The 144,179-nt window shown below is 42.1% G+C and overlaps 2 protein-coding genes, 1 long non-coding RNA gene and 1 pseudogene across 3 annotated transcripts; 3 read left to right on the forward strand and 1 right to left on the reverse strand.

Annotated features, from left to right (window-relative positions):
* Positions 1-12,601: 12,601 nt before the first annotated feature.
* On the forward strand, positions 12,602-14,985 carry LOC146634357 (E3 SUMO-protein ligase ZBED1-like). Its single transcript, XM_085350431.1, has 3 exons — positions 12,602-13,941; positions 14,118-14,370; positions 14,538-14,985. Exons 1-3 carry the CDS (start codon positions 12,824-12,826, stop codon positions 14,952-14,954), a joined length of 1,788 nt encoding a protein of 595 aa, XP_085206557.1. The 5' UTR covers positions 12,602-12,823; the 3' UTR covers positions 14,955-14,985.
* Positions 14,986-20,451: 5,466 nt separating this feature from the next.
* On the forward strand, positions 20,452-43,600 carry LOC146634358 (uncharacterized). The gene is made up of 3 exons (XR_014907043.1): positions 20,452-20,882; positions 41,153-41,258; positions 43,510-43,600. It is a non-coding gene; the product is annotated as an uncharacterized LOC146634358 (long non-coding RNA).
* Positions 43,601-49,870: 6,270 nt separating this feature from the next.
* Positions 49,871-60,279, forward strand: LOC146634359 (uncharacterized; annotated as a pseudogene).
* Positions 60,280-70,837: 10,558 nt separating this feature from the next.
* LOC146634360 (protein NLRC3-like) lies at positions 70,838-95,765 on the reverse strand. Its single transcript, XM_085376996.1, has 8 exons — positions 95,522-95,765; positions 94,830-94,871; positions 91,374-91,523; positions 89,406-91,203; positions 88,313-88,486; positions 87,863-88,036; positions 71,516-71,562; positions 70,838-71,367 (listed from the first exon to the last, which is right to left on the reverse strand). Exons 1-8 carry the CDS (start codon positions 95,763-95,765, stop codon positions 70,838-70,840), a joined length of 3,159 nt encoding a protein of 1,052 aa, XP_085233122.1.
* Between the last annotated feature and the right edge of the window lie 48,414 nt (positions 95,766-144,179).

The raw sequence follows: 144,179 nt of genomic DNA on the forward strand, positions 1-144,179 counted from the left end.
ACACACACACACACACACACACACATATGCAAAATTAGAGGAAACTGCTATGCTTGTTTCACCCTGCTATAAATAATAAACGACTACTGCAGCTCGGTGTGAGTCCTCTCTGAGCCCTCACCCGTGCAGCACGTTAACCGTCTCCAAGTGTCTCAGTGTTGTTTATTCACCTGACTGTTTGATAACTGTAAATCTCTGACAAGAGTTTATTTGTACCATCTTCACGTGAACACATTCAAGAACATAACAGATGAAGAAACATTAAAAACTTCCACACTACATGAAGCAAGAAAAATAGTTTATTCCTTTATGTAGAAAAAACAGAAACATCAAACATCTCCAAGACTCTCTTTGAAAGAACTAAAAACCTTTGTTCTCATGGTCCAATCATGAGTGAACTCCCCGATGAAGCCTTGTGTGCTAAAACATGTCAGAGTTTTAAAGGTTAAACATGAGTTTCCAAAACGTTTTGCTGGAGAACAATGAACTATTTGACTGAGTTTCAATCATTTACAGACGAGCAAAACCAGGACAGAGAAAAAAGGACAAAACTGACTCAGTAAAACAACAGAAAAGAAGATCCCATGTAGATCTGTATTATGTAGAAGTTCAGCCCAGCAACCAGTTCAGTTCAACACAAGTTTAAATGATTCTATCTGAACTCTGTGGAGCCTGATCTCAAGCTTTTAGAGTCTGACACAGAAACCAGAGGATCTTTCTGTGTCTTCAGATTCACTGTGATCCAGTGATGGGAGTGATTTCAGCCCTGAGTGATCGCGCTGATGTTTGCACAGAGCAGACAATGAGGTGAATGTTTGGGCACATTGGTAACAGTGAAACAGTTTATTAGTAACGTGGGATCGTTTGTGTGCAGAGTATGAACTGAGATTCCTGAAGCTCTTGTCACACTGGTCACAGCTGTAGTTTCCTTCCATGTGTGTACGTTCATGAATGTTACGATGACCTGACTGTGAGAAGCTTCTGTCACAGTGTCTGCACTTGTGTGGTTTCTCTCCTGTGTGGACTCGTTTGTGTGATTTAAGGTCCCTTGCAGTGGTGAAGGATGACCCACACTGATCACAGAGGTGCTTTTTAACCCCACTGTGAATCAGTTCATGTTGTTTTAAATCACTTGGTGTGGTGAAGCTTCTCCCACATTCTTTGCAGTATTTCAGTTTGTCTCCAGTGTGTCTACGTTGATGTACTTTTAGGGTCTTTTGCCGACTGAAAGTTTTTCCACAGAGGTCACAATGAAAGTCTTTCCCACCACCACAGTGATGACAGGGTTGAGAACTGGATCCATCTGTGTCGCTCTGCTTCTAAACAAAGACACAAAGACAGTGTAAGTCAGTCCTTCAACATTTGTATCCTGAACGTCGTCTGAAATAAAGAGCATCTCTGCAGACGTCCAACTACATTTCACTGTTTCAGTTAACACACTCAGTTTACTGGGCTGCAATAACTACAATACTACCACCATAATACTACAGTAATACTAAAATCATAACTGAAAGGAAAATCTGAATAATCACTCAGAGCTGCTTTTCCATGCAGTAGAATTGCTAACATGCTAACACAGTTTAATGAGCAGAGTTGTTCCAAACAGTCAGGCTAAAATGACAAGATAACAATATAAATACATACCTCACAGTAGCTGCACTTGTAGAGTCTCTTTCTGGTGTGGATCTGTTGGTGTTGTCTCAGGTAATGTGGAGATTTAAAAGTCTTCTCACACAGGTCACATTGATAAGGTCTCTCCTCAGTGTGGGTAAACATGTGTCGTTGTAAGTCTGTGTGAGTTATAAACTCTTTGCCACACTGTTCACAGCAGTACACATCATGTCTGTTGTGAATGCGTAGGTGTGTATTTTGGTGCCCTCTCTGGCTGAAAGTTTTTCCACAGATGTCACAGCTGTATGGCTTAATTCCAGAGTGGGTAACTAGATGCTTCTGTAAGCTGCTACTGTGAGTAAAAGCTCTGCCACACTGATCACAGCTGTATGGCTTAATTCCAGAGTGGGTAACTAGATGACTCTGTAAGCTGCTACTGTGAGTAAAAGCTCTGCCACACTGATCACAGCTGTATGGCTTAATTCCAGAGTGGGTAACTAGATGACTCTGTAAGTGGCTACTTTGAGTAAAAGCTCTGCCACACTGATCACAGCTGTACGCTTTAACTCCACTGTGGATGAGTTGGTGTTTTTTTAGGTAACCCTTCCTGGAAAAAGAATTTCCACACAAGTCACAGCTGAACGGTCTCTCTCCAGTGTGGATGACCTGATGCCGTTTTAGTTTAGCCCTCACAGTAAAACCCTTCCCACACTCGTCACAGCTGTATGGCTTAATTCCAGAGTGGGTAACTAGATGACTCTGTAAGCTGTTACTGTGAGTAAAAGCTCTGCCACACTGATCACAGCTGTACGCTTTAACTCCACTGTGGATGAGTTGGTGTGTTTTTAGGTGACCCTTCCTTGAAAAAGACTTTCCACACAAGTCACAGCTGAACGGTCTCTCTCCAGTGTGGATGACCTGATGCTGTTTTAGTTTAGCCCTCACAGTAAAACCCTTCCCACACTCGTCACAGGTGTGTTTTTTCTCTCCCTTTCCTCTGTGAGGTTTGTCGGCCTCCTGAGAGCGCTGACTTCTGGCTCCATGTTGGTCCTGCAGTGACAGAGATACAAACAGAGGCAGTGAGTGAAATGCAGTCGTGGAACAAACTCAACCTTCAAACTCCATTAACACTAGTTTTAAACCTGAAGGTGGAGCGTGGCACCAAACACCTTAAAGGTCTCTTATCCCCACCTGCTGGTAGTTCTAACACATTACATCCAACCTGCTGTTAAAGATAATTCATGACTGTTCAAACACTAAAATCATGCACACACACACACACACACACACACACACACACACACACACACACACACACACATTATTTTATAATTTAGATTATTTTGTTGTTTCCTATTACATATTTCTATAATTTGTATAGATTTATACAGAATTATTCAGTGATAATAAATCCTATGTTTGTTTATTCTAAAGGAACCCCGTTAGCTTCCACAACAGATGTTGCTCGTCTTCCGTCAAATACTCACATAAAATATTACACAATAAAGTGGATTCAAGATATCCACATAATTTCACTCTTACATCCACAGTGAGGTTTCACAATTGTTCAAATATAAGCAATCAATAATAATAATAATAATATCAATAACATTGAGGCACATTACACAAATTTCAAAAACAAATCGTGTCTTACAATATTTACAACAACTAAAAGCTCTGTAAATCGGCTTTTAAGTGTTCATTGAAGTTTTGAATAATTCTCTAATTTTTTAAGGCAACTTATTCCACTTAAAAGTTGCTCTAAATGTAACAGTTTTACAAAACGTTACTTTTAACTCGAGCATTTACTAAATTGCAGCTTGTTGAAAACTGTGTAATATGATGATGTATTTCATCTGGATACTGCAGCTGAGCAGAATAAATGTGGTGTGTTTAACAGAATTGCTTTCTTTAGAACTACAAGTAAGCCATAGAATATTTTAGCCTGTACAGGAAGCCAAGAAAGGTTATTATGCATTTTATCAATATTAGTATAGTATGAACATCTTCACACTAATCTGGACGCCTTATTCTGGACTAACTGAAGTCTGTTAAGATCTGTCTTATTAGCTGCTGACCAAATGATTGAACAATACTCCAGATGAGACATTACTAGTGCATTAATGACATCTTTCATAATGAAGAAGTGATACACAAAGAGCATTTCATAGCCATAGCTATGCCTTGTCGGCAGAGTTATGTGACATTAGTGATGTTTGTACTTTCAGCGTTAACTTGGTTTTAAAGCCTTTAAAATATACGCCGTTCAATAGTCGACCTTAATCTGACAGAGAATGTGATGATTTTGTGGATAATTAAAGTCAGTCATATATCCACAAACACAACAAGCTGAAAGTCAGTGATGCTGCTCGGTTTGCAGTCCTGAACATCACGGCACAAGCAGGATCCACTGCACTGTTAATGTTAGCTGTGTTATATTGCTGCCTCTGTTCGGTGGTGTCGAGCCAAACGCACTTTAACGTGTGTTTGAACGAGCTGACGGTTCACTCGTTAAGCTGAAAGAAAGATGCCTTAATCACAGCAGTCACACATGTGTCCACTGCACCATCTGGAACTCTTCTTGTTTACACTCGTAATAACACAAACACTAAATCCTGCTTCTCTGGTGCTGTTGTGTAGCAGTGTGTACACCTGAGACTGTCACCTGTCTGTCTGTCCTGCACTCTCTCTGTTTCTTTCTCTCTGATTGTGGAATAAAAGTATGAACATGTGTTTATAAGTTACACTTGTGTTTGAATCCTGCAGCTTATCACACATTTGATTTCCATGTGTGACGACTGCAAGTGTCCAGAGTGAGGACAGACTGAGGGACCCACTGCTGCACATCATCTGTGAGGCTTTGCAGCCCTGATGATCCACCAGGACAAACTCAGCAGTGTGTGAGGAAGAGGAGGAGGAAGAGCCAGCAGCAGCTGACAGATGGAGAGAATAGACAGACTGTTCCCTGTTTGTGAAGGACTGCTAGGAAAGTTTAACATAACTGTCTGTGCTGAATCAGTCTTATTAGGTAATGTTCAAATAATGTGATCATCCCAGTGTTTTCAGTGTGGGAGAAAGTACTCAGGGCCTCCAAGTTACACACTATGAACGGCAGCAACAAGTTTAATGTTCAGAAACCTAAAGTCTGTATCAGCAGCAGGATGGAGCTAAAAATAAATGTTGGTTTCAGTTCTATGAAGCTTTGAGTATTTTGGATCAGTAGCTGCTGTGTTTGTTGCATCATATTGCTGTAACTGTTTATATGCTTTATATATTCTGAGCTAAGTTGATCTATAGTGTTACATGATACACTCTCAGAAATAATATAAATATATATATATAAATAACTGTTAGTATCATGGTTGCTAGGCAACCTGGGCAGCGCGACGGAGGCTAGACGTCCCATTTCACGAGCCTACGAGCCTCGCACTTCGGCCTTAGCGGTCTTTGAGTACGCGGCCCTTGAGGACTTTAAAGCTGCAGAACCTGAATCGGGATACAGCCATGATGATCTCCAGCCTCGTGCTCGCCAACATTCTCACCTGAGTTAAGAAGACGATCACTGAAATGGTCTCAGCAGGTCCTTTGATGACAGCAATGAAATGCAGTGGTAAGGCTTTTTGGGGATTAAGTTCGTTTTCATGGCAAAGAAGGACGATGCAGTTCATCTGATCACTCCTCATAACATTCTGGAGTGCAGGCAAAATGCTATTATAAAAACTTAAGCAGCAACTTCTCCAGGTTCCAATATTTATGCAATTCTCAAACCTTTTGGCCACGACTGTATAACCTCTTCTGAAGTTTAGTGGATATTATACATGGTTATGCTCAGGATGTGTCGGCCAGTTTCCACTGGAAACGCCTTTTGGTTAAACTGTCAGCGAGGAATTTGCATTTGCACTGTTACATTTTTATATAACTTTAATGCACATAAACAACAGCTGCTTGTTTCAGTGAAAATACATTGATGGGTTTTTAATAAAGTTGTGCAGCTGTAAAGTATTTTGTCTGGTGTCAATTATATCGTCAGCTACATCGTTATGGCAAATGTTCAAATGTATATGGTGATAAATATCTTTGGTCATATGGTCCTGCTCTGTCTGTCACCTTCTGTGTTGAGCTCATTGTTTCCTCTGTAGTGGCTGAGCTGAGTCCAAGTAGCTGAAAATGTTCCTCTGCTGCTCCGTCAGACTCTCCTCCTCCTGCTGATCAGCTGGGACACAAAACAGATCTTTGTTAGGCTCCACACTGCACTGAAGAGTCAAAGTGTCTCATATGTTCATCTGACAAGTAAAAGAACACATTTTTGTTTCCCGAGGTGGGCAACTTGTTGGAAACAAACACAAAAGGTTTGAGCACTGATACCTGCCATTGCTGCCATTGAAAGATGCAACGCCAGCAATGTGGATTGTCAAGACTCAAACCAATCATCAAGCAAAGACAACAGGGATCATTTGTTTCTGTTTATTTAGCATTCACAGCATTTGTAGTTGCCTTCTGTGCAGGGGAAGTCCACGCACACTGTGTGGTACCGCCATCCGCAGAAGGTGCATTCAACCTTTGTAAGAGAAACGAGATCGTCTGAGACTGAAATGATATTCACTAAAGAAGTGGTGATTTGTAAAACTTCAAGTGTATGATAAGGTGAAAACAAATACACAACTGCATGTCATGTAGTTGAAGGTTTTTTTTCCTTTGGAAGACCGGAAAACACTGAAAGTTACAAATTAGTCCTTTATTTATCCAGGTAAAAAAAAAATCTCATTGAGATTAAAAATCTCATTTCCAAGAGAGACCTGGCGTCATGGCAACACAAGTCACATACCACACAGGTATATAACATTTAAAACAAACACAATATCCCAACATGTGTAACAAATGTATTGTGCTTGAAACAAATTCAGAATAGGTGATAAAGCAGCTGCACATGTGTGTCACGAGTAAATCTGGCTGTATAACAAACAGAAACAAGTGATGCTGACGTCTTTGCTCAATGGTTGGTTTGAGTCTTTACAATCCACATTGCTGCCATCTTTCAATATGTTGAATGCACCAGTGTAAGTGCAGCCACTCAGACTCAATGTGTTCATAGAAACAGGTGCAGATGTGTCACGAGTTCATCCAGCAGTAGCTATGGCACTTGGCCACAGGGGGCAGCAGTGGACTGACCTGCATTTGAGACTGCTCCAGCTGCTCTGTGACAGTCAGTAGATCTGCTACAAATTGCAGATCATATGCAAGTTTTGGAAATGACATTATAAATATTCCTAACTCAGCCACGGCAGCATTGTTGATGTATTACCTATATACTACAAATTATTCCACCTGCTGAAAAGTGGATCTAATGTGGGCGGACTCACACTTAGCAAATAAACCTGTGATGTGAGAATGTAATCAAACTGTTGATCAGAGGCAAAGTAATTTAAAGTTTATGATGCTATCGTCTAATGTTAGCTGACATGATGTTAGCTTGTAAACTTATGTTGTTGTCTGGGTCTCATGTCTGATCTGATGATAATAACTGTGACAACACAGAGATTAAATAAAGGACGTTGGTGGGACTTCTTATGTTAGAACTATAACTTCAGTTAAGGAGTGAGACGTAAGGTGACAAGGAGAATGAAGAGAATGAGAAAGAAGTAACTGGGAAGAGAAAATGAAAACACAAATTTGAAATGATCAAATTTGTGTTAACAGATGATGGTGATTTTAAAAATTCAAGTAATTTAAAGGTTTTATCCTATTTGTTGTTGTTTTTTTTCATATTCTTCTATTTGCAAGAGGTTATTAATAAAACAGGTTCTCTTTCTGGTTTCTCATTTTGGACGCACTCTCTACAGCTTATCACATCCAAAATGGCGGATGTCAAGTACAAAACCTCGACAGAAACAATCAGCAAGAATTTTAGCATCAGTCCAAAATAAAACTGTCCAACTACAGAGTTTTAAAATCCAACTAAACTATGAACAGAGATCTTTTACAAATAGGCTATTTATGAGATGACAGTGGTAACAAAAACGTACACATCCGCGCACACAGACAAAATGGCGGGAGAGCGTTTAACGGTCGACCTCATGAGTCCGTTACCGTGAACTATGGAGCGGCAGATTTGTGCTGGAACTGAGCTGCACACAGCTGATGTTAGCCAGGAAACATTACACACTGCTAACGTTACCTTCACACGGAGCTCCACACGGAGACGATCAGCGTCAGGCACAAACACCAAGTTCAGAAAAGAGGAACTTTGAGCAGGAAGGAAAGAGTCAGAGCGGCGTTTGAGGACACGTTTACAACCACGAACATCAGAATCTGTCTGTGCTGCATTCAAGTGCAAGTTGGAAACTCACTAATCTCTGTCATGTTGTCCAAAGATGATTTATTTCTGCTGGTTTTCTTGTTTGAAACACAAACATGTGTCAGCACTTTGTTGTTCTTCACCCTGCAGCATTTGAATATTTCAGGAGTAAACTGATCATAAATTCATGAAGTCATGAATGAAAGTGCAGACTGAGAGTGGATCACATGATGTTTAAGGTGTGTCATGTGACATGTTCAGTATTGTCACACATGTCTAGATTGTCCCTGATATCATAGCTGCTCAAACACGGATGATTATATTTGAAGAATTATTCCTGATGGCAGCAAAGTTTGAATGGAGCTCTCTGTCTGTGCTGATTTGTCGCCCTCTGGAGGTCAAAGCACAAACTGCATGATGTCAATGTAACCACCACGGTGACAGGAAGTGTTTTTAAATGATGAAATATGTCAGTGATGCTGATAGTGTGTTCATCACAGACGTTCAGGCTTCGTGTTGACATGAATCAAAGTTAATGTCATTATGGACCAAGGACAGTACTCTGGGTCTCCTGCAGAACAACTCGAGCTGTGATACCTGAATGAAGAGCCTCTGCTGCTTTAAAGAAGGAGGCTCGAGGCAGCGGTGAGGTGCAGACCAACCAGCTTTTATTCAGCAACTTTAACAGAAGGATCAGAAAAATAAAACTATACAGCACAGTGATGCTGACTGAAGCCACAGCATTAAACTAAACAAGCATCGGATCATCTTTAACAACATCTAATAAATAATGACAACTATTTAATCCTGTATTTCCTACAATAAAGCCTGTTCAGATATTTGTTGCTGATGGAAATGTAAAAGGCTCCCAGGAACCAAAGGACAAAAACAGAGGCAACAGTCACAGCTGCAAAGGATCCCCTAACACATAAACTGGTTCGAAGATATTTTCTAGCTCTGCAGAGGAGCTTGATTGCACGGACAGTAAAAAGTGGATTCAATAACAGCAGCGAGCGCTGAGTGATATAACGGTGCTGCGAGCAGCAGTGCAAAGGCTCACACAGAGACAGCAGCTACACTGTGTGTGGATGTGATCCACAGTCACAGCTGTGGGTTTCAGTCAGTGTGTCTCTAACTTCATGGTCACATTTCAAAGCTTATTGGAGCCAGAAGATGTTCAAGTAAAAGATTTATTGCTGTACTCGTCTACCAGGATAACAGGAGGTTCATAAAGCTGTGTAATACTTCAGCTTTCCATCATGGAGTAGTAGTTGTGTCCCTTTGTGTTCATTAGTGTGTTCACACGTCTACTTTAACTTCACTCTGTAATGAAAGGATTCAAATCCCTGATAAATACATACATGCTGACTCTGAGTCTCAGTGAAGGAGGAAAGGATGGATGAAGGCAGCCTAGTGTGGGTCATGTGTGTCCAGCAGTCATCCAGGGCCTGGATCCATCTGTAACAGGAAGACAAAGTCCAGCCTGTAATCATCCTATCAGGCACAGCGTTTCCATCCAGCATCCTGACTACGCTAACAACCCGTCAAACGTCTGCTCTGGTCCACAAAAGTCACACTTCCTGTGTCATGTTTACCTTTTTAAGTGTGCTATTCAAGCCTGTGTGACCAACTCTGACTCTCCAGATTCCATCCTGGTCTCTGCTGCAGCTTCTTCTACACGACTGTTTTCTGTATAATAATATCTGCCTTTCCCGTCTCTGTCCCAGTGTGCCTGCCACTCGTCCTTCATCTTTACCTTCATTATACTCTTCACCTCACTTTTACTGTATTTTATAGTCAAACCTGCACGACTTCTTCTTGCTGCACCTTTTTAAACTTATCGTCCTGTTCATTGCATCAACACCGATATTCACAGGGAGCCATAAGAAATCCACTTCTATCCCTCTGTGTTTGATTCTATACAGTAAATGAAGTATATCAAAAACAATATGTTGCCTAGAGTCTGAAGACATATCACCTGTGCTCACTAGCATGCTGCTAGAGTCCCAGCAAACCACATACCTCCATATTAGTGCGTCCTCCACACAGTTCAAGCCAGTAACATCACTACCAGCTCCCAGTATAAACTGCCACATCATCTGTAATTCTTTTACTCATCACCAAACTTATTTGTGGGAGAACAAATGCAGCAGCCGTTCTTTTATCTGACAGTGTTGACGCATCAGTAAATATCCTCACATGACCTGAGGACTTTCCCACTATATGAACCTGCTTTTAGTCGCCCCTCCTCCCTCGCCACAAGCTTCCTTTACAACATAACTTATAAAAAACAACTTTATTGACAATCAGCAATAACAATTACAGACAGTCTAGAAGAAGAATCACATGATCAAGGAGCAGAAGTTTATGGTTTTAATAGCTTTTACATTTTGGGAAAGTTTTAAAAACATTGTTTGGTTTTCTTTCTAAAGCGTTGAAAGGACGGCTTTGCATCAGAACAGTAAGATCAGCAAATGAATCCATTAAAGTTCTTTTGCCTTGTTTGCAAAAGAAGCCAAACAACATTTGTGTTACAAAGAGAGACTTCAGAACAGATCAAAGATCACAAACATCAGGCACTGATGGAAACAGCCAAACACAGAAACAGAGGCACCAGCAGGTGAAGGAGGCCTGTTGTAGAAATGACTCTGAGTGCTCAGGTAGAAACGCATGAAGAACCAGTGCGTCTAATATTTGGAGACCAATCTGTGTTTGAGTGTCCTGGATGAAACACAAATCATGTTGCAGAGCGAGGACGTCGTCTTTCCTCCCGAGTGTGTAACTACAGGACGTGTGCAGAAGGTTTAATCGTCCTCCTGACAGTTACTGATGAACGAGTCCTTCAGGGAGGCTACTATTTATTCAAGTTTTTAAGGTATCTAATATTTTGATTCCTAATTTCAATGATCTAAATACTTTAAGAATTAGATGTTGGTTTGTCAATTGAAAGTGTGTAGATCTTGCATTATTATGGTGTTATATTATGATTATACATTCAAAGACATAAAATGGTCTTAAAATGACAATGACATAACTTGTCGCAATTGTTTATGGGGCAATATACCGACCAACAAAAAGTCGTTATCGTAACAGGCCTTCAAAACACACAGTTTTATGATTGATAAATTAAAAAAATAAATACATTTAATTTCTCTGAGATTCTCTAATATTCAGTTACAGTTCACAACACAGCTACCCGTACATGCAGTATTATACTGTAAATATAAATCTCTGCATTTAGCATCCCACTAGAAGCGTCACAGTTACTGCCTCTTTTTTTTTTTTTTACAAATACCTGTACTATTACTAACACATTTACTGTTTTACTTTTAGCCTGTGGATACAAATGCAGATTTCCTTAATGTAAGTTGTGCATTTTAATTACATCATGTTATTTTTATTATTATTTATTTATTTATTTTATTTTACATTCAAATATTTCAAGCTTCTTGGTTAAAGAAGCTTGATTGCTAGTAGGTAAAGAATAGTTCACCTATAATTCATATTCCCAATTAATTTCTCACCTCTGATTGAATGCCTTTGTTTGTTTTCCTATAACAAAACATTTTTGCTGGATATATATGGTGAATTTATATGCATAGATACAGTCGTAGTGCTTGACACATGCAAACAGCAGTAGATGTACTAAAAAGGAAATAATTACAATCATGATGTTGATTGCTGATGTCAGTATATATATTTTAGAGGAATGTTTTGTTTTTCACCCAAAATAACTATATTGCTTCAGAAGAGATTTATTACCCTACCGGACTCTTATATATTGTTCTGTTTTTTGTTTGTTTTTGTTATTTTCAGGTTCAATGGTGCGTGTTCTTCTAATGGCCGCCTTCCCACTGGAGGTTTTGATCCACAGCAATTTAAAAGGTAATCAGCTTTGAAAGTCAGTTCAAATGGTTAGCTAATAGTACTTTAAAAAGCCTACAACTCTGTCACCAGTTTCTTTACCGAAAATTACCCATAAAAGTATCGCTCAATAGCATATATTGTAGTTCAAATGTTTAGTTGTACAAATATCAAATTTTTGGAAATCTAAAACTAGTCAAACACTCAAATGTTCATGCTTTTTATAGGAGGACAGAGCAAAACGGACATCGGCGCAGAGTGAAGAACTGCCCTTGATAAGGACACTATGACAGCCATATATAGTATGTGAAGACTTTCTGTGTATCTAAAATTGCATACACCACAAGTAACTTACTTTGCAACCATTAAAATAGGTTGTAAAGTAAGTTACCAATACAAATAGGTGATGATGCATTGTAGTGGTTGGTCTCAGACAAAGAAGGTCAACAGATTTATGAATGCTGGAAGGTAAGGAGAGACGACCAAAAGGGGTGTTAGCATTACTGTAATGTGAACTGGATAGACTTCCCATCTAGGAAAAAAAAAGAGGTAAAATTATGCGTAAAATATATCTGTATTAATATCTGTATCTGTATAAACAGAAATATCTGTTTGCTAAATGAAGCCAGCTAACATAAATCACATTTTTATTTTAACTCTGATAAAAGTAATAGAACTGTGACTTTTGTTTGTTACAGTGGGGGTAAGGAAGGGGTTTCCCAGCGTGTCCAGAAGGGCTTTGAGGATTGCAGTGAAAGCTGGGGGAACTGAGACTGTGTGTATATATATATATATATATATATATATATATATATTAGGGGTGTCAAATTATCGCGTTAATTGCGATTAATTAATTACAATGCTATTTAGCGCGTTATGTTTTTTAATCTCGTTAATCTAATTTTTAATCTCTTGACGTCATTGATTTTGTATGAGAGTTGCTATGTTATAAAATCCGTTTTTATGTGCTGGGCTCCTTGTGCTTGACTTGTTGGGGGTGGAGTCACGTCGTGAGGTCAAGGTGAGAAGTGGTGATTAGCTTACAGTGTGGATATGGAGGCGCATCTGAGAGTTGTTGGCCCAATGAACGGGAAATTTGTATTTCATAAACGCCCCGACGGCACCATTGACAAAGGTAAAGTGGTCTGCCTAGAGTGTAAGAAGGAGTTTGCTTACCACCGAAGCAGCTCAAGTTTGGCCTATCACCTCAACGCAAAGCACCCAGCCGCGAGTGCAGCAACAGCTAGCAGTGAAGACGTTAGCAATATAGCAAGCCAGAGCAAAGCTTTTCGCCAAACAAAACTAGAGAATACCCCTCGTATGAGCAAGTCTGCGACCGACAGGCTGACTAATGTTATTGCCAAGTGGATAGCGATGAACTGTAGGCCGATAAATATAGTAGAGGACGAAGGATTGACAGAGGTGTTGCAAATTGCGTCCAATGACCCGTCATACAAGCCGCCGTGCAGGACTACAGTAACGACCAAAATCAGCAAAATGTACGACGGCGAAAAGAAAAACAAACTTGAGATTTTGGCGGAGGATTCTCCCAACTGTGTTGCTATAACCGGAGATCACTGGACCTCAGCTGGCAACCACAGCTATTTTGGGGTGACTGGACACTTTATTGATAGTGAGTGGAACCTCAACTCATTTGCACTGACCGTCATGAGAACAGAAACCAGGCACTTTGCTGATAAATGCGCCGAACAGTTCCTCAAGGTAGCAAATGACTGGGGTATTGAAAACAAGATATCCACCATTGGCACAGACAGCGCAGCAAATATGCTGGCTGCTATGAGAGCACTTCCATATGAGCACATCGCCTGCAATGCTCACATTCTCCAGAGGACCATCACGGTATGTCTCGATAGCAGTGGTTTTGTCGGTGTACTGGCAAAGTGCCGCAAGATTGTTGGTCATTTTAAACAAAGCCCTGCGAGTACCACAGAACTTAACCAACAACAAGTAGCACTCGGAAAGAAGAGCGATCAACTTATACAGGATGTACCCACCAGGTGGAACTCGACTCTCGCAATGGTCTCACGCCTCCTATGTAACCGAGAGGCTGTCCAGGCTACGTTGGACCAACAGAACCACAGGTTGGTCTTGCCAACCGAAGCTGAGTGGGCGAAACTGCAGAGGCTGGAGCTCCTGCTTGAACCATGCAAGTAAGTTCAAATAAACACCTTCCCATTTTAATTATATAAACTACTGTTACATGTGTAAAATCAAAATTAATGAACATAACAAGGAACTTTTAAGGACAATTAAATTGGAAATCAGTTACACTTTGATTTAAATGAATCCAGCTAGGTTTATTTAGCAAACCTCTCCACCTCTGCAGGTATGTGACAGAGCTGCTGGGTGGTGAGGCCTACGTCTCTTGCTCTGTAGTGCTGCCTGCTTTTCGCCATCTGTACCGTGTCATGGACATTACTGATGATGATCCTGCCTACGTGGTGAAGTTCAAGAATGCCTTCCAGAAGGATCTGGCAGCACGACGAGCTAATGGCAACGAGATATGGTTCGAGGTGGCCACAGCATTGGATCCACGGTTTAAGGATTTGAAATGTCTTCCAAGAGAAAAGAGGGAACAGGTAGGACAATAAGGTTAAGCTGGACTAATGAGTCCAATTCATTATCAAATCAAACTTTTATTTATTATATGGAACACAAAGTTCTTTACAAGATTAAATAAAATAAAATAAAAAAGCACTTAGTTTTAATCACAATCATTCATTCATTCATTCATTCATTCATTCAGGTGTGGACCATTCTGGAGAATATGCTCCAGGCAGCAGAGCCCAGAAGAGCAGATAGTCTCCAGCCCTCCACAGAGGATGATGGACCAGCTCAGAAGAAGAGGAGGAGCGAACTCCTTCTGGGGTCTGACTCTGACTCAGAAGATGGAATTGAGTCTGGAGAGCTGCAGCGCTACAGAGCAGAACCCAGCATCAGTATTGATGACTGTCCCCTGCAGTGGTGGTATGCTCACTCAGGAGTCTATGAAAAGCTGTCAGTCCTAGCACAAAAGTACCTGGCCTCCCCAGCTACCTCTGTACCCTGTGAGAGACTCTTTAGCCTTGCAGGCCACATAGTGCAAAAGAAAAGGGCAGCCTTGCTTCCAGAAAATGTTACCAGGCTGGTGTGTCTTAGCGACTGGCTGAGGAAGAAGAAATGAGACACATGTGGTCAGCATAGCTGCTGTGTCATTTGTAGCCTACTAGAATAGATTGCTTGATGTTCAGCACTTTTTTTTTGTGATGGAAGAATACTTTGATGTGCTAACTTGCAGCACTGCAATGTCAGTTTTATTTTTCATTATCTGAAGCAGAGGAATTTCAGTGCTGTATTGCTCAGAAAAGAGCAACTCTGATGTGCTAACTTGCAGCACTTAATTTATTTGATTTTATTTGTATTTATTTTTCCACTTATTTTACAAAAGAATACAACAGTATGTAAATGGTTGCATCTGTTTAACGTTTGTTAAACAATAAATGACTTTATAAAGTCACTTTCTTTGTTATATCAGTCTTTTGGTCTGCCACAATAAGTTGAGGGCTTTCCTCAGCTATTTTTAGGTGAGATTAAAAAAGAGATTAATTAGATCAATTAATTAAAAATCATAATTAATTAATCTCTATTTTTTTTAATCTCTTGACAGCACTAATATATATATATATATATATATATATATATATATATATATATACACACACACATATATGTATATGTGTGTGTGTTTCTTTTAGAATGTTTAAGTATGTAATGAGAATAAACTTATAAAATGAATATTCCTTGCTTGATTGATATGCTATATGTATGTTTTAAACATCAAATAAAGATTTCTTTCGGATGTTACATGTGAATGTGTTTTCTTAGAAATATATGAAGGGTTAAATTTATATTTTTTTGAATGATTTTAAATACATTTAAATTGTATTTTGAAATATATTTTATTAATATATTTCAAAATATACAAAAAATGGCCAAAAAATATATGTGCTAAAATACATTTCAAAATATATAAATATATTTCAAAATGTATTTTAAAATATATTTTTTTACCGTATGGGCAAAGCTACACCAGAGGGTTGTGCTGTGTAACAGGTTGGTGCAGGTGGTGTTATCTACATTTGAACATTAGGCAACAGTCTCATGAAGACACTTTCTATTGTTCACTAAAGACCAACAATAACAGAGACAAAGGGAGAGCAGCAGAACTAGTGCTAACAATTAGCACTGCTAGCCTGCCCACCAACACCAGCTAATGTTCTAAAAACGATGATCAATGATTTTGCTGTAACGGCTCCAGCTGTCTGTGTCAGGGACACGTTGGAGATGAAGTGAGTGATCCAGTGACAAAGGTTTGGAAAGCTGCAGTCAGCTGAGACTAAAGGAGTCACCTGACCGAGAGACGAAATGTTTCACTGAGAACGTCCAGATGAACAGAATCAACCTTTGGGATAATCTGTTCCACACATCCATGTTTCACTTACTGCATTATATTTCCTCATTGCTGTGCACACAGGCCTGTGGCTTATAACCAACTCCAAGTTCAGACTCAGAGGCTGCTGAAGCTGTTTTCTGGAACAGAGACGTGTTGGATATAAAACCAACTCTTCTTTATGTGTCAGCACTGAGGAAAGGAGCAGCTTCGTTTCTAAGTGTATGAAGGACTGTAGCAGTGTGTGTGTGAGCTTTATTTCACAGACAGAACCATGTCAAAAACACAACTTCAGGTAAAAACAATACAAAATCAAAGAGTCTGATCAGAAGGATTAAACAGAGGAGTGTGGGACTGTTTTTAACAGACAGCAGGTTAAGCCAGGCTGGAGGAGTAAACTGAGCCTCGGTGTGAGCAGCAGTGTGTTTGACAGGAAGCTGAGATAAACAGTCTGGAGCCCATTTAGTGCTTCATATGAAAGTGTGAGGATTTGAAAGCAAATCTAAAATCAAGCAGGAGTCAGTGTGAGAATGATTTGTGCTTTTCCTCAGTCAGATGCTGGGAGTTTCAGTTCATCCATGTTCAGCGTGCTGTGCTTTGTGTAACAGGAGAATATGACAGTATAAATCAAGTCTTCATGTCACTGAAAGCCTCCACAGTCTGCTATGGAGGTGCATCAGTTTGGATTTACAAGAAGAACATTTCTTAAACCTGCCACAAGATGGCGCTCCAACAGAAGGGATGTCCACAGTGTAACACAGACACACACATACTGTGTGAATGTGTGAGTGAATGGGCTTTCAACACAAGGCTTCTGCTGCTACCTTTAATTACATAATTAGCTAACAAGAACAAACTGTTAATTACCACCAAAGAACGGCTCCAGATTTTAGCTGCTGACCATTTTGTGAAACGTTGATTACATCAGCTTATTGTTGATTTTTCAACCTTAATATCAGCTGCTTTAAAGGAGCCTCGTTCTCTGGCAGTAACACTTTTCTTCACTAGATGCAGTGCAGGCACAGTCTGTGTTTCTAAACTACACACTAATGTTCATTGTTGTGCAGCTAAATCCTCCCTCTGGATGGGAAGAATCCCTGTCAGGCTTCAAACACCTGGCTTGGTGTTCTGGAGCTAATGTGTCACCTGTGAGGACTCTGAGATGAACACACAGCAGACACTTCAGTTCTCCGTCTGTGTGTCCTCAGTTTCCCAGCATGCCTTGGCTGTGGTGGTGGAGGTGAATGAGGGGGAACATGCTGCTCTGTCAGCACTCAGGTTTCATACCTGGTGATCTCAGAGGACAAAGCGGCGTTACAGCAGCGCACGTTGATGAGACCTGATGCTCTGAACAGTTCAGACTTCAGCCTCACTCTGAGAAAACAAACGACTGACTGTCAGCAGCAACTACACCTGCTCCATCAGTGACGGAGAGAAGAACTGAGACTGAGAGACATACAGCTGCAGGTCAAAGGTCAGAAACGCCCGCTCTTTGTACGGGTCAGGAGTTAGTACTGCAGAGGTCAGAGGTCAGCTTGCTGACAAACCATTTGAAACAGTTTGGAGCTAAAAGCACAACAGCAGAGGAAAGAAGAGACACTGCAGAGATGATGCAAAATATTGTGTTTTGTTCTCAGCTGTCAAAAAGTGTAACACACGTGTTCCAGCACAGCCTTTGTGTACTTTCACTTCTCCATACTGTCCATTGGAAATCCTGTTTGTTACTTTTTGATTTCAGTCCATGTGTCCAAAGCAAACTTCTGTCCCACACTTTCTCTGCTGACTCTTCACCGATGCTCAGATGATCTCAGATGATTTCACCAGAACTCATCAAAATTCGGGCTCCACAGAAACCCAGACGTCACTAAACAAGCGTAACAAGCAAAGTGAAAACTGGTCGTTCAGCTTTATTGACCAAAGATAAGCTCACATGTCACCTCATGACACAGACACTTATTTCCACAGCATGCACGAGGACTGACAATAAGTGTCTATAAAGCCACTTCTATCTGCCACACCTGTGCTTCTGTCATGGTTGCTCTCCTCTCACTCTGTCATTTATCCACAGTCTGCCTCCCTCTGCTCCGTCAGCTGACGTCCTCTCTACACCACCTGCTGTGTTTTATCCTGCAAAAACACATTTAAGAAGCGTTGCACCGAGTAACGGGAGGAACTGCTATAAAATCCATTTAAAGGAGGTGGTGCTGAGTGCTGTGACTGGGGTCCCACCACTGACATCACGGGTGGAGGACATGTTGGAAAACTGCTACAAAGTGCTGTGCAGCCAGCAGAGCTTACAGTCTGTCCTGTGTGTCATACAGGCTCTCACACTTAGTGTTTCTGTGACACATTGAAGAGAAGTTTGTGTTGTTCACAGTTGTGCTTGTACTGAGTGACAGCTGACATGACCTAACAGGAATAATGTGTCTGTGCTGAATGAGAAGTAACACACAATGAAGTCTTGATGCATCTCAATCATCCAGGAAAGTGAGTCTGTTGGTTCTGTTCATCTGGACGCAGCGTTTTGTGGGAGAAACGTGTCGTCATCATCAGGTGACGTCTTCAGTCTCAGCTGCAGGTTTCAGTCTTACAAACAGGACATTTGCATAAAGACTGAAAGCAGCTGCAGGAACGATGGGCTGGGAGCTCCGTTCCTTCATCTTAATTATGCAGATTCTCAGGACCATTGATCAACAACCACTGATCCATGTCCATGAGTCCCATTCACAGAGATGTGGGAATGGCTGCAGTCACAGCATGTAAGATGGAAATAAATGAGAAGTATTTAGCTGAAGTGGATTTGATTTATGTTAGTTCTTTTTTAACTTGTAGTTCTACATTGGAAGATTATTGTGATATTGAAATATAAAAATACATTTATATTCTATTATTTTCTCAAAATAAGCGTCACACTCGTGGAAGCCGGTGTAGCCGCCGAAACGCCTGCATTTATGGAGACTTTCAGCCCCAGGTAGGCCAGTTATGGATCTTGGGATCCACATTATGTCAGCAGCTGTTCTCCACCGTGAACTGTGTTCAAACAAACACGCTCACGCCTCACAGACGACAGCTTACAGTCCTGTAGAGATAAAGTGACTTCGTACAGCCCTGACCTGCAGACGCTGTGCGCAGAGGTTCAGGAGCAGAAGTCCCGTTGTAAACATATCACGGCAGACCCGACGATGTTTGCATGAACGCGCTTTTCAGCATCTCTTTATTGACCACTTTACACACACGGTTGCTGTGCGCACACAGCCGGCTGTAGCTTTGCAGCTCACAGCCCGACACACACCAACAACAGCAGAGAGAGCACAGACGTTAAGGCGTGATTGCGGGTGCCGCTCAGGTGCGTCCGCCTCCCCTGCAGCGGCGCTGCAGACCACGCCCACCACAGTCAGGTCAAGGCTCCAAAAGCCCAAAGGTGATATAACAGTTTGTGTTTGCTACATGGATCATTGTAGTTCAGCTGTTTGAGTGAGTTAGTGTTTTTGTGTCTCTCTGTGTGTGTGACTTCCAACTGTTTCTAACAGCATCCTTAGTCATAAAATGGTAATCTACCCCACACCCAATATATGGTTCACTTCCTGTATTGGTTCAGCGTGCACAACACAGTGAAGCCACTAAAGGGCAGGAAGCTGACCACACAAGAAACAGAATCTTCACAGAGATGTGTCGACAATAATCCTCCCCCAGCACAGAGTGGCTGGAGAGGTGGTCAGGATCAAAGGAATGTCTTGATCCTACAGATTGAACTAAGACCTGTAAAATTTAAGAAACACATTGATCACATTCAACAATTAGACTCAACAGGGGCCATTAGGAAAGCCACAATGTTCATAGAGGGGCCATGCAGCTCACACTTGACTGTGACTCCTGACCAGGGCTGGACTGGGACAAAAAATCGGCCCGGGCATTTTGACTGGAGACCGGCCCACCAGGTATTATATGTAATACTCTGATGAATATCAGTGGTATTTATTTTGTGTTTTTCATGAGAATAAGTCGAAGAGAAAATAACATTTTGAGGTTAAGAGTAGTATAAATATGTGATATAAATGTTTGTATTAAATTGCATAAATAGTGTGTGGAAAAATCAGTTACGTTAAAAAAAACATAATTTCATGGAATGTGAATGTCTGTTAAAAGAGAAGAGGTGTAATTTGTTTGTATGCTACGTCACGAGAGGTCATGACTTGCAGATGACTTCCGGGGGAAAAGAAGTCGAGAGGAAGGACGGAGAAAGAGAGGGAAAAAAGGAGGATTACTAAAATGGCATAGACGAAGCACGGGCTTCGGGACTGCTTATGTCACCAAAGTTGTTCGGCAACAACGCATTACCCGCCTGCGGACTTCCCGGTAATCATTCGGAGTGTTTGAGCCGGGTTTCCCGTACCTTTTGTGCTGGAGAAAGCACGGGGCACGTTTGGCTACGTTGGCTAGCTGGAGCTAGGCTAACGCCACGGTCCTGGCTAACGGAGATTCCGCCGGAGCGGAGTGACGGAGTTTTGAGAGTTGTCTCGGGAGAGAGTCGCTAACCGTGGATGATTCGCTGCTATCTAAGGAACCGGAGATTCGTTGCTCGCTGCCGCGAGTGGAGACGGTTGCTACCACAAAGAGCGAGTTATTCATCGGAGGAGGTCGAGACGTCACGGATACTCGGAGGTATTGTTGTTATTATTAAGAGCTCCAACTAAAGCGCGCCAACAACAAAAATAGACTAAGAGTGCACTCTGGGGAAAGAATAACATTGGACAGGTTAAGGGCAAAAATACTAAAATCTATCCCCGGGGTTTATTGTATGTTTTGTATATGTGTTTTTTTCATGAAGGAAAAAGGGTTGGATGTGAATTTCCTGCAATTTATTAACCCTTTAAGACCTACCATAGAACCAAGTCCGCCAGAGCTTATATTATATGTTTACATGCTGTGGAGCCATTTTTGGGAGCATTTCAAGTTGCTATACATCAATACAACCATAATATACCAAACTTTAATAATATGTCTGCATTAGGTGCATAGTAATTACATAAATTGCAAAAAAAGTGCAATAAACTACAAAAAAATTGAAAATCGTTTTTGTTTTTTTAACATATATTTCTAGTTAGAGAAATTTAAGAGGCTTATCCCTCAAAACTGTAAATACAAAAAAGTTGCACAAACTAGTTTCCCACCACAGGAAATTTATTTTAAGTGTCTTCATAGTTTTATTTTTGAAATACACCAATTTTTATATACTGCAGGAAAAACGAAAATAAATATTATAGTGCAAATTTGCAAAATAACAGCATATGCATCAAAATAAACTATTTCCAGCAGTGCAATATAAGTCCTAAGCATCCCAGAAACGACACAGAAAGTCATGAAGTCAAACATAACTTTTAAAAACACAAGTATAAGCTCATGAGGTCACGATGGTAAAAAAAACTAATTTCCGCAAAATGACGCCACTTCCGGTTTCGGGCAGGTCATGCGGTCATGTGATAGTTCGCGCTGATGGACGTAGGAAGTGTTACAAACATCGGATCGGCGAAGCGTGTTTCTGGAATATCATGTTTTTGTTGCTGCAAGTGATTTTTATGCAGTTTTTGCAAAGCTATATGTGGAAGGAAACTGTGACCTAGGACAAGCATAAGATGTAAGTACAACTCCTCCAGTTTCATATGCAAAAAAAATGATTGCACTAGCTTATGTGGTTGCAGAGCTACCGGGATTTAAAAATAGTTACGCAAAACAGAGCGTGCCCGCTCCGATCGGCTGTAAAGGGTTAATACATTTTCTAACCCTGAGATCCTGTGTTGGGTTTATTGCATGGTGTCTTATCATTTGAGTATTCAGATGTATTAGCCTTAATCGGTTAAGTGTATTTCCTTAGCCTCCACTTGTCTGTGTAGACACGAGAATCATATGAACCCTAGACTGATATTTATTTTTCGAGATGTATCTTTTATCACAGAATGTTTAAGTAGAGTCAAGACTGCACCCGAAGGCATAAGGGGGGAGTCTTGTCACACGAGCCGGTGGTAAAAGTTTTACATATAGGAAAAACCATGAAGCCTTTGAATGAAAACAAACGCTGTTGTCACAGTGATGGACGCTGTCTTGTTGGTATACATGCATCAGTCTAATAAACTTAAACCTGCACCATCCTCCCTGTCCTGGTATTCTAAACAGGAAGTAGACTGTTGGTCGAGTTAACCTCCTGAACATCTACAACACACGGTGGAAACCTGAAATTAAGACAGAGACTAGAGGTGAGACATGATCATTGCTGATTACTGATGACAGATTTAGATATATTTTCATAAACCTTTCATTTGCCACATCAATAAACAGCACGGCAGGGCAAAATATGTTTTCTAACATGGCAACCTTTAAAAAGTGAAAGGAGACAGAAAGACAGGTGAGAAAGAATCAAACTGACTTTTTGATGCATTTTACACACAGTACTGGTGCAGAATCTAGAAAATGTGGGAAACACTGGCATCATATGCAGTACTTACTTCTGAAGAAATTATGATGGGACCCTAAAAAATGACTATGTACAATAATGGATTTCTATACATTTTACATCAGATGAAAACGTTTGTTGTAAGATTCAGATAATTATTTATTAAAAGTGAGACATTTTAAATGAGAACAAGAAAGAAAAGTATGTCTTTGTGCCCCCCTCTCCCTGTTAATGCCCTACCTGCCCCCCTGGCAACACTTTGCTAGACCCGCCCCTGCACAGTTACCAGCTGTCAGCTACACAAAAAGGATCCTGGTGTTATTTGTCTCTCAGAAACAGTTCATAACTTCAACTCATTTTTGTTTTGTCATGTTTTGTTCTTTACATTGTCTTTCTTCTATATAATTGTTAAACATTTAATAAATATGTCTACAAAAAGATTTTAAAAATCAGACATTTCACACAGACACCCAAATGATTTCTGACTGATGAAGGGGGCTGAAGGTGCCCTGCTCTTGCCCAGCTTCTGCTGCTCTCTCCCTGCTCACTGTCAGCAGCTGGCAGCCTCGGTCCTGCCTGAGACTCTTCATCTATCAGTGCCAAAGAATATGGGAAATAGCAACGCACAACATGCACATTACAAAACAAGCACATGAATCAGCATTACATTCATTAGTGAAGTGCTGACGTTCGTTCCTAAACTTTGGGCCTTAATTAACATCACTGTGAACTAATGTTTGCTTTGCTTCTTAACCAGTGAAGCAGCGAGGGGCTTTCTGAGGTTCCTGCTCGTAAATGCCCAAAATGAGTCGAGTATTTCTCTGCAACTACAAACTCTGCTTTCATCAGAGGTGTAAATATTACAGCACTGTGTCAGAGTCACTGAGGCTGGAACACAGAAAAAGGAAGTAGATGTATTTATTTTTAGACTTTATTGCCTGGAACCACTTTAAAAATACGCTTTGGGTCACAATTAACTGCAGAAACCAGGAATCCACATATGAACATTATCTGTGCAAAGATTTATGCTCACGTCACACGAGCTGATAAGGAGAAGCCAAACCTGGAAGCCACGACTTTGTTGAGGGTGTTTTTTGCAAACTTCTCTCCACAAATTCACATTTTCAAACTGCTTCAACATCTCACTCTGTGTCTTCGTGTGTCTCTGAGCTTCGGTGCAGGATCATCATTAAAATGGTGGAAAAATGAGCATGATTGCAACGACCACGGCACAATGGATCAAGTTACAAAAATTAAGCGATACTGATCAACGCACCACAACGATTATGTCACACGACACAGGATGTGATGTCACAACTGGTGCGAGACTTGCTGGCATGCTCCTATGAGGGTTGTTTTCCGGGGATGGCTTGTTCCTCTTAGTTGCGCGGTCGGGGTTCCCCCAGGTGTCGGGTGGTTCTTGGGGTCCAGGGTCCCGTCTTTGGCTTTCTCTGAAGTGGCCGGCCTCTGCAGTGGTTGGCTGGCCGCTGCTTCTGGACCGCTAGTACTCCTTCCCCTGGCTGTGGGAGCTCCATCTGTGGCAGCAAGACCAAGGGCGGATCTAGAGAAATTTTCTTGGTCGACATGGTGCATTTTTTCCACCGATAGGAAACGTGGATTTTTTTCCTTTCTTTACTGTTTTCGCGCTGTCCTTAGAAAACGCTTAAAACACACACAAACGTGATGACAGTGTTTAGAACAAAGCGTGGCTGATATATATGATCATAACTCTGGATTTACTGGCCTGTAATTAAAATTTAAAAACTTTGAAGTCCGAACTTTCAATGTGGCTGAAACAGAGACTCAGCGTTGCTGCAGCTTGTTGCTATGGCAGCTTACATCAGTCATGTGATTTGGAGGTGCAGCGTGTCCGTGGACCACAGAGGGTTAATAACACTCACTTTCCTCCATTTCCACAGTGTAACATCCACCCACCTGTGTAAAATCCGAAATTCCCATGGTGTTGTTCAGAATGTGCTCTGGCACGATCATAAGCATCGCTTGCTGCTGAAAACAAGAAAAAAGCCGGTCCTGCTATGGGCTGAACCATTTGTTACTGATGCAGGGGGGGACACTATGGAATATACTCAGTTTTAGCATTTATATTCACTGTTGACTGTAACTACGCTCAAACTGTTAATGCGATCTTATTTTAATAAACAACACTGTCATATGCAAAACTGGGGTGGCACTTGGGGTGGCAAGAGATCATTTTAGGGTGGCACTTGCCACCCCACACTCAGAAAAATAAAGGTGCCAACTGGAACCAAAAGTGGTTCTTTAGACTGATGCCATAGAAGAACCTTTTTTGGTGCCACAAAGAACCTTTCAAACAATGGTTCTTTGAAGAACCATTTCTTTCAGTGGTTCATTGAAGAACCTTTAAAGGCAGGCACGTGCAGAGGGGGGGGGGGGCTAGAGGGGCTTGAGCACCTGCCCCTTTCCTGATGGGTGCCCAAGGTGCCCTTTTGTTGAGGCAACTTTAAAAAAAAAAAAAAAAAAAAATTATTATTATTATTTTTTAATGTGTGTGTGCGTGCGGAGTCCTGTCTGTGCCCCTCAACAATAATATTTAACTATTAATCACAGTTTTGCTAAATAAAAGGATCTGGCTTGCATCAGTCACATGATCGCATTTAACCAATGATTGCCCTTGACGGCAGAACGCTGTTGTGCCAAAGTAGTTACCCCCGTCAAAAATTGTTTCCCCATTCACGGGAGCGCGCAAAGTAGGAGGAGCCGCTTGCCCAGCTCCGTTCTGTACGCTACTTGTCACTGATCTGCAGTCGACGCGATAAAGAGTAAAAGCTGGAAAACAGCAGACTCGATGAATTTAATATTAGTTTCGTGACATTGTAATGTGCCGTGTGGAAGACAGTTTACCTTATACTGTACACTTAAATAACCTGCTGGGAATACTTTGTCTAGAAAAAGACTTTGATACTATAATACTGTAAAACCAGATGGAAACACGTCGCTCTCCAGTGAATTTACACTCGGTTTACACTTTGTAGCGAAGCTATCACGAATGAGTTCATTTGCAAAATCAATCTCAATCTAACCAATAAGTACTGTAACTTCAGAGAAGATGTCTTATTCACAGCAAAAGTTATGGAGGGATACAAAATTTATCAGGCAAATTTATACAGCAAAAAACTATTTGCTTTATAAACAGTTTTATAAAGCAATGATGTCACCACTCCATGGTGACATCATCTCTACAGACTGTGGCTGTTACATATCCTCACCTGGTAATAATAAGACTGTCCTCAGCTGCACACAGCTCCAAGATGAACAAACTGAAGTAAATACAAATTAGAGTTACGATAGATTGAAATCTTGTAATCAGAGCTAATTCTTAGTGAAACTCTCACAACATCATATCATGATCCTGGGTTAGTGTCTCGGTCTCAGATCACAACATCAGCACAGGCTTGGCTTGGGTGAGGTATTGAGTGGTTCTTGTCCATGACAGCTGCAGGTACAGTGCCATCAGCCATGCTGCACCACATGTCTGCCCAGGAACATTAGTGTGGCTGAGTCTCATGTAAACATTGTGCTAAAGTGGTGGGAAAGTGGCTGCAAGCTGGCTGCACTGTGTCCAATACTCTCAGTATGATATCCACAAACCTCTGAGTGTCACAGAGTGGGCCTGTGCTCAGCTCACTGTGCCCCATTCAATTCTACTTGCATAGTTTTACAAGTAAAATTAAAAGTTGCTCAATGATAAGTTATTGTAGTAACAACTAAGTCCATGGTTATTATTTGTTAATAGTAGCTTAAAGCTTCTGCACCAATCATGGAGCACCAGGTTTAGAGCATGTGGATCTACAAAAGTAAGTCCCAGTAAGATGGGCTGAGCCTTACATACTAGAAGAAACATGTCATTCCCAGCAGATGAAGCGCCCTTTAAAGCAGGATGTTAAGGTTCAAAATTATTGGGGATGGAGACAAGAGAAAAATCACAATAACAACACTGGTCCGGTCGGGTTGAGTCAAACGATGATTTTAATGATCACACACGTGGGAGATGGACACTGATGCAGACAGCCTCAAATCTCAAAATGGTGGAGCATTGCTCAAACTCTTATAGCCTCTGGTGCCTCCACCTTATTACAAAAAGCCTAAACATTCACATGCTTTCTCTCACACAGCGCCTAAGCTACGACCTTGGCTCCCCGTTTATCTGCTCCTGCTGAGATGGGGCAGAAAACTCCAGTATGTTCTGTTCTCTTCTAATCAGACAAATAAGGCGATGACTTTCTGCAAACAGTATTTCTTATAACTCAGCAGTATAATGCATCATAAAACAATATCATTCATTCACAATAAATCAGCAGTCTACTTTAATGCAAATCAGTTTAACTAATGCAACCGTTATCAGCTTCTTCTAACTCAGGAGAATGATGCAAACTAAAACTACATAATAATTCACAATCTTTAATTAGGGGTATAACATGGCATAAAATAATATTATAATCTAACAATTCCCCCTGATGAGGTCATTAGAATAATGACCTCACCAACACCCTTCAATTCAGTGTGGCCGGGTTCATCTCTTCTCACTCCTGAGGTCCTTTGTCCCCCTGAGGGGCGAACCATATGTGGGATGACCTCTGTGTTTGCGCAGTTCAGATGCAAGAAAAACTATTATTCCAACAATAGCAGGTACAGATGACACTTCCCAGGTCTCCCACAGCTTTATTTTGGTGCTACCTTATACCCTTCAGACGTACTCAGACTAGAACCTCTGTCCAAAGAGCTTTTAGCCTTTATTTTATTGCTGCAGCTACCAGTGTCGTCCAGTTGGGTGATCCTCTGCTCTTCATTCTTCAACCTTAGGGGTTAGACAACCCTTCAGTCGTGGCACAGATCAGGGGATTATTCTGCCCCGATTTCAAACAACGATCTGTGTATCCTCCAGAAAAAGGAACAGGAAGGTGTCCCCCTTTTTGCCCAAAAGCCTCTCGAACTTCGTTGGTCTGGTGTTCCCGGATTTCCGCCAACCCCTTCATGGTTATTGCTGTGTTTATGGGATCCATCCTTTTGTGGTGACTAGCTGGAGCCCAAACGCCATGACCCTTGGACCCAGTTGATGTCTCGGCAGTCACTGTGTCTGTCTCTGCTACGGAGGATCCTCGCATCTCTGTGACCTCGTCTGGTGTCTGTTCCTTTCTCTGTAAGAGACAGAAAACCAAAACACCTCTCTTCCTACCCCTAATAATCTAATGTTGTTATCTACTGACCTTCTAGTGTTTCAGAATTGGTCTAAAACATTCAGAATGTCCCAGGGACTTATTCTAATCATATGTGTGTGTAAGCGTGTTTGCATTTAGCCCTCTGCACTCAAAGTCAATACCTGCAATATATCAGTCTGGACCATCACGCCGAATGAAGCTTATGACCTTCAAAAGACCAAGTGCCAACTTTTGCAAGGTGTGTCTGAGAATTATTGAAACCACTCTTTTTAACACAAGACAAAGAAATTAACAAATCTTCTAAACGCTATTCAGTTCATTTCAATGATTAATGCTTAAACATGGACGTGATGATTTATGCTTCTCACTGATTCTCTACAAAGGACCAGAAACTTCTCGGGCCGCTATTAGCTTAAGCTTTACCATACCTAAGGTATTAAAGACACAAATGAAGTTATAAAATGTTCAAATAATCCTTGTTTGATGTTAAAGCTCAACTTTCCCCCCCTTTTTTTTGACACATTCCAATGTGTCAAATCAACGGAGCTAGAACATTCAAAAAAAAGTTAGGCAGCTACAAAGTTTCCCAGACTCTTAAGGTGATCTGCGTGTAATGTCCTGACTCAGGTATTTATTATTTTAATAAATGTCGTTTAATTAACTGCCACTATTTAAACTAAACAAAGGACATAATTCAAGAAAAGATCACAAAGAATAACATGATATCAGTGTTTTGTAAGCGCGTGCGGCCTTCTATGCTCGAAGCCTTTTCCCTCAATAGATCAGTCAGACATTCACGCTGACTGTAGCTTTTAACCCTTATTAACTTGAGCACAACTCTACAATGAGCAACAAGTTGCAATATGTATAAAAACGATCATGGTTACACCTGCAATGAAAAATTATATCATTATCCTAACACCTGTAAATAGAAGATTCATCAGAGGTTATAACAATCACAGGAACACAGATGTTAGTATAAGGTCAAAAGCTTCAATAAATGATCATCAATGCAATGCTTATTGCATGATTCTCATACAATAATAATGCTGATTTTAAAATAACAGTAAAACACCCTTTTATCCCGTTTCACTCGACACATAAACGTTTATAAATGCCTCTTTTATTTTTTATTTTATTTCCCCCTGTTCTCCCCTTACTGACCACAGCAGGGGGATCTTAGTTTTGAATCAGCCATGAATCCAGCTCACCTGATTCATCAGTGAGCTCCACCATCACTGGCGTCTGACAGGGTGGCGCTGCATACTCTTCCTTTAATGTCACTATTTTCAACCTGTTAATTAGAGTGTTTAAACCTGAAGTCGACTACGTCCACAACAAGTCAATACAGCTGTAAATGTGGCCAATTATCAATCTATTACCAATCAATAACAACAGATAACTTCTATTTTATGCATGCTTTTAATCAACCACTCACTCAGAGGATCTCCAATCCCAGGAAATTCCTTCTCCTCCTTTAATGAGTCTGTCCTCCTTCCATGCCCTGGTAACTGGTCCATCCAGAGCCATATGATCTCAAATATACATACAACAAGCCAAACCACCCCTTGGTCACACCAACCCTTTTCCGCCCCGAAGATGTCCAATGCCATCCTAGTATGGACTGAAAGTGGCTTTAACGCTGACTGTTCTGACAATCCATTTTATAACGTTCCTGGTCAGATTTGCCAATCTCTGCACCAGAGTTTTAAACGCTTCGCCATTTTCATTAGTTTTTATTTTTATTTAGTTTCGAGTCCAGATTTTCAATTTTTTCCAGTTGTAATTAGTTTTTACCAATTCTTTGCTAGTTTAGTCTAGTTTTTATTTTCTGAAAATCCTTAGTTTCAGTTTAGTTTTAGTTGTGTTTTGCAAAAATTAAGTGTAACCAAATCTCAGTTCCATCATATCAATCATGCTCTTCTGGTTATCCTTGGGTGTTGAGACTAATCACTATTAACTCTTGCCGCACCGAGTGTTCCTAATTTTGGTTGAAGTGAATTGATAACCTTTTTGAAGGCGATTGTTTCACACATTTATTTAGATGTCCCAGTCCTGTTATCTCGGGATACATCACGCTGCCTTATCTGGGGTTAGCTGTTTTCGGGGGATGCGGGTTGAGTGGGGGAGCTCTTCAAGGAAGGGGAGTGTGCTCCCCCTGATGAGCTCTTCAAGGTAAGCTAGGTTAACCTTCTTGTGTGAGCTTTTCAAGTGCACTTCGAGGTTTGTGGGATTTTTAGTTTTATAGATGTCCCTCATAACCCCCTGATGACCCAGTATTTCATTTTTGCACACTGTAGTACACATTTAGTTTTTGCTTGTAGCTCTCATACTCTACTTGCCACTCCTCTAAGTCCTGATGTTTCTTAGAGAGGACAACAGTACCTTTAAATTTATATCACATGTGTGGGGGTGTGGCCTTGCCAATTGTTTTTCTTTTTTTTTTTTTTTTTTTAACTCAGGTTTTGATTAATTTTCAAAAATAAACATCTAGTAAATAATTCGAGGGGTCTTTAAGGATTAAGCTTATTTAGTTTCACGGAGAACATGACTAATTTATTAATGTGTGCTCTACACATTGGGACTTTGTACATTCAGTCAATGCAAATCAGTTTAACTAATGCAACCATTATCAGCTTCTTCTAACTCAGGAGAATAATGCAAACTAAAACTACATAATAATTCACAATCTTTAATTAGGGGTATAACATGGCATAAAATAATATTATAATCTAACAGTAGCTTAAAGCTTCTGCACCAATCATGGAGCACCAGGTTTAGAGCATGTGGATCTACAAAAGTAAGTCCCAGTAAGATGGGCTGAGCCTTACATACTAGAAGAAACATGTCATTCCCAGCAGATGAAGCGCCCTTTAAAGCAGGATCTCACTTTAAACCTAAAGAACTTGCTATGAGCATGCAGTGCATTCATGGTTATTATTCATACGATTGTGGGTAGCCAATAAAGTGCAACTATCACATTACATTTTATTATTAAATTGTTGTTAACAATCCCTTCACTTCTGCTTATCTAATTCATGGTTGCAGGATGGCTGACAGCTTCCATTAGGCAGGAGGTAATGTCCATTCTGGCCACAGTGCAACCCACAATGTGTAACTGACACTATTATATTGCATTATGTCACATTGTTACATCTTTTTAATAAATGATGACAGTCAGCTGAATTTTCTGCCCCCTTGGTGGAGGACATCAGGATCAGCAGCTGCTGCTCCATCACAAACACCACAGAAGAAGAACAACACTGGATCAGATTATCTGGACGTGTTTGACAGGGACAGTGTTCATGTTCATGGACATCAGGACAAAAACAGACGATGGAAACCTGCCAGATTTGAGCTAAACTGCTCGTTTCCATGTGTAGTCCCTGGGAGGTCACATGACCAACAAAGACACACAAGCTGTGTCCCAAAACGTCGGCTGCATCCTCCGGAGGCCGCATCTGAAGGCCGATGACGTCACAGCCAGGCGACGAAGGCTGTCCCGATTCCTCGACTCCTTCAAATGCGTCCTTCATTCCCCCGAGTTTGAAGGATGGGTCGGGTGTGTCCTTCGTGGCCCACCATATCCCAGAATTCATAGTGCGGCCCAGCCAAATTTCAGCTGCCAACAATGGCGGCCGCTACTAAGTTTTAAAATTAGTCTTATTAATCTTTCTGGGCCACAAAATAAATTTTTAACATATATTAAGGGGAGAAAGTAGCTGTGTAAACTTCAAATATCTGCTGGGTTCATCAAGACATCGCATATTTGCAAAAGCGCGCCGACGTTTTCGGAGACGTCTGTTACCCACCCGCTCGATAGCAAGCCGGGGGGTTCAATGGTCACTCCAGCCGGCGAGAGCAGCGGACTCCCGGCTTCATCGTTTTCAGACCCCGCTCTTTGGCTACTCAGGTTAAACATGATATACAAGTCAGAGGGCCCGGTGGCGCCAGTGTCCGGCAGCCTCTGTCAGTGCGCCCCAGGGCGGCTGTGGCTACACTGTAGCTGCCATCACCAGTGTGTGGATGTGTGTGTGTGGATGACTGGATGTGTGAAGCGCTTTGGGGTCCTTAGGACCAAGTAAAGCGCTGTACAGGCCATTTACCATAAGTCACTCGGATAACTTAAAAATGTAATTGTTTGCCTTTTTTCTGTGTTTCATTTGTTCCGGAGTAAATCGGTTTGGCTGAGATCAAAGTTATTAGATTATTAGATTAAATACAACTTAATACTACAAATTAATCCATCGGTGGGTTCCTGCGGGATTTTCACACAGCTGAATAAACGTCAAACAGAAAACTGATGAAACAGAAGTGTGAGACGGTCGAGAGTTTACTCCAGTGTCCTGTAATATTTTAGATAGCAAGGAGCAGACGGCGAGTTTATTAAACTCCACCCACATAGCGGTGACACAGATCTGAAGGCTGGACCGTCCCATTTCACAGCCTCGCACTTCTGGCCTTCTCGGTCTTTGCAGGACCCGGCTGTTGGGTCTAAACTCAGACCCCGCTGTATCCAGGACTTATTCCCATGAAAGAAAAACAAGGCAAAAGTGTTCGATCGATTTCTTGCGCAAGGGAGGCCCTTCCATCTGTGACCAGCACGTCGAAATGACCACAATGGTGGCCTCCTCTCGCTGCCTTTTATTGACAAACTTCAAACAATAGTTTACAAAACACCTCCCCTTGCAACCCCCCTTTGGTTACAAAGACAAGGCACTGTATGTAAATGACATACACTGAGTGTGTGTGTGTGTGTGTGTGTGTCTGCTGATCAAAGGGTCATAAACCCAGGAAGCTTACATCAGAAGAAACAGATCTTTCAGATAGGATGTATCTACAATAAAACCTCCCCCAGCACAGAGTGGTTGGAGAGGTGGTCAGGATCAAAGGAATGGCTTTGATCCTACTGCTTAAACTAAGACTGTACAAATTTAAGAAACACAATGGCAACATTCAACAATTAGACTTAACATTTCCCTCCTTTTTGTCATTGTATACTTAAATTTCAACTTATGCACCCTTTGTTTGGACAGTGTCAGTGTAGATTTCATTCATACACAGTAAACTACATCCTATACATAAGCAAATCAGTATCAACAGTTCAAAAACAGGAATTAATATCTTCAAAAGAAGATGCCACCAAGGACCAGACAGTAACCAAGCTATCCAGCCTTGTGGCGGATCTACTCCTGTCGTGCAAAAGTACACAACTGAATGTCAAAGGTCAAACAAGAAGAATCATCATTCTCAAAAATCATATGTCACTACAATCCAACTGTATACAGACATAGGTATTTAAACGCATCAGTCGACTTTATTGTTTGTCCATGTGGCTCTCAGCTAACTTCAAAGCTGCAGCCTGGTCAACACCCGTCTTTATGACTCCTATCAACCCCCCAAATCTTCTCACTGTAGGCATCCTGTGGGGGTTAGAGTCAACTGGTGAATTATCTGCATTTACAACTCTTCTCCTGTCCTGTTGTCACCACAGAAAAAGCTTTGTAAAGGAAATTGGATCAAGCTGTTTTGATCTTCTTGGCTCAAAACCTCAAGTGTTCATGATGTAAATGTAGACAAAAGGCTTCTCTGTTTACATCCTTCTTGCAGAAGACAAAAGAATAGGTGATGTTGCCATGTTCCATGGTTAATCTCCAACTTGGGCTAATCCATTGTCCTTCATACACATAGGCAATTGGCCTGTTTCCAGTTCGTTTAACTGTATAATGTCCTGCAACAAGTCATATTCTTTGATTCAGACGAGCAGGTCTGTCCTACCAGAGCAGTTCACCTTCCCAGCTACTGGTGAATCAACCTTCCATTCAGGTTCAGAGCAGTTGAAAAGTTGGCAGTGTTCCTGGATGTGTTGCCAAAGCAACCAAACAAACTGTCTCGCTCTCAGTGATGCTATAGGGCCACAGTCCAGAAGAATGTGTAGCCAGTGGCATCACAAGCATAACCATTGGTCTCGTTGTTTATGTGAGCGGTTGTGTTCTTAAACTGCCACCAGTAGTTGTTGAAAACCCATGCGGGTACTGGGTGTGGTTTGCTCTGTTCCAGTGCGCTCCCTGTCATCCCACTCAGGGTCCACAGGCACAAGAAGATGCACAGCACATTCCCAGCCATTCTGATGAGTACCTGTGGCTCAGTTAGTTTCTTCACCGGATTGAGACGAGGGGCCCTGGAGGCTTTCCCCCCCCCCTTTGTTCCCGGTCTTCCTGCCACTTACTCCGAGCTGGCCTGGATGTGTGTCACCTTCTTGCAGTGCGCTTGATATATCCAAGTGTTCCTTCCAGCAATCTTGACTGCTGTGGTCGTCGTCAGCAGCATCCGATATGGACCTTCCCATCGTGGACTGGACCAGCACTTCCTCTCCATGGCCTTATCATCATCCAATCTCCAGACTTCAGGCTCTGCTCCTGCGAAGAAACAGAATCATCTGGCAGATCATTTGTTCTCATAACTACTTTACTTTTAAACATTTTCAAGCATCTAATCTGCTGATATGCTCTCTCTTCTGCTTTTCTATCATCACTACAGAAGACTGGAACTCTAAATGCTCTAACATATATAATCTCAAAGAGTCAGACCATTCTCTGTTGGAGTAATCCTCATGTACTTATTCTATACAGTCTAACCATGTCCTGCCTGTCTTCCTAAATCTTAACTTTACTGCCTGCAAAAAGTTTTTTCTTTTTAAAAAGTATTTAATAATCCTAGAGTATAAACTAATTCTAGAGTGAGTATAACGACTGCTCATCTCCCTCCTGTTGAGACATGGTATAGCCAATGGCTCAAAATAGCAGCAGTCTTATACAAATTATTAGGCAGTACTGGTTTATCACACAGATAAAAAATCATCCTGCAAGCTTGCTCCCTCTGTAAGTCACAACTGTTTTCCTGCTGTAGGTGAGTGGGCCTGCATGTCTGCTGATGTTGTACTGATAAAAGGTTAACACCATGTTTAACTACAGCTGCTTCTCTTGTGATCTTATCTGCAAGAACTTTCCCTAATGCAACTGAATCTTTCCCTCACATGTGTGCTGCACATTTACAAACTGCAATTCCACTGGTTAATAACACTGCATCCAGCAGATTTTGCAAGAGTTTGGTGTATTCTGCAGGTTTCCCTGTAGAAGTTATCTCACCTCGTCTCACTCACTGCACTACAAAGAAATGTACAGTAGCAAATGTATACTGCCTATCAGTGTATATTGTCTCTCTACAGCTTTACACGCTTCCGTTAAAGCTAGCATCTCTGCTGCTCAAGCAAATATGAAACATGCTAGTTGTCCTACATAGATAACTCTCTCTCACTGTCTGCTACAGTAAAACCTGTTCTAGTCTGTCCCTCTGCTGTTGTAAAACTCAAATCATCAACAAACCAAACCTTTCCCTCAACAAGTGGCACATCTATTAAGTCATCCCTCAGCTTACACTTCTTCTCCTCGCGCTCTCTACTCTCAAGAGAAGTGCCCTCCTCCATTGGCAAAAAGGGTTTGACAGATTCAGAATTGTGCACCACTTTATGGTAATATGTGTGGTTGTGAGAGTAACAGTAACATTAAAGACAAGTGTCTTGTAGGTGACAGAAATGTAAGTTTAGTCTGCGATAGTAAACATCTACCTCTTCTGGAACTAACAATTGCAAAAGGTGAAATAAACTATTTCCTGAAACATTGTACAGCTTAAGCTGCTGCACATACTGATCTCACGCATGGAGGTAAAGCACGAGCAACTAGAGCTAATCTTTTAGGATAGTAAGTTACTGGCTTCACTTGTGGAAAAAGTGCTGTTAGTTATTTTACAGTCACCTGGCATTTGTGCTGTTCACAGAACCACAAGTCCATCGCTGGACCTCCTCTGCGCTATCACTTTTTGGAGCTTGGCACGCTCCCTCAGCTTCCATCTTATGGGCGATCCTCTCAGTCACTCCTTCTCGTCATGGCACCTCACGACATCTACAAATTGAAAAAATGACACTCCTCTCGCCACACGGCTTTCGCCATGTGTCAACTCCCCAATGAGACATGTACAAGAATGTTGCACAGTCTCCCTAAAACAATCTCCAGGGTTTGTCCCTTGGAGCAGCTTCACTCGCTGTAACCCTGTGTAAAAACATTAGTCAGCACTTAAATGTTCAGCTTGTTTAGCTCCCAGCTCCTGTATCCTAGAAGACAAAGTCTTAAATTTAAAACAACTTCACATTTGCAACCAACTGTAGATCATAAGAGTAATAAAGTATTTAGCATCACAGAGACAAGTATCATTGCAGGTTTATTCTAAACTCATTAAACTCCTACTTTTTCCCATAATTTGTTCCAAATTATTTAACATCTCAATGTTATTCCACATTGTAATCAGTGACTTCCCTTAAGTTTGTCACTCACCATGAGCCCAACAGTGTGGTCAGATAATGAGCTCCATGTAACTATTCTGTAACCACTGCACATCTGTTCAATCGTCACTTGTCTGTCTGTGCTGAATCCTTTACAAATCACATGATCAACCATCTGCTGTAAAAAGAAATGTAAATGTTAGCGCTGCGCAGGTGTATACACTTTCTCACAGTAATGTCTGTGAGCAACACAAGTTAGTGAATAACACACACACATGGTAAATTCACAGACAGAGAATTTAAACTAAAAAGGTTAAATTTTCAGAGTTCACATAGTCATGTGACCCACAGGAGGAATCCTGTGGTCTCCTTCTCCTGCAACAGAGACACACACAGAGACACATCCACACCTTTGTCAGGTGGGGGTTAACTTCACACAATGGTGTTAAGTCAGTCAGTCTTGTCAGCTTTTGTCAGTCAGTCAGTTCCCCATTTATTTTAAAATTCTTACTCATTCACTCAGTGATTCCTTCTTTTGCTAATTGTGGAAATTATCGTCGCATTCGTTTCCACGCTCAGCAAAACAACGTCATTTCAAAAAGAAAAATAATTTAGACTGGATTTCCTCGTTGAATCCTTTTGGACAGGAACTTGTTTCCTGATTGTCCCAAATAAGTGGCTTTCTCCTGAGCCCATTTTAATTTTGGGGAAGCTCACTTTGCAACAGTTTTCTCGCCGACGCTTCGGTTCTAATCGTGCAGATCTGCTCAAACAGAGATCATCAAACAAAACTTTCAGTGCACCATGAAAGTAACAAAATAAAAGAAAGATAGGCCTTGTTTAAGTCATGACACGTGTTCTTCATGCCAGGGGGATAAATCGTAACAACCCAATTGGCAGGTTCAACTTAGTAACAAAAGACAAATCAACAGCCAGTTTAATCTCAAACATTCATCCAATCAGCCATACACACAACATACAGCATAACCCTGTTGTCTTAGCACATAATAAGTTTTAGTTCTCATGTAACTAAATGTGTGCCATGGTAAAACTTCTTCACACACCAGAAACTCACAATCAGCTCACTCAACTCACTCATTTAAGACCTCTCATCAGCATTCTGTTTTCTCCTCTATGATGCAACCATCTGTCCTCCTATAATATTCAGCCCACTAGTCTATGTATCACTTTCATCTTACTAGTGACTTGGACAAGATGACAAACAGAATCTCATGCTTAAGATGCTGTCTGGTCTCATTAGTATCATTGTATGTGTATATGCATGTGGGGTTGGTATAGTTAATGCATTTTCTGTATGTTTTTGTGTTCATCTCTCATCACACTTTCATTATTCTCATCACTGCTTAAAACAACACACATCTCTCTCTGTTTTTTTCTTTAACTGTACTTTTCTCCAAAACAGAAAATAGCATTACAGCTGTTTCAGACTGAGAAACACCAAACACTCTTCATGCCATCATTCATCCACACAACTATTTTATTTCTTTTTGTCCACTGGGCAGGTGACCTGCAGAATCACGCCTGCCCCAGCTGGATACCTTTCACACACACCATGACGTCAGACACTCTCACACTCGCCGAATTGATCAGGAGAAAAACTTTCTTCATCTTCACACTCTGTTACAGAAACACCATATGTTTTTGTTTTTTTTTTTGTGTTGTGTTGTGTCAGGGATGGATATGTAGTTGTAACGTTTGTGTTCACTTTCTTTCCTTTCTGTCTCCTCTCTTGCCTAGTCTGTAATGGACTCAATGCTGCTCCTAATATGCCTTTAATCTCTCCTCCACCTCTGCCTCTGCTCTCTCACACTCTTCTCTGGCTCTACTTTCTGCTAACATTCTTGCTCTTCCTAATGCTTTTCTACGGTGTTGTTCTAGAGTAGTTGCAGTGGATTGAGCTGTAGTTTCATCCTCAGGTTTCACAAGAACTTCTTGCAATATTGCTCTTTTAACATTCTGTGCTTCTCTCCTCTTCTGAGTCTGCTCCAGCCACAACTTAGCAACTGCTAACTGCAATTCCTTCCTCTGCTTCGCTTTACCTGCTACACTTACAGCTATTCTTTCTACCAGCATTTTACACTGAACTTCCACTAATGTCCCTTCAAATCCATATTTCTCACACCAACAACCTACATACTGCGTGCTGCCTGGTAAAACTTTCTGCATAAATTTTACATCTCCTTCTAAGGCAGACTTACACATTTTATTCTCCATTACAAGACAACAATCAGCCACACTCACGCAGACCACGTCTGGCCCGCACACACACACAACATAGGCCTATCGCTTGCGTCTGCACGCACAGCTAGCGCTCTCTGTTGAAAACTCTCAAACGCCCCATATGGCGGAGAATTCAACCTTCGGACACTCTCCAACGCCCCAAATGGCGGAGATTCCGGACTCCGAACCTAGGTTCTCTCCACGCCCCAAATGGCGGAGAACTCTCTACGCCCCAAACGGCGGAGAAGCCTGCGTCTCTGTCACGCGGCTAGCGCGCTCCCAGACTCACGTTTAACGCACAGCCCGTAGCCGAATCAAGCCTCGACACGGTGCTTCTGAAGCAGCGCGTTGATCTTTCTGACACACGCACCGGAGCGTCAGCTTCAAGCGGACCATCGCTACGTCTCACATCTAAAGGTGTCAAGGTAACTTTGAACTGAGTTCAGTCAATCTGGAGTTTTTCCAAGTTTTCTGTTGCTCTCTGTGAGAGAAGAGCGTTAAAGGCGGGGCTCTCCAGAGTCCAGCAAAACAGGAAACCACAGCTGGGTGTGTGTAAGTGTGCAAACCAATAGAATGCATCGTGGTGGGGGGGGCATCACTGGCATTGGCAAGAAAAAAATAAAATAATCGGTCGTACCCATGCTTCCCCGACGTCATGCCAGCGCATATTGGGAAATTCGTAGGCACTGATCGGTTTTCTATCAGCCATTTGCTGGGAGTAAGGGCGCCCTCCGTTTGCGAGGTGCGCCTGCTGCTGGCGGCACAGGGAGGAGAGGGCGGGGCGGCGGGGAGTCTCTGGCTGGCTGGAGCGGCATCTAATAACCAACTCGCAAAACAAAATAAAAACAACACAACAAACAGATATTATGATACAGACATATAATCTGCACCGATGTTTTTTCTAAATTCTATAAAGTGAGCGCGAGAGCCCTCGGTGCGCCTGCGCGCTGCTGAAGTCAAAGTAAACTTTATTGTCATCTCCGCTACAGACAGTCCAGCATATAGAGAGACGAGACGACGAGGCTGCAGTTACAGCGGTGCAAGTAAACAAACAATAAATATAAGAAGAGTAAGAAAATAAATCTACACTTTAGGACTCGGGGTAAAGGATCAATAACAATTTAAATTTATAATTTACAGTTTGATGATTTAAAGTCTCACACAACCCGTCAAAAGGGGCGGGGCCGGCTGCTTCCAAGTAGAGCACATTTCATTTATAATGATGTAAATCCAAGCCCATCATGGATTCACGATCTGAATCCTGGGTTGTGTGAAATCCCAGAAATCAACCTTAGACAAAGTGAATCTGTGAACTAAGGTGTAGGTCTGTTAGGTTAATTGTGCTGATCCTCGGGTTGGGGGATTTGTGTTTGTACTGGAGCGCAAAATTCAAACCAATGGAAGATGGACAACAAAAGTTCAAAGCCATCAGGTGCTCAGGTTAGAAAAAAGAGAAAAGATGCAGGTAAGCAGATGCGTGATTGGATAATGGCAGCTCATCCTGAACCAATCAGACTAAACTCCAAACAATACATTATGTTACAGATTTTAATATTAATTAGTCATTGTTACTTGTTGATTTGTCCTTTTCTCATTGTGTGACGAATTATGACGACTGTTTGGTAGCTGTTATTGTCTCTCTCTCTCTCTTCATGTGTGTTTCTCTGGTGAAACAATAGTTTTGTGTTAATGTTAGGGCTGCACGATTTTGTATAAAATGAGAATCACGATTTTTTGGCTTAGAATTGAGATCATGATTCTCTCATAACAATAAATAAACATAAAACAACAAATGTCTCACGTTTTCTTGTTGCAGCAAAATGTTGTCCTGCTTGAAATTCCGTCTCCACCGTTGCTCGACGCTGCGTGTACAGAGCAGGTAGTGCAACAATAGAAAAATAGTTGCGGGACGGCACTGTGTAGCGTTTGTCTAGGGTGTTGATCGTTTTCCTAAATCCCTCGTTTTGCACAGTGTTGATGGAGCCATATCTTTGGTCAGGTGATAAGTGATAGCCTCCGTAATGTCTTTGTGCCTGCGGGAGTTCGACGTGTATAGGGAAGCGCTGTATAAGGTTCCCGTTATTGATGTTTGGGTGGTTGACCGGGACGGATTTTCTCCTGTCACTTTCTCGTCATCCCTGACGTGCTCTCCGTTGTTGTTTCCCTGCTAATTTTAGCATCACACGGCACAGCTTCTGTATCACGTGGTATAAGGCTCCGCCCGTGTCATTTGTTGAGCAGGAAGAGTGAGCGCTTGTTTTCATGCAGAGTACGTCCCGGATCAAAATGTGAAGGTTTACAAATCACCACTTCTTTAGTTAATATCATTTCAGTCTCAGACAATCTCGTTTCTCTTACAGAGGTTGAATGCACCTTCTGCGGATGGCGGTACCACACAGTGTGCGTGGACTTCCCCTGCACAGAAGGCAACTACAAATGCTGTGAATGCTAAATAAACAGAAACAAATGATCCCTGTTGTCTTTGCTTGATGATTGGTTTGAGTCTTGACAATCCACATTGCTGGCGTTGCATCTTTCAATGGCAGCAATGGCAGGTATCAGTGCTCAAACCTTTTGTGTTTGTTTCCAACAAGTTGCCCACCTCGGGAAACAAAAATGTGTTCTTTTACTTGTCAGATGAACATATGAGACACTTTGACTCTTCAGTGCAGTGTGGAGCCTAACAAAGATCTGTTTTGTGTCCCAGCTGATCAGCAGGAGGAGGAGAGTCTGACGGAGCAGCAGAGGAACATTTTCAGCTACTTGGACTCAGCTCAGCCACTACAGAGGAAACAATGAGCTCAACACAGAAGGTGACAGACAGAGCAGGACCATATGACCAAAGATATTTATCACCATATACATTTGAACATTTGCCATAACGATGTAGCTGACGATATAATTGACACCAGACAAAATACTTTACAGCTGCACAACTTTATTAAAAACCCATCAATGTATTTTCACTGAAACAAGCAGCTGTTGTTTATGTGCATTAAAGTTATATAAAAATGTAACAGTGCAAATGCAAATTCCTCGCTGACAGTTTAACCAAAAGGCGTTTCCAGTGGAAACTGGCCGACACATCCTGAGCATAACCATGTATAATATCCACTAAACTTCAGAAGAGGTTATACAGTCGTGGCCAAAAGGTTTGAGAATTGCATAAATATTGGAACCTGGAGAAGTTGCTGCTTAAGTTTTTATAATAGCATTTTGCCTGCACTCCAGAATGTTATGAGGAGTGATCAGATGAACTGCATCGTCCTTCTTTGCCATGAAAACGAACTTAATCCCCAAAAAGCCTTACCACTGCATTTCATTGCTGTCATCAAAGGACCGGCTGAGACCATTTCAGTGATCGTCTTCTTAACTCAGGTGAGAATGTTGGCGAGCACGAGGCTGGAGATCATCATGGCTGTATCCCGATTCAGGTTCTGCAGCTTTAAAGTCCTCAAGGGCCGCGTACTCAAAGACCGCTAAGGCCGAAGTGCGAGGCTCGTAGGCTCGTGAAATGGGACGTCTAGCCTCCGTCGCGCTGCCCAGGTTGCCTAGCAACCATGATACTAACATCTGGAAACGTTTCATACAGCTTTGTTTGACAGAAATGAAGGAGAACATATTTAGTTCATTTGTTTCTACATGAGCTCTGTGTGATTTGATGAGTATCTGAGGCTGAGACCACAGGACTGTGGAACATGATTGTTGGGCTTCATTTCTGTGCTGAACAGTCGTTTAAGATTAGCTGTAAATAACAATTAGCTGATGTTGTTCATGAGACTAAAGTCATCACACTGTGGTAATGTAAATATAATATGGCCAATATTATAGTTATTATATTAATCACTTCACTCACAGACAAGTATCTGTGACAGTGTGTATACAGATGTATCATATATAAGAGACAAATATTGTTCGTTTAATATGTTGGTACTAAATTTGGCTCAATGCTTACATACATGTGTAAAAAGCAAATGTAGGAGCTGTGATAACTGTGTCTGATAGAATGAAGAGTAGACTGATATATGAAATATTCCTTTATTGGGTGAGAAAATCAGACCATGTCATAACTGGTTTAAGTCACACAGAATAGATATCAGAGCCTTAAACAGGCTGACTTCTGCTAAATGGGTCAAACTGGGCAGAAAGTATACAAACACATAACATCCTTATAGAATATGATGTAACACTATAGATCAACTTAGCTCAGAATATATTAAATTCAATTTTATTTATAAGGTGATAGGTTTTATTGAGAAGTTTAGAACCAACCAAGCTTTAATGTCATCTAGACAAGTCAAGAGAGGTTTTATGGAGATGCCATCCTTGTGTTTTAGTGGCAAATAAAGTTGGCAGTCATCGGCATAACAATGAAATGAGATCCCATGCCTTCCAAGGATAGAACCCAGAGGCAATAGATACAGTGAAAAGAGCAGTGGCCCTAAAATTGAGCCCTGTGGGACGCTGCATGACAGAGAAGCAGAAGACGATTCGTAACCGAGAAGGCTGACAGAGAAATATTATTATTATTATTGATTGCTTATATTTGAACAATTGTGAAACCTCACTGTGGATGTAAGAGTGAAATTATGTGGATATCTTGAATCCACTTTATTGTGTAATATTTTATGTGAGTATTTGACGGAAGACGAGCAACATCTGTTGTGGAAGCTAACGGGGTTCCTTTAGAATAAACAAACATAGGATTTATTATCACTGAATAATTCTGTATAAATCTATACAAATTATAGAAATATGTAATAGGAAACAACAAAATAATCTAAATTATAAAATAATGTGTGTGTGTGTGTGTGTGTGTGTGTGTGTGTACAATCAGGAGGGATGGGCATGATTTTAGTGTTTGAACAGTCATGAATTATCTTTAACAGCAGGTTGGATGTAATGTGTTAGAACTACCAGCAGGTGGGGATAAGAGACCTTTAAGGTGTTTGGTGCCACGCTCCACCTTCAGGTTTAAAACTAGTGTTAATGGAGTTTGAAGGTTGAGTTTGTTCCACGACTGCATTTCACTCACTGCCTCTGTTTGTATCTCTGTCACTGCAGGACCAACATGGAGCCAGAAGTCAACGCTCTCAGGAGGCCGACAAACCTCACAGAAGAAAGGGAGAGAAAAAACACACCTGTGACGAGTGTGGGAAGGGTTTTACTGTGAGGGCTAAACTAAAACGGCATCAGGTCATCCACACTGGAGAGAGACCGTTCAGCTGTGACTTGTGTGGAAAGTCTTTTTCCTTGAAGGATTCCCTAAAAAAACACCAACTCATCCACAGTGGAGTTAAAGCGTACAGCTGTGATCAGTGTGGCAGAGCTTTTACTCACAGTAGCAACTTACAGAGTCATCTAGTTACCCACTCTGGAATTAAGCCATACAGCTGTGACGAGTGTGGGAAGGGTTTTACTCTGAAGGCTAAACTAAAACGGCATCAGGTCATCCACACTGGAGAGAGACCGTTCAGCTGTGACTTGTGTGGAAAGTCTTTTTCCTTGAAGCGTTCCCTAAAAACACACCAACTCATCCACAGTGGAGTTAAAGCGTACAGCTGTGATCAGTGTGGCAGAGCTTTTACTCACAGTAGCAACTTACAGAGGCATCTAGTTACCCACTCTGGAATTAAGGCATACAGCTGTGATCAGTGTGGCAGAGCTTTTACTCAAAGTAGCCACTTACAGAGTCATCTAGTTACCCACTCTGGAATTAAGGCATATAGCTGTGATCAGTGTGGCAGAGCTTTTACTCACAGTAGCAGCTTACAGAGTCATCTAGTTACCCACTCTGGAATTAAGGCATACAGCTGTGATCAGTGTGGCAGAGCTTTTACTCAAAGTAGCAGCTTACAGAGTCATCTAGTTACCCACTCTGGAATTAAGGCATACAGCTGTGATCAGTGTGGCAGAGCTTTTACTCACAGTAGCAGCTTACAGAGGCATCTAGTTACCCACTCTGGAATTAAGGCATACAGCTGTGACGAGTGTGGGATGGAGTTTACTGTGAGGGCTTCACTAAAACGGCATCAGGTCATCCACACTGGAGAGAGACCGTTCAGCTGTGACTTGTGTGGAAAGTCTTTTTCCTTCAAGGTTTCCCTAAAAAGACACCAACTCATCCACAGTGGAGTTAAAGCGTACAGCTGTGATCAGTGTGGCAGAGCTTTTACTCACAGTAGCAACTTACAGAGGCATCTAGTTACCCACTCTGGAATTAAGGCATACAGCTGTGATCAGTGTGGCAGAGCTTTTACTCAAAGTAGCCACTTACAGAGTCATCTAGTTACCCACTCTGGAATTAAGGCATATAGCTGTGATCAGTGTGGCAGAGCTTTTACTCACAGTAGCAGCTTACAGAGTCATCTAGTTACCCACTCTGGAATTAAGGCATACAGCTGTGATCAGTGTGGCAGAGCTTTTACTCAAAGTAGCAGCTTACAGAGTCATCTAGTTACCCACTCTGGAATTAAGGCATACAGCTGTGATCAGTGTGGCAGAGCTTTTACTCACAGTAGCAGCTTACAGAGGCATCTAGTTACCCACTCTGGAATTAAGGCATACAGCTGTGACGAGTGTGGGATGGAGTTTACTGTGAGGGCTTCACTAAAACGGCATCAGGTCATCCACACTGGAGAGAGACCGTTCAGCTGTGACTTGTGTGGAAAGTCTTTTTCCTTCAAGGTTTCCCTAAAAAGACACCAACTCATCCACAGTGGAGTTAAAGCGTACAGCTGTGATCAGTGTGGCAGAGCTTTTACTCACAGTAGCCACTTACAGAAGCATCTAGTTACCCACTCTGGAATTAAGGCATACAGCTGTGACGAGTGTGGGAAGGGTTTTACTCTGAAGGCTTCACTAAAACAGCATCAGGTCATCCATACTGGAGAGAGACCGTTCAGCTGTGACTTGTGTGGAAAGTCTTTTTCCTTCAAGGTTTCCCTAAAAAGACACCAACTCATCCACAGTGGAGTTAAAGCGTACAGCTGTGATCAGTGTGGCAGAGCTTTTACTCACAGTAGCCACTTACAGAAGCATCTAGTTACCCACTCTGGAATTAAGGCATACAGCTGTGACATCTGTGGAAAAACTTTCAGCCAGAGAGGGAACCAAAATATACACCTACGCATTCACACCAGACATGATGTGTACTGCTGTGAACAGTGTGGCAAACAGTTTACAACAGACGCACACTTACAACAACACATGTTTACCCACACTGAGGAGAGACCTTATGAATGTGACCTGTGTGAGAAGACTTTTAAAGCTCCACATCACCTGAGACGACACCAACAGATCCACACCAGAAAGAGACTCTACAAGTGCAGCTACTGTGAGGTATGTATTTATATTGTTATCTTGTCATTTTAGCCTGACTGTTTGGAACAACTCTGCTCATTAAACTGTGTTAGCATGTTAGCAATTCTACTGCATGGAAAAGCAGCTCTGAGTGATTATTCAGATTTTCCTTTCAGTTATGATTTTAGTATTACTGTAGTATTATGGTGGTAGTATTGTAGTTATTGCAGCCCAGTAAACTGAGTGTGTTAACTGAAACAGTCAAATGTAGTTGGACGTCTGCAGAGATGCTCTTTATTTCAGGCGACGTTCAGGATACAAATGTTGAAGGACTGACTTACACTGTCTTTGTGTCTTTGTTTAGAAGCAGAGCGACACAGATGGATCCAGTTCTCAACCCTGTCATCACTGTGGTGGTGGGAAAGACTTTCATTGTGACCTCTGTGGAAAAACTTTCAGTTGGCAAAAGACCCTAAAAAGACATCAACGTAGACACACTGGAGACAAACTGAAATACTGCAAAGAATGTGGGAGAAGCTTCCCCACACCAAGTGAGTTAAAACAACATGAACTGATTCACAGTGGGGTTAAAAAGCACCTCTGTGATCAGTGTGGGTCATCCTTCACCACAGCAGGTCAGCTTAAATCACACAAACGAGTCCACACAGGAGAGAAACCACACAAGTGCAGACACTGTGAGAGAAGCTTCTCACATTCAAGTCATCGTAACATTCATGAACGTGCACACATGGAAGGAAACTACAGCTGTGACCAGTGTGACAAGAGCTTCAGGAATCTCAGTTCATACTCTGCGCACAAACGATCCCACGTTACTAATAAACTGTTTCACTGTTACCAATGTGCCCAAACATTCACCTCATTGTCTGCTCTGTGCAAACATCAGCGCGATCACTCAGGGCTGAAATCACTCCCATCACTGGATCACAGTGAATCTGAAGACACAGAAAGATCCTCTGGTTTCTGTGTCAGACTCAAAAAGCTTGAGATCAGGCTCCACAGAGTTCAGATAGAATCATTTAAACTTGTGTTGAACTGAACTGGTTGCTGGGCTGAACTTCTACATAATACAGATCTACATGGGATCTTCTTTTCTGTTGTTTTACTGAGTCAGTTTTGTCCTTTTTTCTCTGTCCTGGTTTTGCTCGTCTGTAAATGATTGAAACTCAGTCAAATAGTTCATTGTTCTCCAGCAAAACGTTTTGGAAACTCATGTTTAACCTTTAAAACTCTGACATGTTTTAGCACACAAGGCGTCATCAGGGAGTTCACTCATGATTGGACCATGAGAACAAAGGTTTTTAGTTCTTTCAAAGAGAGTCTTGGAGATGTTTGATGTTTCTGTTTTTCTGAAACCACCTGAAAGAAAAACTATTTTTCTTGCTTTATGTAGTGTGGAAGTTTTTAATGTTTCTTCATCTGTGATGTTCTTGAATGTGTTCACGTGAAGATGGTACAAATAAACTGTCCTTTCAGCTTTAGCTCCTAATTTATTCATTATTTATGGATGTAGCACAGCAGCCGTCTCTTGATTAACACATGGAGGGCTCGGGATCTGATGGTGTCGTCTCCCTAATTTGCCCACTCAGTAAATCTCACTCATGGCCAAGAAATTGAAATAAACCTTGTTTCCCTGCTGGATAGTGATCCACTGTAACTCTGCTCCTCCTTCCTGTTTAGGATTTCTGTGGCTGAAGTAAAATTCCCTCCATCCATCACTTATCCCAGCTAACCCAAAGTGAGATAAAGTTTTGCTGGTCTTAAAAAAGCATTACAATAATAGGCATTACCAATGCAAACTGAATGATACAGAAGATGAAAGAAGAGACTTTGATCAGTTAATAAAGCTCATGATCTGGATTCATTGTGGCTGCTACACAGATACTTCTGGGTCACTTCTCTCAGTTAGGAACCTTCCTCACCAAACTGACTGTTGGACCACACCCCTGGTTTCATGAGAAATTGTTTCAGCCATGATTTCTCTTCCTGTATTTCAGAGTAAAGACTGAAGTGACAAATGGAAGCATGTTTAAAAAACACAATGTGAGAGAGACGTTGAGGTCCTTAGAAGTTACCCTGGGTTTTTCTGTCACCCTGCTAGATGTTACACACCTTGTTATTGGACTGATTTCTACTGCTGGACTACTCCTGCGGAGAGTAACAATACTCTTACTAATTAGCTCCCTTTCACACCTTTGGGGATATTTATTTTTGTGTTTGCAGCGCTGTGAGCCAGAACAGCGAGAGAAAAATCTGCAACAGCGACGAGCCGAATGCTTACGTGAATCGCAGCAGCTGCACATGTGCTACGCTGAATTAGAGGATATCTTTGCTCTGGATTTCTATTTCTACTTTTTCATTTCTATATGATTCTTCTTGCATCTAAAGAAAGATGATTCAATTTGCTAAATGTTGATGGCTCTTCGTGCTCAGGTGTAAATGAGACGTAATATTTGCTCTTGGTTTGGTTCTCCTGTACAGAACCTTGCAGTACAACAGAAACCTAAAAACATTATTTGTAGTTGTTATTCTTAGTTGTTCTGCTGCCTAAATACCACAGGGTCTAAATTGGTGAGCGTATTTGCCACTATATTTGCCCTGGATGTAGATGCAGAAACTCTTGCTCTGTATTTGAGAGAGAAACTTAAAAGAGATGTGACCTGTCAAATAATTGCTAGTAAACGTAGCAGGTTCAGCTCTTTCAAGGTTACTGCTGAATTAGAGCTGGGCGATAGAACGATAACGATATGTATCGCGATATAACTTTTACTCGATAGAGAAATTAAGCTATCGCGATAGACCTCGCCGCTCTTGTCCTCTTAAAAAAAAAAAAAAAAAAAAAGGTCAGCCAATCCAAATTAAGTAGCGCAGAGCCGAACCAATCACAGCCGCAGCGTCACGTTGCGTGACTTGTTACGTACAGCACAAGTGCCAAGCCGCACGTGTGTTTGTTTGGGAAGCAGCCAGCGCGTAATGGAGGAAATGAGTGTGCCGACTATAAAAATCAACCGAGCGTGACCGAAGAAAAACCAGATGATGGTTCCAATGCCGGAGAGATTGTCGAACGGAAGAGCCATAGAAGCTCCGTAGTGTGAAGGTATTTCGGCTATTTCAAGTCTGACAAAAACAGAGTAGCGTGCACTGTAAATGTGCCGAAAGCAAGTCTGGAAATATAATAAACTGGTGCATGTGTCACACTGTGCGCCACGTTATTGTTTCGGTGAAATGAATTTCTACAATACTGTTACTGTTAATTCTACTCTCTGCAGTGTTTAAATGCTTACATATACACACAGTTACTGTCCGTCCACACATACGAGACTGTTCTGCTTCTATGCCCCAGCTTTGTTAACTTTTTCCCACCGAGGCTTCTAGACTTCTGATTGGCCAACATTTCTGCACGGTTAGGAATCTAGCTCCACCTGCTGCTTTGGCATGTTCATAGCAGCGTTTTCCTTCATTTCTGCCTTTATGTGTGGACGGGATTATTTTTTAAAACGAAAACGGAAAATCTCCGTTTTCAAAAACACCCGTGTACGTGTCGACGTAGCCTCAGTCTCTGACTGGAAGCGCTAATTCGTCATTCGGCTTTTGTCAGACTAAAGTAACTGTTAAAACTGTTTGAAAAGCTAAGCTATACAACAAGGAGAGATTGAGAATTTCCTTTTAGTTCTCAGTTTATTTGATATTGACAAAAGTTTTGTCTGTTCTTCTGTAAAACAAACTAAGATTTATTTTTAGAATTAATATTTTGTTTCTAAGTGGAATTGACAATTTAGTCTGTTTCGTTTGTTCTATTTTGAAACTTAAACGCTTTAGCGGCTGCCTTTTGTGTAGTTTGCAATATTTGGCTTTATTTATCTGAAAAAGTCTCATGTTCCTTAAGTACATCTACCCTGTTGAACTTATTATGGGAAATAAATATTTAAATAAAAACAAGCTGCTGATTATTTCACATTTTACTTGTGAGCAACGGCACATTTAAATCTTACAAATATAGTTATTTGGCTTATATCGTGATAGATATCGTTATCGCCTGAAATGAAAAAAACATATCGTGATATGAAAAAATCTCATATCGCCCAGCTCTATGCTGAATGTAATGATGTGGGTGAAATGTACAATCCTGAACTCTGGCCTGAAGGGGCTCTGGTCCGGCGTTTTTATGAACCTCGTAAGCCCGGTACAGTGGTGCCAAGCTCAGTGGATCCAGCAGGGGAGATAACTGTGCCTTCTGGTACCAACGTATCAACATGAAGATGTATATTAGGATATTATCTTACAACTACGTTTGGGACAGAGTGCAGGGGACAAAGCTCGACGAATTGTTGTGGACGGTCTGCTTGCAGAATGTGACATTTATGCTTGCAGGAGACATGGTTGTCCAAACAGGACCTGGGAAAACTTAACTGTCTAAATGCAAGTTTTTTGGGAGTGGGGGAATCAACAACTGATCTCAGCACAGCTATAGTCAGAGGCAGAATACCTGGAGGGGTTGCTGTGCTTTGGGACAAAAAAATAGACCCTGTGATAAAGCCCATTAGACTGGATGTAGACTGGTGTATTGGTATACAATATACACAGAACAATAGTAGTTTTATCATTCTTAATATTTATACTCCCTATGAATCTTGTCAAAATGAGCAAGAATACCTCAGTAGGCTGGCTTTTATTAATGCATTTATTCAAGACAACGATACTTACAGCATATATGTTTTGGGTGATTTTAATGCTGGGGCCGGTTCTTCGTACCTCGCTAAGTAAGTTAGCTGGATTAGATTGTTGACGATTTCGCGTGATCTTGGATCGTTCGGTTCCCCGAAGCTCATCCGGGACTTGCTGTCATAGCAACAGAGCCGTAAGCGTAAACCTGCTCGGGAGCAGGTTTACTTTATGTAAACAGGATTAGATCGCGGCCACGCAGGTATGTCCGCTTCATTTATACGAAAGCAACAGCGATATTCCACCACTGTTTCACCATAAATAAATAACATCAATGTAACTAAAGATAATGCAGCACTTGATCCTTTTATTGATTTCACACAGATACATACAGATCATTCCCTAAAAAAGGGAAATGTACTATTAACATTCTATTACATGTATGTGATTATTACAGATGTAATTCATATTTCAGAGTAGTAATCGTAAATTACTTCGTGTAATCAAGATGGGAGACCACGGCTATAAAAGCGAAGGTGGATTTGGGAAGTCTGTCGCAGCCATGTCCTGTCCGTTTACGTGAGCCACCCATTGTGGAAGGTGCGAGATTGATAAGGAGAGTCCTCAGGATTCAGCGTATATTGCGGGATAGACAGGATCCTTTAGCTCAGCGCGACAGTGTGCTCATTGAGAGATATCGATATTCCCGTGAGGGTATTATTCACTTAACCAACTTGTTGACGTGGGGGTGCAGGACCACCACCTGTCTTTTTTTTGCTCTGCCCTTTTCTTGGTTGCTGTTATGAACAAACAAACAGATTATTTCAGGGTCTCTTTCCAAGAGACTAAAAGCAATATAAGTGATAAATATTACCATTCTGTAGAATATTCTTATATTCCACTTTTACTTGTTCCCATGTTCTAGTGGGTCCTGTTGTGGCTCTAATGTGAAAGGGGATATAATATAACAATATAATATAATGTAATATAATATTGGATAATATAGTGTAATATAATAAATCTATAAATAAATAAGTGACTGAATAGTGGTATTCTCATGCGCTTTGGGTGCCTTGAAAAGCGCTATATCAATCCACTCCATTATTATTGTTATTATGAAATTACTTACGAGTTTAATTTGTCAGCAACTTTCTGCCAGCCCTCTCTCCTTGCTTTTGCAGCCTTTGCAGTGTTCCCTTGCGTTCTGATTAAACTCTGAAACTCCTGAAATCCCTCACTCAAGAGTCTTCTCCCACCCCCATTCTCTGCGGCCTGCTGGAGCGGGAGGGCTAGTAGGAGGAGTTGGCCGTCCGACTGCGGTCTGGGGTGTGGGGCCTCCCTGCTGCTGCGGAGTCGGGGTGGTCTGCCTCTCCCCACCGCAGGGAAAAGGGTAACACCACCTGGGTCTGGGTGCAATTCCCCCCTCCAGGGGCAAGGGTACCTAGACCCGGATTGTAGAGTACGCTTGGGGAGTGTGATTGTGTGTACAGCGTCTCTTTATGTCTGTCTCCACGTTGGTTGAGTGTGGAGTGAGTGCATATGAGAGCATGAGGGTGGGAATGGATGTTTGTGTCTGTGTGTGCCTGTATGTCTGTGTCTATATGTCAGGTTGGGTATCAGACGCCACCTCTCTGGGGACACCTCAGGCCCTCCAAGGTTTGGAGGCCTATCTCCACCCACCACCACTTCCCCTGCCGGTGGCGGACTCCCTCAGGTGTCGGTGTGTTGGTGGTTCTTTGTGTCTGGGGGTGGGCGTCCGGGTACACACCGGCTCACTCCTTGGCGGCCGCTTGTCGGGGCCTGGGGCCTGGGGCTCGCTCGGGCCCCCTTTGGAGGTGGGGTGCCCCCGGCCTCTCGGCCTAGGGCTCGGTCACTCAGGCGCAGCTGGGGGCCGGCGGAGCTCACGGGCGCGTCACTGCAACCCCCCCTGGCTTCTGCTCCGCGGCTGCTGAGTGAGCCCTCATCTGGGACTCTCCTCAGCTCTTACTGGAACAGTGGCGCGGCTGCCCCTCTGTTGGTCTTCCATGGTCTTTTGTGTTCTGGGGGCCTCTGGATGTCTGGAGTTTTGATCTCCTCCATACCCGCTTCACACCCTGGAGGACGGGGCTGAGGCCCCCCCACACTCCCTAGCAGATCATTACATGGAGAAACCTTTGGAATGCAAGCATGCTGATCCACACAGGTATGCACACATGGGTATTCACAGACGCGGACTAAAGCTTTCTTGGCTGCTGCCTCAAAGCACACTGTGCGCTGTCTATCTTGCGTGCTGCACAATATTGTTTATTACTTAGTAAATACTGATATCTATGACTAGCTAGTTTATTGTGATGGTGCTTTGTTTTCTCTATTATTATGTTGCTCTTTGTTGTTTGCTGTCTCCTCTGTTTGTTTGTTTGTTTGTTTGTTTGTTTTTTTTTTCTCCATACAGGTGACCCAGGAGTTTTTTTTTTTTTGTCTCTCTTCCCCCCCCTTCTCACCGTCTCTTCTCCCCTTTGGTTTTCTTTCTTTCTCTCCCCCTCTCTCTCTCATTCATTCCCCCTGTCCTATTTATTAAAAAAAAAAAAAAAAAAAAAAAAAAAATGACAAAGGATGAACTGAAGCTCTGCCATCACGTAATGTCGCATACTGCTGTTTCTGATGTCATTTAGAAAAAAAAAAAAAAAAAAAAAAGAGTTCTTGCTCTGCTGCCGAAAAATACCGAACGCGCTCCTTCGACATTTTCGCCGACCAATCAGAGGGTTGCCGATCAATGTTTCTACTATCGATGCGTAGCCCCTTTTACGACACCCAGTGATGTCACATTACTGCGTCCAGCTGTACTAATCGTCAACAGCAGGTGTGTTCGGGGAACCGGATTAGCGAGCTCACGGTTAGCGCGATGGTTTGGTCTTGGATGTGTCATTTGATCTTGGATGTAGTAAGCGACGTACGAAGAACGGACCCCTGATCTCACAGACAGCAGTTCTCAGTTTGCTGACCACTTAACTCACTTCTGTCAAGTTAATAATCTTATCTTGTCTACCAAAGTGTTGCTGCCTGCAGACAGCTATACATACATAAGTGAAGCCTGGCATAGTACATCATGGCTGGACCACTGTATCTGTACAGCTGATGGACATGCAGCTTTAGCAAACATGACTATCAGGTATGAGGTAACTGTGTCAGATCATATACCTTTTGGTTTTACTGTGAATGTGGAACAAATGCCAGCAACAACTGGAAACAATATTGCTACCAGTGTAAAATTAGACTGGTCAGCTTGTAGTGAAGATGATTTCTTAGCTTATCATAGTAATACCGATATACATCTGAACAACATTTCTTTGCCCAAAGAAGCTATTTTGTGCAAGGATGTCAACTGTAAGAATGCTGTGCATAAACATTTACTCTGCTCCATGTATGATGATATAGTGACTGCTCTGCATGAAAGTGGTACACTGCTTGATAAACAATATAAGCATAAGAAACCTAACATCAGACCTGGCTGGAAAGAACATGTATCCATGTAACACGATGAAGCTCGCATAGCTTATAAATGTTGGGCCATGGCTGGAAGACCTAAACAAGGCCCAGAATTTGAACAGAAAAAATGTGCGAATGCCAGATATAAGTACGCTGTTCGCTTTATAACTAAAAATGAGCAAATGCTGAGAGCAGATTCTTTGGAAAATGCTGTGTAATAATATGGCAGATTTTTGGAAAGAGGTGAAAGCTCTTAATAACTGTAAACCATCTCTACCATCAACTGTTGAAGGTGTTTCTGGGGCAGATAACATTGCAGCGTCATGGAGACAGCATTACAGTGCGTTGTTTAACTGTATAAAAAGTGATCCATATGAGGACAATCTTGACATGAGTAATGACACAATAAGTGTAAGGACACGTGAAGTTTATGAAGCCATTCATAGGTTGTCTGATAATAAATCCTCTGGTTTGGATCACATCACTGCAGAACATTTAAAACATGCTAGTTTAAGGCTAGCTCCTCTTTTAGCGCTCTGTTTCACTGGGTTTATGATTCATGGCATATTACCAGACTCAATGCTGTGTATTTTACTGGTACCAGTTATGAAAGACAAAGCTGCAAAAGTGAGCTGTTTGGATAATTACAGGCCGATTGCACTAGCCAGTATTTTATCTAAGGTGTTAGAAAGAATCTTGTTTGATAGAGTTAGTGTGTTCATCTCTTCTCTGGATAATCAGTTTGGCTTCAAACCAAAGCACGGCACTGACATGTGCATATATGCACTTAAGGAAATAGTCAGGTCGTATAGGGCTAAAAATTCATCTGTCCTCATGTGTTTCATTGATGCCTCTAAGGCTTTTGATCGAGTGAACCACAGAAAACTTTTTGATAAAATGAAGAGACGCGGAGTTCCTCAATACATGGTGAGGATTCTCTCTTACTGGTACGCTCATCAGAACATGCAGGTTAAATGGGGAAGCAGTATTTCTGCCCCCTATGGTGTCAAACAGGGTGGGATTTTGTCTCCAATTTTATTTAATTTATATGTTGATGATCTGTCCATACAGCTGAGAGCCTGTAACACTGGGTGTATATTAGGTAAAGCACTGATAAATCATCTCATGTATGCAGATGACCTGGTTGTTTTTAGTCCAAGTGGTGCTGGGTTACAGGATCTTCTTAATGTCTGTACTGAATATGGTGTTGTAACGTTGGGTTGTGTTGTGTGGTTGAGAAGAGGCGGCAAAACGCCTAGCTGGCTAGGCGGAAGAATACACACCCACGCTGGTATCAGTAATCCACGGTGGTTCTTTAATACGCATTCTTCAGCAACCGTATAAAAGCCCGGCTGAACGGCTGCGGCTCAACAACAAAATGCCCAGCGTTCATACAACCCAAGCGCTGCAAACAAAACAAAAAAAGGGGTCTGGAAAAGAAAACATAAGTCTGTCTCTCGTTAAGCACGAGCGTGAAGGCACGTGTCCTCATAGTCCCAGAGCGAGAGAGAGAGCAAGAGCAGTGGCACACACTGATGACACCATCAACCCTCGACTTGGGTGTCTTAAAGGGACACCACACCATAACGGCTGTTACATATTCCCCCCCGGTTAAACAAAGGCTGTCCTCAGCCGGACCCAGGTGACCCTCCTCCCGCTACCCCCTTTCACCACACATAGCTACTTTAGGTTGTAAGCAGGTTGCGGAGGAATTGTTACACACCCGTACAGCATTGGTACAGTCCAGACTTAACCAGCCTCCATACATGGTCAGCAGGATAAGATGTTGAAACCAAAACAGGGAAATGTACAGTCCAAAATCGACAAGCTGACATACATGACAGTGTCCCACATGGTGAATGTCCATTTAAATAAATGTTATAGAAATAAAATAAACTTAGGATAGCCAGGACAATTACAGAATGAAATTCCCCTTTCATTGCGTTTCTTCTATTTCACAAACTTGCAACAGACAGCATAATATGTGAAAACAGTACCAGAAAGTACTGTAGAAAACCTAAACAACAGTCAAGTTACAACAGTAACCAACACGAAATACATAAGAAAAAAATAAAATTCAGGAACTATGGCAAAGCTGCATCGAACCCACGCCCAGGAAAAGCAGGTCCACGCACATCCAATGGAGCCACGACGAAGAGGCCAAACAGAGAATGGCGCCACAGTCCACAAACCACGCTGGAGCAGCACCAGTCGCTGCCATGGAAATGCACCGCCGCGACCCTTTGATCCTCCCGACGTCCTCGTCCAGGCCAGCCTGGTCCGTTCCCGCGAAACATGGCGGACAGCCACTTTGCCGCGTCGTACCTTTTCTTGTACCAATCATCAACTGCTCGAAGATACTGCATACTGAGGTCCAAGAGAAGATGTTCGGGCGCCATTTTGTAACGTTGGGTTGTGTTGTGTGGTTGAGAAGAGGCGGCAAAACGCCTAGCTGGCTAGGCGGAAGAATACACACCCACGCTGGTATCAGTAATCCACGGTGGTTCTTTAATACGCATTCTTCAGCAACCGTATAAAAGCCCGGCTGAACGGCTGCGGCTCAACAACAAAATGCCCAGCGTTCATACAACCCAAGCGCTGCAAACAAAACAAAAAAAAAGCGTCTGGAAAAGAAAACATAAGTCCGTCTCTCGTTAAGCACGAGCGTGAAGGCACGTGTCCTCATAGTCCCAGAGCGAGAGAGAGAGCAAGAGCAGTGGCACACACTGATGACACCATCAACCCTCGACTTGGGTGTCTTAAAGGGACACCACACCATAACGGCTGTTACAGTGTGCAATATGACATTGAGTACAATGCTGCTAAAAGTGCTGTTTTGATATGTAGAACCAAGCAGGATAAGCAGCTAAATTTCCCTTTGTTTAAACTGGCACAAAAAACTCTTGAAGTTCATAATAAGGTGAAATACCTCGGTCACTTTATTACTGAGCAAATGAATGATGATGATGACATATACAGACACCGATGTAAGCTCTATGTGCAGGCAAATACTATTGCACGCAAATTCAGCTTTTGTTCACTTCCAGTTAAAGTGGCTTTGTTTAAAGCGTATTGCACACCGCTATATACTGCCCCCTTGTGGTCATCCTACAAACAATGTAGCATGCAGAAGCTGCATGTTGCATATAATGATGCGATGAGAATCCTTTGCAGGATACCTAGAAGTGGTAGTGCCAGCCAGATGTTTGTAGCTGTGGGTGTCTGGACTTTTAAAGCACTTTTAAGAAAGTTAATGTTCAATTTTAGAGAATGACTGGATGGTTCGAGTAACAGTATAATTTTAGCACTTACAGATCCGACAGTGAGTGGTTCCCGTTACTCATCCAGTCTCAGAAAGCACTGGTTAAAGTGTTTGTGTACTTATTGATTTATTTTAAGTAATTGTGTTTTATGTATATTATGGTTTTATATTTTTACAAATGCTTTATATACTTATTTATATACATATATTTAATGGTTTATACCTTGTGTTGTGTGTGTGTGTGTGTGTGTGTGTGTGTGTGTGTGTGTGTGGGGGGGGGGGGGGGAGTTGTGTGTTTTTTTTCTTGTCTTGTTTTTATGGACATGAAGTCTGCCAATAAAGATTGAATTGAATTGATTATGAAGTTATTGAGCTGCACATACGTTACGACCTGCTTAAGTTCGAGGTCACAGCGTCTGTAGAGCAGCTGGAACATAATGAAGTCTACAAGGTTAAAGTTTTCTCTTCAGTTATTGTTCTTTCTGCTGCTTGGTTTGATGGATCTGAGAGCTTTTGTTTTTATTATTGTTATTATAATTATCATTAATATTTTACTCTCTAGAAGCTTTAAAATAGTGTTTGTGTTTGAAAAAATTGATTTAAGAATTGAACAGAAACATCTGTCCTTCTGAAAATCGCCCAAAGGCACGGAGACAAAGTCAAAGGATGCAACCTGTAACTTTCTCTTCCTTCATGTCAGGACCATCATCCATGATTTATATAAAATGCATATAGCAACAGTAGCACTTTAGTTTGGACTTTATGATTTCTGTAACTGGAAAATATTATTTTGTTTAAAGACAGAAGTGACCGCATAGTTGCAACATCAAAGGGAAATATTAATTAATTAGCATCAAGTATATTTGTTGCTTAAGCGTTTGCACTATAACTTAAGTAGGATTATAACTTTTAAGGAAGGAAAGATTTCAGATATTTAGTTCACTGTTTCAGTTATTTTATATGAAATTAAAACATTTACGTTGGTCAAATATGATGCTCTAAATCAAATAAAAGTTTGAAAATAAATGATGTATTTTTAAATGCTGCAACAAATGTTCACAAAAAGTAACTATAATTAAAACCAGTTAAACAAAATCAAATGTTTGAATCATGCTTAACCAAATGCTAGGCTGGAGAGCTGAACCTAAAGTATACGTAGAAAGATTTCAACATGTGAGCAGTTTTTAATGTTTTTATCACATATAAATGTCACAGCAGTGGGTCCTGGCCCAATGCTTTGTGTTTTTGGTTTTCTTTGACTCTTGTTTTTCTTGGTTTTTGTTCTTCTTATTTATCAGGCTCTCAGTAATCTTAGTTCTCCCTCCCTCAGTGTTCATTTCAGCCTGTGTTTAGTTTCTGTTCCCGTGTCCCACGTTTCATCGTTTCATGTCGAGTCAGCCCTGTCTCTCTGTTTCCTGTGTCTCCCCAGTCAGCCCCGCCTCCCTCGGGCACTCATGTGTGATACAGAGTAATAAACCTGACTACATTTGCTGCACTCTCTTTATTACCTGTTACTTTAAAATTCATACACTAATTATGTCTGCCCATCTCTCTAATGTGAAGGTCAAAGGTCAACATCCCAGTGACATAAGAATAATCCCAAAGGGGCAAAGGCAGCGGTTAATTTAGCACATTTAGCATTAAGGGTACAGCAAGGATATACTTTTACTTATTGTGGCAGGGGTGTGGTCTCTGGCCTGCTGCAGTGGAGGCTGGTGGCGGGACGTTGGACGGCACAGGTGAGGGTGATGGAGCTCATGACTCTCCCCTTTATAGTGACGGAGGAGACTGGCGTGGGGGAAGCGTGTAGTGGAGGAAGCCGAGGAGAGAGCTGGTTTCTGGCTACAAAGACGGCGTCAAACCAGAAAAGATTGCTCGTGGTCAAATAATGTGTCAATCACCTGTGAATCAAACTGTGTGTGGCTCAGTTCATGTCACAGTGTTGTTTAGTATATCTTCACTTGTCTCACTCTCCCTCTGTTCTGTCCATCAGGACGATCCTCAGCGCTTACACAGATCCTCCATCGATGTTTTGGATCCAATCAGTGATCAGTTCTACGAGGAGGCCTGGATGTTCACCAGCGCTCGCTACACCTCCATCTACCAGAAGGTGAGTGTACTCCTTTGTACTCAGATTAACATTTTACTTCTTAAAATACATTTTCATATATGAGCTTTCTATTATTTCATGGCCATTTAATCAATATTAAAATTACAAGCATATCAACAAAGGTGAAGCTGGTTTTTTCCACTTGCTGTCACACAGTCATGGAGGAATACAATAAATACATAATCAGTCATAGATCCTGAACAATGACATTAAAAGAAAGTCTGTGGCTCTAAAAACTAAACAGTATAAAGACATGCTCCAAGCTGCTGTTTCTCTCCTACTCCTCTAGGTTTTCCACTGTCGGCCATCCAGCGATGCTGGAGGGCTACCTGGCCAATGCTGGCCTACACAAAGAGGTCCCGGCTCGGAGGAGCTGAAGAAGATCCTTGCCTTCCTCGTCAGTTTCCTCTTCAGTTCCTATCCCAACAAAACCTTCTTGCACCTATTAGCTCCAAAGAGGCTATGGTGCCCGTGGAGGTCTGGACCTGAGGCCTGTGCTCATCACGTGGATAGAAAACACTCTGACACCATTCTGGAGGTCTGATGGGACTCTGACCAAAACACAGATGAAATAAAACTTGTGGCTGGAGCTTTTAAAATGACTTTTTCACCTCATAGATTAATGCTCATGATTGCATGTTAGCAAGACAGCATCTCCCCAAGGTGAAACTCTCAGGAGACATTTACTCTTAAACTGTAATCTGGTTGAGACTACTTGAGGAGATCTTAGTAGCGAGTATGTGGATTTAGTCTCTTCACCAACAGCAGACAGACCCATGCCAAGAAAGCAGACATGTTCTCAAAGAAAGCCGAGAGCAGAGATTGGAAAAAGCTAAAAAGAAAAAGCTGCAGCTTCAGACGACTATCTGCCTGTAAGGCTGAAAAAGTCCAGTTACGCTCTATTTTGGAAAAGCTCCCAGTTTTGGTAACCTGGACTTTTATTTCCCCTCTTCTGCTACAGATGTTGACTGTGACCTCAGAGGCCAACTGGACCACACAGCTGCAGCAGGAGTGAGGGAGAGGAGTCTTCATCCAGCTTCAAAGAAAACATCCAGGTAAAGTGACGTGGATCAGCGGATAAAGCCGTCTCCACTTTCAAAGGAGATCCTCTGAGAGAGAGACTCTCTGAGCCATTTTAGCCTCAAATTATAGGACTTTATAGTACAGCAACACTTTTAAAGGACAAAAATAAGATAAACTGTGACTGTAATACAAACAAAGTATTGCATGTGTTTTTAAAAGTGTTCCTCCGATGGGCAGGATATCACTATTAGACTGTCCCACCAGCCAACTTCAACAAGAGACCACAGCAGCATTCAGTGATCAGCACAGATGTTCCTCTAACACTCAGCATCTGATCCCTGTTGGTCTGTGTGCTTCTGCTTTTGCTCAGTTAGAAACCCTGCAGCAACCCGACCCAAAACTGTGTCTTCTTGTTGGCCTCAACGTTGAAGTGTCAAACGTCCAACATCTGGAAAGGAAACCACGCCAGTGTACTGTGATGTTTCACCAACATGTGGCAGACGCTGGTCCTGCCTTTCATGCTGACATCAGCAGAGAGCCCCGCCTACCTCAAAGCCTCCCCTGTCATGTATTGATCAGGATGATTATGAAGATGAGCGAGTGCAAATAAGACTGTAAAAGTCCACGAGCAGAATGTTTGGATGCTTTCTAATGATTCATGAATATCATGAGAGTGTTTGTGTGTTTTGTCTTTTCTTTGCTGACGTTTGTTACTAACAAAGACAATTTACGCTCTGTGTGTGTTTTCATCCTTACCAGCCGCACTCTAACTGCAATGAAGGAAACAAACTGTAGAAATGGTCGACTCAGTGACTTCATAAAATATTGAAGTGGTTCAGGTAGAGCCAGTTTTTAAATGACCATGAACACTGAGCGTATTGTATCTGTACAGCATGTTTTTCTATTAGACAGATTTGTAACAGAGGCCTTGCTCTCAGTAAGTTTGAAATCCTTTTCTGATTTATTTTGTAATCTCTGATCTTTGTGTATCCTGCTCAGTTTGCATGCTGCCTGTAGGAGTTTCTGTCTTTGTATTTGAAGATAATTCATTGAATATACTCAGCTGCTTCCCTTTGGTGCCTCACACATCACTGAAGTTTTTCAGTGTCCAGTTATTTGTTTTTAATAGCTGTTTGAATTCTCTGTATGTTTGACCCTGTAGACTGTTTAATGGACTGCTCGTCTTCCTGTTTGTAACCACTGCCTGTTTAGGACTAAAGATTTGGATTTTTGACTTTAACACAGCCTCTGCGTGTCGTCCCTTTGTGTCCTCGTCCTCTGTGAATGTGTCACAGATGTTTCCATGATAATAACACAGCTTTCCCACAGTGGTTTGCAGCAGCATTTATTCACAGCACATTTGAGAAAGGTTCAGATTAACTCGATGAGTTTATATTTAGAATGATTCTGACAGTGGGCCACTGTGAATTGTGATCTTTCATCAGGTCAATGTTTAAGTTCAGTATTTCAAAGCAGGAGCTATGAACAGTCATCATGTTGGCATTATTGATTGCAGTTATGTTGATTGCAGTTATTTACATCAGACTTCTTCTCTGAGATAAGAGCACCATTTGTGAGAAAGATGACAGTATTTCCAGGCTGGATGCTGTTTGCAGGGAGAACTGAATGAAAGTCTCCTGCACCTCAGCGCTGAGGTCCACACCTGTGAACACAGATGAGGTCAATCTGCTGCAGCACGTAGAGCTTTACTGATCAGCAGGTTCAAAGGATTCAGCAGAGCGTAGAGTCAGAGCTAAATGCCACATCACCATAGAGTTTGTTAACAACAGCTTTCTTTGCCCTTTGTCTCGATGGACTGAATCAGGGATACTCGTCATACTTCACCTCAACCACGTCACTGAGAGACCCCAGCCTGACACAGCAGCAGAGATGATGAAAGCAGAAACAGCAAACAGATGCTTCAGTTGTGTTTCTCTCTGTGTGTGAGACATGTTTCTGTCATTCACCAGTTCTTATATAGTTACGTGTAACTAGACTTCTGTGGGACGTAAATGATTGTTTTGTATGAAGATCTGTACAAAGGATGGAAACACTTGATTACAAAGGAGATCTCAGCTGTGTTGTTATGGATGGACTTCAACGTATTTGTTAAAAAAGAGAATAAAGCAAAGTGTTTTAGCTGTTTGGGAGTTTTTGTTTGATTCGATTCAGTTTTATTTCTATGGAGTCAAATAATAACAAAGGCTCTAGAACAGCCCTGAGTTTGTCCAGGTGACACTCCTCTGAAGAACAAAGACAAAGAGGAAGAAGGGGATTCGTTTTCAAGTCTTGTTTCTTTCAAAATAAAAGCTGAAATGTTTTGGAAGCATGATAATATTTTCAGCCAGGATGCCGTCTCCAAGGAGACCTGCACCTCAGCGCTGAGCTCCACATCACGCCCTGTGAAAGCACAGATATAAATCTGCTGCAGTGAGAAGAACTTTACCCAACACAAGTGTAGAAGTAGACATTTGACTTTACCTACAACCTGTTAACAACAAAGCTTTCATTGCCTCTGTTGTTGATGTCATGTAGGACTAATCATACTTCACATCAGCCATGCACACGTCAGAGGATCTCCAGGCTTTCAGTAATAAAGCCAAGCAGATGATGTGAACATAGCAATAGTAAAACATGCATCATAATCAGCTGTATGTGTCGACTATGTGGCACCTCAGTCTTGTTGGCATGAAGAAAAGTTGTGTAACATGTAGCATAAGGGCTGCAAAGACATCATGTAGACAGCAGTCGTCTGTTAGTCGTAACGTATCTCCTGTTAAAGAGTTAAATGTGCGTTCTCCATCTCTGTCCTCTCACAGCTCGCCGTATACCAACTCCAGCTGTGGTAACCATGGCTGTGCCCATCAACATGCTGAAGCTGAGACGCCACCCGTCACTATGGCGACTCCAATAGGGTTACCTGTCAGCTGTGGACGCATGAAAGGAAAACAGCAGAAACACAGACATGTTTACTGGAACATTTCCTATTGACAGCTTCATGGAAAAGTGGGTTTAAACACTTTTCTATGTTTTATTTTGTTTATTTATGGATTTATTGTGAAAGGAATTTCAAAGGTTTAATTTGACCTTTCCCCTGTTTTTCATACAGACTGGAGACGAATGGATGGTGCTTTCTTTGTTTGTCTAAAGATAATGAATAAAACTCTACACACATCTTAAACCACCCTCCTTTCTATATATTTTGTTATATAAATGGAAAGTATATAAGACACAAACTGAGCTTATATGATACTAAGGACCCTGGAGGTCAGTCCACCTTTATAATTCAGCACAGCCTGGAGTCTCTTAGTCAAGCTTGTTTGTGTTTTCTGTGAGGAAGTTTTCAGCAGCAGCTCTTTTCTTGGATGTTGGTTCCCTTTGTTTCCATCCTCTGTTAAGATGTTTCAGTAATGTTGAGGTCTGGGGAGGCCAATCCATGGCTGACGTCCTGTGATGCTGCATTAGCAGTTTGTTCATAGTGAAAAATGAAGCCACTGCCAATCAGACATTTGCACAGTGGATCAACTTCTGATGGTACTGTCCTGAATTCCACACCTATAATATGTTTGCACATACTGATGAATATGTGCAGCTGATTTTCAGTCCAGTTCCTGTGTGACAGACGCCAGTCTTTCTGCCTGTGTCCTTCCTTAACAATAGAGCCATCCTTCCACTGAGACTGTTTCTGATGAGGCTTCACTGAGCAGTAGATGGATCCCTCAGCTCATCTAATCGTCCTATTTCTAACACATGACTGTCAGAAACTGTTAATCTGCTGCAGCTCTTTAACTCCTCCACTTCTTTTTTTGTAATCTCTTAGTTTCCTCATCTTTTAAGGTGGCACTGCACACCAGATCCAAAGTCAACATGCTGTTATATAATCAAATCACTTTTTTATTGTCACATCACATGTGCAGGCACACTGGCACAGCACATGCGAGTGAAATTCTTGTGTGCGAGCCCCACAAGCAACAGAGATGTGCAAACACAACAACACAAACGAGCAAAATACAAGAATGGCTAATCTGAAACTAATAAATATATGTACAATATATAATAGTGTATGCATTCCTGGATGTGTATACTAAATATTATCCTATGTGTGTGTGTGTGTGTGTGTGTGTGTGTGTGTGTGTGTGTGTGTGTGTGTGTGTGTGTGTGTGTATACACATTTTTACAAATTAAATAGTAAAAAAATAATATATAAATATATAAAATATACAGAGTTGAGACATGTGCAAAACAGTGGCATTACTGTACAGTATGGAGTGCATAATGTTAAAGTTCCAGTAGTGAAGCTGAGGTGTCTATGAAGTGTTCAGCAGTCTGATGGCCTGGTGGAAGAAGCTGTCTCTCAGTCTGCTGGTACGGAACCGGATGCTGCAGAACCTCCTTCCTGATGGAAGCAGTCTGAACAGTTTATGGCTGGGGTGACTGGAGTCCTTGATGATCCTCCCCGCTTTCCTCAGGCACCGCTTCCTGTAGATGTCTTGGAGGGAGGGAAGCTCACCTCCAATTATCCGTTCAGAGCACCGCACTACTCGCTGGAGAGCTTTGCAGTTGTAGGCGGTGCTGTTGCCGTACCAGGTGGTGATGCATCCAGTGAGGATGCTCTCAATGGCACAGTGATAGAAGGTCCTGAGGATGCGGGGGCTCATGCCGAATCTTTTCAGTCTCCTGAGAAAGAAGAGGCGCTGCTGGGCCTTCTTCACTGTTTTGTTTGTGTGTACTGACCACGTAGGATCCTCAGCCAGATGTACTCCAAGGAACCGGAAGCTGCTCACTCTCTCCACAGCAGCGCCGTTGATGGTGATGGGGGTGTGTACTTCTCTGCACCTCCGGAAGTCCACTATCAACTCCTTTGTCTTTGCGACGTTGAGGGTGAGATGGTTGTCTTGACACCAGCGGGTCAGGGCGCTGACCTCCTCCCTGTAAGCCGTCTCATCACCGTTGGTGATAAGACCCACCACTGTAGTGTCGTCCGCAAACTTCACAATGATGTTGGAGTTGTTAGTGGCTGTGCAGTCGTAGGTGTAGAGTGAGTATAGGAGAGGGCTCAGTACACACCCCTGTGGAGCACCAGTGTTCAGTGTGATGGGGGATGAGGTGATGCTGCCCAATCTGACCACTTGGCATCTGTCAGACAGGAAGCTAAGGATCCAGCTGCAGAGAGAGCTGCTCAGTCCTGGATCCTGCAGTTTCCTGTCCAGCTTCGAGGGAACGATGGTATTGAATGCTGAGCTGTAATCTACAAACAGCATTCTCACATACGTGTCTCTCTTCTCCAGGTGTGACAGGGCAGTATGTAGTGTCAGGGCTATGGCATCATCAGTGGACCTGTTGTGGCGGTATGCAAACTGTAGAGGGTCCAGTGAGTCGGGTAGTGCAGAGCGGATGAAGTCCCTGACCAGCTTCTCGAAGCATTTGCTCACGATGGGGGTCAGGGCTACAGGTCGCCAGTCGTTCAATGAGGAGATGGTGGAGGATTTGGGTACAGGGACGATGGTGGCCATTTTGAAGCAGGCTGGGACTACAGACAGAGAGAGGGAAAGGTTGAAGATGTGCGTGAACACTCCAGCCAGCTGAGCCGCGCATGACTTGAGGACGCGGCCGGGAATCCCAGAGTTGAACCTGTAATGGAGTTTGATTTAAACCAATAAGCAATTAAGTGAATGATGATGAGCAAAGATGGTGGAGGTGGTGGATGAAGACCCGGACAGCTGTGGTTGGCTCCTCGTATAGAGCAGAGTGAGGTTGTGTTTGCACATTATTATAAAACCATGTTCACCATATATTTTAGCTGCAGACAATAACATTATTTCTTTGCTGTGGTGATTTTATTCCACTTTGGTAAAATGGAAAACCATCATTTCTTGCTGTAATTCACACATTATTCCAAGAGCCTCAACACAAGCCTTGTAGTCCGACCATATATAGACAAATCAATAGTTGTGTTTGTAACAGCTCATGAACATGAATCGTTCCACTTTAAAATCATTGTAAACTAAACTGGAATAAATGAGTGTTTATATATAGTTTTGTCTCAGCTGTTCATACACAGTGTTTCAGTTCTTATCAGAGTCCCACCGTCTCACTGTGGTGAACCTTTAGCTCTGTTGTAAGCGTGTTGTTAGACCAGGTTTCCCTCATTTAAAAATAATCTCTCATTAGAAATGGACATGATGTCTAAGACATAGAAATGCTTATTATGGGTTCACTTGATGTCACTGAAAAGATGCACATGGGTAACGCACAGGCCATCCAGCTCCGAGGTTTATCTCCTCACCTCGAGTCTGCGACACTCTCTCCGTGTCCTCTCAGATAAGGGCGCGCACATTTCTGCACGATCTTCTAAATTACAAAGAGCGATTCACAAAACAGAAGCTCACAAAACACTCATCACAAACCAAAAATGGCTCCACTGAGCGTCAAACTGTCACCAGAATTTACTGATAATCTAAAGACTCACAGAACTCATTTTGTCTCATTGTGTCTTAGTTTGAGACATAAGTGCATGATCATAATACTGTGTAGTTAGATGAGACAGAGCTGATGCTTGCTCTTAATTATCCTCTTCATGTTTCCCGAGCCTCAGCAGTGGAAGCTACCATGGATAGAAAGACTATGACTCATCTTAAATCTCAAATCTTTGTCTCCAAAGAGCTGCTGATGTGTCCGATATGATCCACAAGCTTAAACTAGGATTATAAGTGTGTGCAGTGATGTGTGTGAAACCTCTGAGGACTCACACGTGTGTGCTTCAGCCCACACACACATATGAAGCACTGCGACCTCACACAGAAGTGTTTTACACATCCAACCTGAATCCTGATCATTTCTACAGTTTATTAAGTTCAGCTTCACCTGAACATCAGTGATGAAGCTGCTCTGACTCCATCACAGCTCACAGCTGTTGGAATGAGTCAAACAATGAAGAAGGTTCAGAAACAGCTGATGATTTTACAGAAACATGATGCAAACATGAGGATGGACACATGATTTTTTATTAACAGACACTGTTTATGTTTCACTGTGCATGACGTCATCAACACTGTGACACCAGGGGGCGCTCATCACCAGCCTGAGGAAGTGTGATAATGGGGGGAGACGCAGTGTTGTGTGTACTGCAGTCGGACAGAAGGAAAAACTTCCTCCTGAAAACATTTTCATCCTTCCCAAAAGTGTTTAAGTCAAATGTTACAAATATATAAATACAATAAAACACAGGGTCTTACATAAAATTAGTGATGCAGTTGTGCACTGAGCACCTTTCCAATGTTCCTTCCTCAGATGAGTCCAGCTGCTGAACACATTAACATCTGTATGTAAATGTAGCCGAGAACCAACCTGAGCACTGCTGGGAAAATACAAAGGCAACCATCAAAGTGCTGTATTATCTTATTTATTCTGAATGTTGACTTAGATCCACACCACGATTTATGAAACTATAGAACTAAAATAACAACAATCGTCTGCTTCTTTAAAATTTCTTTCATTACATCAAACCAGTGAAAACTGAAAAAAACAAAGAGCTGTTAGCATGTTTAGACCAACTTTGAGACAGAGACTGTAAAGTTCTGCACTTTAAATCCTGCCTGTGTTCCTGCAAATGATTCACACTGAAAGTATCTTAGTTTAGTATTGAGGCGGTTGTGGCTCAAGAGTTGGGAGTTCGCCTTGTAATCGGAAGGTTGCCGGTTCGAGCCCCGGCTTGGACAGTCTCGGTTGTTGTGTCCTTGGGCAAGACACTTCACCCGTTGCCTACTGGTGGTGGTCAGAGGGCCCGGTGGCGCCAGTGTCCGGCAGCCTCGCCTCTGTCAGTGCGCCCCAGGGTGTCTGTGGCTACAATGTAGCTTGCCATCACCAGTGTGTGAATGGGTGGATGACTGGATATGTAAAGCGCTTTGGGGTCCTTAGGGACTAGTAAAGCGCTATACAAATACAGGTCATTTACCATTTAGTATTGAGTGAGCCACAAAGCAGCCTGATAGCTTTAAAACAGTAAAAGTAAATGAAATTGACAGTTTCAGTGTAGCTGGATCTATTATTGGGGGGGTCATGACCCCCGTAACCCTGCCTGGTCCTGAGGTCAAATCCACCATCTTTGTTTCAGAGCTTCATGTTCTCCCGTGTTTGTGTGCGTCCTCTCCGGTACTCCGGCTTCCTCCCACAGTCCAAACACATGCAGTTAGTGGGGTCAGGTTAGCTGTGAGTGGTTGTGTCTCTGTGTTATTCCACCTTAATAAATGACTTCCTGTTAGCATGAAGTGCTTCTGTAGGACTGATGTCATTTTCATGGTTGGATCATTTAAATGAAGCTGGACTCAGATGCAGTAAATAAGCTGATTGATCATTAATGAATAAAGCTGGTCAAACACATCACGTTCATGTGATTGTGTGTTGTAGTATTGATCCCAATGCTGGTATCAGTCCTGGATCAATAACACTGGATGGATGCGTTCAGCATGGAGCCCTGAGCTGTGTTACAGACAAACATGGAAACTGACAGGTCTGTGTCATTCACAGTCTGTAACACTTCTAAACAACAGAGGCTGACCCAAGTGCCTCAGAGCCAGGCACGCTCACATCACAGCTCTCTAAATAAGCCAGTTTCAAAATAAGAGCTGAAAGCTGTGTTTGCTTGTGTTAGCTTATTATTGTGGAGACTAACATTCAGTGATCATGTGTTCAGACTCATAATGATTACTCTCAGAAATCCTGATCTTTGTATTTACTATGTGTTGGATCAATAACTGAGATTCATGGTATCACACAGCTGTGCTGCTGCTGATGTCAGCACATCTGGAACAATACGAGGTATCTGCTACCAGACTGAGCAGGACGTGAGACCTGTGGACTGTTTAAAGCTGTCCCTCCACAGCTCACTCAGACCTGATCCACACCTCAGTGATATTCTCTGACTTCCTCAGTAGAGACAGAAACCATTCAGATCTGGGACCATCAGCTGACTGATGATGTCACACAGACTGTGTTTTTCAGGAACAGTGATTCTGATGTGAGCCTGCTAGCTGACAGCAGACCTGATGAAAGCACATGTTCACATCTGTGAGGACAGACTGGACTCTTTGACTGCACCTTGGTTCTCCTCAGAGGTCTGTACAGGAGCATGTCCACCCCCACTGAAGATCTCAGTCACTGTGAAACATAGAAAGCTGCTTGTGTGGCCTCTGCCTCACATGTAGATACAGCTACAGGTTTCTCTGTCAGTCAGACTGAAACAGTGTCCTGATGCTGCATCATTCAGCTCTGTGCCCCAGTCAGCATCACTGGGAGCTACCAGTGTTTCTGCCCTTTTCCTGTAACACTACACTCAGCACAGGCTCAGCTGGTATCCAGTGTTGGACTTTGGCTTCAGCTGCTGTGATAGATCCTCTAACATAGATCAGCTCTGCTACATGTTGTTAGATAAGTGCAGCTGCTGTCATGTCCTGATGTTTCTCTGGCTCAGCAGCTTCTCCATCAGAGGTTCACATGGAGCTGATCCAGTATCTCCAGTAACTGTGTTCTGTGCCTCACTGGTTCATCCTTCTGTCTGTGTGACGTCAGTCAGATGTTGAAGTTAAACTCTGTAATCTTCACTGTGTCACAGAGTTCAGTGAGTCCCGTTATTCACAGTATCAATCAGATCATCAGAGAACAGCTGATCAGCAATCAGTGGCGCCAACAGCGCCTCCTGTGGTGAGAGGATGCAATAATGCAATGTAGCATTTTTCCACTCAACACTTGCAGTCATGGAAACTGTCTGTTGGATCTGTGTGACGTTGCTTTCTTGGTTAGAGTTCCTCACAAATGTCCAGATGATTCTTCTAATGAGGCGTCGACCATGTTTTCAGTTCTTTGGAAGAAAACGTCGCCCTTTGCCATCCTTACTTTTCTTTGACTTCTTCAAATGCAGCTGAACTCCAGCTGGTATTTTCTTGGACTTTGCAGCTGTTTCTGGTCATCAGTTCATTCCTGCAAACCTCTGAAGCTGAACAACAATGATGCTGCATTGCTGGCTGATCCCAAAAGGTTGATTCTGTTCATCTGGACGTTTTCAGAAACGTTTGCTCACTGATCAGGTGACTTCTTCAGTCTCAGCTGACTGCAGCTTTACAAGCTTACAAACAGCACATTTGCACAATGACTGAAAGCAGCAGCACCTGATATATATGATACTAATATAATACATATACATATATAATCCATACTAATGATGAAGGAACTGAGCTCACAGTCCATTGTTCATTCAGTGAACTACTCAGTTTATTTTGGGCCTCAGAAATGCTCACTCTGTTTGTACATCACTGTCAGCAATAGACTCATTCTGCTGTGTGGACAGGAACACATGTGACATCACTTCCTGTTTGTTTGTGACTGAAGAGGAAGAAGTTTACAAGGAATCATTTAGAAGAGTTTCAAACATCAACTGATTGAATCCATGAATCTGAAAACGTGTTTGTGAGTGAAAGAGACAGACATGTACAGACTGAACTATCTGTTCAACAGTCAGAGTGTTTCTGTAACAGGAGACACTCTTTACACTCCACTCAGCATAGGGACACTGAGCCACCACGAGACCAGACTCTAAACCCAGGATAAAGAGTTTGAGTGAATGTGGTGTTGAAGGTGTGGAGGTGGATCAGAGTGTCAGAGGAGACTCTGTAGAAGGACAGAGTGCCAGCAGGACAGTCCACATACACTGCTGCTCTGTTAGAGACAGAGGAGGAGGAGGAGGAGATGGATGTTAGTCTGTTATTGTGCCTGACAGACTGAGGACCACGATCAGAGCAGATCAGACTCCAGGACTGATCATTGTTTCCAAACCAACAGTCATCACTGCCTCCTTTCCTTCTGATGCTTCTGTAACTCACTGATATATTAACCCCTCCTCTCCACTCGACCTCCCAGTAACAGCGACCAGTCACACCATTTCTACACAGCAGCTGATGAACATCAAATCTGTCTGGATGATCAGGATATGACTGAACCTCCTTCACACATGTCACCTTCCTGTTGTTGTCAGACAGTTGGAGCTTTGTGTTCACTGTGTTTGTGTCGATTGTGAGTTGACAGGAATCTGATGGAGAGAACAAACACAATCCAGCTGCAGTTATTGATCCATCATCTGTTCATTGATTGACACTTTGATGATGACTCCTGACATGATGAAGATGGTTGAATGTGTGCTGCTTTGTTTTCATGAATCCCATTAAAAACACACTTACACTTCCTCAGACCTGGTCTCAACCATCGGACTCCAGCAGGCTCCACCCTGAAAGGAGGAAGGGGATCAGAGCAGCACAGTCAGCATGCACACATGGACATTACATGGCTCTCACACACACACTGTTACACACTGAGCTCAAAGCTCGGCTCCACTGTTTTATTCAAAGAAATCTACATTTATTTATCAGCACATTTAAAAACAGGTTGAGCCAAAGTGCTGCACAGAGTAGAGAGAAAATAGGAAACATACACAGTAATGACTATAAAGACTGGTCAGGATTGAAAGCTACAGAGTACAAATGTGTTTCCAACCGGCTTTTAAAAATGTCCAGTGTTGGTGACGACCTGATGTGAAGGGCGACTGTTCCAGAGTTTGGCTGCAGCCATCGATAAAGCTCACCTCTGTTTTTACGTCTAGTTCTGGTCAGAAGCTGCTTATCTGCAGACCTGAGGGCTCCACTTGGATTCTTTTGTTAAAGAGAGATAAGATGGAGCCAATCCATTCACAGATTTAAAGACAACCAGATCTGGAAGTGGATTCTACCACGTACTGGTGACCAGTGGAAGAAGCTGGTGATGGGTTGTCTAGCACAGACCCACCGCTGGAACCAGACAATTGATGAGGGAGAGAACTGTGACAGCGCCGTTCCTTCACTTGACCTCAGTCGCTCTCGTCTGCTCCCTCGTAACACTGCTTTTTATTGAGCTTACATGTGATAGGTTTTGTATTGTTGATTGTCATTTATGCTTAGAAACATTTACTCATATATGCTTAGAAGTGTATAATCATTTGTAGATTGAAAGAATGTTTCATCTTAAAGGAGGTCTGTATTAACTCTGTGTAGAAGGAAGTGCATTCATTCCTCTAGAGTATCCTTGGTATAAATCACATACTCCCTAGGAGAGTTTATCTTTGATTTATGGTATAGCAAACACACGTATATCTGTTTAAGTATAAGAGCCTTTTGTTTAGATAAATCTGCTAGACTTCTAGGCGCCAGCCTTGGGGAGTTTTCACAGGGTCACATCTTGACCTCACACAGATCCCACACACACACACACACACACACACACACACACACACACACCCACATACACACACACACACACACACACACACACACACACATTCACAGGCAAGGTACTCTTTGTGTGAATGTAGACGTCATATGTTAATGAACTTATGCATATTCATGTAACCTCAATAAAAGAACAGTGGTACGGGAGAACGGACGAGAGCAACCGGGTCAGGCGAGGGAACGGCGCCTCTTCGGTTTTCTCTCGTGCACGAGTAACATGAAGAGCTTGCCTACTTCGTGTCTTGCTTTGCGGTATAATTATATTGTCTTCAACGTTCCAGCGGATAGGTACAAGCTACAAACCTATCATTAATTGGTCCTTCGATGCCGGATCCCTGGAATCGCATTCACCGAGGGGAGAAGGGACACGCTGAAAGACTGACGTCAGCCAGGAAGTTCCTGTGGATTCGCTGTCTGTCTTTTCTCCTCGATGAATGGCGATCGGCGGGATTCGAGGCGGATATTACACGCTAAGCAACACCGAGTAAGTTTAGAGTCCAACTGTATAACTGTACGTCTTCGCCGCTCAGTGGGGTGTTGTCCGTGGCCGCTCAGTGGGGCTAAAATTACGTCTTCGCCGCTCAGTGGGGTGTTGTCCGTGGCCGCTCAGTGGGGCTAAAATTCGCCGTCTAAGTGGTATGATGTACAAAGCCGCTTAGTGGGTTTTTTTTGTACAGAAGCATTAAGTCGCAGAGTTGCGCAGTTCGAACTTTTTTGGTTCTCCGCTGCTTTGTGGGGTGTTGAGAGGTTCCGCGGGGTCCAGATTGTGCTGGACAGTAGGCCTATTTTGTGTTATTGTCATTTTCGTCGTCGTTTCGTTGTTGTTGTTATGTGTGAGTGTGTGCGGAGCAGAACGCGTGGTGTGTGACGTCAGCAGCTGTTGTTGTTATCATGGTTTCCTAAGCAGCCAGGAGTGTGTGGAAAAGGCCATCCCGCATCAGCAGCTATGCTCTGGTGGGTGGCTTTCCCTCCACCCCTTGCTGACACAAAATGTTAACTCTTTAGCTTGCCCTGATCAACAACAGCCTGTGTGTCAGACCATAGACGTAATTGAGGTGGATAGTTGTTAAAAGTAACCTACATTAAGCTTGTGGTTGCTCAAATTCAGTACAATGACATGTGAGGTGAAGTGATATAGGCAAATATTTAAACTAATGAAGTGCATAGAGGCACTTGACCTGTGTGAAAGACTGTCGTCTTATTATGAGCCATTGATGAGATATACAGCACGCCTGTGAAAACAACTAATATGCTGAACCCTGTATGAAACATCTAGAAGTACATGATGGAGAAGCTGAATTGAATGTGAAAGTGTAAGACTTTGCCGCTGTGGGCAGAGCACGCAACTACTGTGTGATGTTGCGTTGCAGTTTTTTTCCGAGCTGATGAGCAAGCTACACATTATTAGATCAAGAGCTGTCTGAGAACTACTCAAAGAGAGGAAACAGAGCTATGAGTGTGCAGCGTTTCCATGAGCAGTTTTTCTGCACCTTGACTCGTGTGTGTGTAGCATCAGCATCATGTTTTTGTTTATTTGTTTTGTTGGGTTGAAAATAATTAAATAAACGTGTGATCATGCCTATGGATCACCATGGCACATATCTCCAGCCATATGATTTATTTATGCAGATGACAAAGTGAGTGTGAATGTGTTTGACATCAAAGTGTTTCTGTGCGCTTTGTAAAAATAATTGTTTTTGATTGTGAGAGCGGTGATACTGCAGATCACCAGCTATTTAAAAAAATAAAATAATAATAATACAAACAAAAAAGAGTGAAAAAGAGACAAAATTTACATTGTAGATGAAAAATAATCATAGGAAAAAGGTTTTGTGTTGATCAACCAAGAACAACTACAATCTTATTTTCTGCTTTTAAGAAAGGACGGTTCACAAAAACAGAGAGAGAGAGAGAGAGAGAGAGAGAGATGTGTGTTGATTAAGCAGTGAGGATAATAATGAAAGTCTCTCAGTCTGTCGTTTACAGGTGGGGAACGGACCTGGATCAATTCTCCACGGGCAGCAGTCGGAAGAAAATTATAGGTTGAAATCATTAGAAAAAATAGAAAACACCCAGCCAGAATTTTTTGGCTGAATTGTTTTGCAGCTTCCCGTCCTCATCCCGAACAAGCAAGCTCCAAGGAAACTAATCTCTCCCTGAAGACACCGAGTGCAGTTTCAGAAGCACGAGCATGAACATCAACAGTGGACAGGAGTCCAAGAGACAATACCAGAGTTCTGAGCAGAGAGGTCCAGCAGCACTGTGGGCAAACGGCATCAGAAAGAGAAGAACCACCATCTAGATTGGATGGATGGAGATGCGTTTCCAGCCAGCTGCAACCTCATTGTGTGTGAAGGACTTTTGAGAAGACTGTCTGAGTTTGACATTTGCCATGTTTGGAGTGAGATGGCAATAAAAGAGACAGTGGGACAAAGAGAGAGACACGGGACAAAGCTGAAAAAGCTGACTGCCATTGGACTGAAAAGTGGGAGAGAAGGAAAGGAGCAGAGGAGGACTGAGGCTGCTGTTTTAGTGTGGGCAATCAAATTAGGTTAAGGAATTCGGGGAGACAAGCGACTGCCTGGAAGTGGAGGATTGACACAGTGTCCAGACCACCACAAAAGGGGGAGGAAGACAAGCACTGAGGTATGCAAGTGTACTGTTAGAAAAAATGGAAAGTGACACGACACATACAGATAATATGCACCAGAGATAAAAAAAAAATCATACACAAAGTGTTACACTTTAAGAGAGGGCATTTGTAGAAGGGGTTAACAACACACAGTGTGGTTGCCGATGGTAGCCTGCAAGCATTTGGGGTTTAGCTGTGCCTGACTATGACAGAGTTTTTCATTTAGATGTTTCTGAAACAAAATTTGGAGTGAACGGAGTTTTGTTTCAGAAAAAAGGGGGGAAGGTACATGAAAGGATACATAAAAACAGAACATGCATTAACCCTACTAATACAAACACAAAATAACTCATGAAGATTAGACAACATTTTAAGTGTGTGAGTCTGTTTATCATCTTGTCCAAGTCACCTCGTGTGATGTAAAGACCAGTGAAACTCATAGCACATTACATGCTCTGCTGGATATACAGCTCCACAGACATGCATTAGACCTGCCTAATAACACAAACACCCATGCAATGAAAATTAGCTTGTTATCTTTCATCAGTGTAAAATAGTGTCAATTTAGCAGACACTTGTTATCAAATACTGAATTTATCCTAAAGAAAAAAAAATTGACTCTCTAGGTTGCAGGACAACAATTTAACTTTTGTGGGAAAAAAGATCCTGGTTTGACCAATCAGTGATCAGACAATAAATTTAATGTTAAAATGGTAAATTGGGAGAAGCTTCCTGCTTGATTGATGCAGCAAGTGATTTACTGTATGAGGGAAATTGCCTTTTGTGATAATATTTTGAACATGCTTTCCTGTCGTCCTGTCAACTTAGTGGGTTAATAGCTGATATGCAAATTAGTTGATCGGTTTTAGATTAATGAAAGGTGACTGAATTCTAGCACGAGTGAATGAGATGTGTTGGAGCTTGTTGTGTGTTGAGTAGAGACTCTAAAACACTGAGTTTCCTGTTTTGATGTGCGAGTGAATCTTGTATTTAGATACACAACTCTGAATACGTCAGAACAAACTTTTTTTGTGAAGTGCATGACAGCATGTCACATGTTTTATGATGAAGGAAAAAGGAAAGTTGAATAAAATAGATCTGTGGCCTAAATGAGTGAAGAGCACAGACCTGGTGATTAAACTCATAGCTAATATGACATTAGGGTTATGTTGTGTTTTGTGCAGCTGATGGTTGATTTGGAGTTAATCTAGCTGATGATTTTTCTTCTGTTGTGAAGTCGAGCCTGCCGATTAGTATGATGGTATAATAAACCATGCTAATGGTATGATTTACCCTCCTGAGATGAGGAGTTTGTGTCATGACTCAACAAGGCCTTTTTATTTTGATACTTTTACAGAGCACTGAGAGTTTGGTTTGATAATCTCTGTTATTTTTCATTTTTATCTTTTGAACAGGCACTGATTTTGTTTGTCTATTTCTTTTCTTTAAGCAGATCTGCACGTCAGAAATTAAAAGTGCTATACGACCTGTCGAGAACGCCGTTACAAGTGCATTTTCTCCACATTAAAATGGGTTCTGGAGAAAGCCACTTATTGGGACAATATTAAATGAAAGTCCCGGCCTAAAAAGGATCCAGCGATGTAATCCAAACTAAAGTTCTTCTTTTTCTTTTTTGAAATGACGTCATTTTGCTGAGAGTGGAAACTAAATGCGACAATCGATTCCACTATCAGCAAAGAAAGAAAGAATGAATGTATGAATGCGTGAGTGAAAGGAAAGAAAGCTGACTGACTGGTAAAAGAAACTGTGAGAAATTGTATACATCTGCGCAGCGCTAACATTTGCATTTTCTTTTCTACAGCATTACAGTTCTTCATGTGGTTTGATCACATGATTTATACCAGGACAACTGGTTGATGTTTTTCCTACTACAGGATTTTTGGGTTTATGTGTGAGGAAAACTGTGTTTACAGGTTATGAGTGGTGATGCTGTTACATTGTGTTTTTGGGAAAATGTGACGGTTACTTTGATGATATGAATAACATATTTTCCACAACAATGGATGGTTGATTTTATGGTGTTTTTATGGCACCTCTGGAACCTGTTGACCTGTGTCTGACCTCCGTCTGACCACAGTCAGTGTGTATTGCTAATGTTTGTTTCTTTGAGAATACTGTGGAGGATTCAGCTGAAACGGACAAGTGGCATGAGTAAAACAAATAAGAGATTACGGTGTTTATGGAAAAGTTGAATATGGGCTCTTAGCTGGCCACTTTGAACCCATAGTAATATATAAGTGGAGTGACTTTGCTTAAGGGCAGTCACTGATTACATTAATGTTAACTGAGTACATGGGATGATCCATGTCTGGGGCAAATTATGGTAACAATAGTGATTTAATGATTTGAGAAAACCTGCACATGACACTTGTCTTGCCCGTGCTGAATGCTTATTACTCTTTTGAAATAATTGTTTATACGTGTGAAGTTTGATTTTATTTCCAGATCTTGTGTATGCAGGCTCCTGGTGGAGCCAGTTTTTAAGACAGGGATCCAGGTTTGGTGAGTTGACGCATGGTTGTCCATGCGTCAAGAGGTGGGGTCCAGAATTAACATTAAACAATGTTTACTATTATTGTTGCAGTGATTTGTGTGATTAGCTGTTTATTTACAAGTATTAAATCTATGCAAGTGGTGCATCCATGTTTAGATGAGGCTTGATGGCCTATAAGTGAAGTTCACTGAACTAAAGAATGTGGTTTGATGATTGTTGACATGCTCTCCAAATAGAAGTTTTTCTGAAATACAGGTGCAGCAGTGAGAAGCGAGAAACATTCCAGGCATAGCCCAGGCAGTGGTTGAGGTCAAAGGTCAAGCTGGTTGGGGCCCATCATGAAATCAGCTGAACCAGGAGGAAGGCAGAGAAGCTGAGTGTTTTGAGACAGATCCAGCAGGCCCAAAATCAGGACTATCCATGACGAGAAGGAGTGCCTGAGAGGATCGTCCACAGGATGGGAGCTGAGGCCAGGAGAGACTTCAGGAGGATCAGAGATCATCTTCAGCACAGCAGACATGACACAGAGAGCTGTGCTACTGAGCTTCCAGGAGATTTTAAATAAAATGAAAGATTCAATATTGACGCTGAGGAAGACAACTAAGGTGTACGACGTGCTCTGCCTTAAACCTTCAGCAGCGTTGGAACATGAACACTCGAGGGATGAGGGGAGCGTGCCAAGCTCCATCGACAGCGCAGAAGGAGTTCGAGGATGACATCATGATTCTGTGAAAGCACAGGAACCAGAAGCTATGGTGGAGATGACAGCAGTTTCCTATGTGCATACGATGACACTCTGAAGGCTGCTGGGATCATAACAGCAGTAAGACAACGGAACCCTGCACCCTTTCCACAGAAGTGTTTTTCTGCAGAGCGTGGACAATGAAGGAGTCATAAATATCCCCCTCGCAGGATGAAGGACTGAAGTGAGGTAATGGGAGGCCATAAAACTAGAGTGCTGAGAGGTCTGCAGCTTTGTAAATAGCTGAGACCCATGTTGACAAACAACAAAACCAACTGGTATGTTTGAATGTTTATTCTACATACATTTGGACTCTGGTCCTATGGACAATGAAACAACTGGAAGAGACATTCATGACGCCCTGCAGAACTCAAACCACTCTGCAGAGAGACATGTGATGTGCACACCCGGAGGAAGCATTACCAAGCTGAGATGTTTTTGAAAATGTTACCTTCTTATTTTCACTATTAAATTAACAATTTCTTTGGTTGCTCGTAAGATGCAGTTTGCCATGAGATGAGCTCAATGAATGGGATAACTGCTAATACATTTGTTAAACTGTGTATCTTTACAGTAATTTAGGGTGATTTGACATATGCTGAATATAACAATGTTTGCATTGAAACTGTCAGACATGAGGTATTCATAACTGGGAACTTTTCTAGCATAAAGGTCAAAAGGGGGGAATGATAGGTTTTGTATTGTTGATTGTCATTTATGCTTAGAAACATTTACTCATATATGCTTAGAAGTGTATAATCATTTGTAGATTGAAAGAATGTTTCATCTTAAAGGAGGTCTGTATTTTTTTTTTTTTTTTTTTTCTTGGAAGTGACATCAGAAACAGCAGCATGTGACATCACGTGATGGCGGAGCTTCAGTTAATCCTTTGTCATCCTTTTTTTTTTTTTTTTTTTTTTTAGGACAGGGGGAAAGAATGAAAGAAAGAGGGGGAGAGAAAGAAAGAAAACCAAAGGGGAGAAGAGACGGTGAGAAGGGGGGGAAGAGAGAAAAACAAACAAACAAAAAAAACAACAAAAAAAAACAAACTCCTGGGTCACCTGTATGGAGAGAAAGAAAAACAAAAAAAACAGGGGAGACAGCAAACAACAAAGAGCAACATAATAATAGAAAAAAAAAAAAAGCACCATCACAATAAACTAGCTAGTCATAGATATCAATAGTTACTAAATAATAAACGATATTGTGCAGCACGCAAGATAGACAGCGCACAGTGTGCTTTGAGGCAGCAGCCAAGATAGCTGTAGTCCGCGTCTGTGAATACCCATGTGTACACCTGTGTGCATACCTGTGTGGATCAGCATGCTTGCATTCCAAAGGTTCCTTCATGTAATGATCTGCTAGAGAGTGTGGGGAGCCACAGTCCTGTCCTTTATGGTATCAAGCAGGTATGGAGGAGATCAAAACTCCAGACATCCAGAGGCCCCCAGAACACAAGAGACCAAGGAAGACCCACAGAGGGGCAGCCGCGCCACTGTCCCAGTAAGAGCTAAGGAGAGTCCCAGATGAGGGCTCATTCAGCAGCCGCGGAGCAGAAGCCAGGGGGAGTTGCAGTGACGCGCCCGTGAGCTCCGCCGGCAGCCAGCTGTGCCTGAGTGACCGAGCCCCAGGCCGAGAGGCCGGGGGCACCCCACCTCCGAAGTGGCCCGAGCGAGCCCCAATAAGCGGCCGCCAAGGAGTGAGCCGGTGTGTACCCGGACGCCCACCCCCAGATACAAAGAACCACCAACGCACCGATACCTGAGGGAGTCCGCCACCGGCAGGGGAAGTGGTGGTGGGTGGAGATAGGCCTCCAAACCTTGGAGGGCCCGAGATGTCCCCAGAGAGGTGGCGTCTGATACCCAACCTGACATATAGACACAGACATACAGGCACACACAGACACAAACATCCATTCCCACCCTCATGCTCTCATATGTACTTCACACTCAACCGACGTGGAGACAGACATAAAGGGACGCTGTATACACGATCACACTCCCCAAGCGTACTCTACTAACCGGGTCTAGGTACCCTTGCCCCTGGAGGGGGGAACTGCACCCAGACCCAGGTGGTGTTACCCTTTTCCCTGCGGTGGGGAGAGGCAGACCGCCCCGACTCCGCAGCAGCAGGGAGGCCCCAGACCGCAGTCGGACGGCCCACTCCTCCTAGCCCCCCCGCTCCAGTAGGCCGCAGAGAATGGGGGTGAGAGAAGACTCCAAACCTCCCTCCACCCGCTCATTGTAGTGTTGATGCATGTGTGTTCTAAGGTGCAATTAAAACCCAGGAGGGCATAGGAGGTCTGTATTAACTCTGTGTAGAAGGAAGTGCATTCATTCCTCTAGAAGAGTATCCTTGGTATAAATCACATACTCCCTAGGAGAGTTTATCTTTGATTTATGGTATAGCAAACACACGTATATCTGTTTAAGTATAAGAGCCTTTTGTTTAGATAAATCTGCTGGACTTCTAGGCGCCAGCCTTGGGGAGTTTTCACAGGGTCACATCTTGACCTCACACAGATCACACACCCCCCCCCCCCCCCCCCCCCCCCCACACACACACACACACACACACACACACACACACACACACACACATTCTCACAGGCAAGGTACTCTTTGTGTCTATGTAGACGTCATATGTTAATGAACTTATGCATATTCATGTAACCTCAATAAAAGAACAGTGGTACGGGAGAACGGACGAGAGCAACCGGGTCAGGCGAGGGAACGGCGCCTCTTCGGTTTTCTCCCGTGCACGAGTAACATGAAGAGCTTGCCTACTTCGTGTCTTGCTTTGCGGTGTAATTATATTGTCTTCAACGTTCCAGCGGATAGGTACAAGCTACAAACCTATCAACATGAATATGCACAAGTTCATTAACATATGTCGTCTTACACAGGTATGAACAAAGAGTACCAGTCTGTGCATAGTGTGTGTGTGTGTGTGTGTGTGTGTGTGTGTGTGTGTGTGTGTGTGTTCCAGATGTGACCCTGTGACCCCAAAGCTGGTGCTAAGAGTCCAGCGGTCCCCCTAACAAAGGGCTCTTATACTTAACCAGACACAGAGTAGGTGTCCTCCTACACCAGGGGTCTCAAACTCGTGGCCCGCGGGCCAATTGCGGCCCGCAGGACGATAGTTTTTGGCCCCACCTTAATATGAAAATGTAATGTTAGTTTGATAATGTATGACACTTTACAGTGTTGTGGGCGGAGCTGAATTAACCCACCAATCAGGGTGGGATATGGATCTCAGGGGACACCAGCCGGGCTTGATGCAAGCAGGGAAACATTTCTCAATGAGTCAAAGTTCCAGCAGCGTTGCCCTGGAGTGTTTCTTTCTTTCCTGTGCCTGGCTGGCTTCCTCCTTTCTGTTGGGCAAACGCCGACATTCGCCCCAGCGCGCTGCGTTCACAACACTTCAAAAAAAGTTGTTTTTTTAAGTTGCTGCCCAGCGGGACATTATACGTATATAGATTTATACACACGTCAGTGGGATTTAAAGTTATTTTTCCACAGAGAGAGATCTCATATTAACTCTCACAGTGATGCGTAGGCGGCGGGATAAAAGAAAAGTCATGAACTCAATGCAGCCCAATTTAGTCTGCAGTCACATAGCGACACCTGTTCATCGGCAACAACAGTCCCCGGTAACCCAGACTAATTATAGGGTCGCACCGTAATTTGTGGCTCGATGTTTTTATTTGCATCACTCCGTTTGCATTGCAGCAAACATGAACAGTACATATAATGTAAAAGCAGTCAAAACAACTAACATCAGAAACAGCTGATGTTATTTGTTATATGTCACGGTGTCATTTCCGCTTCTTTCTCCTGTAACAACAGCCCGGCGCCGTGAGCAGTCGCCTTTTTTGCGCTCGATATGGGGCGATCGTGGCTCAAGAGTTGGGGGTTCGCCTTGTAATCGGAAGGTTGCCGGTTCGAGCTTCGGCTTGGACAGTCTCGGTCGTTGTGTCCTTGGGCAAGACACTTCACCCGTTGCCTACTGGTGGTGGTCGGAGGGCCCGGTGGCGCCAGTGTCCGGCAGCCTCGCCTCTGTCAGTGCGCCCCAGGGTGGCTGTGGCTACATTGTAGCTTGCCATCACCAGTGTGGGAATGTGTGTGTGAATGGGTGGATGACAGGTTGTGTAAAGCGCTTTGGGGTCCTTAGGGACTAGAAAAGCGCTATACAAATACAGGCCATTTACCATTTATTTACCATCGATATCCCTGCACTTTCTACCATCTGCAAACGCCACGGTGTTCGTGTCGTCATGAAAGACATGAACATCGAGCGTAAAAACAAAAGAGACTGCTACCGGCTTTTTATCTGCCGATCGCCGTGCTACGGTTGCAAGAAAAAGAAGCAGAAATGACGTTCTCTACGCGTTGAGACGTTCCACGTCCGTCGGCTAAACGCTTGATTGAAACTTCAATGCGACAGTGACACCAAGTAGAATTATAAATGTCACATAGCCCCAAACATGTCTTTTTCAAAGCCTGCGGTGAAGAGAAAGGTTGGTGATGAGCACCGACAATTTCAGGAAAGTGGGAAATGCAATATTTCTTTGTTGAGCACAGGGGCACCCCGACCTGTCTTATTTGCACAGAGAAAGTTGCGCTGCACAAGGAATACAATTTGAAACGTCATTACACAACTAGACATGCTGAGGTGGATGCAAAATACCAGGGAGACGAGAGAGCGAACCGGGTTGCCAGTCTTAAAACAGATCTACTGAGGCAGCAAGATTTCTCCAAGAAAGCAACCAAAGAGAATAATGCAGCAGTCGGAGCCACGTGGTTAGTGAGATGATTGCTAAAGCAGGGAAGCCATTCACAGAAGGTGCATTTGTCTAAAAGTGCATATTGCAGGCTGCAAATATAGTCTGTCCGGGAAAGAAAGGTCAGTTTAGCAACATCAGCCTTTCTGCCAACACCGCAGCAGATCGCATTTCTGACCTGTCAAGTGACATTTATGACCAACTGTGTGAGAAAGCCAAATGTTTCAGTGTATACTCAGTCGCTCTTGATGAGACCACAGACATCACCGACACTGCCCAGCTCCCAATGTATGTCCGTGGTGTTGATGACAGTTTTGAAGTGATGGAGGAGCTGCTCACAGTAATTCCAATGCATGGCCAGACCACCGCTCAGCAGATATTTACAAGCTGTGTGATGCCATTGAGAATGTTGGTTTGCCATGGAAGAGGTTTGTTGGAATAACAACAGATGGAGCGCCATCAATGACAGGGAGGGAAAATGGACTGGTGGCACAAAACAAACTGGAAGAGGAAGGCGTGGAGGAGGCCATTGCTCTGCACTGCATCATCCATCAGCAGGTCCTTCAGCAAATGCCTGAAGTTTGACAATGTGATGTCTATTGTTGTGAAATGCATCAACCAAATCAGATCCAGGGGCTTAAAGCACCGAAGGTTCTGTGCTTTTTTAGAGGAAATGGAGTCAGAATATGGGGATGTGCTCGACTTCACTGAGGTACGTTGGCTCAGCAGGGGAAATGTATTAAAGAGACTTTTTGAGTTGAGAGCAGAAGTGAAGCCTTAATGGAGAAGGATGGAGTTAGTGTTCCTGTGCTAACTGCTAACTGCTAACTCGGCTATGCAAGAGGAAACGCTGCCAGGTCTCTAGCAGCAAGGAGTAGGCAAGAGAAGCCATGTTCAGAAGAACAGTTCATTTTCTACAGTGTTCCATTCATGTTCAGAAGAAGATTATAGAACTGTTAATACAGACATTTCAATCTAAATACAGCAGATATAGAAGACTGAAAAAAAACACATAAGTTCACTGACTAAAAATATCTTATTATTATTTTATTTATGTATTACAGATTGATTTATTTTCTTATTAATTCTAATTTGTTTATTTATTTTTTATATTTTGTGTTGAAAAATAAAAATAAAGAGATTTGAGAAGATTGGAATTTCTTAACCATGCCTTTCTTGTGGAAAACCTAATGCGGCCCAGCCTCACCCAGACTCTGCCTGCAGCGGCCCCCAGCTAAATTGAGTTTGAGGCCCCTGTCCTACACCATAAATCAGTAAGAGAGGGTACGACCTCTCTCATGGCCCCAAGTGGTGTGTGCATGCCAGAGCACTCTGGAAGGCACACAGAGTCTTTACAGACTACTAAGGATCAAACCTCTATCATCATGCAATCGATTATAAAACTAAGCATATATGAGTAAATATTTCTAAGCATAAATGACAATCAACAATATAAACCTTACAGCTGGTTTTAATAACAGAATTTATTTGTTTCCCAAATGAGAAAGAGCTATCGAGAAACACTCCTAAATCTTTAGTTCTGAACTTTTCCAGTGGGCCAAGGTCAACATTATCTGCTAATGCTAAATAGGCTGCCGTTATTAACTAATGCTAATTTGATGTGAATTAGCATTATGCACTAATGCTAACCCTTTTTAACAATGTGAGTAGCTAATGCTAACACTATTTCCCTTAACTTTATAACAATGTGAACGACTAATGCTAACACTCTTTTTCCTAGCATTACAACATCTGAGCTGCTAATGCTAAGTAGGCTGCCATTAGCACCTACGTCTAATTTAAGGCAAATACGCATTAGAACCTAATGCTCATATCGTTTTCCTTTGCTTTATAGCAATGTGAGCAGCTACTGCTAAATAGCATTAGCTAATGACAGCAGTCTAATTTAATGCAAGTTAGCATCATTTGCATTATAACGATGTGAGGAGTTAATGCTAAGTATGCTGGCATTAGTGGCTAATTCTAATTAGGGGTGAATAATTATTACAAGCTAATGCTAATAACGTTTTCTCTTCCCTTTTAACAATGTGAGCAGCTAGTGCTAGGTAGGCTGAAGCTAGCAGCTAATGCTAAAGCTAAAGATTATTTGATGTGAATTAGCATTACATTAGTGCGGAGTTAATGCTAACTAGACTGCCATTAGCAGGTAATGTTAATTTTAGGTGAATAGGAGTTGGCAGCTAATGCTAATACTATATTTTCTTGCTTTAACCCTTTAAAACTGGTCAGAGTGGGCACACTCTGTTTTGCGCAACTATTTTTAAATCCCGGTAGCACTGTAACCACGTGAGCTAGCGCAATAATTTTTTTTGCATATGAAACCTGAGGAGTTGTACTTACATCCTATGCCATCAGCTTGTCCTAGGTTACAGTTTCCTTCCACATATGCTTAGGACTCATATTGCACTGCTGGAAATAGTTTATTTTGATGCATATGCTGTTATTTTGCAAAGTTGCAGTATAATATTCATTGTTGTTTTTCCTGCAGTATATAAAAATTGGTGTATTTCAAAAATAAAACTATGAAGGCACTCAAAATAAATTTCCTGTGGTGGGAAACTATTTTGTGCAACTTTTTTGTATTTACAGTTTTGAGGGATAAGCCTCTTAAATTTCTCTAACTAGAAATATATGTTAGAAAAACAAAAACGATTTTCTATTTTTTTGTAGTTTATTGCACTTTTTTGCAATTTATGTAATTACTATGCACTTAATACATACATATTATTAAAATTTAGACTGTAATGGTTGTATTGATGTATAGCAACTTGAAATGCTCCCAAAAATGGCTCTACAGCATGTAAAAATATAATATAAGCTCTGGCGGACTTGGTTCTATGGTAGGTCTTAAAGGGTTAAATCAATATCAGTAGCTAATCCGATTGTTCAGTCTGACGTCAGGTGAAGCCATTTTTATGCATTTAAGAGCTGTGTTGAATTCAACATTACAAACTGAACATTAGAACTATCCTTTTCTCCAGGATTTTCCTGATTTAACATTTCAATATGATTCATTTTTGTTCTCTACATCTGCCGTCATCACTTCAATTATTTCCACTGTGGATTTGATCATATTGTTTGCCCAGCATCTCTACATTTTCCCATCCATACTACCTGGAGCTCATTAACACTATTAAGACTGGAAACTGCTGTTTAAGCCTGATGGTGACACTTTCTGGTGAAGAAGTGAATTGCAGTAACAGGACTGGCTGGCTTATGATACACTGGACATTTCCAGCGCTTTGTTTTCTCTGCTCACAGACAACAGAGATACACGCATGTATATACAGCCCACGTCCAGCTCTGCATGCACTCCTTCTGCTCCATTTCTATAGAGAATAAACAACGTAACACAATCATTCTCCATTGTTTTCAACTCAACCAGCTGCATTTAATGAAGGAGTTTGAATTTACTTTACAACAACTGCTGTTGTTTCCTGTCTGCATTCATGTTCTTAACTGTACTCCACACATTCTGAACTGGTGTAGTTCTTCCTAAAGTACTGCAGTATTCCTGCCAGTACATCCTTTTAGTTTTCCTAACTGTTTCCTCTGATGCTCGTTGCTATTCTTTCCTCAATGCAAATTCATGCTAAGCTCCTTAGTATCCATCCCAGTTTCTAAACCTGTAATAATTGCTTTAATGTGTCTTTGGCCTAATTATGAGTCTGTCCACATGTTTGTAGTTCCCCACTTGCTTTGGTTTCTTAGCTCTGATTCTCTGAAATTTATCCTTGAAATCATTTACTGGCATCTCTCCCTCTCACTCCCACTATCCCCAGAACACCAGAGTATTCATCTCCTGGCCTCTTTACATTTTCTCCAATCATCCCTGTTTCTAGAGTCTCGCCCCATCTGCAGGCAGTCCAAAAGAAACTGCCTCTGCCATTTTCTTCTTCTTAATCTTTGATTTTTCTCTTCACTTTCTCCATTGGGTCTTCTTAGACACACTTTCCAGAAAGCAGCAACATTTTTTGTGCCCCATTTTTCAAATTGTGCATCTTACTTCAGCTTAATGTAAATGGTAAATGGCCTGTATTCATATAGCGCTTTACTAGTCCCTAAGGACCCCAAAGCGCTTTACATATCCAGTCATCCACCCATTCACACACACATTCACACACTGGTGATGGCAAGCTACATTGTAGCCACAGCCACCCTGGGGCGCACTGACAGAGGCGAGGCTGCCGGACACTGGCGCCACCGGGCCCTCTGACCACCACCAGTAGGCAACGGGTGAAGTGTCTTGCCCAAGGACACAACGACCGAGACTGTCCAAGCCGGGGCTCGAACCGGCAACCTTCCGATTACAAGGCGAACTCCCAACTCTTGAGCCACGATCGCCCGTATGTGTGTTTCCTGGTTTGTTTTTACACAGGTCATGTAAAAGAAATCCTACCAGAGGCTCGACAAAGCTGAACTGAAAGACAGCACGGGCAATAAATCAGAGCAGCACAGAACTTAAGCACACATATATAAGGTGATTTAACAAATCATGTCTGTTGTAAATGAGTAAGCCATTTATCGACCTGACTCAGGTTTTAAATCATCATCAGAAAAGACTGAATCCTGACCTGAGAATCCCAAGTGTACACTTTGGACTTTCCACTGCAGAAAATAGAAGCTTCAGTCCTGAATCCTGCAGGTTGTTGTTACCCAGGTCCAGCTCTGTCAGACGGGAGGACTGGGAGCTCAGGACTGAGGACAGAGCTTCACAGCTTCTGTCTGACAGGTTACAGCCACTCAGTCTGAAGAAAGGATGACAAGAAGACATGAAACACTTGTGTTAAAGTATATTCATGGTGCCTTGAGGAGCTACTACATTTACAATATTTCAACACTGTTTCAGGACATGCTGGAATCCTTATTGCCTCATGTTACAAAAGACAAATGTGGCAGTTTACTGTGACTTGCATGGATTCATTAAAAAAACAAAACATACACACAATGTTAATTTTTTCCAAATTAAATTGATTAAATGATGTTAATTGATGAAAAAAAAAATCGATATCGCTTGATCTGACCTCAGCGTTTCCAGTTTGCAGTATTGACTCTTTATCCCAGCAGACAGAAGCTTCAGTCCTGAATCCTGCAGGTTGTTGTTACCCAGGTCCAGCTCTGTCAGACGGGAGGTCCGGGAGCTCAGGACTGAGGACAGAGCTTCACAGCTTCTGTCTGACAGGTTACAGCCACTCAGTCTGAAATCAAGCGGGAAGGGAGACAAGATCAACCAAACAAATCAGAGCTTTATTGCTTTTTTGTTGTTTTTAAGCAGAAATCAGTGAGGTGCTGGTAGATTCTGTTCTTTTGGTTTATTACCCAATAACACACACATACACTAATATTTGTGACTTTTGTAATAGTAGCATTTACAATGCAAAGCAACAGCGATCACAGATTGAAGGGGCCTGAATAAAACTACAATGCAGTGATTTTTAAGATGACCCGTTCTTCCAATTTCCAACAACAGATTTCTCCAACCTTACAGTTAAAAATAATTCTTTATCTCATACTGAATCTTGGTGCACCTCCCCCAGTTTATTAAAATGAAGAGGTACTGAAGTTGCTGTAAGTGATGTGTGATGCCACTGATTTCCTTCCTGATCCAATACAAAGTAAAATTCAGGCTGGTATCTGCGATACTGATGAAAACTATTCCTTCAGAATCAATACAAGACATAAGAAAATATGTTTTGTATAACATAAAAAGCCTGAATTTTAAAATATTCAGTTAATAATCAAAAACAGATGTGACTGAAAATAATAAAACTGAGAAACATTTCATGGCCATTGCTACAGGCCATTCGATCCTTTTACAACCATTGCAAGAGCTTGGTTGGCATAGCCGGCAATAAGTTGGATAGTAATAAGTCCGGTGGGTGATGGGCTCCACCAGGGCTGCCCTTTGTCACCGATTCTGTTCATAAATTTTATGTTTAAAGGCTGTATCAAAAGTTCATTCAAGTTACAATATTGTGGTCAAAAGTTCTCCTTTTTTCTTTTATACTATACAACTACGCTGGCTCATGGTTTTAGGACACGGATCTGTCATGGAAGAAATCTATGACCACTTTTAATCAACATTTTAAAAATAAACATGATCACAGATTTACTCACAGAGCCTTGTTGGAGGCTTTGACCACTGGCAGCAGCCTCAGAAGAGCCTCCTCAGAAGCAGAGTATTTCTTCAGGTCAAACACATCCAGATCTTCTTCTGATGACAGTAAGATGAAGGTCAGAGCTGAGCACTGAGCAGGAGACAGTTTACCTGTGGCGAGACTTCCTGAAGTCCTGTATTGTTGGATCTCCTCCACTAGAGAACGATCATTCAGTTCATTCAGACAGTGGATCAGATTGATGCTTTTCTCTGCAGACAGATTCTCACTGAGCTCCATCTTGATGTAGTGGACTGTTTTCTGATTGGTCTGTGAGTTACTTCCTGTCTGTGTCATCAGGGCTCGTAAGAGAGTCTGACTGGTCTGCAGGGAAAGACCCAGGAGGAAGCGGAGGAACAAGTCCAGGTGTCCATTTGGACTCTGTAAGGCCTTATCCACAGCACTCTGGTAGAAGGGTTTCTCTGAATATTCTGTTGTTTCAGACTTCTTGGAGGTTGTTTGTTGTTCTTCCAGCAGATTGAGTCCAGAGTTGCTGAAGGTCAGATGGACATGAAGAGCAGCCAGAAACTCCTGAACACTCAGATGGATGAAGCAGAACACCTTGTCCTGGTACAGTCCTCTCTCCTCTTTAAAGATCTGTGTGAACACTCCTGAGTACACTGAGGCTGCTTTGATATCGATGCCACACTCTGTCAGGTCTGATTCATAGAAGATCAGGTTTCCTTTCTGCAGCTGATCAAAAGCCAGTTTTCCCAGAGACTCAATCATCTTCCTGCTCTCTGGACTCCAGTGTGGATCTGTCTCAGCTCCTCCATCATACTTGACCTTCTTCACTTTGGCCTGAACCACCAGGAAGTGGATGTACATCTCAGTCAGGGTGTTGGGCAGCTGTCCTCCCTCTCTGGTTTCCAGCACATCCTCCAGAACTGTAGCAGTGATCCAGCAGAAGACTGGGATGTGGCACATGATGTGGAGGCTTCGTGATGTCTTGATGTGGGAGATGATCCTGCTGGCCTGCTCCTCATCTCTGAATCTCTTCCTGAAGTACTCCTCCTTCTGTGGGTCAGTGAACCCTCTGACCTCTGTCACCATGCCAACACAGTCAGGAGGGATCTCATTGGCTGCTGCAGGTCGTGTGGTTATCCAGAGGCGAGCAGAGGGAAGCAGTTTCCCCCTGATGAGGTTTATCAGCAGCACATCCACTGAGGTGGACTTTCTAGGGTCAGTTAGGATTGTAGTTTTGTGGAAGTCCAGAGGAAGTCGACACTCATCCAGACCATCAAAGATGAACACAACCTGGAAGTCTTCAAAGCTGCAGATTCCTGCTTCTTTGGTTTCAGTAAAGAAGTGATGAACAAGTCCCACCAAGCTGAACTTTTCCTCTTTCAGCACATTCAGCTCTCTGAAAGTGAATGGAAATATGAACTGGATGTCCTGGTTGGCTTTGCCTTCAGCCCAGTCCAGGCTGTATTTCTGTGTTAAGACTGTTTTCCCAATGCCAGCCACTCCTTTTGTCAGCACTGTTCTGATTGGTTCGTCTCTTCCAGGTGAGGCTTTAAAGATGTCTTCTTGTTTGATTGTTGTTTCTGGTCTGTCTGGTTTCCTGGATGCTGTTTCAATCTGTCTGACCTCATGTTCATCATTGACCTCTGCAGTCCCTCCCTCTGTGATGTAGAGCTCTGTGTAGATCTGATTCAGGAGGGTTGGGTTTCCTGCTTTAGCGATGCCCTCAAACACACACTGGAACTTCTTCTTCAGGGTGGATTTAAGGTTACGCTGACAATGTCCACTGTGAGTTCCTTTAGAAACAAAGAAAAATATATATATTGAATTTAAGTACTTATCAAGGGTACATGACCATTTCTTTCCTGCCCAAATTAAGTGCTTGTGAAGAATCAGGTCAAGTTCTTGCAACATTATGAAATTTTAGTTTTTCCATTAGCTGATATATTTACAGATATCTTCTTACTGCTCAGTAGATGATCAGCCTGCTTATTCAGCTTCATTCTCTTCAGGATGTTTGCTGTGATCTTCACAAATGACTCCTTGCTTGAATTATTATAGTTGAACTTTTTCATTTGTTTTGAATCGAGTTTAGGCTCACACTTTTGATATGACTCTAGAAAAACAAACAAAAACATAATAACAGATCCATCACAGTATTATTAAGCTGTTGCATGGTTTGTTTTTTGTGTGTCTGTCTTTTTTTTCAGCATCATGTGTAACTGAAGCCTTTTTTGTATTTATTAATAATTCACCATCACATGATAAAGTAATGTTTTTCTGTATATTTAAACAGTTTGTAGACATCAAAGCCCTGTTTATTTTTTATTTTAGCAAAACATCCTCTGAGGCAAGAATAAATCAACTAATTAGCAAAAACAAAAGAAAAAAAGAAAACATGTTTGACATAAATTACATTAATATATAATTACAAATTATATCCCCAAATTACAACAACTGCCACTTGAAGGAACTTTATATTGTTAGATAAAAAAAAACTATAAAAACAACAAGAAGAATTAAGATTTATCATTATACCAGTATATACAAGTCAGGAGTACTTATGCACTAAGGGTTGACCGGGGATGATAAAGTGGATGATAAATAGGTAAATGTAATCATCAACAGTCAAAAATAAAAACCAAACTAGACAAAAAGTCGGTAGCAGGTAGACAGAAGTTAAAATAAATTAACTAATATAGGAAGTATGAGACAGTGGGATCGCTTAAAGCTTAATGAAGATTACATTTAATTTAAAACTCAAAACTGAAACTAAAACAATAAACCATCAAAACAAGTACCTAGAAGTGCAAAACCACAACCACATTGTTTTGGTTTTGATTGAATTGACCGCTGCCTTTGAAACAGTAGCCCACAATATTCTAATATCTTGATTAAATGTCCTAGTGGGCATTAGTGGCACTGAACTTAAATGCTTTAGGTATTATCTGGCAGAGAGAACTTTCTCTGTGAACCTTCTTAGTTCTGATTTTTCTGCTGCTTGTTGGACATGTGGCCTACCAGGGTGTTAATTTTAGGGCCATCACTATTTTTTCCCCCCTTTCTTTACATTTTAAATGGACTGATTGATATATACTGCTTCTCTACTCTCCCAGAACACTCACAGCAACAAAACAGAGTGATAATGTTTGGGCCTAGTGGCCCATATGAGTCCTTTTTTGTTGCTTTGGGAAGATACCGATTCACAAGGTCCCGAATCGATTCGATCCACGACTCGATTTAATTCGATTCATTTCGATTCGATTCGATTCGAATTGAATCTGGGAAATTTTGACAGTCAGAAATCAGTACATTTGCATATTTTTGTATCTATAAAAAGGAAGCTGACACACGCAAGACTTTATCAAAGGTGTGAGCATCACAACAGATGCCTTTGTGTCAAAGTAGCTGAAGATAAAACACAGAAAAACATGAAGGTGATTTTCCAGGACTGGGATTTTATATTCTGCAGTACATCAAAAACAAAAGAAAACCATTAATCAACATATGAACCTCTGATGTTACAGCGGTTTTATTAGAGACACGGCTGAGCGTTTTGCATAATTTTAAAAAGTTTAAATTTGTTCAGTATTGAATGGCAGAAATTAGGTTTTCTTTTCGGAAGAATGTAAAAGGAAAAAAAAACAGCAGCAGACAGGCTGTAAACAACGGTAGACTTGTGCGTAACAAGCAAGCGAATAATGCAGAAAACAGATTTTTAGATGGGAAACTGTTCTTGAAGTACAGAGAGAGAGAGAGCTGTGCATGAAGTAAAAGTAAAAGTCAGAGGGAATTCATGATGATTGATTGATTGATTGATTGATTGATTGATTGATTGATTGATTGATTGGTAATTTAGTTCAACATGTGAACAATATACAGGTACATTTAGAAATGAAAATAAGAGAGAAAAAAATACTATACAAAATACATACAAAAAAACGTTCTGATTAATTTACATGTTGAAAGGGAGTGGGAAGAAGTAAACACTTATTTAATCCCACCCCTTTGCCATAAATTATCAGTTAATATTTAGTCAGCTTCCTTACTGATATAATGATGTTTATGTTGCTGCTGGTTCGGTCAGTATTGTTTGGAGAGAGATCAAACTAACAGCTTTAGAATCAGCACCAAAAGGGCGTGAACACAAAGCGTGGACCCGCCGACACACCAGAATCAGCGAGCTGTCGGCTTTCAGCCCCGACTGTGTCCGTGCCGTCAGGTCAGAAAGGCGACATCTCACTGATTCTGATCCGCGCTGTGTGTTTACGTCTTTGTGCAGAATCCGTGTTCCTGCTCTCATTTACTGTCTTAGCTGTTTGGTGGTTGTTGAAATTTTGTGAGGTTTCACCTGAGATTCTGGCGTTTCGGGCAAAATAAATTTAGATTAAAAAAATCAATTCAGGATTTTAATGAATCGATTTCACGTTATCCAAGCCAGAATCGATTTTAATCGATAAATCGATTATAAAAACCCAGCCCTAATTATTACCAACCTTGGGTTTAATTTGGAGAGTGATTTTAAACTGGAAAGTAAATTATAATTGTTGTCTAGTTTTTCAAAGTATAGCGTTTTTTATTTTAGGCAACTGACAGCAGTGAAATGTTTTCTTTCAAATTCAACATTTTTATTTCTCACACACACAACCATACACACAATTCAACATGTGGTTTCTAGGCAGCACCTTGAAACAGTGATCCATACTTTTATTTCATCCCATCTGGACTACTGTGATTGACTTTATGTGGGAGTCAGTCATTACTCTCACATGCTCAGCTGGTTCAAAACACCGCTGCATGAAGAACCTATAAAAGAGAGCATGTTACCACTGTCTTAGCCTCGCTCCACTGGCAGCCTGTATATTTTAGAGTTCATTTTTAAATTGTTGTGTTTAGTTTTACATTTTTCACAGTCTTGCCCTGCCTTACCTTCTTCATGCCTACACACCTCATCAGTCAGCTGACCAGCTCACTCAGATAGCCTTCTCTATCATTGTTCATAAGTTATGGACTAACTTGCCATTACATGTTAGAGAGCCCCCTTCACTGTCTACTTCAAAAACACATCTTAAAACCCATTTTATTATTTTTGACCCAGTGAGACTCGGTCTGTTTTAGTTATTTGACCTTTTTTATTGTTTTTTTTATATCACATGTATTGTTATTATTTAGTATCAATGTACAGCACTTTGTGTCACCTATGGCTGTTTTAAAGTGTATTATAATTAAAGATAGTAGGTAGGTAACTGCTGTTATACTTATGGGCAACTGTTCATTAACTGGGGCTCAGAGCTTAGTTACACTGCAGAGCTGAGGATACAGAGATACCACATGGAAACAACCTAAGTTCCTATTGGTCAGTGCAGGCTTCATGTGTTTCTACCTTACCAATGGCTCCTGAGACAAACTAAGGAATTATTACCTTGTGATAAACAGGATGAAGATGCCTGGGCTGAGGGTTTCCCTGTTGGAGTAAAGTGCACCATGAATAAGGAACTGTTTGTTTAACAATGAAGACCTGCATGGCTTCAAAATACTCTAAATATAATCTCCAAAAGTTGATTCTGTTCATCTGGACGTAGTGTTTTCTGGGAGAAACGTGTCGTCACTCACCCAAGTGACTTCTTCAGTCTCAGCTGACTGCAGGTTTCAATCTTATAAACAGTACATTTGGATATTGACTGAAACCAGCCCACTGAAGGAACAATGGGCTGGGAGGGCAGTGTCTTCATCGTAATTAAGCAAATTCTCATGACCACTGATCAACAACCACTGATCAATAACCACTGATCAATGGCCACGAGTCCCATTCACAGAGAGTTGGGGAATGGCTGCAATCACAGCATGTAAGATGGTGACAGATGTACGAAATGTTTCTCCCACTGAAAACGCTACATTCAGATGAAAAACAAATCAACTTTTGGAGATTTACTTACCTGCATGATTGAGCATGCATCAAGATGTCTAAATATAATATTTGTACTCAAACAAATTTATTAGAGAAAAGACACACAATTGAAAGTTCAGACTAAAACAGCCTCAGTTTTCCATCCATAAACTGTGACAGTGTTGTCCTGATACTGCACTGAGTCATGTCTTTTTTCTCTGACTGACCTTCATTCATCTTCTTTAAAATCAACTCTGCCACCTCCATTACATGGCGAGTAGTGTATGTCTCCACCATAAGATCCACTGTTCTATGACGTCCATCCTTCCTTGCGTTCTCCAGTCGGCTCTTTTTGATGGTTGTGAAATCACCTCCGGGTCCTTTTTCCAGGTACCAGTGGAAGAGTTTCAGCTCCTCTTCTCCCAAATCTTCCAGCATGTTCAGCAACTGCTCCTCAACAGATTTTTCCATCTTTCAACTGTAAAACATGAGAGAGAACATGAATCTCATCACATGTCCAATGTATTTACTTATTTAGAATATTTAGAGTTTGAGCAGTTTGAGTTCAGGTTTTGTTCTCAGAGCTTTTATTGAGCCCTAATGTCTCCTTTTTACCTCTTGAGCCCCAGCGCCCCCAGTACAAAGGGGGTGAACTGCCGTTTAACCCTCCAGCTCTCAGGTCTTTAATGCTAATATGGACACGTATCCACAAAAAGCTCAGAATTCACCCAAAGAATTCACATCAGCTCACACACACTTTCTACCGTCACCTGCAGAGGAAACACAAATCATTCATGTGCACATCAGCTGAAATCCTCCTTTTTATCATGTGTGCTGTCCAAATATCAGCTGCTTCTTTCCTGCTTCATCTCAGTGTCAGCTGAATGCAGTCAGACAGCAGTGTGAGGCAGAGGAAGCTGCCATCAGCTGCTCTGCTATCAGTCCACTAGATGTAAACTACTAGAGTAAAGTTTTTAAATAATTCTGTGTCACTAAATAAAGTTTTTAGGGGAAGACATGGATGTGTAAACTTCAAATATCTGCTTTAAAACATATTTTGAAAACGTATATTTGCTCTGGCAGGAAACATGAAACCAGGTAACCACCCACTAAGCAGGAAATATTAATTACAGTGACAGTAAAGGAGGTAAAGGGCTGTGACGTCATCACGTACGCTGCGTCCTCTGTGGGCTCTGAGTGAACTCACAAAGTACAAACTACAAGTACACAAACACGAACGTAGCTCAGAGTGGCGGACACACTCGGCCTCGTTGGTCCAGCTGTGAGTCCGTTACCGTGAACTATGGAGCGGCAGATTTGTGCTGAACTAAGCTGCACACAGCTGATGTTAGCCAGGAAACATTACACACTGACTTTAATGGAGAGACTGGAAATACAAACACACACAGTTTGTTGTGTGAAGGAATCAAACACGAGCTGAACAAACAGTAAAGTTCCTAAAGACAAACTGTTAAAGGAGGAAACAAAGCAAACTTACAGTTTCTTCACACACCAACAACAAGCTCCACTCCACGACGTTCAGGAAGTGAAAGTAAAAAAAACACAAAAAAACACAAAAAACTAGAAAATAAACGATCACGTTTTGAGTTGAAAACAGTGACAACAGATACAAAATCACATAGTTCATAATAAAAAATGACTGCTGTGAATCTTCTAAATCCAGTGGATGATGTTCAGGTTGTGTTTGTGCTGATTACAGAACCATGTGATGTGATGACTGCAGTGAAGAAGAGCAGCATATACTGTCACACAGCCCCGATAGCAACATGACTCTGGACCAGATCTGTAGACCAGGTCTGGACTGGAGTCCACCTGTGCAGTGGAACAGATCAGGATGGGATCTGTTTGTTGTTGTCACCTCTGAAGAGCTTTGACGTTCAGTTTTAGACAGTTAAAATCATTATTTGCGCCTAAGAAAGATCCAGTGTTTCTGGTCTAAATGTGTCATATAAATGCATAAACCACAGGATTTACCACTAAGAGCTCCTGTCTGGCCAGAATGCCGTTAGCCCCCTGTGTGGATGTTATAGTGTGGACAGGGTGAAGGCCAGATCAGTGAAAGATAGAAGAAAGCAAAGGAATAGAAGAAAGAAAAGGGACAGAAAAGAAGGGTGGTGGGGAAAAGTCGAGGGTGAAGCAGATGTACACAATGGGTCTCTACCTGCTGCCACAGATGGAGCTCCCACAGCCAGGGGAAGGAGTACTAGCGGTCCAGTGCAGCGGCCAGCCAACCACTGCAGAGGCCGGCCACTTCAGAGAAAGCCAAAGACGGGACCCTGGACCCCAAGTACCACCCGACACCTGCGGGAACCCCGACTGCGCAGCTAAGAGGAACAAGCCATCCCCAGAAAAAACCCTCATAGGAGCAGGCCAGCAAGTCTCACACCAGTTGTGACATCACATCCTGTGTTGTGCGACACAGTCGTTGTGGTGCGTTGGTCAGTATTGCTTAATTTTTGTAACTTGATCCATTGTGCCGTGGTCGTTGCAATCATGCTCATTTTCCCACCATTTTAATGATGATCCTGCACTGAAGCTCAGAGAGACACGAATACACAGAGTGAGATGTTGAAGCAGTTTGAAAACTTGAATTTGTGGAGAGAACTTTTGTTAGAGATTTTCTACATTATACATTATAACCAAATCTCTATAATACAATATAATCAAGTAAGCCTTATATTCTATCCAAGTAAATCTTATATTTTAACCAAGTATGCCTTATATTTTGTGTGTTCATATATTTTCACATAACCAAGCCTATTGTTGAAGAATCACCTAACCAAGTCTATTGTTAAAGGAAAACTGATACATTCCTTACCTAAGTGTCTGAAATGTTTGACAGCATGATATAATGATGCATTCTTTCCTATAGTGTCTGTGATGTCAGATAAAGCATGATATACTTCTGTATTTTTATCCCAGTGTGTGAAAGATCAGATAAGCTGATTTAATGTTTAACCTCTCGTCAACATCTGTTAAAAGAGGAAGTACTATGTAACCCATTTTTGCCTTATAAATAAAGCAAGCGAGCCTGTGCTCGGTGTGTGTGTCTTCTCAGAGGCATTCACCCGTGCGCACGTTTTCTAATTACACTCTGAGTCGGTCTGCAGTTGTCTCATTTCTCTTACTTGTGTTTTGAACAAATGTCTACCCCTGACATTTAATTGGTCCTTCGTAGCCGGAGAACTGACTGTTATTTTTAACGTCTAGTTTTCCACAGACGGTCTTCATCGGATCCTGACGTCGTGACGCCTGCGCTGGAAAAGAGTCTGTGCACAGCAAAAGAAAATCCGGGAGCGTGAATTCGATCTCCGGTCAGCGTCTTATACAGGCCTTCACGGCTCCAGGACCCGATGAGCACCGGATCCAAAAACGCAGCGCCACAGTAAGGTGAATATGAAACACTGCATTCCATCAAGCGTTAAAATACGTTGATATTGAGATTTTCCTTTAAAATAGTGTAAACCTGGTTAGCGCCGACAGATCTCAGTCCAGAAGGGACTTAGGAGACAACAGGCAAGAGCGATATTCTAGAAATCGCTATTAAAAGTTCCGGTTGCTCTGGGTAGCAGCTGTAACGGAACGAGTTCCGGTCGCTCTGGGAGTGGCTGCAACGGAACAGGTTGAAGGTGTTACATGAAATAGGCCTATGGAAAATCTCAATAAAAATTATAAAAACGCGCTTTGTTTGTGTTGAAATAGAGGAGTGAGTTGTTTTTACGACCCAATAAGCGGTCGAACCACTTCTCAAACTGTTTTCCTGTGTACACTCACGTATTGGTTAAAGTGGAAAAAGGGTTGTGCTTCATCACGTAAAATCAATAACCGCTCTCTCGGATAGCGGGAGAGTAGAAGGCTGTTATTGAAAACCCATTCCCACTTTTTCATGCCAAAGAAGGTGTCACAGTTCTGACGTAATTAGTTCAAAATGGGTAATTCTAAAACTAAAGTAAAATTAACAGCAGATGAAGAAAAGCTTGAAAAAAACTGTCAAAATGCAGGAAGAGTCAGTGCAAATAGGTGGAGAAATCCACATAAAATTTATTGTCCAGCCTGGCAAGGCAAATGCAACCAAGAGTCAATAACTGCTTTAAAAGCTGCTTTGCAAAAAGAACTATTTGAGGAAAAAAGTCAAAAGAAAAAAGCAAAACGTGTAGCAGAATGGCGACTTTTCAAAGCATGGGAGGCAGAAAATGATAAACGCAGTGCTAAACGTGCCCAAAAACAAGAAAATAAAGATAAACAGAAAGCTGCAGGAGAGGAAAAAAAACCCCCTCCTTATGCTCCTCAGCCCACACACACAGCAGCAGCAGCAGCTGCACCAATTCCTGCGTCACCGCTTCCTGTAATCTCTCCTCACAACCCTTTTGCTCCAGATCCCTATGCTGAGGCAAAACATCACCTTAATCTTATGACTAAACATAATCACTACAAAAAAGAAGGAACTGTAGGTCAGTTTCCAATGGTTGCCTTATCAAATCCTAGGTATGGGCAACCCAGTGGGCCCGTAGACGCCCAAGGAATCATACCAATAGACGGAGAACCTCTGATATACGCATTCCGACCCTGGTCCCATAAGGACAGAGAGAATGTGCTAAAAGATGTCACACCCCTTAATGAAGGTTTTCAACAGTGGCGAAATGCAGTAGAATTGATTCGTCGCGGTTGGGGTTTGAATGGGCATGAGATGCAGCAAGTTCTTCAAGATTTATTAGGTTTACGTTTTCCTAGAGTCAGAGGAGCCTACACAGGAAACGACCAAAACGGCGATGTGCTAGGACCAGACACTCCTCTGTTAGATCAACAATTAAATGACTTGTACGGCAGAATAGAAATCAATTTAGCCCCAAGGCCAGATTATGGAAAAATAGGAGAGTGCAAACAAAAGGAAGGAGAGACAGCATCAGACTATCTGGATCGCTTGCGTCCTGTTTTCGGGCAAAATTCAGGACTGAACCATGATCCAAATCCACAGTCTGCTTTTCAACAACAATTAAAAAATGCCTTCCTGAGTGGCCTAATGCCCAAAATAAAAACACATGTAGACAAACATTGGGTGACACAAAACACAGGCACTTTGCCTGACGCCCTGCAATATGCTGAGCATGCAGTTAAAGTGTATAAACAGAAAGAAAAAACAGAAGGAGTTTTCATGATTGACCCAGAGACAGGCTTTATAGCTTTCTCAGGACAACAAAAACACACAGCAGGTTTTAAGCCACGTAAGGGAAAGCAGAAAGTAGGACAAAGAAGAGACAAAATAAATATACAATGTTATAACTGTGGTAAAATCGGGCATTTTGCTCGAGACTGTAGAAGTGTAAGCAAGGAACAAGAAAGTGATGATGACAGGCGCAGACGCCGTGATGAATGACTAGCACGAGAGGAAGGAAGTGAAACAAGTGAAGGGGAAGTTTACAATATTGAACAACTACTGCTAGGATCAGAAGCAAAGCCAACAGTTATAGTACACGTGAATGGTGTCCCAGTAAAATTCCTTTGTGACACAGGAGCGTGTAGATCTGTCTTAACAGTAGAAGTCCCAAATGTAACTTTTTCAAAAGACACTTTAATTGTGAAATCAGCCTCAGGACATGTGACATTGCAACAGCTAACCGTTCCCCTCTTTATGTCACATAGAGAAAGTGGCCGTGGCTGCAAAAATCAGTGCATCTATGACCCATCTTGTCCACTAAATTTGTTAGGAAGAGATGCTTTAACAAAATTAAAAATAGGAGTTATCCCTGAAGAAAGTGGCATGCAAGCCAGACTCCTACTCTCTGAAAGTCAGAGCCAAACTGAAGACATTTTTGTTTGTGAAGGTTTAGGTGAGCCAAATTATTACTGGACCTTAGATTTACCAAAACTTGAACCTCTGGAGGCCAAGGCTAATATGTACTTACCTGAGCACTCACACAGGCAGGACCCAGCAGAATACCACAACACCCTGTGGTATAAACATGTCCCAGGCCCAGACAAAATTTATGATCAGCAAGTGCACAGACTAGGACCACAAAAACTAGTCCTACAACATCTGTATGTAACACAGAGTGGCAATGCAGTATGCTCAGTGTTGCAGACAGATGCAGCGCAACGCATAAATAAAATGTTGAACCCTCATGTATCTGTTGCACGCAACGACCAAACGCCTTGGTCTGAGTTAGGCACAGTGCTGAGAAATGTAGAAATGGACAGATATGACAAAACAGAGTGTGAGGGCTGGCAAAAAGGCCATAGAACAGGGTGCATGAGACTCACGCTGTGTTGGCCGGTGACAGCCACACCGGCTACACATTTAGCCACAACAGAGCAAGACGAATGACAAGTGTTAACAGTTGAGACACATCCTGAACTAGAAAAGCTACCACAAACATTATGGTCTCAAGGACCCACAGATGTAGGCCTAATAAAAGAAGCAGATCCAGTAGTGGTGAAAACTACAACCACATATAGGCCTGTAAAACCACAATATCCCTTGAGTGCAGAGGCGAGAGAAGGAATTGGACCAGTCATAGCAGATATGCAAAAAGCAGGTATTCTCGTGAAAACTAATAAAGCCACGTGTAATACACCAATTTTTCCAGTAAAAAAGGCTAATACAGGAAAATATCGCCTAGTTCATGATCTAAGAGCAATAAACGAGGTAACAGAACAAATACCTCCAGTGGTTGCAAACCCACACACAATTTTAAATCAAGTGACGCCAAAAGAACAGTGGTTCTCTGTAATAGACTTGTCCAATGCTTTCTTCTCTGTGCCTCTACACCCTGACTCACAGAAGCTATTCGGATTCACCTTTGACAATCAAAAGTATACTTATACAAGGTTGCCTCAAGGATTCCAGAATAGCCCCACTCTTTATGCAGAGGCTTTGAGGAAATCAATGTCATCTTGTTCCCTCCCTGCTCCAGGGCAATTCCTGTTGTATGTAGATGATATATTGATTACAGGCCATACACAGGATGAGTGCAAAACAAACACACTGATAGTTTTGCAACATCTCGCAGAGCAAGGCCATAAAGTATCACAGCATAAATTGCAGTTGTGGAGCCAGGAAGTGACATACCTTGGCCACAAACTAACAGGACAAGGCAGACAGCTGTTAGACAGCAGAAAAGTAGCTGTACAAAATGCTCCAAAGCCAATTACTAAACAACAAATGATGAGTTATTTAGGTCTGTGCAATTTCTGTAGATGCTGGATTCCAGAGTATGCACTGCTGGCCCAGCCACTACAGAACCTCATTTATGGTAAAGACCTAGCATTAAAAGACAAAATACAATGGACCCCAGAAGCAGAAAAGGCTTTTGTTGATTTAAAAATAGCATTGCAGACATGTACCGTCTTAGCATTACCAGACTATGAAAAACCGTTCATTCTCCATGTTGATGGTGCAGGAGGGTACATGAAAGCAGTCTTAACTCAAGCTTTTGGAGAAAAACAATGCCCATTAGCTTTCTACTCATGCAAACTTGACTCTGTAGCTGCTGGTTTACCTACCTGTGTTCAGGCGTGCGCAGCAGCAGCAGAGGCAGTTAAAAAATGTGCAGACATTGTTTTGGGACATAAGTTGATCATCAAAGTCCCACATGCTGTGACCTCTATTTTGCTCCAAGCAAATCTCTCTTTCCTCACACACGCCAGACAACTTTCTTATGTGGGGATTTTACTTTCGCAATCACACATCACAATAGAGAAGTGTGGCCAGCTAAACCCAAGCACACTTTTGCCGACCCCTCTGGATGGAGAACAACATTGTTGCATTAAAAAATTAGAGGAAGACACAAAGCCTCGCAATGATATACATAGTTCCCCCCAGAGCAGTTTCAGTAATGTTTTTGTGGACGGCTCAGCGTCAAAAGATATTTACGGTAGAAATTGTGTGGGTTACGCGGTCACAACTGTTGATGCAGTGGTAGAGGCAAAAGCTCTCAGTTCCTCAAACTCTGCTCAAAGCGCAGAATTGACCGCAGTCATCAGAGCATGTACACTGTACGAAGGTCAAAGTGTCAATATACACACAGATAGCCAATATGTCTATTCAGCAGTTCATCATTTCGCAAAAATATGGCATAACAGAGGAATGACAACGTCCTCAGGCAACCCAGTTCAACATGCAAACCTTCTAAAAAAGCTATTAGAAGTAATAACGTTGCCAAAAGAATTAGCACTATGCAAATGTGCAGCTCATCAAAAGGATGACACAGAAATAACAAGAGGAAATAACTTTGCTGACAAAGCAGCCAAAGCAGCTGCAGAAAAACACATTGATGTTTTAACAACAGAAACCATAGATTTAATACCATTAGAAATACTAGCAGATGCACAGAAAACAGCATCGCTGAGTGAACAAAAATCTTGGTTGAGAGATGGAGCAGAATTAAAAGACAATCTCATGATGTGTAATGGCAAACCAGTCCTTCCAAAATCTTTGCATAAAACTGTCGCATTAGTGACACACGGAGTAACGCATGTGTCATCAGGAGGGATGGTTTCTATACTCAATAAACAATTCTATACAAAAAATTTTGAAAGTTCAGCAAAAGAGTTTATTAGAACATGCATGATTTGCCAAAAACACAATGCTCAAGGCAATTTAAGACCAAAACGAGGCCGGTTCCCTACACCGCCACACCCATTCCATACTATCCACATGGATTTTATAGAACTAAATGAATCTCAATCCTCCAAGTATGCACTTGTGATAATAGATGTATTTTCCAAGTGGCCAGAAATATACCCAGTGAAAAAAGCAGATGCAATCTCAGTAGCAAAATGTTTGTGCAACCATTTCATTCCAACATATGGCATTCCGTCTCTGATAAGATCAGATAATGGTACACATTTTGTAAATGAAGTGATAAGTAAAGTTTCTGAAGCTCTAGGCTTTAGCATAAAACATCATTGTTCTTATCATCCACAAAGTGCAGGATTAGTCGAGAGAACTAACGGCACAATTAAACAAAGATTGAGGAAATGTATGGAAGAAACTAAAAAACCATGGCCTGAATGTCTAAGCTTAGTTAAGTTATGGATGAGAATAACTCAAGGAGCAGGTGGTCTAACGCCATTTGAAGTTGTACATGGCAGACCCTTCCCTCTCCCCATAACTAGTGAGCCAATTAATAAATCTATTGCAGAAACAACAATGGCAGAATGGATGACAAAACTGTTTGAAAATAAAGAAGTGATTTTAAGCAATCAACTGCCGAGTGATCTATCTCCAGTCTCTTGCAGGTTGAACCCCGGTGATTGGATTCTGATTAAAGTCCTCCAACGAAAAAATTGGAGTTCTCCACGGTGGGAGGGTCCCCATCAGGTGCTGCTTACTACACCAACAGCTTGCAAAATCGCTGAAAGACCTTCGTGGATCCATCAAAGTCACGTGAAGAAAGTGTTTGCACCACAATAAGACGCCGGTTCCCCCGACTCTCAAGTGATCCCCTGGTGAAGGAAAGGGCTGATTGGGTATACCCCGCCCTTTACCTTCTCGCCAGTGGTCTCCTCACTTGGAGCCCGGGTGTGCCTGGTCGCCCTGAAGAACAAACACATAATAAAGAGTGACCCATCCCACCAAAGAGAGGAACCAATGACAACACCGGGGACGCCTGGAATGCAGAGAGCCAGCATGATGAATCTAGAAGAAGAAGAGCCACCAGCCCCAGCCCCAAAGCTGTTATGCTTAAGTGCTTGTCACTTTCAACGGAAATGGTTCATGTGCCGCCTGATCTGTCTGGTGGCCGGTGTCATCTTAGGGGTGATGCTCTTCTGGCTGATACCTGGAAGAGCCCTCAGAATAACACCAACTATTCCCCGTCTCAAGAGGTGGACCCATGACAACTCCCATCTAACTGAGATGACCCAAGATCACATTCACCCTTGGATGAACAATGCCTGGTACCGATACCTATACAACACCATAGAAGAAAAAGAATGTTATGTCTGTTCTCACATGCCTTCAACTTCAGTCTACCCCACCATATATGGTCGCATAATGGACAGTCACTGGCAAAGTGAATGTGCAGCAAGTTTTGCCAGCATTGGAAGACAACACTTTGCAATCGGCATGAAAGCTTCACTCCCAGGTGCAAAAGGCCTGAAGAAGGATGGAACCTGTGACGACAAATTCTGGGTAGATATGACAGTAAAAAACAGAAATGCTTCTGTCCCTTTCCCTGTTTTTATGACCCATACAGAGAAGTGGCATCCTCTGTGCTTCTACCAAGCGCCAGGGCAAGGACGCCACCCCCTGGGCCATACCAGCAACTGCAACGCAACCTATGGAGGAGTAGGGTATGGGACAGTCAACCTAAATCAACAGGTAAATGGCACCTATTGGGTACAAGGTATGGCATGGCTGTGCGGACAGCGTGCGTACTTTATGTTGCCACCCAACTGGTCAGGATGCTGTGCACCTATCTTCATTTCAGATCACACTTTTAAGATAACAGTGCACAACAAGACCAGAGTTAGGCGTGATGTAGAAATCAAGCCTCATGATTCAATCCTTGGAACAGACGTGCCAGAGAACTTCAAACTCTGGAACACCGGCGAAAAGGTAGTACACGCTCTGTTTCCTTGGACAGGAGTAGGAAAGCACGCACTACGAATAGAGACTTTAGACTATCGCTTTGGACTGTTTTTAAATGCTTCCACCCGCATTGACAAATCACAGAATGAAGAAATTGATGCAATCCGCATCACTGTCATGCAACACCGAGTAGCTTTGGACATTGTTCTTGCAGAGAAAGGAGGTCTCTGCATACTGTTCAACAAGACATGTTGTACTTACATACCTGACAACATACACTCATTAAACATGACAAATGCTTTGAATGTTCTGAAACAACTAAGAGACGCTCAGCAACAGGACTACGTAACCGATGAGCAAGGCTGGTGGGACTGGTTGCTGAGCGGCTCCTGGAAATCTTTGCTGATTAAAGGCCTGTTGGCCCTATGTACTATGATGTTTCTATTTTGCATTTTTGCTGCTTGCATTATCCCTTGTCTGAGACGCATGGTGATGAGTATGTTTAATCGTACTTTAGGAAATTTTGTCTTGATCCAGAGGGATATGGAGGATCCCTTTCGCCAGTATGATATGCTAAATAGGGAAGACAGAGTAGAGAATGTCTATTATAGTCTTAACAGAGCTGATGTTTAGATACTTCACTGAATGACATGCAAGTTGAAAATGTGATTTAACAAGTGACTATGCATTGATATAAACATGTGAAATATATTAACAACAGGAGGGAAATGTTAGAGATTTTCTACATTATACATTATAACCAAATCTCTATAATACAATATAATCAAGTAAGCCTTATATTCTATCCAAGTAAATCTTATATTTTAACCAAGTATGCCTTATATTTTGTGTGTTCATATATTTTCACATAACCAAGCCTATTGTTGAAGAATCACCTAACCAAGTCTATTGTTAAAGGAAAACTGATACATTCCTTACCTAAGTGTCTGAAATGTTTGACAGCATGATATAATGATGCATTCTTTCCTATAGTGTCTGTGATGTCAGATAAAGCATGATATACTTCTGTATTTTTATCCCAGTGTGTGAAAGATCAGATAAGCTGATTTAATGTTTAACCTCTCGTCAACATCTGTTAAAAGAGGAAGTACTATGTAACCCATTTTTGCCTTATAAATAAAGCAAGCGAGCCTGTGCTCGGTGTGTGTGTCTTCTCAGAGGCATTCACCCGTGCGCACGTTTTCTAATTACACTCTGAGTCGGTCTGCAGTTGTCTCATTTCTCTTACTTGTGTTTTGAACAAATGTCTACCCCTGACAACTTTGCAAAAAATACCCTCAACAAAGTCGTGGCTTCCAGGTTTGGCTTCTCCTTATCAGCTCGTGTGGTGTGATCCTGTCTGAATGGTCTAATTTAGGAGAATAGTGCAGCGCCTTCTCCCGCCTTAACGACAGTTAGAAACGACTGCATCTGTGTGCTGACGAGATGAGTTAAATGACCATTGTGGCGGGTATGATGGTGCCAGGAGTGGTTCCAGGGGTGGCGCCACAGGGGCATTGATCCCAGCTGAAATTTGATTGGCCCCCTGAATCAATTTCACACGTTGTTGTGCAAATGGAATAGACCACAGGTGGAAATTATAGGCAATTAGCAAGACATCCCCAATAAAGGAGGGGTTCTGCAGGTGGTGACCACAGACCACTTTTAATAATGGATTGCATTTATATAGCGCTTTTCAAGAACCTCAAAGCGCTGTACAATTCCACTATTCATTCACTCTCACATTCTCACACTGGTGGAGGCAAGCTACAGTTGTAGCCACAGCTGTCCTGGGACAAACTGACAGTAGTGAGGCTGCCATATCGCGCCATCGGCCCCTCTGGCCAACACCAGTAAGCGGTAGGTGAAGTGTCTATCCCAAGGACACAACGATGAAACTGTCCAAGGTAGGGCTCGAACAAGCAACCTTCCGATTACAAGACGAACTGCCAACTCTTTTGCCACGATCGCCCACACTTTTCAGTACCTTTGCTTTTTGGTCTGGTCACTGGTCACAATTCTATTGCTTACTTATAAAATTTTAAACAATATGGCACCTGACTACTTAGCTGATCTCCTCTGTCTGTACAGCCCTCAGAGAGCACTAAGATCATCGGACCAACTGCTCTTAGTGCAACCTAGGTCTCGGCTGAAGACCAGAGGAGACCGTGCCTTTGCCGTTGCTGCACCCAGGCTATGGAATACTCTCCCTCTTCATATTCGCGCGTCAGATTCCATTCAGTCTTTTAAATCACGTTTAAAAACGTATTTGTTTGATCTGGCATTTAAGGCGAATTAGGGTAATTTACATCTGGCTCTTGTAAAATTATGATATTATTTTATGCCATGTTAGACCCCGAAATAAAGATTGTGAATTATTATGTAGTTTAAGTTGGCATTATTCTCCTGAATTAGAAGAAGGTGATAATTATTGCAGTATTTAAACTGATTTGCATTGCATTAGACTGCTGATTTATTGTGAATGAATGATATTGTTTTATGATGCATTATACTGTTGAGTTATAAGGAATACTGTTCGCAGAAAGTCATCGCCTTATTTGTCTGATTAGAAGAGAATAGAACATGCTGGAGTTTTCTGCCCCATCTCAGCACGAGCAGATAAACAGGGAGCCAAGGTCGTAGCTTAGGCGCCGTGTGAGAGAAAGAATGTGAATGTTTAGGCTTTTATGATAAGATGGGAGAACCAGAGGCTATAAGAGTTTGAGCAATGCTCCACCACTTTGAGATTTGAGGCTGTCTGCATCAGTGTCCATCTCCCACGTGTGTGATCATTAAATCATCGTTTGACTCAACCCGACCGGACCAGTGTTGTTATTGTGGTTTTTCTCTTGTCTCCATCCCCAATATTTTGAACCTTAACATTTTGGGGGCTCGTCCTGTGGTATTGGGGTGGAATTTAAAAGTTTGGACGGTCCGAGGTTGTCGAACGGACAGGCACGAGCCAGTGGTCTGATTTGAGTGGACAAAAGCCGGCTTATCTAAAGGTAAGGCACTACCTGTTGAATTATTTCCAAAATGTGCCAAATTGGATATGACTAAATTAAAGTCTACTCACTGAAATTACTGGTAGAGTGTCTGTTTTGATTTTGATGAGAATCACCGTGTGTTATGCAGTTAAAGTTGCTTAAGAGTATTTAATGAAGTTGAAGAAATATGAAACTGTTCCAGAAGTAACAGAGAATGTTGGGTTTGAGTCCCTGGATAGTGAGCTGAAGGCTCAGGTAGTTTAGTAGGGAAATTAGGACAGAAACTGTTCCAGAAGTAACAGAGACTGGTTAATAGTTTTACAAATTAGGTCAGAAACTGTTCCAGAAGTAACAGAGACTGTTTAATTGGTCGTAAAAAAGTTATCTTTCTTTGGTTGGACCCGTTATGGTAAAATTTCTCAAAATCGGTTAGGTGAAAATTATTATAGGACGGCACCAGAAGTTGCTAAGAAGCACATAGCCCGGGGGTTACGCCCCCTCCTAGTCGTGGACGCGCGGCTTTGACCTGTCGGCGAACAGGGTTAGTTCAGTTTGGCTTATCTGTGGGGTACAGGGCATCCTGAAATAAGCTAGGAGTTACCGAGTCTCCTCACCATTTTAAACGGTGTCATGTGCTTGTTTGGATACTGTTAAATTGAGTTAGGGATTTTAGAAATTAGGTCAGAAACTGTTCCAGAAGTAACAGATACTGTTTAATTGATTACAAAAAAGTTAACTTTCTTCGGTTGGACCCGTTATGGTTAAATTTGTTCTTTAGAAATCAGGCCATAGGCTGTTCTGGAGGAAACAGATACTGGTTAATTGATTACTCGTTATTTTAAATTTGTCGAAATTTCTTAGGTGCTCAATCTGTTAGGCCTGTCAGTGATTGTAAATACAAGACGTCTTTTGTAATATAAAATAATAGAGTTTTGCCTGAGCTTGGTGTGAGACTGTGTGTGACGTGCAGCTGCGGCGCTGAGGGCTATTTTTAGACTGTGTGTGAACATGCAAATGAGCTGTGAACTACACAGAGGACTTTTGCTTCCTGTTTAGTGTGTTTTGTGGGATTTGCAAATAATGATACAAGCTTGTAATAAAAACGCTGATTTTGTTGATTATAATATTATAAATAAGGATTTGAATGACTACGCTGAATGTTTGATGTTCGGCTGGATTTTAATATAGAAGAGATAAATTGTGTTTGAGTAAGACCGGCACTTCAGTCGGCAGAGTGTGATTGTGATGAAAATGATATTAAATAAATCTCTTAGTGTGTTGATACAGGTGGCTACGGGCCTGGACCACCCGGCCCCATGAGCAAACAAAAAGTTAAGTTAACCCACTGTAAAATTATGATATTATTTTATGCCATGTTATACCCCTAATTAAAGATTGTGAATTATTATGTAGTTTTAGTTTGCATTATTCTCCTGAATTAGAAGAAGCTGATAACTATTGCATTAGTTAAACTGATTTGCATTACATTAAATTGCTGACTTGTTGTGAATGAATGATATTGTTTTATGATGCATTATATTGCTGAGTTATAAGAAATACTGTTCGCAGAAGGTTATTGTCTAATTTGTCTGAGTAGAAGAGAATAGAGTGTGCTGGAGTTTTCTGCCCCATTTCAGCAGGAGCAGATAAACAGGGAGCCAAGGTCGTAGCTTAGGCGCTGTGTGAGAGAGAGCATGTGAATGTTTAGGCTTTTTATGATAAGGTGGAGGCACCAGAGGCTATAAAAGTTTGAGCAATGCTCCACCATTTTGAGATTTTGAGGCTGTCTGCATCAGTGTCCATCTCCCACGTGTGTGATCATTAAATCATCGTTTGACTCAACCCGGCCGGACCAGTGTTGTTATTGTGGTTTTTTCTCTTGTCTCCATCCCCAATATTTTGAACCTTAACAGCTTGGGGGCTCGTCCTGTGGTATTGGGGTGGAATTTAAAAGTTTGGACGGTCCGAGGTTGTCGAACGGACAGGCACGAGCCAGTGGTCTGATGTGAGTGGACAAAAGCCGGCTTATCTAAAGGTAAGGCACTACCTGTTGAATTATTTCCAAAATGTGCCAAATTGGATATGACTAAATTAAAGTCTACTCACTGAAATTACTGGTAGAGTGTCTGTTTTGATTTTGATGAGAATCACCGTGTGTTATGCAGTTAAAGTTGCTTAAGAATGTTTAATGAAGTTGAAGAAATATGAAACTGTTCTGGAGGTAACAGATATAATGTTGGGTTTGAGTCCCTGGATATTGAGCTGAAGGCTCAGGTAGTTTGGTAGGGAAATTAGGACAGAAACTGTTCTGGAGGAAACAGAGACTGGTTAATAGTTTTACAAATTAGGTCAGAAACTGTTCTGGAGGTAACAGATACTGTTTAATTGATATGTTAAAATTTGTCAAAATTGTTTAGGTGAAAATTGTTATAGGACGGCACTGGAAGATGCTAAGAAGCACATAGCCCGGAGGTTACGCTCCCTCCTGGCCGTGGACGCGCGGTCTTGACCTGTCGGCGAACAGGGGTAGTTCAGTTTGGCTTTAACTGTGGGGTACAGGGCATCCCGAAATAAGCTAGGAGTTAGAATCTCCTCACCGTTTAAATGGTGTGATGTGCTTTTTTGGACACAGTTAAATTGAGTTAGGGATTTTAGAAATCAGGCCATAGGCTGTTCTGGAGGAAACAGATACTGGTTAATTGATTACAAAAAAGTGAAGCTTTCTTCGATTGGACCCGTTAACTTAAATTTGTCGAAATTTGTTAGGTGCTGAATCTGTCAGGCCTGTCAGTGATTGTAAATATAAGACGTCTTTGTAATATAAAATAGAAGAGTTTTGTCTGAGCTTTGTGTGACCCTGTGTGTGACGACAGCGCACTGCAGCGCTGCGAGCTATTTTTAGACGGTGTGTGAACATGCAAATGAGCTGTGACGCGCACAGAGGACTTTGCTTCCTGTTTAGCGTGTTTTTGAGTTTTATAATTTTGATTTGCAAACAATGATACATGCCTGTAAGTAAAACGCTGATTTTGCTGATTATGATACTACAAATAAGGTGTTGAATGACTAGGGTGTGAATGATGTTGGGTTTTAAAGCTGAAACTCAGAGAGGAGTGTGTTGGGAGACTGGCATGTAGTCTGCAGTGCAAAGGTGGGCGTCTTGCCTGCTAGTCTATTTAACAGTGATGAAAATGATATTAAATAAATCTCTCAGTGTGTTGATACAGGTGGCTATGGGGCTGGACCAACTGCCCCCACAAGCACGGCGGCCGAAGCAAAATTATAGTAATGGAAACCAAACTCAGCAAGAATCAGCAGCTGTGGAAAAGACAGCAGCTAGCAGAGAATTAAAGGAGAAATTAAGAGAAGTTTTACACATAAAATTGCGGCCAACAGACTTGTGGAGGTTGGGAAGGCGCCTGGAGCATCACAACAAGAAGGTGAAACAAAAACACACACAAGCAGAGAAATGTGAGAGAGAGGCACGTGCTAGAGAAATGCCTCGTTTGAGAAAAAACGTTAAATTAGCCCATGTACAAACGCACATACACGCAATGAAGAAACAGCTTACACCCATGAACACGTGAAGATTTTCCAGCAAGTTTAAAGCAGTGAAACTTAACATACACCCGCCGTTACACAATAAAGTTTATCCACTACTAACAAATAAACCCTCTGGGTTGCAGGACAACAACTTAACTTCAAAAAAAAAAAAAAAAAAAAAATCACAACCAGTGATAACACGACAAATTTAGTGGTTAATAAAAGTCAAACTGTGACATGTTTTCTTCTGATTGATTAATACAAGTGATTACTGAATGAAAGAAAATTCCATTTTTGTGCTTTAAACATGATCTTAAGAATTTTAACATGTACCTGTGTTGTCCTGTCAGCTTGGTGAGTTATGAGAGGATTATATGGTGAGAAAAAACAAAAAAAAAAAAAAAAGGGGGAGAGAAGGCTGACACAGGGCCTGGTCCCGTTGTTTTTCCCCTCTCTGAGTAACACAGCCAATACAACATGATTTTCCTGTTCGTTTGTTTTTGTTTTTGTTTTGTTTTGTTTTTTCTCTTTATGCTTGATTACAGGCTGCTTTGTCGGCCCGGAAAAGCCGAGGCTGACCCTGGACTCCTGCTCTCCCCTCTACCATCTTTGCTCTCTCCTCTACCATCTTTGATGTGACCCTGACCAAATGCTAAAGCAGCTGAACCCGCAACAACAACTTGAAAATGTCAACAGTGCTGCAGGAAAATGATCTCATGCAGCAGAGACGGAGAGCGGTAATCCAAGGCCCGTTTCACTACACGGGGAGATTTCTGTCAGCGTCTTTTCTTTCTGAGAAGATTGAGAAAGGCCCGGCTCCCACCACCGATTCTGACCACCTTATATAAAGGAATTATTGAGAGCATCCTGAGCAGCTATATCACTGTCTGGTTCGGGAACAGCACCATGCCGGACAGACAAGCACTACAGAGGGTTGTGCAATCAGCTGAGCGCACCATCCGCTCCGAGCACCCTGACCTGCACTCAATCTACAGCAGGCGGTGCTGGACCAAGACCAGGAAGATCGTGAAGGACCTCAGCCATCCCAACAACAGACTGTTCTCTCTGTTGCTGTGTACGTGACAAAGAAACATCTGGATTTGGAAAACGAGGCACTCGCAAAGCCACCAGCATTGTGCCTGATTGGACACACCCCTCTCACACACTCTTTACATTCTTGCCATATGGAAAAAGACAGCTTCAGCTGACAGAGCTGTGACGAGACGCCCATCAAGCCCAGATGAAAAGTGAGGCCGAGCAAAACCATGCTGACCTTAACCACTCTGCATTAAAACTGTGCAGGACAGTGACGGACCAACAATGACCATCGGGCAGCAAAAAGGGCGTGCCAGAGACAGGAGGAGTAACTGAGGTCAGGAGGCACCTCAGAATGGACAAAACACCAGGAGAAAATAAGCTGAAGGCACAGGTGTCGGGGCTTGGCCAGGAGCTGACCTCTGAGAAGAGCCGAACAGCAGAGCCGCAAAAGGCCGTGGAGCAAAGCAAGGAAAACATCAATGGACTTAAATCTGATTTCTACGGAAAAGACTCTGAGGTTTCTTCCCTCAATAAGACCTCGAGGCATCAGAGCAGAAACTGAGCATGGCCCAGGAGGAGCTAGCTGAAAATCGAACCCATCAGGCTTGGAGTCCTAGACACCGGACTTGAAATCAGGCCGGAGCATCCTGGAGCTAGATGAGCAGTGTGATTTGTCCGGTCTGCTATGGAGCGAACGTTAGGGGGATGGCTTCCTGTCGCCTCTGCCGTCCTCCGATCGCTCAGCGTCCTGGACTGCCCAGCTCTGGACTGAACGCTCGGGCCGAGACACCCAAACAACCATGGACTCCATTCCCGTGGAATGGGACCACGACTACGACCTGAGCCGTGGGCTTGAGAGTGCAAGAAGGGATCCCAGAGAGCCTTGAGGCCTGTGTAAAACTAACAGAACAAAGATTGAGGTCTTCCACTGGGGAGGTGGAAGCTGCAGACTCTCCTATACACCTTCTGGATGTCAGCCGTTCCACCTGCAAACAAACGGACAGCAGTCGCACTTCTGCAAGCAACAAACGGACATCCAGACAATTGAGCTGCGTATCAAAACCCTGAAGGAAGACCGAAGCAAAAGGGTCAAGTTAAGGAGGAGCGAAAAAAGGAGAAGATGCTGGACACTGGAGAAAAGGACTGCCTCAATTGGGGCCAGAACCAGTATGGACAGAACTCTGAGCAGCAGCACCAATGGATGCAAACAGACTGAAAAGGAGGAGGGCAGGACCCAGGGCACGCTTCAGGCCGTGGTTTACCCAGAACACTACAACAGGAAAGTGATGAACACAAACACCCACACAAACACACACATCTACATGCACCGACTCAGAGTGAAAAGAAACATACATATGAACATATGCACTCGTTGATTGAGGGAGAAATGACACACACACACACACAAATTAAAATGTTGATTCAATGAACTGAGAAGTGATCCACACACACACACGCTGATGCAATGAAGAATGCTTTACTAACAAATGCTGCACACAAACATCCAAATACGGAGTTGGTTACAACAGCAAGAACTGATTGATTATTTATTGCTTAAATGTATTTCATGCCACGCAGAGGGCATTTGTGTAGATTTAGAGGACATGGTCTGAAGCACTTTGATAATGAAAACAATGTCTGTGCGTGATGTCTGTTTATGGCTCAAAGCCTCCACTGAATTGTTTACTGTGCTTCACACAGTCTAACAAGGAGCAGTGGTACAGAGCGAAAATGATGAATGAATGGTGTGAGTTTTATTTCGGAGAATATGAAAAGGTTGTGTTGATTCAACTTAGTTGTTTACGTTTTTGCCAAAGTAAAGAGTTGGTGTGTAACTAGTGTCCACTATTGAGTCAAGTAAATCCAACATGTTTTGTTGGTGCAAAAAGGAGTTTTGGTTGATCTTTGGGTTTTGTTTGACACTAGGTTGATTCTATCAGTGAGGTTTGGATTGTTCTCTTTCTCTAAAAGAGAGAAAGATGGTTTGAACTTTGGACATGTTTGCAATGGGCCCCAGTATCTGTTATTATATGAGTGTTTTATTGTTTACGTTTGTTTTTGCTTTTGTTACAGTGCACTGAGATAAGAACATCTGAGAGGTGTGATCCACCGGTGGTGATATTTTGGTATTTTGTGAGTTCCTGATTTAACAAATCAGCTCTTTAATCCAGGCCTGAGAGATTGAACTTTAAAGCGCTATAAAATATTCTTATTGAAAACAGTCGCAAAGTATTTTTTCTCCATGATTATAATGAGCTTGGGAGAAAATTGACTTATATGGGACACTGATCCTGAAGCCTAAAAGGATTGCAGCGAGTCAATCCAGTCCAAAGAAGGAAAAACAAACAAGGAGCTGTTTCCTTTAAAATGATGACGTCATCTTGCTGGTGATGGAGCCTCGAATAGGCTACGCGTGAGACTCCATTATCAGCAACTTTTGGTATGAATGTGTGTGGATGTATGCATATGACTGACGACTAAAAATCATGGACTGACGACTAAAAGTTTAACTGACTTGATACTGAGACAAAAACGGTGCTGACTTTAGGATTATTGAATGTCCACAGACAATTCACCCAGCCTGTAAAAGAAGGGTGGATGTTTTGTTTTGTTTTGCTTTGTTTTGTCTGCAAGAACAGAAGAATGACAGAGACTAAAGAGCTGTAGCTTCACAGCAGTGTGAACTGCAGACTGAACCCTTTGGTTGCTAATTTTGAGCTACTGATGTTTGCATTAAGGAAATTGTGTTTTAGTAGCTGTGTTTTAATTAAGGTATTACATTATATTGTTGGGAATATTAAATGCTAAAGTGAAGAAAAGGTTTGATCCCACTCATGACTGAGCATGTTATTATTAACCATAGTGGGTCACTATAGAGAGTCAATTAATTTTAGAAAAAACAAACAAACAAACAAAAAACCCTCCACCGAGGTCTATGAATAAGAGGGGAATGATAGACAGCCACACTCAAAATGGAGATATGTAATGATAAACACTGGTCCCCGTCTTTTGGGCGTTCTCTTGAAGTAGTCAACAATTTAAAAGTAAGATAAAATAACAGGGGCATGTGCTGAGGGGTGGTGCTGCACAAGAACAAGAGTAAAATAAAGAAAATATTGTTTTTAGAAGTGCAAATTAAAATGTACCATTACACTCAGAGGATCAATATGAAGCTTGATATTTGTTAATTTTGAATGAAGTACATGAGTGGTGACTGTTCTGTCCTGAGCTTTTGTTTTTACAGCACCCGCTTGATCACACCAACAGTTTCTCGCCACCGAAGAGGGGTACTTGCAAAAATAAAGAACGGGGAGGAATATCATCAAAACTGGAAACAGGTAATCCCCAAAGGGGGTGATAACGCCATAACTTTCACTATGGTCAAATTCTCAAAATTTGACCCTCAAAAATTCTTCAAACATTTAGACACAAAGTGGAGATTTAGATACATATAATGTCGTAAACCACATAAGCATGTAGTATTTGATTCAATAACATGGTGAAATAACAAGCAGCAAAAGGTTGATCATGTTAATGGTGTTTATTCAAGGGTGCAGAGGAGATTATTATTATTAAAGACAACAAATGAAATAACGAAAAGTAGAAGTGGAAAAATTTGCGTTAACGGTAATAAAATCAAAAAAAAAAAAGAAATACTAACTAAAACTGTACTGAATGTTCACAAAACTAACTAAAATTAACTAGATTTATAGCAAAATGTGTTTGGTTGCATTGATGTGTGCGTGCCCTGCTATAGTGAAATTAAGGTAGTACGTTAGTCGAGTCGTCTGTGTTGCTGCTCCGTTCACGCGCAGAATCAGGTCAGGAAAAGTCGGGAGACAGCGCCAGAATAGAATTGAGGATGATTTTAATATGACTGTTTTGTAGACATAACAAGAGTCTTGTAGTGGAGAGGGACGTAATGTCCTCCTGAGACCCAGAGAATAAGAAAAAACAGGGAGAAAATATTTTCGTTTTTTCTTTTTTTTTCTTTTTTTTTTCTTTTTTCTTTTAAATGAATCAAGTGTTATTAAAATAACAATCTCATAAGATGAAGATCAGGGACCAACCCAGAAGTCACTGACACTTCACTAGCTGTAAACTATTGGTTTAGGAATAAGTGATGGCACTGAACTTTCTATTTCACAAAAGTCAATTTATTTAGGATATCTGAGGAAGTACTGATTTTATTTGGAGACACAAAGGAACATTTGGCACTTCCCTCATCTCACATCTGTTTCATTGTTGTACCCAATCATTCTACAACTGAAATGCCTTGGACTGCTAACCATTTCAGGCAAGTGGAGTGAACCATATTTTGCTAGACTCTCATCAGATTGGGGCTTCCTTTTATTGATCTTTGGAGAGAAGTCTTCATTACTGGTATTATTCAGGTCTTGTTCACATGTTTGTCCCAGGTTTCTCAGCCAAGAGGAGCTTAAACCCCAGATACTGTGAGTTCTTTTCACACATTGAGATCACTGATAACTCTCAGCAACGACGTGATCTCGTAGAAACAATTAGGTGTTATGGATTCAACTATAATTGCGACACTTATATATTTTTTTTACTTTACTGGAAAAGATTTCTGCATTTTACCCATATTTTATTTTTAACTCAAAATCAAAATTCCAGATTCTACTACATGTTGGTTTTGCACCAGATAGGACGACAGATTTCAGGTGGCCCTGTGTCTTTCTCTATTACATCTGCCACTGCATCTCGATAATCTTCTCTGTGGCTTTTAGTGGGTCCTGACCCTCTCATATTTTGAAAAATCTATGTTTGAATCTCCCTTAATAATTGTGTTAAGAATTCTCTCCGCCTTTGTCAAAAGTTGGGTATTAGGAAAAAGTGAAATAAATATAAATATAAAGTCCCAATGTGTAGAGCACACATTAATAAATTAGTCATGTTCCCTGTGAAAGTAAATGAGCCTAATTCTTAAAGACCCCTGAAATTATTTACCAGATGTTTATTTTTTGAATAAAATAAAAATCTGAGTTTAACAAAACATTTTAAATGTAAATATCAAGCTTACCTTTCTCTCTTCCATAAAATGTGCTTGTGGGCACGCCAGCCATTTTGAAAAGGTGGGAAAAACGATTGGCAAGGCCACACCCCCACACATGTGACATAATTTTAAAGGTATTGTTGTCCTCTCTAAGAAACATCAGGACTTAGAGGAGTGGCAAGTAGAGTATGAGAGCTACAAGCAAAAAACTAAATGTGTACTACAGTGCGCAAAAATGAATTACTGGGTCATCAGGGGGTCTTGAGGGACATTTATAAAACAAAAAATCCCACAAACCTTAAAAGTGCACTTGAAAAGCTCACACAAGAAGGTTAACCTAGCTTACCTAGAAGACCTCATCAGGGGGAGCACGCTCCCCCTCGTTGAAGAGCTCACCCACTTAACTCGCATCCCAAGAAAATAGCTAACCCCAGATAAGGCAGCGTGATGTATCCCGAGATAACAGGACTGGGACATCTAAATAAAGGTGTGAAACAATCGCCTTCAAAAGGTTATCAATTGACTTCAACCAAAATTAGGAACACTCGGTGCGGCAAGAGTTAATAGTTATTAGTCTCAACACCCAAGGATAATTAGAAGAGCATGACTGATATGATGGAACTGAGATTTTGTTACACTTAACTTTTGCAAAACACAAATAAAACTAAATTGAAACTAAGGATTTTCAGAAAATAAAAACTAGACTAAACTAGCAAAGAATTGGTAAAAACTAATTACAACTGGCAAAAAATTGAAAATCTGGAGTCGAAACTAAATAAAAGATAAAACCTAATGAAAATGGCGAAACGTTTAAAACTCTGGTGCAGAGATTGGCAAAGCTGACCAGGAACGTTATAAAATGGATTGTCAGAACAGTCAGCGTTAAAGCCACTTTTGACAGTCCATACTAGGATGGCATTGGACATCTTGGGGGTGGGAAGGGGTTGGTGTGACCAAGGTGTGGTTTGGCTTGTTGTATGTATATTTGAGATCATATGGCTCTGGATGGACCGGTTACCAGGGCATGGAAGGAGGACAGACTCATTAAAGGAGGAGAAGGAACTTGCTGGGATTGGAGATCCTCTGGGTGAGTGGTTGATTAAAAGCATGCATAAAATAGAAGTTATCTGTTGTTATTGATTGGTAATAGATTGATAATTGGCCACATTTACAGCTGTATTGACTTGTTGTGGACGTAGTCGACTTCAGGTTTAAACACTCTCATTAACAGGTTGAAAATAGTGATATTAAAGGAAGAGTATGCAGCGCCACCCTGTCAGACGCCAGTGATGGTGGAGCTCACTGATGAATCAGGTGAGCTGGATTCATGGCTGATTCAAAACTAAGATCCCCCTGCTGTGGTCAGTAAGGGGAGAAAAGGGGGAAATAAAATCAAGAATTAAAGAGGCATTTATAAACGTTTAGGTGTCAAGTGAAACGGGACAAAAGGGGGTGTTATACTGTTATTTTCAATGTCAGCATTATTATTGTATGAGAATCATGCAACAAGCATTGCATCGATGATCATTTATTGAAGCTTTTGACCTTATACTAACATCTGTGTTCTTGTGATTGTTATAACTTCTGATGAATCTTCTATTTACAGGTGTTAGGATAATGATATAATTTTTCATTGCAGGTGTAACCATGATCATTTTTATACATATTGCAACTTGTTGCTCATTGTAGAGTTGTGCTCAAGTTAATAAGGGTTAAAAGCTACAGTCAGCACGAATGTCTGACTGATCTATTGAGGGGAAAGGCTTCGAGCATAGAAGGCCGCACGCGCTTACAAAACACTGATATCATGTTATTCTTTGTGATCTTTTCTTAAATTATGTCTTTAAGGTTAGTTTAAATAGTGGCAGTTAATTAAACGAGATTTATTAAAATATTAAATACCTGAGTCAGAACGTTACACGCGGATCACCTTAAGAGTCTGGGAAACTTTGTAGCTGCCTAACTTTTTTTTGAATGTTCTAGCTCCGTTGATTTGACACATTGGAATGTGTCAAAAAAGGGGGGGAAGGTTGAGCTTTAACATCAAACCAGGATTATTTGAACATTTTACAACTTCATTTGTGTCTTTAATAATTTAGGAATGGTAAAGCTTAAGCTAATAGCGGTCCGAGAAGACGGACCTTTTAGAGAATCAGTGAAAAAGCATAAACTATCATTTTCATGTTTAATCATTACTCATTGAAATGAACTGAATAGCGTTTAGAAGATTTGTTAATTTTTTGTCTTTTGTTAAAAAGAGGGGTTTCAATAATTTTCAGACACACCTTGCAAATGTGCTTATAACGAGTTGGCACTCGGCCTTTTGAAGGTCAGAAGCTTCGTTCGGCGTGACTGTCCGGACTGATAAAGTGTAAGAAATGCCTTGAGTGCGGAGGGCTAAATGCAAACATGCTTACACACACATAAGATATGATTAGAATAAGTCCCTGGGACATTCTGAATGTTTTAGACCAATTCTGAATCACTAGAAGGTCAGTAGATAATAACATTAGATTATTAGGGTTAGGAAGAGAGGTGTTTTGGTTTTCTGTCTCTTACAGAGAAAGGAACAGACACCAGACGAGGTCACAGAGATGCGAGGATCCTCCGTAGCAGAGTCAGACACAGTGACTGCCGAGACATCAACTGGGTCCAAGGGTCATGGCGTTTGGGCTCCAGCTAGTCACCACAAAAGGATGGATCCCATAAACACAGCAATAACCATGAAGGGGTTGGCGGAAATCCGGGAACACCAGACCAACGAAGTTCGAGAGGCTTTTGGGCAAAAAGGGGACACCTTCCTGTTCCTTTTTCTGGAGAATACACAGATCGTTGTTTGAAATCGGAGCAGAATAATCCCCTGATCTGTGTTACGACTGAAGGGTTGTCTAACCCCTAAGGTTGAAGAATTAAGAGCAGAGGATCACCCAACTGGACGACACTGGTAGCTGCAGCAATAAAATAAAGGTTAAGAGCTCTTCGGACAGAGGTTCTAGTCTACGTCTGAATGGTATAAGGGAACACCAAATAAAGCTGTGGGAGAACAGGGGAGTGTCATCTGGACCTGCTATCCTTGTAGTAATAGTTTGTCTTGCACCTGACTTGCGCAAACACAGAGGTCATCTTACATATGGTTTGCCCCTCAGGGGGACAAAGGACCTCAGGAGTGAGAAGAGATGAACCCGGCCACACTGGGCTACAGGGTGTTTGTGAGGTCATTATTCTAATGACCTCATCAGGGGGAATTGTAAAATTATGATATTATTTTATGCCATGTTATACCCCTAATTAAAGATTGTGAATTATTATGTAGTTTTAGTTTGCATTATTCTCCTGAATTAGAAGAAGCTGATAACTATTGCATTAGTTAAACTGATTTGCATTACATTAAATTGCTGACTTGTTGTGAATGAATGATATTGTTTTATGATGCATTATATTGCTGAGTTATAAGAAATACTGTTCGCAGAAGGTTATTGTCTAATTTGTCTGAGTAGAAGAGAATAGAGTGTGCTGGAGTTTTCTGCCCCATTTCAGCAGGAGCAGATAAACAGGGAGCCAAGGTCGTAGCTTAGGCGCTGTGTGAGAGAGAGCATGTGAATGTTTAGGCTTTTTATGATAAGGTGGAGGCACCAGAGGCTATAAAAGTTTGAGCAATGCTCCACCATTTTGAGATTTTGAGGCTGTCTGCATCAGTGTCCATCTCCCACGTGTGTGATCATTAAATCATCGTTTGACTCAACCCGGCCGGACCAGTGTTGTTATTGTGGTTTTTTCTCTTGTCTCCATCCCCAATATTTTGAACCTTAACACCACCTACAAACGCACATACACGCAATGAAGAAACAGCTTACACCCATGAACATGTGAAGATTTTCCAGCAAGTTTAAAGCAGTGAAGCTTAACATACACCCGCCGTTACACAATAAAGTTTATCCACTACTAACGAATAAACTCTCTGGGTTGCAGGACAACATCTTAACTTCAAAAAAAAAACAAAAAAAAAACACTGGTCTGACAAACCAGTGAAGATATGACAAATTTAGTGGTTAGAAAAGTCAAATTGTGACAAGTTTTCTGCCGATTGATAAATATAGGTGATTACTGAATGAAAGAAAATTCCATTTTGAACTTTAAATACAATCTTAAGAATTTTAAAATGTACCTGTGTCGTCCTGTCAGCTTGGTGGGTTATGAGAGGATTATATGGAGAGAAAAAAAAAAAAAAGGGGGAGTGAAGGCTGACACAGGGCCTGGCCCCGGTGTTTCTCCCCTCTCTGACTGATATAGCCAATACAACATCATTAGTTTTGTTTTGTTTTGTTTTTGTTTTGTTTTTTTTGTTTTTTTTCTCTTTATGTTTGATTACAGGTAGGGAAGCCGAGGCTGACCTGGACGCCTGCTCTCCCCTCCACCATCGTTGCTCACTCCTCCACCATCTTTGAAGTGACCCTGACCAAATGCTACAGCAGCTGGACCTATAACAACAGCTTGAAAATGTCAACAGTGCTGCAGGAAAACGATATCAGGCTGCGGAGATGGAGAGTGTTAAATCCAAGGCCCGTTTCACTACACGGGGAGATTTCCGTCAGTCTCTCTTCTTAAATGAGAAGATTGAGAAAGGTCCGGCTCCCACCAATGACTTTGACCACCTGCTATAGAGGAACTATCGAGAGCATACTGAGCAGCTGTATCACTGTCTGGTTCGGGAACAGCAACATGCCGGACAGACGAGCTCTACAGAGGGTTATGCGAGCAGCTGAGCGCACCATCCGCTCCGAACACCTTGACCTGCACTCAATCCACAGCAGGCAGTGCCTGATCGGACACACCCCTCTCACACACTCTTCACATTCTTGCCATATGGAAAAAGACAGCTTCAGCGGACAGAGCTGTGACGACACGCCCATTAAGCCCGGAGGAAAAGTGAGGCCGAGCAAAACAATGCTGACCTTAACAACTCTGCATTAAAACTGTGCAGGACAGTGACGGACCAACACTGATGATCGGGCAGCAAAACAGGGCGTGCCACAGACAAAGGAAAACTGAGGACAGGAGGTACCTCAGAATGGAGAAAAACACCAGGAGAAAATAAGCTGAAGGCACAGGGGTCGGGGCTCAGACAGGAGCTGACCTCTGGGAAGAGCCGAACAGCAGAACCACAGAAGGTCCAAGGGAAACATCAATGGACTTTAATCTGATTTCTACGGAAAAGACTCTGAGGTTTCTGCCCTCAATAAGACCTCGAGGCATCAGAGCAGAAACTGAGCATGGCCCAGGAGGAGCTAGCTGAAAATCGAACCCATCAGGCTTGGAGTCCAAGACACCGGACTTGAAATCAGGCCGGAGCATCCTGGAGCTAGATGAGCAGTGTGATTTGTCCGGTCTGCTATGGAGCAAACGTTAGGGGGATGGCTTCCTGTCGCCTCTGCCGTCCTCCGATCGCTCAGCGTCCTGGGCTGCCCAGCTCCGGACTGAACGCTCGGGCCGAGACACCCAAACAACCATGGACTCCATTCCCCTGGAATGGGACCACGACTACGACCTGAGCCGTGGGCTTGAAAGTGCAAGCAGGGATCCCAGAGAGCCTTGAGGCCTGTGTTAAACTAACAGAACAAAGATTGAGGTCTTCCACTGGGGAGGTGGAAGCTGCAGACTCTCCTATACACCTTCTGGATGTCAGCCGTTCCACCTGCAAACAAACGGACAGCAGTCGCACTTCTGCAAGCAACAAACGGACATCCAGACAATTGAGCTGCGTATCAAAACCCTGAAGGAAGACCGAAGCAAAAGGGTCAAGTTAAGGAGGAGCGAAATAAGGAGAAGATGCTGGAGACTGGAGAAAAGGACTGCCTCAATTGGGGCCAGAACCAGTATGGACAGAACTTTGAGCAGCAGCACCAACGGATGCAAACGGACTGAAAAGGAGGAGGGCAGGACCCCAGGGCACGCTTCAGGCCGTGGTTTACCCAGAACACTACAACAGGAAAGTGATGAACACAAACACCCACACAAACACACACATCTACATGCACCGACTCAGAGTGAAAAGAAACATACATATGAACATATGCACTCGTTGATTGAGGGAGAAATGACACACACACACACACAAATTAAAATGTTGATTCAATGAACTGAGAAGTGATCCACACACACACACGCTGATGCAATGAAGAATGCTTTACTAACAAATGCTGCACACAAACATCCAAATACGGAGTTGGTTACAACAGCAAGAACTGATTGATTATTTATTGCTTAAATGTATTTCATGCCACGCAGAGGGCATTTGTGTAGATTTAGAGGACATGGTCTGAAGCACTTTGATAATGAAAACAATGTCTGTGCGTGATGTCTGTTTATGGCTCAAAGCCTCCACTGAATTGTTTACTGTGCTTCACACAGTCTAACAAGGAGCAGTGGTACAGAGCGAAAATGATGAATGAATGGTGTGAGTTTTATTTCGAAGAGATTATGAAAAGGTTGTGTTGATTCAACTTAGTTGTTTACGTTTTTGCCAAAGTAAAGAGTTGGTGTGTAACTAGTGTCCACTATTGAGTCAAGTAAATCCAACATGTTTTGTTGGTGCAAAAAGGAGTTTTGGTTGATCTTTGGGTTTTGTTTGATACTAGGTTGATTCTATCAGTGAGGTTTGGATTGTTTTCTTTCTCTGAGAGAGAAAAGGATGGTTTTATGCTTGGGCATGTTTGTAATGGGCCCCAGTATCTGTTATTATATGAGTGTTTAATTGGTTACGTCTGTGTTTGCTTTCGTTACAGTGCACTGAGATAAGAACATCTGAGAGGTGTGATCCACCGGTGGTGATATTTTGGTATTTTGTGAGCTCCTGATTTAACAAATCGGCTCCTTAATCCAGGCCTGAGAGAGTGAATTTTAAAGTGCTATAAAATATTCTTACTGAAAACAGTCGCGAAGTATTTTTCTCCATGATTATAATGGGCTGAGGAGAAATTCACTTGTATGGGACACTGGTCGAATGAAAAGTCCTGATCCTAAAAGGATTGCAGCGAGTCAATCCAGTCCAAGAAAAAGCAATAAATAAGGAACTGTTTCCTTTAAAATGATGACGTCATCTTGCTGGTGAAGGAGCCTCGAATAGGTTGCGCGTGAGACTCCATTATCAGCAATATCTGGTATGAATGTGTGTGGATGTATGCATGTGACTGGACTGTTATGGACTGACGACTAAAAGCTTTAACTGACTTGGTACTGAGACAAAGACGGTACCGACTTTAGGATTAGTAAATGTCCACAGACAGTTCACCCAGCCTGTAAAAGAAGGGTGGATGTTTTGTCTTGCTTTGTTTTGTTTTTGCAAGAGCAGAAGGTTGACAGAGACTGAGGGGGGAGGCTGTAGCTTCACAGGAGTGTGAACTGCGGATTTAACCCTTGGGTTGCCAAGTTGGAGTTACTGATGCTTACATAAAAAATTGTGTTTTAGTAGCTGTGTTTCGATTAGGGTACCATTATAAAATGGTTGGGAATGTTAAATGCTAAAATGAAGAAAAGGTTTGAATTCACTTATGACTGAACATGTTATTAGTATTAATCATAGTGGGTCACTGTAAAGAGTCAAGTAACTTTTATAGAGGAAAGAAAGAAAAAAAAAGAAAAAACCCTCTACCGAGGCCTATAAATAACAGGGAATGATAGACTTGCCACACGCAAAATAGAGATAATGTAATGATAAATACTGGTCCCCGCCTTTTGGGTGACATCTTGAAATAGTCAGCAATTTAAAAGTAAGATAGAACCGACAGGGGTGGTGCTGCACAAGAACGAGAGTAAGATAAAGTAAAATATTGTGTTTAGCTTTGAGAAGTTTAAATTAAAATGTACCATTACACTCAGAGGATCAATATGAAGTTTGATATATGCTAATTTTGAGTGAAGTACATGACTGGTGACTGTTCTGTCCTGAGCTTTTGTTTTTACAGCACCCGCTTGACCACACCAACAGTTTTTCGCCACCGAAAAGGAGTACTTGTAGAGAATAGAGAATGGGGAGGAAAATCACCAAAACTGGGAAAGGTAAGCCCCAAAGGGGGTGATAACACCATAACTTTCACTTATGGTCAAATTCTTAAAATTTGACCCCGAACTTGAAAAATTCTTCAAATATTTAGAGACAAAGTAGGTTGAAATAAAATATAAGGTTATAAACCACAAAAGGATGAAGCAAATGAATTGATAAGATGGTGAATCGATACGCAGTAAGCTGTCGATCACGTTGATTATGTTTATTCTAGTGAGCAGAGCAGGATTATTATTACTAAAGAATACAAATGAAATAGCAAAAACTAGAAGTGGAAAAACATTTGTGCTAACGGAAATAAAATCAAAATAAGAAAAAAGGAAAATTGACTAAAATTGTAATGAGTGTTTACAAAACTAATTAAAATCAATTGGATTTATAGCAAAATGTGTGTAGCACCATTGTTGTGTGTATGCCCTACGATAGTCAAGTCATTTAAACTTTACATAGTGCACAAGGGGAGTTCATTGATCACTACTGTGAAACTAATAAGATTTAGGAGCTATGTAAGAAACTTACAGGTTCCACTGAAATTTTTATAAGCAGGATATTAAAACTTATTTATATAACAATATCAAAAATGTAGATCAGGGACCAACTTAGAAGTCACTGACACTTGACTAGCTGTAAACCATTGGTTTAGGAATAAGTGATTGCACTGGGCTTTCTATTACACAAAAGTCAACTCATTTATGATATCTGAGGAAGTATTGTGATTTAATTTGGAGACACAAAGGAACATTTGGCACTTCCCACATCTCACATATGTTTACTGTTGCACCCAACCATTCCACAACTGAAATGCCTGTGACTCCTAATTATTTCAGGCAAACGGAGCGAACCATATTCTGTTATAATCCCATCTGATTGGGGCTTTTATTCTTGACGTTTGGAGAGAGCTCTTCATTACTAGTACTAGTCAGGTTTTGTTCACATGTTTGTTCCAGGTCTCTCAGTCAAGAGGAGTTTGAACTCCAAATATGGTGAAGTCTTTTCGCACATTGAGATCACTAATAACTCTTAGCAAAAATGTGATCTTGTAGAAACAATCAGGTGACATGGAGTCAGTTATAAGTGCGACTCTCAGTTTTACTTTATTGGAAAATATTTTTGCATTTTATCCATATTTGTTTTTAACAAAAATCAAAATTCCACATTCTCCTGCATATCAGTTTTGAACCCGATAGGACGACAGATTGTGGCCCTGTGTTTTCCTCCATTACACCTGCCACTGCATCTCGATAATCTTTGTGTTGTTCCTCCTGGGGTGTCACTCTCCCCTATCTGGCTCACATGACTCTTACCTTTTGAAAAATTATGTTTGAATCTCGCTATTCGGTCAAGAATTCTCTATGCCCTTGTTAAAGAGTTGTCTACTAGGAAAAAGTGAAATGAATATAAGTATAAAGTCCCGACGTGCACTACAGTATAAATTAATAGGTTAGGCATGTTCTCCGTGAAATTAAATAAGCTTAAAATAAATAAATAAAAATAATAAAATAAAACTCTGAGTTTAACAAAATGTTTCAAATGAAAATATCAGGTCTATCTCTCTGGCTTTCATAAAATGTAAAAAGGGTGGGAAAAAACAATTGGTAAGACCACCACCCCACACATGTGATATTATTTAAAGGTACGGTTGTCCTCTTTAAGAAACATCAGGACTTAGAAGAGTGGTAAGTAGAGTATGAGAGCTACAAGTGAACACTAAATGTACACTATGGTGTGTTAAAATAAATTAGAGGGCCGTCAGGGGGTTATGAGGGACATTTATAAAGCAAAAATCCCACAAATCTTGAAATGCACTTTAAAAGCTCACACACGAAGGTTAGCTTAGCTGACCTTGAAGAGCTCCCCCATTCAACCCACATCACCGGAAAACAGCTAACACCAGATAAGGCAGCGTGGTGCAGCCCGAGACAACAGGATTGGAACATCTAAATAATTGTGCGAGCACCTTCAAAAGGTTTGTCGATTGACCAAAATTATGAACACGCAGTGCAGCAGGAGTTAATAGTCTTAATACCCAGGGATAAGCAGGGGAGCATGGCTGATGTGTTGAAACTGGAATTTTGTGACACTTAGTTTTGGCAAAATACAACTAAAATTATAACTGGCACTAATCAACATTAACCTGAAACTGAGGATTTTCGGACAATATAAATTAGACTAAACTAGCAAAGACTTGGTAAACATTGATTACACCTGGTACAAACATCAGGACTGATGACTATTGTAAATCTGGAGTCGAAACTAAAATAAAAAATAAGAACTAATGAAAATAGTAAAACGATTTGAACCCTGGTGTGGAGTTTTGCAACTCTGACCAGGAAGCAATATAAAATGGATTGTTGGAACAGTTGGCGTTAAAGTCTCTTTCGGCACTCCAGTCTACGATGGCATTGAACATCTTTAGCCGTTGAACATCTTTAGGGCGGAAAAGGGTTGGTGTGACCAACGGGTGGTTTGGCTTGTTGTAAGTATATTTTGAGATCAGGTGGCTCTGGATAGACCAGTTACCAGGTCTTGGAAAGAGGACAGACTCATTAAATGAGAAGAAGGAAGTTCCTGGGATTGAAGATCCTCTGGGTGAGTGGTTGATTGAAAACATTCATAAAATAAAAGCTATCTGTTGTTATTGATTGGTAATAGATTGATAATTGGCCACATTTACGGCTGTGTTGACTTGTTGTGGACGTAGTCTGCCTCATGTTTGAGCACTCTGACTAAACAGGTTGAAAATAGACACATTAGATGAGAAGAGTATGCAGCGCCACCCTGTCAGACCCCAGTGACGATGGAGCTCAGTGATGAATCAGGTGAGCTGCATTTATGGCTGTATCATGGCAGAGTTTCCCCTGCTGTGGTCAGTGAAGAAAAATCAGGAGAATGTCAAATTTAAGAGAGCCATCTATAAACGTTTATGTGTCAGGTTGAATGGGACAAAAGGGGGTGTTTTACTGTTGTTTTAATATCAGCATTTTATTGTTGTATGAGACTTATGCAACGAGCATTTATAGAAGCTTTTGACCGTATTCTAACATTTGTGTCCCTGTGATTGTTATAACCTCTGATTAGTCTTTTATTTACAGGTGTTAGGATATTGATTTAATTTTTCTTTGCAGGGGTAATCATGATAATTTATATACATATGGCAGTTTGTTGCTCATTATAGAGTTGCGCTCAAGTTAATAAGGGTCAAAAGCTACAGTCAGCGCGAGGTCTGACTGATCTATGGTGTGGAGTGACTTCGAGCATGGAGGGCTGCACGCGCTTACATAACACTAAGATCATGTTATTCTTTGTGATTTTTATTCAATTATGTCTTTTGCTAGGTATAAGTAGTGGCAGTTAATTAGACGATATTCATTAAAATATTAAAAATACTTGAGTCAGAACATTGCACGCAGATCAACTTAATATTCTGGGTAACGTGGTGCCTGCCTCACCTTTTCTTTTAATGTTCTAGTTCTGTTGATTTGACACATTGGAATGTGTCAAAAAAAGGGGGGGGGGGGGAGTTGGGTTTCAACATCAAACAAGGATTGTTTGAACATTTTTATAACTTGATTTGTGTCTTTAATAACTTAGGAATGGTAAAGCTTAACACTGGAATTCCCAGCTTCTACCGTTCTACCTTTAAAAGCCGGAGAGCAGTCAAGTCAAGAAGGCTTCTACCTGAGACCCCCGCGGAGTCATCATTTTGCGTTTCTACCTTTAAAAGCCGGAGAGCAGTCAAATGCTGGAAGTGGAAGCTAAATTGGCTAGTCATTCATATGTATATTGGGTCGTTACCTAGGAATTCTGGAGGGAGGGGATTGGGGGAGAAATCAACACACATGAGTCTAGGTCCTTTGTTGCTGACATTTATTGATAAAAACAGTAGTTTCATTTCATGTTATTTCCTTTTTCATTTCAAGCAAGGAAGTGGATGTAGTTAGTAAGTAAGATATTTCAGACATTATTCTGACACAGAGGAGGAGATACTGGAATTATAATTAGTATCTATGCATGCATTTGTGATTTTGTTTGACCTTCCCATTGCTCACAATTTGAATTTGTTCACACTGCAGATGAGTGTCTCAGTCCCCAAACAAGCTCTCTTTTTCGGTGGAGAAGCAGTCTCCTCATCCGCAGTGAGTGTGGAGAAATCAACACACATGAGTCTAGGTCCTTTGTTGCTGACATTTATTGATAAAAACAGTAGTTTCATTTCATGTTATTTCCTTTTTCATTTCAAGCAAGGAAGTGGATGTAGTTAGTAAGTAAGATATTTCAGACATTATTCTGACACAGAGGAGGAGATACTGGAATTATAATTAGTATCTATGCATGCATTTGTGATTTTGTTTGACCTTCCCATTGCTCACAATTTGAATTTGTTCACACTGCAGATGAGTGTCTCAGTCCCCAAACAAGCTCTCTTTTTCGGTGGAGAAGCAGTCTCCTCATCCGCAGTGAGTGTGGAGAAATCAACACACATGAGTCTAGGTCCTTTGTTGCTGACATTTATTGATAAAAACAGTAGTTTCATTTCATGTTATTTCCTTTTTCATTTCAAGCAAGGAAGTGGATGTAGTTAGTAAGTAAGATATTTCAGACATTATTCTGACACAGAGGAGGAGATACTGGAATTATAATTAGTATCTATGCATGCATTTGTGATTTTGTTTGACCTTCCCATTGCTTACAGTACAAAAAACCAACCATTTGTACACATATGTACTAATAATAATAAAAAGTGAGTGCAACACTGCAACCCATCACCCCGTCGTTCAGTGGTCGTTGATCAGTGGTCCATTGTGGCACCATTCAGAGCACTGGTACAATAGTACCAGCAAGATATGGGAAGACATTGCAAATGTACTTGGATTTTAGGTTGCAAGCCACCCAAAACTTGATCCCAAACTTGTCAGGTTTACTTGCAATATACTGCAGGAAACCCGTCACCCCGTCGTTCTGTGGTCCATTGTGGCACCACTGATCAACGACCACTGAACGACGGGGTGACGGGTTGCATTGTTATGTGGTCACACCCCCGTCGTTGATCAGTGGTCCATTGTGGCACCATTCAGAGCACTGGTACAATAGTACCAGCAAGATATGGGAAGACATTGCAAATGTACTTGGATTTTAGGTTGCAAGCCACCCAAAACTTGATCCCAAACTTGTCAGGTTTACTTGCAATATACTGCAGGAAACCCGTCACCCCGTCGTTCTGTGGTCCATTGTGGCACCACTGATCAACGACCACTGAACGACGGGGTGACGGGTTGCATTGTTATGTGGTCACACCCCCGTCGTTGATCAGTGGTCCATTGTGGCACCATTCAGAGCACTGGTACAATAGTACCAGCAAGATATGGGAAGACATTGCAAATGTACTTGGATTTTAGGTTGCAAGCCACCCAAAACTTGATCCCAAACTTGTCAGGTTTACTTGCAATATACTGCAGGAAACCCGTCACCCCGTCGTTCTGTGGTCCATTGTGGCACCACTGATCAACGACCACTGAACGACGGGGGTGTGACCCCGCTGATCAGTGTGACCTGACCCCACTGATCAATTGTGATCAAGGGTATATATATGATACAATCTCACTGCACTTAGCCTAACCCTTCATTGCCCTGAAGAATCCTGTGGTGTACGGACCTCCTCTCCAAGGAAAGAAAATGCAGAGAAGACTCACCACCCAGCAGGCGTTGGAAATGATCCTGGCGGAAGTCGACCCTTGTGACTCGGATGGAGAAGACCTAGAAGTTCAGCCGGATTCGGACTCAGAGCTGTCTGATCAGTCTTCCGGTTAGTTTCATTTCATGTTATTTCCTTTTTCATTTCAAGCAAGGAAGTGGATGTAGTTAGTAAGTAAGATATTTCAGACATTATTCTGACACAGAGGAGGAGATACTGGAATTATAATTAGTATCTATGCATGCATTTGTGATTTTGTTTGACCTTCCCATTGCTCACAATTTGAATTTGTTCACACTGCAGATGAGGAGACTGCTTCTCCACCGAAAAAGAGAGCTTGTTTGGGGACTGAGACAGCGAAAGATGGCACAGTGTGGCGTGAAGAACATGTGGGGACCCGTCTCCCTTTCACCCCTATAGAACCGTACGCTGCAGATGGAGAGCCAACGGCTAAGGCCAGGAGAAGTATCTTGAGTCGCCTTCAGAGCTTCCTGTGTTTCATCACTCTTGACATGCTTCGTAGCATTCAAGAATGGACTATTCAACATGCACAGCAAACGGAGCATGTTTGTTGGTTCATGGACCTCCCTGAACTAATGGCATTTATTGCTATTGTCATCTTGCGGGGGGTTTACAGGGTTCCATCTGTAAATGACTGCTGGTCAGCAAACCTGGGAAACCCACAGATAATTGGAACTATGGCACGAAACCGCTTCCAAGACATCATGCAACACCTACGCTTTGATGACAAGTCCACCCGCTGTGATCGAGCAAAGACTGATAAGTTCGCAGCAATTTCCAGTGTGTGGGGATCATTTGTCACCAACTGCATCACGTGCTACAACCCTGGTCTACATATCACCGTTGATGAACAGCTTTTCCCATCAAAAACTCGGTGCAGTTTCCTGCAGTATATTGCCAGTAAACCGGACAAGTTTGGGATCAAGTTTTGGGTGGCTTGCGACCTAAAATCCAAGTACATTTGCAATGTCTTCCCATATCTTGCTGGTACTATTGTACCAGTGCTCTGAATGGTGCCACAATGGACCACTGATCAACGACCACTGAACGACGGGGTGATGGGTTGCAGTGTTGCACTCACTTTTTATTATTATTAGTACATATGTGTACAAATGGTTGGTTTTTTGTACTGTAAGCAATGGGAAGGTCAAACAAAATCACAAATGCATGCATAGATACTAATTATAATTCCAGTATCTCCTCCTCTGTGTCAGAATAATGTCTGAAATATCTTACTTACTAACTACATCCACTTCCTTGCTTGAAATGAAAAAGGAAATAACATGAAATGAAACTACTGTTTTTATCAATAAATGTCAGCAACAAAGGACCTAGACTCATGTGTGTTGATTTCTCCACACTCACTGCGGATGAGGAGACTGCTTCTCCACCGAAAAAGAGAGCTTGTTTGGGGACTGAGACACTCATCTGCAGTGTGAACAAATTCAAATTGTGAGCAATGGGAAGGTCAAACAAAATCACAAATGCATGCATAGATACTAATTATAATTCCAGTATCTCCTCCTCTGTGTCAGAATAATGTCTGAAATATCTTACTTACTAACTACATCCACTTCCTTGCTTGAAATGAAAAAGGAAATAACATGAAATGAAACTACTGTTTTTATCAATAAATGTCAGCAACAAAGGACCTAGACTCATGTGTGTTGATTTCTCCCCCAATCCCCTCCCTCCAGAATTCCTAGGTAACGACCCAATATACATATGAATGACTAGCCAATTTAGCTTCCACTTCCAGCATTTGACTGCTCTCCGGCTTTTAAAGGTAGAAACGCAAAATGATGACTCCGCGGGGGTCTAAGGTACTACCCCGAAATGACTGCTCTCCGGGGGTGTAAGTGTTAAGCTAATGGTGGCCCGAGAAGTTTACGGTCTTTTGTAGAGAATCAGTGAGAAGCATAAATCATTATTTATTTATCATTATTTCCATCCACTAGAAGGTCAGTAGATAATAACATTAGATTATTAGGGCTAGGAAGGGGGTGTTTTGGTTTTCTGTCTCTTACAGAGAAAGGAACAGACACCAGACGAGGCCACAGAGATACGAGGGTCCTTCGCAGCAGAGACAGATACAGTGACTGCCGAGACACCAACTGGGTCCAAGGGTCATGGCGTTTGGGCTCCAGCTAGTCACTTCAAAAGGATGAATCCCATAAATACAGCAATAACCATGAAGGGGTTGACGGAAATCCGGAAACACCAGACCAACGAGGTTCGAGAGGCTCTTGGGCAAAAGGGGGATGCCTTCCTGTTCTTTTCTGGAGGATACACGGGAGACACAGGACCCGAGGATACACAGATCGTTGTTTGAAATAGGGGCAGAATAATCCCCTGATCTGTGTCACGACTGAAGGGTTGTCTAACCCCTGAGGTTGAAGTAAGAAGAACAGAGGATCACGCAACTGGACGACACTGGTAGCTGCAGCAATAAAATAAAGGTTAAGAGCTCTTCGGACAGAGGTTCTAGTCTACGTCTGAATGGTATAAGGGAACACCAAATAAAGCTGTGGGAGAACAGGGGAGTGTCATCTGGACCTGCTATCCTTGTAGTAATAGTTTGTCTTGCACCTGACTTGCGCAAACACAGAGGTCATCTTACATATGGTTTGTCCGTCAGGGGGACAAAGGACCTCAGGAGTGAGAAGAGATGAACCCGGCCACACTGGGCTACAGGGTGTTTGTGAGCTCATTAGAATAATGAGCTCATCAGGGGGAATTGTAAAATTATGATATTATTTTATGCCATGTTAGACCCCGAAATAAAGATTGTGAATTATTATGTAGTTTAAGTTGGCATTATTCTCCTGAATTAGAAGAAGGTGATAATTATTGCAGTATTTAAACTGATTTGCATTGCATTAGACTGCTGATTTATTGTGAATGAATGATATTGTTTATGATGCATTATACTGTTGAGTTATAAGGAATACTGTTCGCAGAAAGTCATCGCCTTATTTGTCTGATTAGAAGAGAATAGAACATGCTGGAGTTTTCTGCCCCATCTCAGCACGAGCAGATAAACAGGGAGCCAAGGTCGTAGCTTAGGCGCCGTGTGAGAGAAAGAATGTGAATGTTTAGGCTTTTATGATAAGATGGGAGAACCAGAGGCTATAAGAGTTTGAGCAATGCTCCACCACTTTGAGATTTGAGGCTGTCTGCATCAGTGTCCATCTCCCACGTGTGTGATCATTAAATCATCGTTTGACTCAACCCGACCGGACCAGTGTTGTTATTGTGGTTTTTCTCTTGTCTCCATCCCCAATATTTTGAACCTTAATATTTAGATTATGTAATCATCTTACATCTTATATTTTATATTTTATATATTTGTAATTTATATTTTATTGTGATTTTATCTGTATTGTGATTTTACTGGAAAGCACTTTGGTGTACTTCGGTCTTAAAAATGTGCTATATAAATAAATTTTGATTGATTGATTGATTGATTGATTGATTGATTGATTGATTGATTGATTGATTGATTGATTGATTGACTTTTGAATCCTGGCGGTGATTTCACTCTAGTGGTAGCATGAGACGGAGTCTACAACCCACACAAGTGGCTCAGGTAGTGCAGCTCATCCAGGATGGCACATCAAGCTATGGCAAAGTGGCTTGCTTTGTCTGTCAGCGTTGTGTCCAGAGCATGAAGGCGCTACAAGGAGACAGACAAGAACATCAGGAGACGTGGAAGAGGCTGTAGGAAGGCAACAACCCCGCAGCATGACCGCTACCTCTGCCTTTCTGCAAGGAGGAAAAAGAGGAGCACAGCCAGAGCCCTGCAAAATGACTTCCAGCAGGCCACAAATGTGTATGTGTATGCTCAAACTGTCAGAAACATACTCCGGACATCCACAGGTGGGAGTTGTGCTACAGCCCAACACCGTGCAGGATGTTTGGCATTCGCCAGAGAACACCAAGATTGGCAACTTCGCCACTGGGGCCCTGTGCTCTTCACAGTCTGGTGACCATTGCTGCCTACAACATCCTCCAGCATGACCGGTTTGGCAGTGGGACAGTAATGGTGTGGGGCGGCATTTTGAGGGGTCGCACAGCCCTCCATATGCTCGCCAAAGGTAGCCTGACTGCCATTAGTGGGTGGAGTGTGTCAGCAGTTCCTGCAACACAAAGCCATTGATGCTATGGACTGGCCCGCCTGTTCCCCAGACCAGAATCCAATTGAGCACCTCTGGGACATCATGTACCGCTCCAACCAACATGCAACGTTGCACCACAGGCTGTCCAGAAATGGGCGGATCCTTTAGTCCAGGTCTGGGAGGAGATCCCTCAGGACACCATCCAGCACCTCTTCAGGACCAGGGCCTGGCATTGTAGGGAAGTCATACAGGCACATGGAGGCCACACACACTACTGAGCCTCATTTTGACTTGTTTTAAGGACATTATATCAAAGTTGGATCAGCCTGTAGTGTGTTTCCACTTAAGTTTTCAGAATCAGAATTGCATTTATTGGCCAAGTATATGCGCACACATATAAGGAATTTGGTTCCGGTAGATGGTGTGTCTCAACCACAGCAATGAAAATCACAACTAAATGTAAATGACACAATACACACACACATCCACATTTTTTGTTAGTTGAATGTTTTGACAAAAAATGTTATATTTATTACATATTTATTTATATTATTTTAATAATATTTAATAAAATGAAATAATATTTAATGAGAATATTTCATTCATTTAGATCTGGGACATCTTATGTGTTTCCTTTATTTTTTTTGAGCAGTGTATGTTGTTTTTGTTTGTTTGTTTATTTTTTCTCTTTCCAAAAGCACAGTCTATATGAAGCAAGTAAGGAGGAGATCAAAACTCCAGACATCCAGAGGCCCCCAGAACACAAGAGACCAAGGAAGACCCACAGAGGGGCAGCCGCGCCACTGTCCCAGTAAGAGCTGAGGAGAGTCCCAGATGAGGGCTCACTCAGCAGCCGCGGAGCAGAAGCCAGGGGGAGTTGCAGTGACGCGCCCGTGAGCTCCGCCAGCAGCCAGCTGTGCCTGAGTGACCGAGCCCCAGGCCGAGAGGCCGGGGGCACCCCACCTCACCTCCAAAGTGGCCCGAGCACCAATAAGCGGCCGCCAAGGAGTGAGCCGGTGTGTACCCGAACGCCCATATTCAAAATCTCTATCGTTGGCCAAATTTATATCGTTTCTATCACCCACCCCTACCTTAAACCATGAAATAAACCATGAAATATGAAGTCAAATAGAAATAAACACACAAGACTCCAGAAAAGATGAAGAAAAGATTTCCATATATACTGGCACCAGTTTAACTGTTTCTAAATTTGCCTTAGAGTCAGGAATGTGTCACCAAGAATGAAGGCATAATGGCAGTTACAATTATAATAGTTATAATTATCTGATGATAGGTTAACTTTGGAGGCAGCATGGTGGCACGGTGGTTAGCACTGTTGCCGCACAGCAAGAAGGTCCTGAGTTCAATTCCACCATCAGGCCGGGGTCTTTCTGTGTGGAGTTTGCATGTTCTCCCCGTGTTTGCGTGGGTTCTCTCTGGGTACTCCGACTTCCTCCCACTGTCCAAAGACATGCAGCTTGTGGGGATAGGTTAATTGGATAATCCAAATTGTCACTAGGTATGAATGTGAGTGTGAATGGTTGTCTGTCCCTGTGAGTTGGCCCTGCGACAGACTGGCGACCTGTCCAGGGTGTACCCCGCCTCTCGCCCTATGACAGCTGGGATGGGCTGCAGCGCCCCCCGCGACCCTGAAAAGGATAAGCGGAAGCGAATGGATGGATAGGTTAACTTTAGTCCTTTGAGATATTCACAGGTTCCTGTTGAATCTAATGAGCTGGTTCTCCTCTATTAGAGCAGACAAACACTGGAGGATCAGCTGAACTTAAAGCCACTGAAGGCTTGAACCGATCACTCATGCAACAAAACGGCAAAAGGGCAGGTTCATACAATGTCCAAATTTCTTTTAGCTGGTTCACATGGAAACTACTCACTTTCTCACCCTCACTAAACTATTTGTCCATCCAGCAACTCCTAAAACACCTGTGTGGAAGTTCCTCCCTACAATCTGTTTGAAGCAAAGCACAAAGGAGACGCCTGCTGGAGCAGCTGGAGTCCAACACACACTCTTCACTACAGAAACACCTCCTACAACATCCACTCTTTACACTCTGACTGCTGTGTTCGTGGAAACACTCCAACACACTCCGCTTCACATATGAACATAGGGTTCAGGTCTAGGTTTGAGTCTGATCCTGATAAAAAGTTCAAATGTTCAGTAAAAGACTCATCACATATCAACTGATAGTATTGACGTTAGTTTACTTTTTCTCAGATAACTGTCTTTGCTCAAATTTCTGAATGACATCTTTGACAGGGTTACTTTCATAGGAGAAGGTCTAGGTTGGTTCCTGTGAATAATGATGGAGCAGTCATGTGAGTGCTGAGCTGTGACATGGAGAAGAGTCATGGACAGTTAGAGATGGTCATCTCACCTCTGAGCTTTGGTCTGGCTCTCATGTTCCCCACACAGAGTGCTTTTAGAGGGAGGGACTCCCTCCTCTCTGTCCTCACACTGATCCATGCTGCTCAATTCACATCAGCTCACACACACTTTCTACCTTCACCTGCAGAGGAAACACAAATCATTCATGTGCACATCAGCTGAGAGCTGCAGAGGTCGTGTCTGATGTGTTGGACTAACATCCTTCTGAGACGCAGCTTTCTTCGGTTCATTACAAAAAGTGTCACAGAGCCAAGTTCAGCCTCCAAATCCTCCATTAGTGTAGTCCTACAAAGCAGCAGGTCAAACATGGCTGCAGAGAACAGCTTTATGTCGGTAACGATGTCCAGGACCAAACTGACTGCTTACAGAGTTCATACTCTAACTAACTAATGTTAAAGGTCAGAGTAAAGAAATGACGTGATGCTGCTGGGAGCTACGTCACAGACTAGCAGCATTTAGTTATTCAGCACTATATTTAATCCTTATTATCTGCTCCTCTCACCTCTGTTTACCTCTGACAACAAGAACATTTAGCCAACAGATTATTGACTTTATTTATTTATTACCATATTTTCACGACCATAAGGCGCACTTAAAAGTCTTAGATTTTCTTCAAAAAGTACGGCGCGCTCTATAGCGCAGTGCGCCCTGTGTGTTGTAATGAGGACGTAGTAGAGAACACCATGAGAACGCTAAAGGGTGAAGTGTGTGCGTTGACTTTATCGCACATACCTGTATAAAAGAACAGGTATGTGCGTTATGCAGGACATCGTTGTTTTAACAACCCTGAAAATGGCAAAGAGACACGCTTATGAAGCACAGTTTAAACTGAAGGCCATCAGCTACGCAGAGGAACATGGAAATCGAGCAGCGGCGAGAGAATTTAAGATTAACGAATCGATGGTTTGCAAATGGAGGAAGCTAGAAAACAAGCTCCGGCAGGTCAAGAAAACGCAGCTGAGTTTCCGCGGACATAAGGCGAGGTGGCCCGAGTTGGAGGAAAGACTCGACCGGTGGATCATCGAGCAAAGAACGAGCGGGAGAAGCGTTTCGACGGTCACCATTCGGCTAAAAGCAGTTTCACTTTCACTTTTTATGAAACGGTGCCATTTTTCCATCCGGACCAGGACTACGGTAGTGCAGCAACTTCCAGCGGATTATAAGGAAAAGCTGGCCATCTTCTGCTCCTACTGCAGCAAACACATCGGTGACAAACACATCCAGCGATGGATGACCGATGGATGACCGATGGAGACCACAGATTCACCAAGAGTGGAAGGCAGCGGGCGAGTTACGCCACAATTTACCAATGGATTGTAGATGCTTGGGCTAACATGTCTGCTGGCACTGTTGTTCGAGCTTTCGCAAAAGCCGGCATCATTTCCGAGGAGCCGCACGGCACGGAAAGTGACTCTGACAGTGAAGAAAGTGAACCTGGCATGTTTGATGGAGATTTAGCGCAGCAGTTCAATTCAGACACAGAGGATGAGGACTTCCATGGGTTTGATTGATGATAAAAATGTGAGTACCAAACTTTGTTTTGCTCCTGCTTTATTTTTAAATACGCACACTTGTATGCTTGTCTGTTGTTGATGATGACGATTACTGGTAATAAAAATGTGAGTAAGGTACCGAACTCAGGTTTGCTCCCGCTTTATTTTTAAATACGCACACTTGTATGCTTGTGTGTTGTTGATGATGACGATTACCGGCAATAGAAATGTGAGTAAGGTACCGAACTAAGGTTTGCTCCCGCTTTATTTTTAATTACGCATACGGTACTTGTATGCGCCCTATGATCCAGTGCGCCTTATGTGTGTGTTAAATACAGTAATGGCACACATAACTGAGACTGCGCCTTTTAGCACAGTGCGTCTTATGGTCGTGAAAATACGGTAACCGTGCTGACACCTGCTGGCAGAAAATATTACGCCCCTCCCGTGTTTTAAATGCACTTCAGAACAGCACACAGCAACACCAAATAAGAGAGGTATGGGGTCTTCACACACCCCCATGCTCTGTTCGCCATCGGGGCAGGGGGCTGGGAGGAGGAGTTGGCCATCTGGTTGAGGTCTGGGATGCTTGGCCTCCCTGCTACTGCAGGACCAGGGGCGGTCTGCGTGTCTCCACCCCAGGAAAAAGGGCAACATCTCCTGGGTCTAGAGGCAGATTGGGCCTCTGGGGGCGAAGGTACATGGACCTGGGGGTATAGAGTATGTTTGGGGAGTGTGTGTACACTGTTCATTTCTGTTTGTCTCCACATTGGGCATTGTATATGTGTGCATGAGGGTGGGAATGCATGCTTGTATCTGTGTTTGCCTGTTTGTCTATGTCTGTGTATCAGGTCGGGTCTTAGACTCCACCTCTCTGGGAACACCTCAGGCATTCCCAGGTGTGGGGCCCTATCTCCCCCCACCACACTCCCTGCTGGTGGCTGATGCCCTCTTCCATCGGTGCCTTGGTGGTTCTCAGCATCCTGGGCTGCTGGCTTGACAGGGCCTGGCACCCGTGGCTCGGTTGGGCCCCTTCCCAGGGGTGGGGGTCCATCCATCCTCCCTGGCATGGCTAGCTGCCGGCAGAGCCTGTGGGCACGTAACCACAGCTCCCTGTGGCTTCTGCACCGTGGCTGCTGGGTGACCCCTGAGCTCTTGTCAGCTCTTTCTGGGAGGGTGGCGCAGCTGCCCCTCTGGTGGTCCTCCTTGGGCTCTCGTGCTCTGGATTTCTGGGGCCCTGGGGGGCCTATGGTTCCCCACACCCTCTAGTAGATAGCTTTACTGAGAAACCGTTTGAATACAAGCGCGCTCATCCACACAGGTGTGGGCACACAGACACAAACTATGCCTTTCTTGGCTGCTACCTCAGAGCATATTGTGTGCTGTCGGTCTTGCGCGTTTCCCAATAACATTTAATATTTAGTATTACTTTAGTATATTTAGTTACTTATACTTATGAAGGTTGTTGCTGTGGTCTCCGTACTGAGTTGCTCTCTTTTTGCTTGTTTTCTTTTTTTTCTTTCAACAGGTGATCCAGCAGATTTTTATTTTTGCCTTTTCTCACTGTCCCTCTTCCCTTCTGTTTTCTTTCCCTCCCTTTTCTTCTTTCTCTTCCCCCTGTCATGTCTGTCCATTTTGTAATAACTTAAAATGAATAAACAAATAATAATAACAAAGATCAATCAAGTCGACCAATATGGCAAAACCATAATGATCCACCTGGATTAAATAAATCTGTTGGGCATCTTTCTTGGCCTTCAGACAATAATTCTGATTGCTACAGTACCAAACGGGACAGGTAAAAAAAAACAAAAAACCCCACCAATTATTCAACAGCTTTACTTCCTGATCCAGGATTCAAAGAGGATCAGCAGAGTTAACGTGCTGCAGAGTTGGACAGCTGCAGTCAGAGAAACAGATGCAGAGACAGAGGAACATTGTGTGACTGAAGAAGATTCAGCTTTCTTCTTCAAACTCTGTACAGACACAGGAGACAGCAGCATCATGTGGTGCTTTCATGTTCCTCTTAAACACAGTTACAGTTTTAATAGGATGGTTTACTGAAACTGTTTGAAAACACATCTTTGTTACCAGCTACCTGTTTGGTACTTTTTTCTGTACTGTGTGTTATTGAAAGTCCGATCTGAAGTTCTTTTATTTCGGGACTAAACAGGTTGGACAGGAAGTCAGAATCAGACCAATCAGACATAAACCTGAAGACCCACAGAGCTGAAAGCAAAGCTGTGTCTGTACATCTGCCTGTTTAAGCACAGGAAGTAGTTTCTAGTTTCATCTAGTTTGTCAACTTCCTGTGTGTGTTCATGTGACTGTTAGTGACTGAGAGGGGTGTTAAAAACAGGAAGTGGGGTTGCTAAGCGGTTGCGCAGACTGGGATGAGGACCTTTGACCTGAGCAGGAAGAACAGCCTGAGGTTTCTATGGTTTATAATCTGGAGAAACTCTGCCTGTGTAAAAATAACAGCATTATCTGCACACAGCTGGTTATTGATGTTCTGACAGACATTTGGTAAATCATGAATGTAAAAAGAAAAGAAAATTGGTCCCAGTATGGAACCTCAGGGTACTCCAACTTTACAATGAAGGCAAGGAGATTTAATACAGAGTCCATTTGAAAACATGCAAACTGAATCATAACAGAGTCTTTTTTTCCTTCAAACATTCAGGACAACAAACGTATCTGTAAAAAGCAGCTGAAACTTCCAGAAACTGAAGAAAAACAACACTCAACTCAAAGCTTCAAGAAACTAAACTATGAACCCTGAGTCTGTTGCCATCTTTTATATACAGACTATAAATCATCTACAGTGGAAATAAGTATTTACACCTGCTTAGAGACATTTAATGTTAACCAACGCACACACACAAACCTTAAAAAGAGGAAGAGTTTTTAACACTCGGCCTCGTTGGTCCAGCGGTGAGTCCGTTACCTGAACTATGGATTCAGGATATACAGATTTGTGCTGTTTGTGCTGGAACTAAGCTGCACACAGCTGATGTTAGCCAGGAAAACATTACACACTGCTTCACTTACCTTCACATGGAGACGATCAGCATCTGTCACAAACACCAAGTTCAGGAAAGAGGAACTTTGAAGAGGAAGGAAACACCCAGAGAGGCGTCCACAGACCAACATCCCAGCTGTGGTGTGTGGTAACTTCTGAGGAAAGGCAAACTGTGATGATGCTCACCCCGCCCCCAATACACTCACAAAAATATACATCCTGCTCTACTATTGAGCAATTTATCAAGAAAGTGGATCTGACTAAAACAGCATTAGTGCTGCCTGTCTGCTCTCTACATGTACGTCTTCACCTTCCCCTAACTCGTTTGGCTCTCGGCGAAGGCAGTCGCACTTTTTCTCCTCTCCTCCTTCCCCTTATCTTCCCTGCTTAGCCTCTTGTGTCCTTGTCTTGTCTCGTGTGTATTACTTTTCCCTGGAACACTCTCTCACAGTCTGTTCTCTAAAACCTAAAAGGGGATTATGGATTTGATCAACTGGTCTCTGAATGCAATTGCCACCCTTTTCTCAACAAGAAGCCTGGGCCCGAGTGCCCTGAGGGACTTTCCCTGCCGGATACACGATGGACGGGTGGCAGAAATGGAGGATCGTCTGCCTGGCGGGACTGCAACAGGAATCGCAGCAGGTTTAGCTGTGCAACATGTCAGAAATTCACCTGTACCAAATGCAGGGATGATGGACACTGGATCTGCAAATGCTGTAAAGTCTGAAACACTTTGAAATAAAACAGACTTGTGTATCCATATATTGTGAATGTGTGTCTTTTATATATAGGTTGTAAAACAGAGGTTTGGCCTGCCTTGGATCTGAGTAAACAAATGCCAATGTTGCACAAACACACACACACGCACGCACACACACACAGCAAATCTGCATTTATTTGTCCCACAAGTGGAAAATCTGCATTGTCATTGGAAAAAAGTGG

This window comes from Diplotaxodon limnothrissa, linkage group LG3, assembly GCF_057381915.1.
Source record: "Diplotaxodon limnothrissa isolate DT_005_m linkage group LG3, D_limnothrissa_male_GT1.1, whole genome shotgun sequence".
Lineage (NCBI taxonomy): Eukaryota > Metazoa > Chordata > Actinopteri > Cichliformes > Cichlidae > Diplotaxodon > Diplotaxodon limnothrissa.

What these genes read in the sequence shown, in the direction of transcription:
- LOC146634357 (XM_085350431.1), top strand. Translation starts at nt 12,824, where the DNA reads ATGGAGGCGCATCTGAGAGTTGTTGGCCCAATGAACGGGAAATTTGTA. An exon ending in CTCCTGCTTGAACCATGCAA is followed by an intron (nt 13,942 to 14,117) that starts GTAAGTTCAAAT and finishes CCACCTCTGCAG; the next exon opens with GTATGTGACAGAGCTGCTGG. An exon ending in CAAGAGAAAAGAGGGAACAG is followed by an intron (nt 14,371 to 14,537) that starts GTAGGACAATAA and finishes TCATTCATTCAG; the next exon opens with GTGTGGACCATTCTGGAGAA.
- LOC146634360 (XM_085376996.1), bottom strand. Translation starts at nt 95,765, where the DNA reads ATGGAAAAATCTGTTGAGGAGCAGTTGCTGAACATGCTGGAAGATTTG. An exon ending in AAAGCCTCCAACAAGGCTCT is followed by an intron (nt 88,487 to 89,405) that starts GTGAGTAAATCT and finishes GCTTGATTTCAG; the next exon opens with ACTGAGTGGCTGTAACCTGT. An exon ending in TGTACACTTGGGATTCTCAG is followed by an intron (nt 71,563 to 87,862) that starts GTCAGGATTCAG and finishes TCCTCCTTTCAG; the next exon opens with GGTGGAGCCTGCTGGAGTCC.